The sequence below is a fragment of the Periplaneta americana genome, chromosome 16, assembly GCF_040183065.1.
Source record: "Periplaneta americana isolate PAMFEO1 chromosome 16, P.americana_PAMFEO1_priV1, whole genome shotgun sequence".
NCBI lineage: Eukaryota > Metazoa > Arthropoda > Insecta > Blattodea > Blattidae > Periplaneta > Periplaneta americana.
In genome coordinates, this window is record NC_091132.1 from 44680677 (window position 1) to 44824855 (window position 144179).

Genomic DNA, 144179 nt, shown 5'->3' on the forward strand with positions numbered 1-144179 from the left:
CGATCTTACTCGTGTTAATTATGTAAGCATGTGCGGCTTACAGCTGTTTCGGTGCTATTCGACACCATCCTCAGAGCCTACTTTCTTTTTTTTATCGATGAAAGATTCTTTCACGTTTCGTAAATGCATCATATCGCCTGTTGAGCTTTACTTCGCTCCCGAAAGAAGTCATGCCCTTGGCCCGATCTGAATACACGAATCTCAAATTCAACACCAAACTATTAACTGAGAAGCAACAGAGGACGAAACGATTCGTATACAAACTGGTGACCATTAACAAATCGCTTGAACCGATCTCGGCTGTCTTTCAGTATTAAAAATTCATCAGTTTCAGTTGTATCGTCTTATTCCATCATCTCAAAAGTTGTTCGCACCTTCTCAAAGCTCGCATTGAAAAAAGCCTTCTATTCATCTCCCTCAAAATATATACTAGATGAACCTGTAATATAATCCTTTTATTGGCCTACGTCACGTTATTAGAAGTTAATGAAATTAATTGGGAACTTGGATTTAAATATGAGACGTTCAGAGCAAAAGTGGTGTAAGTCAGAATTGGGTAAAGTAAAGTAAAAATTCTGTAAAATACAGCTCAAAATAGCAATTAATATGTCCTTCTTGCTATCCACTGACTACTGATAGTTTAAATAAATTGTTTACTTATTATTCTTTATGAATTGATTAGTAGGCCGATCTATCGAACCCTTATTTAGGGCGGCTTTTGTTTAAACAAATTTCATTCATTGCTACTTTGCACTGTATTTTACAGAATGTTTATTTCAACCCTCATTACCCATTTTTGACTTACACCACTTCTGCTCGGAACGGCTCATATAATAGAGTCCAGCAGAGGAACGGGCGATTATACATAGTTTGCCACTGACTCAAGAATTTAATTTCCATTAAGTACACAGTCTGCCATTTATTTCTTGAAAAGGACGTCCTTTAAGTGACTACCATTGAGATGGAAATATGCTTCTTCAGATGTCCATGAAGTGTCAATAAATTCTTCTTCTTCATCAGTGCGATTTAAAATTACCTCCCAAGGTTGAGAATACCACGATATATTAATTGATGTACCATCTGAAATGTGTATCAATGGAAAAATTAGGTCGCAGTAAGAGATGGGAAGGAAACATGGCGCCATAAGTTAACATTACGAAATTCACGCCTAGTAGCCTCAAACTGTTTATTATTCTTTTAAATGGTTTCAATTGGAAAAATACGTCATGCACCGCTCCACTTTTCCATGGCGACTAAATGGCATTGTGTTCATAACAAAATGTGTACGCAGTTAATCACTTCTCTATTGTGCTGTGAGAGATATACGCTCCTTAATATCGCCCGTTCCTCTGCCGGACTTCGTATAACGTAGCTGTTTTTTTTTTCATAAAATTACGTTCAGCGTAATGTAAAGCACGCAATTTTAACACTTCGTTGACCTTGCCTTACGTCATAACCGGCCTTGGCAAAGAATTTATATATTTCAAGTTCTTTTATAGAATTCTGAAAGTGTTTACATAATATCATTTGGCGTTATGTCCTTTCTTTCCTGTCATTGCATATTTAGAACTTCAAGTAATTAACTGCTGTTTGTGGGAGTTGTCACCAGAGTTACGTATTAAGTGTGTAATGTAACAAAAACGAAATTTTTATCTTAAAGGAAAGATTAGTCCATTTTACTTTCCTTGCTTCCTAGAAATGAGCAATTTAAACCTGAAATAAAGCTATGAGTGGTGTTAAAAGTTCTTGTATGTTGTTCCAATGTAATATTTTCAATATTATTGCATACATTTCATGTAGTTTATCGACAGTGAGATACTACCTAATGAGAGAGAAAATATGTTGTAATCAATTCAAGCCATCTTCAAAAATGTTACAGAAGTTCAGTGTTTCTGTGTATGTTCATAAAAAGACAGAACTCTCCACAGAAGATGAATTAGTTTTAGAGTATCGTACCGACATTCAAATTTAATCCATCAAGGAATAGTCTTCCAGTGCAAGGACATACAGGATTATACTCTGAGTAATTTATTTTATTCCGTGTCAGTATGCGTGATATCTGAATATTTTTTCTATAATTGTGTGTTTAATCGCACTGGGTAATTTTTCAAGTTGCGTTTTTCCATAAATTAAAAAATTTAGGGGGTTTCCCTAAATTTTAGGGGGATTTAAATATAATATAGGGGGATTTTTTATTCCTTGGTTGGCACCACTGCGCAAGTGATCCCTGATAGTACACTGACTCTCAAAACTTTTGTCTTATGAAATAATGTGGAAGTGAACTTTGTGAGATTATGTTGGCAATATTTATTATTTTTTATTTAAATTTAAATATGCAGAATAAAGAATATAATTACAAACAAACAAGAGAAATAGAAATAAAATAATACAAACAATATAAAAAAGGAGATACAGTAGTATTAACAAAATTTGAGACCGAATGAGCAGAGCTCGTGTGTACATACTTCACTCCACATGTCGTCCTGGGAAGAGAGATATTTGAAATCTGAGTTACAGGTATATAACTAGTTAATCGAACCAAAGACAACCTTTTAGAGCAATAATGGTATATGTAACCGACAGAAATAAAACATTGAGTCTATTTTGCACCGAAATGTTTAAAACATGTTGTTTATTTCTCTTGAGTAGCTACTACATAATAATATTCCAGGAAAATTTTTCATCTTCCCTGCACGTATAAATACCATGTTGGATCATAAACATAGAATAGATCACATCGCGTTTTGGCAAGAATATTATGAATAACCATGGGAAAATGTAATATTTTCAGATTAAAATATTTTCTCAAGCACCAGTCATGGGCTTATTCAGGTATTTCGTCCTGTTTGATCCACAAGGTTCCACCCAGAATATGTAACATCAACACAACGCAGTGGACCTATTTATATAGCTGTTTGGGCTATGAGGAGGAACCCTATGTAAAACTGATCACAATTTGACTTCCCAGCAGTATATCCACATACTGGAAAATACATGCTCCTAGCATGCGCACGTTGCAACCTGATATAATTACATTTTTTCAACAGGACATTTCCTCCCTCTACAAATCTTTGTTGTATCAGATATAGTTCCAATATCATGTTTTGTGTTGAGAGCACAGACATTTGCTATTTCTATATGCTTTGCTTATTTTTTAGTTTTTACATCCACATTTTCGTTCCATTACTATATGTGAGTAATATGCAAATCTTTTTTTATGTGTGCAAAATATAAATTAAACTGGTGTATCCTACGGAATATAATTGACAATCAAGTTTTAAATTATACACATACCCATAAAAATTTGTCTTAATAAAACTATTTACCCGATTTTTTAGAATATTAATATGTTGATTGCTAGTCCACTTTTAATCAATGTAATTTTATTAACGCAGTGTTATTACTTGACAACAGCCAAAGAAAAATAAGGTATATGCGCATTATAACGCAAAGAACAGTGGCGTGAGGAGGAGCTACAAAAATGCCGTGTTTATTACATTTATCTATATCACTAGTGTCAGAGTTGTAAGCCCCGAAACCGATTGTGGAGCTAGAGACGTCCAGTCGGAGCGTGAACTTGCTTATGTCTGTGGAAGCACCGGAGCACGCAACGAGTTATAGTGGAGCGCTCCGCTCCGTTTAGGCTCTGTCTGACAACGCTGCACTAGACCACTAAGTAAGCATATTATTTTTAAGTTTACTAAGTAGCTTGGTTCAATTTTCTGTTGTGAGGTGGGGTGGTTTGTTACCTGCGCGGAAACTACCTGCCGCCTACGTTACTGTCCTAGAGTGAGTACAAATACCAACTTAAGTACGAGAAAAACTGTACAGTATATCGGACAAAAGTTTTGTGAGCCAGTGTACCTGTGACTCGCGCCAAACATGGCATCAAGTCAATGTAGTTTATAAACAACTAAACTTGTCTACGTACATCCTGGACCAGAATATGGTCTCTAGTCATCATTATATCCTCAAGGATTTAAGTTTTTCGATTAGTTGTGTCATCATTCTTACGAGGTTTTGAAATATTATGAGGTAATGAAAAGCAGTGGAACTCCCTGGATATATGATTATCATGCAGCACTAGCAAAACTAGAAAAATGGGCAGGAGAAAATAGCCTCGAGATAAATAAACAAAAAAACAATGCAAATGGTATTCATAAAAGGTGGTAGAACATCAGCAAACGACGAATTAAAACTGGAGAACCAACCGCTAGAAATAGTAAACAAATTCAAATATCTGGGTGTAACACTACAGCCAACCATGAAATCTTTCAGCAACCACATCTTGGACAGAACGACAGCAGCAATCAAAGCAATGCACAATATAAAGAACATAACGTTGCTATCCCTAACAACGGCCATGAAATTATCAAAGAGAGCAGATGGGGTACGTTATCAGTGGACACAAGTTTACTATACCGAGAGCTTTTGACTACGTCACGAGGTGGGGGAAGGGGTCTTACCTACAAGGTACAGTCATTGTACGCCGCAGAGCTCTCTGATGTTATATGTGCTGTCTTAGATAGTTTTCAATACCTGTGCATTTTCTTGCGTATTTGAATTTCCTGTCTTTTTCATATTCTTCTTTATTGGTCCTTCTACACTATTTCCTGTATTTACTTTCTTCCTATCGCAGTCCTTCTAATTTGTTTACCAAGTGCAAAGCATTTATTTGCCTTTACATTACAACATACTTTACAATATGCGGAAAAAAAGAAGCCTCGGCATGTACAATTGCAGCGATTTGTTGAGGAGTTCGAATCGCAACACTTTTACACGGATGGTGAAAACTTACATGCATGGTATGTAAAGTCGATCTACTGGGGAACAAGAGATACCATGTACAAAAACACTACAACTCTAAAAAACACAAGGAATGTTTAAGTTGTTGAATTTGAAGAAAGTCGAAGCTATTCCCACGAGTTCAAATATGGAATGTGATTTTTACCAAGACTTGGGCCACATGTTCGTTAGGGCAAATATTCCATTTAAAAAACTGAAACACCCATGTGTCAGCTCATTTTTGCAAAAATATACAGGTAGAACACTACCCCGACAATCTACTCTGCGTACGGGTTATTTAGCAAAACGTTATGAAGATGTCTTACGTGAAATTAGAGAAACCTTAAAAGATGAAAAATTGTGAGTATCTATAGACGAAACGATAAATATTGCAAACAGATCCGTTGCTAATGTTAATGTTGGGGCACTTCAAACTGAAGGTGTTTCTAGAGCTAGAGAAAGTAAATCATGTTACCATTGCAGCTTTGTTTGAAAAATCTTAATGAAGTATATTGTCGTGCACTGTAATAAATGCAATCATGAAGAAGAGCAAAGTAGTACAAAGTAAAATAATATGTTTTCAATGTTGTTGTATTTATATACAATATATAGTTCTTATGTAGGTACATTAATATCATGTAACACAGAACTATGTATGTTGTAATTAAATGTACAATATAAAGAATAGGTTATTTAATATTATAAAGTCAAACTACTAAGTAGTAAAGATAATTTGCTGCAGGAATTGTACTCTAGTCGTCGTTATTGTAGCGACACGATGACATTCACCCCCTCCCTTCCTTGCTCCCTAATACATTACGATATAGTGCATGTACAGCTAACTCAACGGTTTACGTACACCAAATGCTCTCTCTGGTAATTATTCATGGCCACAATCAACCCCATAGTCACATACGGCATTGACTTAATATGGGGAAAACTATCAAAGACGGATCTGCAAAAGATAGAAAAAGTGAAGGCGAAATTTCTCAAAAGAGTGCTAGGAGTTGGAACAATAGCTCCAAGTCGACTGGTATACGTCCTAGCGAGAGAGAACTACTACGTCGAAGACTTGAGAATGACACTACCAAACATCAAAGCTTGCCAAACACTGCTGGAGGAGCTAGAAAGGAAACGAGCCGAGATAGACCTGGAATTCTATGGAGTCGACGCAATGATAGAAAGAAACTGGTCCAAAGAAAACCAGCAGCAGAGACATACAATCACCAGATACGCGATCCATGGATTCCACCACAAGATCTGTACAACGACAAGATTCCACAGCCCAGAGGAGAACTGCGTGTGTAGTTTGTGCAACGACAAATATGACGGATATCATCCCCTGAAGTGCAAGAACAGGAAAAAATTACTATCTGAAAACAGCAAAGAGTGAACAATTTCAAACACAAATACTCACTCGAGTGAACATTATTATTATTATTATTATTATTATTATTATTATTATTATTATTATTATTATTATTATTATATATAGTATAGATTGAGTTATTTTACGACGCTGTATCAACATCTAGGTTATTTAGCGTCTGAATGATATGAAGGTGATAATGCCGGTGAAACGAGTCCGGGGTCCAGCACCGAAAGTTACCCAGCATTTGCTCGTATTGGGTTGAGGGAAAACTCCGGAAAAAACCTCAACCAGGTAACTTGCCCCGACCGGGATTCGAACCCGGGCCACCTAGTTTCACGGCCAGACGCGCTGACCGTTACTCCACAGGTGTGGACTATTATTATTATTATTATTATTATTATTATTATTATTATTATTATTATTATTATTATATGATTATCATGTCTCAACACCACGGTTACACTTAAAATCATAAGGGTAGGCCCTATAAACGTGTCCCTGTTCACTGCCGGGCATTTAAAGGGCTAGTCTTTTAACCGAATGGGGGGGGGGGTTAAACATGGCGTACGTTTTTGAAGTGGCGTTAAATCGACTATGGTCGACGCTGGCAGTTTACACGTTCAAACCAAAATCGACATAAGTCGACTTTGGCCGTGAATGTGTTGAGATTCACAGCGCCACAGACGACATAACTTTTGTTTTTAAATGATTCAATTTTTGTTTTAGAACTCCACAAACTGCAAGATTTTCAGTAAACTGTGGGAAACTTTTTATCTCCAACACTATATCGAATCAGCTGTTACCTTCTTCGAGCGTACAGCTCAAAGGTCAAGCTTGCAAAGCGACTGGGTCACTCTGCAATATAACAACAACAAACTACGCTCAGTTCAATTTCGTCAGAAGTGACTGAATAAAATGATCTTCGGTTCCTTAAACCAAACTATTTGTTGTTCTTTGTCTATCATTAATCATTACGCAATAAGATTGTAGAAAATCAAGTCCTATAGTACTGATTGAGCAATCGAAACCGGTTATAAACTGAAGTGTTTCACAGCAGTCAACACTCCGCAAACTCTGCAGCACTTGCTACACAACTACGACAGTGTGTGTGAAAGAATAAATTGCGTTCCTTTTTGTTATGCAGCGAATAGTGCTGAAAACAGAAAAATACGAACTTATAAAGAAATTCTTTATGAGCTAATGTGGAAATCTCCCCTCAAATTTCACATACATTTCCACAGTATATAAGGAACTGCAGTTAGGGTGGAAAACTTGTGTGGAACATTGTACAGGAACATCATTTTATTTTTACTCACATTTCTAATATTAACCTGGCTATACCTTTGGATTAACGGTTGAGAACCGGATACACCGTTTGCTACCCCCTTCCACGACTGGAGTTCGATGATACTGACGTAAAATACAAACAAATCACTCTACTAGGTATAGGAGGGAAGAAAAGTAGTTTATCCACTTACGTAAACTAAGAAATATCGCGATTTTGAGTTTGATAATTTTCATTAGGTTTTTGTTTAATCAAAATACAGTACTGTATTAACAATGAGTGTTTTTACTCACGAACTGAGCTATTCGTTCGAACGTATTCATTATGCATTGTATATTATACTATCTACTGCACATTAGTGTACAATATAGAGAATGAAGTTAAATCGAAAAATAATCATAATATGGATATTTTAACACATTTTTGAAAATGGTGGCCGTTCATTTCGATACATGCTTCAGTTCTTTTGTGCAATTATCGCACTATAGACTATTGTACCTAATTCCAATTAGGCCTACCCGTTTCGTCCTTCGTACTAGTAACTCATGTTGAAATAATTCTATACCTACTCTATAAAAGAGTACCTTACGTATTGTAAATTTAATCTTCACTTCTGCCCGATCCGAAAAGATAAAATTACTCAGACATGCTATCCACTGTCACGCGACAGTTAATTACTTAACGAGGCCCTTTTATTTAACTTATTTTGAACAGTTGTAGGCCTATAATATTACGTAGGTGTCCAATTCCTAACAGAAATTAATGTTTTCAGAAAAGAGCTAAGACAGCCCAGTCACTAGCCTTTACAGAGGGGAGAGCGGAAGCGGGTGGGGGAAACCGGGATGCTACGTAAGCAAATGGACGACAGTACCTGTACGAAAATATGATTCAATATTGAAAGCTCCTTCGTCACTGGAAAACGCGAACATGTTTTCGGAACATACTATACTTACTAAAGTACTGTGTGTAGGACGGTTGGAAGTTACTAGTAGAGGGGATGGGAGTGAAGTACATTCAAAAACTCAGGTACAATAAAAATTGAAGTAAAATTAAAATGATGTCCCTGTATTAAGATACAACGGCCCGTACAGTGCTTGGAGGAATAAGTTGAGTTATCATTCTTTGTGAATGTCTTACTTGTCACATGACATGCTAGATGACCTCATACTCTCAACGAATTTCTTCAGATGAGTAATATTCTGAGATGATAGAAAGGTAGAAAGAAGTAATCCAAGTTTGAAATCGGAAGTCACATCAAACCAACATAATTGCTCGGTAGAAACTTGATGTGTTTTGCTTTATAATGACACCTTAACTATTTCTGTAACATATGTGAATAAATTTCTATCAGCTTGGAAAGTTGTAAAGTCCTTCTTGATTCACGTTGAATTATTTATTTATTTATTTATTTATTTATTTATTTATTTATTTATTTATTTATTTATTTATTTATTTATTTATTTATTTCATCATTCTTTGTTCACGTCATGGCGGATTAGATGTATTCCAGTTCTTAATCCGCCATCACTCTCTATACAAATATAACAAATACAAATACATATTGAACCTATAAGTATCCTCTGTTTACAATAATAATAATAATAATAATAATAATAATAATAATAATAATAATAATCAACTAATAAGTATAGCTCTTGTATTTAAAACTCCTACTTTACCTTTTTCATTTTTATGCTCAATCTCTTAAGAATTATTCTGTTAACTTCATTGACTACTAAGAAACGTAAAATAGTAATATGCGTTACAAGAGCGGTATGTTGAAGTTTTGATGTTCGAGGAAAAGTTTGAAAAAGCGAAACGTAGTTGAGCTTTTTTAATTTCCGAGAATTGAAAGAAAACATACCGCTCGTGTATCGTACATTATTTTGTGCGAATATCGTTTATTACATACCTGAAAGAGGAATTTCTAATTAGTTGCAATGAAATCTCCATCTTGGTTTCTGTTCAATGACGGCAAATTTGCAAAACAAAAATATCTATCTTCAACATTGTTGCTTTAAAATGTTTTCTGTGTTTACTATACTCCAGCAGGCCGTGGTATACGTCTGTCTTTTTTTTCCCCCAGTCTATGATGAGTCTGGAATCTTGTTGATTTTTTCACGGCTTCCTTATTGTTACTTGCATCACGAATACAGTAACTTTAGTGGAGTTGTAGAGTTTACTTAATTTTTGCAAATATTTAAAAATAATAATTAGCAGTACAATTTAGGTGAAATTGCAGTGTTAAGTTTCCAATTTATAATTATTACTATATTGAACGTCTCTAAAAATAATATGTTAAAAGCCTAAAGCAGTAAAATCAATATGTCACTTAAGCGGTAAGAAGAGGGAAATTGTTATGTGTGTTAGTTTGGGAATACTGAATGTGGAATTTTAGACATTCCGCGGATTGGTTTAGTGCGGAAACCAAGCAAATACGCACGATCTCGCACAAAATATATTACAGTTATATGAACACTAATAGTGTTAATATAACTGTAATATATTTTGTACGTTTCTTATCAAATCTATGAAAACTGTATAATTGACCCAACATGTGTGGTAGTTTCTTATCGTGTGATAACTTAACATTTATAATTCCATCTTCGTTAGAGCTTTGACTTTCTCTTCCCATCTAATTTTAACTCTAAAAAGAAATTTTCCTAATTTAAGCAGATTGCTGGCGTTTAGGTGACCATTCATTTTTTATAAGATACTATAGCGTTTATTTGTAGAAATTTTTTATCCACCCAACTGTTTCTCAAATCATTCGTTGCCTGACACTTTAACGCAATATGCATTGCGTCTTCAGCTAGTCCACACAAAGGACATTTATCCTTCTCTACGTTCCCTCTCTTATTCTTGAGTCTCCAGATACCTAATCTCCACCATTCCATTCCCGTTCTCTCTTCCCTTGAATATAGTCTAACATATTCTTCCTATTCCCAAAACTGCTTAACCTCCCTATAGTATTTTAGTGATCCTAGGTTTTTAATATTACTAAAAATATCTTGTCTCGAAATTTCGTTTGCCCTCTCTTTTACTATTCTTCCAATAGTTTTCGTGTTTATAGACCTTAGTTCTCTCCATAGCCAATTCAGACCTAATCTGTTTATTTCTCGTTCCAGCTCTTTCAGCCAATTCGATTTCCAATTGGCGGCTTTCATACAAAAGATACATGTTTTCATAACTGCCGAATCATTCCTACACAGAATATTACCTAAATATTTGATTTTTCTTTCTAGAATAATTCCCAGACTCGAATCGGTTCCCATCTCTAGTAACGCTGCCAGGTTAGAAGCATTCTCCGTTATTCCTAGAAATTTTTTACACATTTTGGCTCTTACTTTATCGATGTTTCTGCTGGATAACCTACTACCCCAGATCTCAATATTATATAATATTTTTTATGCTCGACCATGCCGAAATGTAGTAATTATACACCTGGCAGTAGCCCTTTAATGCACCTCATTAAAGTACACCTATTCATTAAAGTTCAGGTGTTCAGCCTATGACAAGTCACCTTTGTACCGTTATCGATTATTATTCTCGGATATGCAATCGAAAGACAATTAGCGAAAAGTCACGGTGGCTGGAAATCCAATACTGTCGCAGAAGGTTATGTTCTGTTACTATAATAATTAGCGTTAATTGTAAATAATATTCAAATAAATTCAATTTGTCATCTCGTTTTTCAATTCTAAATCAATTTCCAGGTTATATCAGACTAATGTTCATCTTATTCTCTACGTTATATCAAGGTCAATGATATTCGGCCTCGGAAAAAAATCAATACTTTCGCGTCTGCGCACATCTCACAATTCAGGTCAATTCGCACATAACCATGACATGACTTAATTTTGAATAATTTCAAGTTATAAATATGGTCGAGCATAAAAAGTCGTATGAAACTTGCCTATAATGGTAATTAAGACGCTCGTATGAAAATTATGAAACTCGCTTGCGCTCGTTTCATAAACAAACATACTTGCGTCTTAATTACTACCATTATAGGCTCGTTGCATAATGTACTATTATTCTACTACTGCATTATAGATGTTGACAAAATTCTTCACCCCAATATTCGGTCATTTATTAAGGCATCTGTCTACTGCTTGGAGTGCATTTTTTTCCTTTATTCCGTGCCAATTCCAATTTCCCCTACTGTCTATTATCACTCCTAGGTATTTGAATCTGGAAACACAATCAATTGGAATTTTATTCACGTACCATTTCTCTTTCTTACTATGCACGTTGCCCTTTTTGCAGATTAGGACTTTTGATTTCTTTTCGTTTATTTTCAGATCCCAAGTTTTACAGAAGCTATTAATTTCGTTAATCGCCTTTTGAAGCCCGTTGACCGAAAGTGCTCCAATAGCGCAGTCATCTGCAAAACGTAATCCCGGAATAGGTATGTTATCTAACACTGGGCAATGAGAATTCACATTTGCTACATTATTTAAAATATCACTAATAAATACACGGTGTATTATAGAAAAACACTTATTCATCCTCACGGTAATAACGTAGGACGAAATTCTTGCAATTAGGGCTAGGGTTGTTGCTTTGTCAAATGTCCAAAGACAGATTTGAACCTCTTAAGTGATACCAATAAGATATCACTCATGAAGGAACTAAGCCAGGAGAGAAATTGGTAGGATGGCCAGTTCCTTTCTCCCTCCACTGCGTATATCACTGACTAGTAATATATTTCACTAATCATACTTCAGATGCATACAAACATTTATATTGTTCTTCCTCTGACACATATCGTCAAATGAGATATAGTGTCTGGTAATAGGCCTAGATGTACACGGATATCATTCTATTTTTACTTCAATTTTTATTGTACCTGAGTTTTTGAATGTACTTGACTCCCACCCCTTCTACTAATGAAGTTCAACCGTCCGACCTAGATGTTGATACAGCGTCGTAAAATAACCCAATAAAATAAAAATAAATATTGAATCATTTTCGCACAGGTACTGTCGTCCATTTACCTACGTCGTATCCCGGTTTCCCCCACCAGCTTTTATTCGCCAGCTAGCGGCTGGGCTGTCTTAGCTCTTTTCTGAGAACATTAATTTCTGTTAGGAACTGGATGTCTACGTAATATTATACAACTGTTTAAAATAACTTAAATAAAAGGGCCTCGTTAAGTAATTAACTGTCACGTGATTTCCTCCCTTTCTACGACCCTACGACATAACCACTTGGACGGACAGTAGATAGTACTGTATGTCTGAGTAATTTTATCTTTTCGGATCGGGCAGAAGTGAAGATTGAATTTACAGTACGTAAGGTACTCTTTTATAGAGTAGGTACAGAATTATTTCAACATGAGTTATTAGTACGAAGGACGAAACTGGTAATTGGGATTAGGTACAAATAATCTATAGTGCGATAATATGCACATTAGAACTGAAGCCTGTATCGAAATGAACGGCCACCATTTTAAAAAATGTGTTTAAATATCCATATTATGATTATTTTCAATTTAACTTCATTCTCTATATTGTACGCTAATGTGCTGTAGACAGTATAATATACACTGCATAATGAATACGTCCACATGGACAGCTCAGTTCGTGAGTAAAAACACTCATTGTTAATACTGTACTGTATTTTGATAAACAAAAACCTAATGAAAATGATGAAACTCAAAAGCGCAATATTTCCTAGTTTACATAAATGGATGAACTACTTTTCTTCCCTCCTATACCTAGTAAAGTGATTTGTTTGTATATTACGCCAGTATCATCGAACTCCAGTCGTGGAAGGGGGTAGCAACGGCGTTAATGCAGAGGTATAGGCAAGTTAATATTAAAAATGTTAGTAAAAATAAAATGATGTCCCTGTACATATCAGCTAGAACCTCAATCAGAGATGGGTTCTAGGGTATAGGACGTAATTGACTGACCAAGACATGGTGAGCATATTGTCATGGAAACAACATCCGATCAACTTTTACTGTCACTTGAAGAATTAACATAACCTTGCAAGGTTTATGAGGCTGAAAGTAGGTTAGATGAAGCTCGAAAAAGTTGTATTCTAGAACAAATGACTGAATTGGCAGTAATTCCACCTCTGTCTGCAATTTAATGTGATCTTAAAAAGGGGAAATAACTGGTTGCTAAATTAAATGACAGCTGTCAGTGGACTAAACATAACATGTATCTTGTACACTCGACAGATAAATATTATACAACTAAATCACGTGCTATGACTATAATTTCTGAAGCAGATTACGATCTTGTTCGTTGCCTCTCTATACGAACCTTTCAAATATGAATGCATGATTAATGGCTTCGAGTTTGTTGACGATAAGATAATCATGAATCAGTTCTCTCGATCGACGACGTTTTACTAACATAATAAACGTTTGAGACTGTAAATTATATGTTGTGAGATTTGAGGAAAATGTGACATTCGGGTAGTTCAGTGTCATCATATCATTGCATGCTTCCATAGATATTGTTATTAGTTATTATATTTATGGACCATTGTTGCAAAATCTCTGTAGATTTTGTGCTTCAAAAGGGACGTCAATCACAAGATAAGTGTTGTATACACTTTCTTTTTTAAAAAAAGAAAAACGGTTGAGACCGCATGGCTTGATACGATATCATCTGTCCAGCGGGTTATTGATTCATGTGCTTTTCCATTTGTGTTTTAAGCACTTCACAATAATTCAGTTTCTTTGTCATATCGCGAATCCTATTATAAAAAGTATGTACACACCTAGGTACACACATACAGAGTGTTTAAAATTATTCAATATTTTCAGGGGCGATAGTGTGTGTTTATTTTATTTTCAAACACTCACTGTGTTGTAGTCCTTCGTTCACTATTTTGACATTCTTTACTTTGTAGATCAGTCCGTAATGAATCGTATGAGTGGTAAAACACGCGTTTAGCTTCTCCGATTGCTAAATTACGACTTGTGGAATGGCGCGAAACATGGTAATTTTTATTGCGCGTTCGTCCGCATTCCTACCTTACCTCACGCGCGTGATCTATGCACGCATACGTCCTCGCCCTATTGCATGATACTATTTCCGTACCTCTGTGTCTATTACACGCCGAACAGAAGCGTTTCAAATCTGTCCATTTCACGTCACAACCGAACCGTCATCGCGATGTCTTATATAACAGATGCGGATAAAGACATAGGGTGCTATTCATAGACATTTCGCTAGCCCGGGCTACGAGCGTGCTAAACAGGATTCATATCATATCATATCGCTGACACTGGTTTATGAATACGAAAAACGTTAGTTCGCTGATCATCCACCGAAAGCCCGCGCTAAGAATGTCTATGAATACGACCCTTAATCTTTGTCAAGAGATTTATGGCTTAGGTTACTGATCCTGAATATTGAGATGATCTTCACTGAGAGTAGTGATTATATGTGCTTGGACTAAGGGGCTACTTTGAATCAAAATCTTCATAGAGAAAAGGAATTAATAATAAGAATAATGTTCGATCTATTCTAATCATAGATGACTGGAGGCATGCTGGGCATCATATTTCATTTTTATTTTCATCTAGTACAAGAAGTTAAGTTTGAAATGTATTGTAAAAATTCACTTCCTTTAGTAAATGAATAAACTTTCAACTTATCGTTAACAAAGACAAATCAGATGTGTTCTATCTTGTATTGCAATAGAGGCATATTTATTTAATTATATATTTATTTATTCTGGTGTAGTTCTCTTCCACACCGCCAAAAGTGCAAACACAATAATAGAAATAAACAGAAAAATTACACTATAAACAAAGTAAACCACACAAAAATATACACAGGTTGGAGTCACACAAACTTTAGATGAGTGATTAAGTATCGTAATAATTATATCCTAACTAATTAACTGACATAAACAAGAAACTTGCAGTTTTCAACTAGAGTATAAAACACAAATCAACACTTCTAGCAGTAGCTAAAAGACATTAAATAAGACAAAATTTTTCAATTTAATTTTGAATTGTGATGAAGTCCGGCAGTCCCTGACGTTATTAGGTAACGAATTCCAGAGGCGAGACATTTCTACAGTATAATAGGATGAGTATAAAGAGGTTCTGTGTTGAGGAATAGAAAGAAGTGCTTGATGCCGGTTTCGAAGAGTTGTAGGAAATTGAAAGCGCGACAGCAGATAATTGGGAGTAGAAGTAAGCATGATTCTAAATAGAAGAGACAGTGAATATTAGTGACTTTCAGCTTACAATTGAATTGAAGTCGAGAGAAGATGGTTAAGGAGAATACAAACATAACATGGGAATACAAGGGGAAAAAAAGGAAATACAAGAGGAATGAGGGGAATACAATTAAAATAAGGGGCAACAAGGAGAAAAATAGAAAGATATGGAAAACGGATTCAAATTCTGTTTGGGACAAGTTACCTGCTTGAGGTTTTCCTAGGGTTTTCCCTAAATCTATACAGAGCAAATGCTGGGTAACTTTCGACCCTGGATCCTGGACTCATTTTGTAGGAATTATCACATTTATTTCCTCAGACGCTAGATAAACATCGCAGGTAATAAAGTGTCGTAAAATAGAGCAGTAAAAAAACAAGAGAATGACAAGGAGAACAAGGGAAATACAAGAAGAGCGGGCTGCCATTTTTATGTGACGGTCAATTCCTAATTTACTCCCCTCTCCCTACACCTAGTGAGGGAGATTTCAAGGTATTTTAATAAGCCAATTTTTGTGCCTTACAAGTTCATAAAGTTTTATGCATGAAAGGTTCCGTTATCGGGCTCGAACTTATACTGTAGTTTATAGGTGTAAAACAATATGGAGTTTCGCCAAGATTGGATCGCACATATGAACTTTATAAGGAGATATATGCAAATGACCACCTAATTAGGTTTACTTCCTTTCTGATAAACCAGGTTAAAATGATTTATGCAATAAGGAGTGTGTCGTAAACCTGGTCTATCTTCTTGCTCGCTATTTCGAAATGCAACGGAAATTCCTCATTACCAATCACTCCCAAGAAATCGCGTTCGACCTCAGGAGGAGAGAACAGAGTCGGTTTACTTGCAGCCTCAAACATGCATAAATAATAACTTCCTGATTGACCGCGTTTCTGTACTCTTTTTTTTATATTGCGTCAATTGCAAATCGGAATTCGTGCAAAGAAAGCCTTAGTCATATGAAATTAAGTTTTGGAACAATGATAGGCCTATATACCGGTATAATATTTTTCTCTCTGTCTCTAAGGCACGGTAGTCCTAAGGTTTATTTTGCTTGTCGGTGGAAATGGTAATATAGCGAGATGATATTTAGCTGTACAAAGTTGTTTCCGATCTCTGATAACGAATTTGAATGACATCATGTGCGTCAGGAGTCACACGACAGCTGAACTGTGGCGCGAGGTGACAGACTAGTAGTGAGTGATCTCATAGTCAGAGTGCACGGCGACTCACAGCAGGAATTTCCAAGAAAATCGAGCCTTTTTGGAAGGAGTACATAACAACCCTTTCCGATGCCAAGTACAGTTAAGTGAAAATAAAAGAAGCCTCTAATAAACGAGGTTTCGTTATTTCCAAGAAAGGCATCTTCTGTGTACTTAATAAGATTGGCAAAGCTCGAAAGGAATTAATTTTTGTCATCTCGTGCGGTGGGGCGACTTGTGACGGGGGTGTGGATTTGCTTACTTTTTCCACTCTGGAATTAATCCTATCCGAGCTTTGCCAGTCTTATTAGGTACACACAAGATGCCTTTCTTGGAAATAACGAAACCACGTGTTTTGAACGCCCCTATGATTTTCAAGTAACTGTACTTGGCATCGGAAAGAGTTGTTATGTACCCCTCCCAAAATGGCTCGATTTTCTTGGGCATTGCTACTGTGATACACCGTGCACTCTGATTATGAAAGCACTCACTACTGGTCTGTCACCTCTCGCCACAATTCAGCTGTCGGTGTGATTCCTGACGCACATGACGTCATTCAAATTCGTTATCAGAGATCGGAAACAACCCTGTATGTGTTCAAGAATTCGCCGTTGAATAATGTCCAACTATAAGGAAAATATCTGGTAGTCCCGTAGTAGATAATCATCTATCACCCATTCCACCGAAACTAGATGTTCTAGCAGTTGATAAAACGTCGTTAAATATTTGGGTAAAACATTGGTAGGCCACGGTCTTGTAATGGCTAACATGCTTGCCGACTGGATCCGAGCTTGCATGTTTAATCCTAGAATGCATGACAGTTGGAATATGGAATAATACATAACGGGGCCCCCTGAAACCTCTTGTGTATGGAGTAAATATGAATTTTCTTCTCTTGAGACTATGAAAAAGCTTAAAATAGTCAACACGTTTATTAAATAACTATGTTTAGCTCGAAATGAAGCGATAAATTTATTAATCAATTAATATTATATGATAACGCCTTGTCGTTACACTAATTTCAGTCTTTTAGACAACTTACTTCAGTGCCGTTGATACAAACCCAAAAAACATCTGAGAGCATATCTACTAAAAATTGTAAACAGATTGATATAATTTAATACGAGTTAGCACGGGAAACTTTCTTTCTGGAATACTTAAGACTGAAGATGCTGCTACCAGCCGCGGAGAGCTACAAGAAAGTAGTGGAAGAAAGACGACAAACGGAAGGAGATCACAGAGGATTTATACACAACGAATGCAATGATATAGCGAGACTGGACAAATGCCGGCTACGACACAAGATGGCTGACCACAGGGCTAGCGACGCACGGATATCATCACAGAGTGTGTGCAACCAAGAGATACCACTCCGCAAGCGAAATGTGTATCTGTGAACCATAGCAAGTTTTGTTCCACTTGAACACTAAAAGCCTAGAAATATTGAACTATACATTTGTACTGAAATTCTTTAATCGCACAGGCATCACTGCCCTCTCCCTTTAAGAAAGGAGTTAAGAAAAGAATTAAGGAAGAAAGGAGTTACGGAAAGAATTAAGGAAGGAAGGTGTTGCGGAAGGAATTAAGGAAGGAAGATGTTACGAAAAGAATTAAGCAAGGAACCAGTTAAGGAAAAAATGAAGGAAGGAAGCAGTTAAGGAAAAAATTAAGGAAGAAAGTAGTTAAGGAAAAAATTAAGGAAGGAATAAGTTAAGGAAAGAATTAAGGAAGGGGCTAAGAGAATAATTAAGCAAGGATGGAGTTACGGAAAGAATTAAGGAAGGAAGGTGTTACGGAAAGAATTAAGGAAGGAAGAAGTTAAGGAAGGTATTAAAGGAGGAAGCAGTTAAAGAAATTTATAAGGAAAAAGTGACGGGAAAAAGTTAAGGAGTTAAGGAAAGAATTGAGGAAGAAAAGAGTAACGGAAAGAATTAAGGAAGGAAGTAGTTAAGCAAAGAATTTGGAAAGGAAGAAGTTAAGGAAAGAATTAAGGAAGGAAGGAAGGAAGGAAGGTTTTACGGAAATAATTAAGCAAGGAAGCAGTTAAGGAAAAAATTAAGAAAACAGTTAAGGAAAAGATTAAGGAAGGAAGCAGTAATGGAAAAAATTAAGGAAGGAAGAAGTTAAGAAAAGAATTAAGGAAGGAGTTAAGGAAATATTTAAGCAATGATGGAGTTACGGAAAGAATTAAGGAAGGAAGGTGTTACGGAAAGAATTAAGGGAGGAAGGAGTTAAGAAAAGTATTAAATAAGGAAGCAGTTAAGGAAATGAATAAGGAAAAAGTGATGGAAAGAAGTTGAGGAAAGGATTAAGAAAGGAGTTAAGGAAAGAATTGAGGAAGAAAGGAGTTAGGCTACGGAAAGAATTAAGGAAGGAAGAAGTTAAGGAAAGAATTAAGGAAGGATTTAATGAAAGAATTAAATTAGGAATTAAGGAAGAAATGAATGAATGAATAAAGGGAGTGAGGAATGAATAAGAACGAAAAATGTGATATCTGTGTTGATGTTAGAAGTAGGCCTACTGTAGAGGTGCTCAACTCATCTTGTGTGTGCAATAAAAGAAAGGAAGCAAGAAGCGAAGTTGTTAACCCCGCAATAAAACATTTATTGCACAGTGTTACAAGGTTATGGTCGCCACGTCATTGCTAGACAGAATCGCCGTGTCATGGCGCCGCCGAATGCTGACGCATCTTGCTTTCGCTGGAGGTTCCACTTTCTCTGCAGTTCTCTTGTTTTCTTCGAAACGTATAAAACAGGTTCGTTATATCTTCCGGCTATTTCCACTTTTATAAGACCGAAATAAAAGAAATTCCCCCGTTAACTTCTGATTTAAGTCCTGGAATACCAGTGACGCAATGTCTTGCATTTCAGGGCACTTATGCTGTTGTGCTCCAGCATGCGGTGAAAGTTGAGCACTTGCCTCTTGAGACAAAATAACAATACGGGCACGACAAGCATTGAAAAAATCTAAATTCTTGAGTACTGGTCGTTTTTGTATTACGGAGGTTGTTTTAATGGAATTACGACAGTGTGTGAAAGAAGAATGTGTTCAAAGAAATACTTGGAATATCGCTGTAGATGTGTCTTGCTTTTGTAAGAGCATATTTCGGATTCTTGCCTTCATCGTCTATTAAGGCTGCTGAACGCAGTACAAGAAATAACAGCACAGTTCTTACAAGCTCCAAGTGTTATTGCATAATTTTATTGTAAAGGTATCTCGATTGGCATAGTGTAAAATAAAAAGTGTACTTGTACGAACTTCATAGAGAGTAAAAACAACATGCTTAGCAAAATGCTCACATAGCAACCAGCTCCGCGTTAATATGTGTTCCTAATTTTTTTCGTGTAGCAATGAAACAGTTTTGAATGTCAGGGGGTGGGTTTCGTTTAAAAACACTTCTTGGAATGAAGAAATTCCTGAAAATTGACTGATTATGTTGAGTAAAGGGACTCTCCTAAGTTTGACTGAACAGAATTGAAAGTTCAGTCCAATTAGGGTAGTGGGTGTGGCAAGTGAAATGAATACAAATTCTTATTGGTTATCCATTAACAGTACTGTACTTGCATTTCCTGCCCGCCCCGAGACTTGTGTATGCACTTATAGTGCCACAGTGGGTTTCGACAGTTCCGTCTCACAAACGGCACAATTCTCAAATAGAAAAAGAAGAGCGCATTAATTTAAAATTAGTGATTAAATATGGATGTCCTAATCAATAAAATATTCTGTTTTCCTTTAACAAAAATATCACTACAAAACACAGAACCAATTCCCATTCAAATGGCAAACCCATTTCTTAGTGCCCGTATAGGGGCGTATCTAATTATCCTACGTAAGCAGTCGAACTATAGACTGTCGAACTTAAGAGCTTCCACTGTATTGAGCAGGCAGTAAGAATTTGACGAATGGTGAGGATGTATTTCTCCCAAAATAAATCATCACACCAAATGTTAAAATATTCAAATTTTCACCTATTACTTCGATATGTTCACGTCTGTGGGGTAAAGGTTAGAATGTCTGACCGTGAAACGAACGGGACCGGGTTAAAATCCTCGCTGGTGCAAGTTGCCTGGTTGAAGTTTTTTCCGAGGTTTTTCCTCAACCATGGAAGCAGAATTTCTGATTAACTTTCGACTTTGGACATCGGACTCATTTCGTCATCATAATTGAGACAGGGAAATCAAAAACTCCCTAATTCCAATTAACCAAATTTTACAGGAGAGAGAAAAAACTTATCTGTTTTATTAACTTTAAATATTATACATTTACCTATTAGTATTGTGTAAAATTATAGTTTTTTATCAATTAATTTCTTCAAAACCTACATTTTTACATTATCTTTCGCTATAATTTGAAATAAACACTGCTGGAGTTAGTGGTTTTCTGACTTCCACAATGTATGGATTAAGAAAAGTGAATAAATATGAGCCATCTGAAGAAAAAAATATAAATATATTATAATTTCCTTATGAAACATTGGAATATACGTGAAAATGGAAGTTTATAATTAAGATTAACATTGCTACGTTTTTTTTAAATTTCAAATATATGAAAATCACAAATTACCATGAAGCACATCAAAATACACAAATAAAACCACAAACAATATTAAAATGTTAACACAATCTGTTTTTTTCCCCCTCATTCTCATGTTCTTCCTGCCCATCTAGATTATTAGTTTTATCACTGTCAGCAAACATAGTTTGGTAATACATCCTACTTTCCTCAGAAATAAACTGCATTATATTTTGCAAGTCCTTTTGCTTTCTTCTTTCAATGACAATGCTGAATTGTACTTTATTGATTGGGGAATGATGCATCTGATTGGGTTTCTGGAAGTTTAATCGACTCCGTATTGTGCCTTTCATAGTCTTACTTACATGAATTTCATAGATTTTTATGAAATTCTGAATACCGTATCACTTTATTCAGCTGGTTGAGCGATAGTGTTGCCACTTACCGGGAAATTAATCTTGGAATGCAAAAAACCTTTATTCCATGGAGTAAGAGGAGTTCTGATTTCCACGAGATAAAACAGCCCCCAGAATGCAGATGAATATCGAAATTAGTGTATTCTTGCCTTCCATGCATACGGGACAAACTAAAAAGCACCATCCAGCCTATAACTCAATTTTGTAAAAAATTGAAGTTAGTAGGTTTTTGATCTCCCTGTCTCAATTACACTTCCCCTCTTTCAGTATCATCTCCGTTACTTTCCTAGGTTTCAGGCTTGGCCCGACGTACAGTCGTCTGCGGGCTGCCACCGAACTTAGGATCCCGTGGATATGTGGTCATTCGTTGTTGGTGGTAGTGCTACGCACTGTGGGCTCTCCACCGAGCGCGTTGAGGCCTACGCGGAATGGTAAAGGGATCATGTAGACTGTAGGGGATTTCGAAGGCGGTACGCAGCGGGATCTGTGCTCAGGAGACCTTAGGAATGCGCACCATTCTATCCTGGATAGTACAATGAGCTCAGCCGAGGCCTGCATGCAAGGAGAGCCCTAGTCCGTGCCCTTCCCTAAAGAGTGAATAACAGAGTAGATTATTTCGGTATCATTGGGAAAATCTTTTTCTCGCATTCACAATGATTCTACCTAAGAAAAGACAAAGTTTCACAACAGAAAATTTAGAGAAATATCTTGTTACGTATTGTAATGCCAAATTATGAATAATTTGTTAGGCCTAATTATATATTCATTGGCAAATTAATGTATGTAGTTGTAATATCATTTGCATATCAGCAACCCAAGAACAATAAAGTCAATAAATTGATTAATAATTATTCTTAAATTTAAAACATAACAAAAAAGTTTCTTTGTCACTGTGTATCGTAATGCTTAATACATACTAATTAAGTGCATTATTTACACTTATTGTTGTTTGTGTGAATAGAACACATTTTAAGCACACAGTCACATTTTTAGCTGCAAGAAAATATATTTTTAGGTGCCTAAAACTGTACTTTTAGTGCCATCTTGATCATTTTAGAGACTAATTTAGGTGATTAAAAGTTGGTTTTTATGGGCCTAAAAGTCCGAGCTTCATCAGACATCTCTCAGGATTTGATCTTATGAATACGATATCTTGGAGCAACAATAACAAATACTCTCTCCGTTCCAAAATATGGTATAGAAAGATGCCATTATTTCTGTTCCAAAATATGGTATACATTTGTTAAAGTTCTCAGTAATATAATGCAACTTTAATACATCTTATACATACTTATTTGATTGATAAATTAACATAAGAAAAACATAAACATTAGGTACATTTCATTCTGAGTGATGTCAAATTAATAAAAGAACATACAAAAATTGTTTTGAGAGAGGCAAATTAACATACAAATTTCAATAAATTATAACCCGTTTTTGTACGACTGTTGAGCCTTAGATATTCTATTCAAAATTGACTCGGTTGGTGTTACATTTTCTGCAACAGGAACACCAAAGTAGATGCCCATTTGATTTCTGTTCATAATGAACTATTTACATATTATAGTTCGATGCACTACAAAAGATCAGAAACATTCATAACTGCACTATCTGATAGTCCCTTCACTACTGAACTGAATACCACACCGCGAAACATTGCGTGCGCAATAAACAAACTTGTTTTGTTTGTTACTATACCATATTTTGGAATGGAGGGAGTATAAATGACACTCTAAAGGGAATTAAACGCAGAATAATTATGGGAAATGTCTGCTATTATTCGGTTGAGAAGCCTTTGTCATCCAGTCTTCTTTCGAAGAAAATGAAAGTTAGAATTTATTAAACGTTATATTACCGGTTGTTCTGAAACTTGGACTCACACTTTGAGAGGGGAAACAGAAGTTAAGGGTGTTGGAGAATAAGGTGCATAGGAAAATATTTGGGGCTAAGAGGAATTAAGTTACAGGAGATTGGAGAAAGTTACACAACGCAGAACTACACGCATTGTATTCTTTACCTAACATAATAATTAGGAACATTATATCCAGACGTTTGAGATGTGCAGGCATGTAGCACGTATGGATGATCCATAAATGCATAAATATAGTGTTAGTTGGGAGGCCTAATGGGAGAAAGACCTTTGGGGAAGCCGAGATGTAGATGGGAGAATAATATTATAGTAATTTTGAGGGAGGTGGATATGATGCTAGGAACTGGATTAATCTTACTTAGAATAGGGACAGATGACGGGCTTATCCTTCTGAGTCTTGAGACTTTTTTGTTTTATTTTTTAAGTTGAATAAATTAATTATTCTACACTTCAAAAAGTCTCTGAAATGAGGATAATTCTGAATAAATTCTACAGGTTACAGTTCGGGCACAAATGCAGGTATATTATACTATGCTTCAGGTCTTTACACATCTTACATCATATTTTTACCCTTATTATAATGTTTACTGTATATTTACTTCGAAAGCATGTCGTACTGTGCTTTGGCGTTGAGTTGCTGGTCGCCATTTTCATTTACAAATAGTTTAAACACGCATTGCAATGATTGAATCGATCTTCCTGTGCTTCCTATAAGTCCCAAAAGATGTCAGAGCTTGACAAGAACAGAAAAGAAGTGATCGATAACGATTCCACCTAGTGGCAAGTTCGAAACTAATTGCATGTATGAAGTATAGTATACTATACTTCAGGAACCAGGATGTTAAGTGACTGCGGCAGTGAACCTCCGGCTTCTTTAAAAGCCATTTGTAAGTAAGGAGTTGAAAATGAATTAAAAGTAATGAAAATTCAGTTCAAATTTTTTTATATTTATTTACAAACATAATCTGTGCAATTGAATACAAGTATATTCTATAAAAATCTTATAAAAAAGTACAAAATTGTTCTTAATATGACCCGTAACAATGTGCATAATACCATGAATGTGTGTGAATGTTATAATGGTGAGGGCAGTCATTTACAAAGCTATTGCATACAATAGACATATCGTTAGTTCTACACCATTGGCTTGACAAACACAAATTCAACTACATTAACAGTGATAATAACACAAAAAATACTTTGGTGATTCCGAATAACTTGGTTATACGAATATTTCATGTGTATGTGTGATGTAAACTACACTTAGCAAGTGATATATGTGCATTTGTAAAAGTGAAGCTGTGATATAATATTAGTTGCAGTCGGTGAAATTAATGATTACAATGTAATTGAAAATCACAGAATGAGTACCGATAGATGAATTCAGTCAGTTGACTAGACTGGAACTCTGTATTATCCTCTTTACTTGAAAGAAGACATATGACAGCTAGCGAACTAGCGGTAGAGAGGCTCAGTTGTTATGGAAACACAGACGTTGCCAAAACCTAACTTTAACACGTTCTGCAAATGGACACGAGTTGCTATGGAAAGACAGAAGTTGCCATAACCTAACTCTAACACGTTCTGCAAATGGACACGAGTTGCTATGGAAACACAAACGTTGCCATAACCTAACTTTAACAAGTTCTGCAAACGGACACGAGTTGCTATGGAAACTCTGACGTTGTCATAACCTAACTTTAACACGTTCTGCAAATGGACACTAGTTGCTATGGAAACATACACGTTGCCATAACCTAACTATAACACGTTCTGCAAGTCACGAGTTGTTGATTGTAATCCAGAAACATATTTTTTCTGGTGTATTATAATTCATATTTTCTTGTTCCTGGAACTTTATGAAAACAATTCCTTTGTTCTCATTTATTTATGTAATTAGCTTGCAGTTGTTAATTAAAGATGAATGTACGGTATTATGTGTAAACATAGGAAATTATTGAAATATATGGTATGAACAATATTAGTAAGCAAGACGATAATTATCATTTTATGTGATTGAACTTTTCGAAAGTAATTTCTCGTTATAAAATTGAGAAACAGTTGGGAAACTGTGAGATTAATCTAGCCCTACCAATGCGGAATTTCGGAGAAGGTAAATTTCTGATTGATAATATTATCTTATAGTTTAGAAACACTGAAATTAATTAAACTCTAAGTTAAGAAACACTTCCAATAATACGGGAAGAGCATAGTTAAAAGGATAGTTGCAGTTAATGTCCGAGCAATTCAGTGATAGTGGCAACAGTGTTTCAGACTATGCGTGCAGTTCGACAACTGTCATGCGTCTTCCTTCGTAATATAGGCTTAGGCTAAGTCTGTTCCAAAGTCGTATTGCAAGCATTAAGAATGAATATACTAGGCCTATATTAAGTCTATACAATTATTCTTAAATATACTGCATTACATTATATAGGAATGAAAATCAGTGTTGTATATATTTAATTAGTTACTGTCAACCTAGAGCAATGTACTGTGGAAGGAAATTTAGTAGTTACTGCATCAGGTAAGAGATTACCACCATGAAAGGAAACCAGTTAAAGGAGAGTTTTTCCTAGGTTAAGCGATTTTGTCAAGAAATCAATTTTCATGTGAATTTAATTAATTGTCCATTTTCACAACCGTGGATAGTAAAAATATTTATGTTCCAAAATTGATTATCAGACTTTCAGTTCATAATATACTGCATTTCCGTCCTTAAGATTTGTTTTAATAGGCCTACTCCTCACATAAACTGTATGAATTAGTGACGCAGACTGTAATCTTCCAATCCGGACCGGGGTTCGATACCGGGGTTCGATACCGGAATCCAGCTATTTACACTTAAGTGTTCCACTATTTTCCAGTTCCTTCAGACGAATTCTGGGTTCCATGGCAGACTCTTTTCAATTTCTTTTCCTCTTCGCTTATTTTTACTTCAACTATTCTTTTTTAGTAACTTAATCTCTTGTGATTTAAGTAACTGTAATATAATGGCAATAATAAGTCACTGGTATGTGTGCTTCAGATTTGAAGCAGAACTTTATAGCAGATCAGTGGAGGGCCCTATATTTGGTATTTATGTTAATGTATGTTATTTTTAGGAGAGCATCTTCTAGTGAATGTATGCAGTAAATTATAGTGTTTCAGATAATTTTATACCAATAAATGTTGTGAAATGGGGCCCATAACGGTAACCGCTATACTTTCAACATATTTCAGAAAATATGCAACGAATTTAAACTTTAATAATATAGACATGAGTTCTTATTGAAACTAGCAGTAAAAGCGTAAATAAAAAATAAATTATGGATCATATTTAAGAAACGACCAAATTTTACGCAATTCAAATCTAGCTTGAAATGTTAATGCTAACGTAATAGCGTTGAATAAGTTTCCTTTTCTGTCGGATGCTTCTAAGAAAAATTATCTGTGAGTATATATGGCTTTGCTAATCATTGATGATAAAAATTAACATACGTAGGCCAGATCTTATTTTTTTTTTCAATTAACATTTTCTTTTTGAAATGTGCTTGTTTGTATATCCAGAATTATGAACTTATTATATGATCCTATATTTCCAAGAATATTTATGTATAAATTTAAAAAAGTGGAATATATGTAGCTAACATGATCTTAAGTAATTCCTTTCTATCTTAAGTAGGAATGACAGCATGTGTGCCAGTGTCTGGCACGTAAATGTGACATACAAAACCATCTCGGCTCTATTCAGTTTCTCTCGGCTGTCATGCTAACTTTCCACGCCCATATTTATTCTACAGTCTTCTCTAGTGAACAGAAGGAAGGTCGCTGTGAGGCAGACGGATGCCAAATGTCACTCGAGAAAGTGGTGCTACTTATCTTTTATATTTTTAAAACAAACATAGAGACTAACAGGTTTCAATTTCAAAGCATTTCTAATTTAAGCCACGTGGGATTCTATTATAAAAATCAATACCGTGAAAGTTACTTGCTTACAGTCAAGAAAACGTCTCAATAATAAAATTAGGAACCTTATCCTACGTTGTAGGTCAAAACTACAAATCCAAATCAACTTAATTTCAGCGAATCTGGAAACTTAATAGTGGAATAAAATTGTAGTTTAATTACTTATAATTCATAAATTTGTAAACTCGAATGTTATTTAGGGGGTGAGTGCTTAAATCAGTAGTGTCAGAGTTGTAAGCTCCAAAACCGGTTGTGGAGCTAGAGAGTGCAGTCGGAGCGTGAACTGTCTGTGGAAACACCGGAGCACGCAACGAGTAATAGTGGAGCTCTCCGCTCCGTTTAGTCTCTGTCTGACAACGCTGGCTTAAGTAATGAAACAATTTTATGAAATATTACTAGCAATGTGCATCAGTTTTAGTACTAAAAAAATAACTCCAGTTTCAGTTTCACTTTATGAATAATTTGATATTAAGATAGACCTACTATTTTACGATGTTTTGTCAAATAAGCGATTTGTTTAAAACTAAAATATTTAGGGGCCCATGTCATTGAAATATAAAGCAACAAAAGATGTTACTCAATGTTACTCACATTATGATTCTAGGTATCACCACAGATCACATATAGATTGCTCATTCTTTTTTTTTTTTTTTAAATCGGTTGCACTTTGAAGAGAACAACCGTCAGGATCGCCACCCGTCCACCGTAAACGAACACGAGATGGAGTACAGTCGCTAATGCAATTCAAATGGGAGTTATGACGTGACTCCTTGAGTAACAACTAGTTGGCAGCATAGTAAACGTGACAAAAGTTGTTACTTTCAAAGCCTATAACGCCGAACAATCTGGGTATATTATGATCTTACAATTTAGTTTGTCATCGATTTTTATAGAAATGTCTGCAATTAAACTGTTTAAAATAACTTCTTTGCGGTCTTTTAATTAATAGAGCTGAAAATTTGTTAGTTCTCAGTATATGAAAATTTTGAAATAAGGAGAAATAGGCATAAATAATTATATTTATGAATTCATTAGGTGGATACTTTATCTCCAAATTTCATTTTGTCTTTCATGGTGGTTCTGCTAGTTGCAATAACGGTGGAATACTGTCCAATAGTAATTGGAAACTACAGTAACATTTTCATCGAAGTTCTCGACTGTCTTAGGTCTATCTATTTACAGTAGATCACCTATTATATTATCGAGTTGTTTTCGACGCTAAAATATGGATGACAGTACAGACAGCAACAATCATACTGATTATAGGAAAATTTCTCGTTTAATTACTCCGTGATCAGTGGTGGAAATCGAATCCACCGATGCCACCAAGTTGAGCCTCGTGTCCACCGAAGGACACAGGAGCGTGGGCCTGGGGGATGGGCTCGTGGGTGTACACCACCTTCTTGGGGGCAGAGGCGGGATGGGTGGCGTGGCCCGACTTGATAACCTCCGCGTTGAAGCCGTTGTGCTTGTCGGAGGTGTACTTGACTGTGCGGGTGGTGCCGTCGGGCTCAACCAGGCTGTACTGGCCCTTCACCACGTCTCCGTCTCTTTGCTCCGACTGTTCCTTGATGTCGCCTGTGTGCTCGTCCTTTACACCGTACTTAAACTCGTACTTGGGGTGAGCCTGTAACAGTTAAAAGATTTTTGTTGCTGTTATTCGAAAACCTCTTAATTTCAATGACCACTCAAATCGAGATTTCTGACTTGACGGTTGCAAAATATCTATCCTCAATGGCTTATGAACGCTATATTCAATAGAATATAAAGGCAAAACCGATACAGTGATAATATTTTATGCGTAGTTATCTGAAAGCCTGTTCAGTTCATGGTTAATAAAGTTCTATCTGAGGGGCTCACAACCAGAGTGGACCAAGTCCACCAGTGATCAGTTTGTGGATAATACAATCTCGGATGAAGAAAACTTATATTTATTCATTGCCATAACAAACAAAGTTCATAACTCATTTGTTACTCCACAGAGGGCAGCATTTCCTATGGAAGGTGAAGGTTGCTAAGCGTAAGCCAGGAGCTTTAAGACTCAATATCTCAGAACTATTCCAGATGGACTTGGTTCACTCTGGTTGTGAACCCCTCATCTATCTCTGTCTCTAAATGAGCCGTTCAGACCAGAAGTGGTGTAAGTCAAGAATGGGTAATGAGGGTTAAAGTAAACATTCTGTAAAATGCAGCGCAAAGTAGCAATTAATATTCAATTTATTTAAACTATTCGGCTCAAATGATTAATTATGAAAAATTTAGAAGCGTGTTTTATCCAAATAATTTAGTTTTCCCTGTCATTCTTAGATTATATTGGCATGAGAAGGATGTCATGTGTAGTGATCTTAATTATTTGTCATCTAATAATTATATTTTAGCATTCATATCCATTCTAAATTACAATTAATGTAAACGGATGCAAATTTAATCGCATATAATTGTGCGGCTTAAAATTTATAAAATAGGTAAGTCAAATATGTTAGCATTTGGATTATAAAGAATGACTTTTAAACTGCATGTAATTAATGAAACGAAAATTATAGTCATCCAATTATTTGGGTGATAATAAATAGGGACCTATCTTTTGGCGAAATAAAATGGCTGATTTCGGTGTTAAATCTGCCAATATTTCGGTGGAAATTTCTTGAAATTTGTCAATTAAATGTATTATGCCGCGTTTACTGTAATATAAAAATTCTTGTTAGTTTTTTCTTTATATATAGGCTATATATCATCGTCAACAAAATATAAACAAAGTAAGATTTATACATTGTCCACACGAAGATTTGTGCGATAGTCAGTGAGTTTTTTCGTGTAAGCAGAAAAGTCCTTCTGATTCTCCACATTCGTGTAGGAAACTACTATGCCTGCAAATAATTCACACAAAATGCACTGTGATTATCACACTTCGGCCTAGGGACACAGAGTAACCAGTATGAGGTTTAGAGTACACGGAGTATAAATGACGTCATGATCCGTGTGGAAGGGTGATTGCAACAGCACAGGTGGGTCCGTAATGTGCATTACCATTGGGTGTATTGCTGCTTGGCTGCGGTACGTGTAACAGGCTTCGGCGTAGGGACACCTGATTGAAGGTTACAACTCACGTTAATACTTTAATGGTAGACATTTATTATCTACACTAGGAATGTACTGTATATACTGCATCTGTACAGGGTGAAATATATTTTGTGCCGTACTGTGACGGACTGACTATATGTTGAGACACGAAGTAACGGCGCGCTCCATCTCCCACTCCACTCGACCAACACAACACTATCACCCGTGCGTTCTGAACTTAATGCGTTTCTGTGCCCAGGACCGAAGCCTGGTGATTATCTACTAGCCCCTCCAACCCACCCAAAAACTCTTGCCTTCGGTGCAGAAAATGCTGCAGCAAAGATTGAAAAATGTTATTGTTGCTGCAGTCGGCTATAGAAATCTATCCTTTTTCGAAAGTCACTATAGAGTTACAAATAAATAGGTGTAAAAGTGAAAGTACACAATATCCATAGATGAGATACAGAATTATTGACGTAAACTGCGATTTTAAAAACCTGAAACAAAAGTCACAAACATGTTTTTTTTAATAATATTGAATGACATTTTGTTTCATATTTAGTAGTTTTTGCTATAGAATGAATAAGTTATGTTTCGCTGTTGTACAGTATAGTCAACTGTCCGAAGACAGGTTTGAACCTCATAAGCATCACCAATCACTCATGAGGCAACTAGGCCAGGAGATAATGGGGTAGGGTGGAAAGTTCCTTTCCCTCTCCAATGCATAAATCGCCGATTAGCTACATATACCACTATTCAGAATTCAGATGTATACAAACAATGATATATTTCGTTGTTATTGACGTTATTCCGTACAATTAACCAAATATCGCGTTATTTCGTTAATTTGTTTTGCTTAAATATGATATTTTAGGTATATACATAGAAGGGTAATTGTAACAAAGAAAGAAAGAAATATAATTGTAAAAAATTTCGTGCGTATCACTGTTACTAAAAAATACGATCCCCAATGATAAATGATTTCATGTTATGTCTCTTAAACATCAGTTCAATAAAATTAACTAAAAAATGTAACGTCATTCGTAACTTGATAAAGAAAATTGAATTGTTACGAAAGGATAATATATAGGCCTACACCGAATCGATTGCTTTAAACCATCATAGTACAGTGGAGTGAAGTCATAAAATCTTATAACACAATTCGAATTTATATAATTAGAGTTATTTTGGTACTACTAAAACTATTGTATTATTAAGGAATTTGTGTTATTCCTCACACATTTCATATTAAATATTTAGAATAAAACTTACATGTTTATCCTCGTCGACGTGTTTGACAATTGGAGCAGCATGCTGATACTCTATTGGGGCTCCAGCAAAGTGAGAGAAATCTTGATATTCTACGGGGAATGATACCGCGACTGCAGCCAAAAAGGCGACTCCCATCATGACCTGAAACAAAATACTTCAGTGAGTACAATAGCCTACACAATGGTACAAATAAATGTGAATGTAGAGGGTGTAGACTGAGTATACTTCCAAACTACAACAGAACTGTTCACTAAACGAAAATTTTGATTAAAAATAATTTTCTACCTTCCAAATCAAACGCAATATTGTGTTTGCGGGTTGGTTATTAACCCTTGATTAAGATTGCCGATTCTATCTTAACAAACGTTGAACTTGCAGAAAGTTGACGCTGACCTTGCGTGACAATTTTGAAGCGTTGCCCTGGCGACACATCTCAGCTTAACACAAATGAAGTAAATATCGCAGAGCGTTTCATCATCAAATCCTGAGGAACCTGTTGTTACGTGATCTAATTGCAAGTGACAACCTCACTCACTAATATAAGATCTTTGAGCCTGTCGTTGTTGTTCGTTATTGGTAAACGCCTTGTGATTTTGGTTAAGTAAGTTTTTCGACCCTGCACTGCTATTCAAAAAACACCGGAATTTTTTGAAACTATTTTGTCTCTGGAAAAACTATGCAATTGTTACATATGATTATTAATTTTTAGTAGAAATTGCTTTACTAAATGCGTAAGTTTGGTACTGTGTATAACTTAATAGTAATAAATAATTATAATAATAATAATAATAATAATAATAATAATAATAATATTTATTGTATTATTATTTACTTATTTATTTAATCTGGCAGAAGTAAGGCTAATAGACCATCTCTTTCGACCAGCTAGACTATAATTGAATACATTAGCCTTATATTACAGTAATTACTGGAAAGCATAACAATAATATGGCAGTGAATAATAATTATAAATAATACGAGTAAAATAAAATATAAGTAAGTTAGTGTTGGTGAAACAGTAATAAACATTGATAATAGTCTATTATTAATTATAACTTTAATAATAATAATAATAATAATAATAATAATAATATCATGAAGTAATTTGAATATATATCCCTTATTATATGCATAGGAGAGTATTGTTTTCAAATGGGATGAAAATTGCACCCAGAACTTTTAAAAATATAGGTCTCGCAAGCAGGGAATACCGACGATAGGAATGCGAACGAAACAATGCGATAAGGAAAAGCAGGCAACAGGGAAGGTCATGAGATAACTTGAATGTTATTCAAGAGTACAGTCGGAAGAGAAACGACATCGATAGAATCAGTCTTGCATTGTGATAGTTAAATTACGGTTTAGTTTAAATTCCACTGCATGTGAATACGTGTCTTGTTCCAAGTGTGTTTATTTTATTATGTAAGGATGGAGCGTTCCCCTCGCAGAGTATCATTATTTTATTCGTAAACATAATGCTGCGCGTTTAATTCGCTTCGAATTTTTCTCTTGCTACGTTATTCATTTTCACAGGCGATGTCCCCATCTGTTCATCTTCTTGGAAGAGGCAGTACTTCCATCGGCCTGCATCTCTCGCTCCCTCGGCGTGCCTACATACACACGTCAAAACAGTAACGCCACCACTGTTTTTCGGTAATAGTTCCTTGCGCGAGCTATACCGACATGTTCAATATCACAATAAAAGTTACAAACTGCATTAAGGGAATTTTTACAAGACTATTAATCATATTTTGAAAACATTAAGTTCAATTTGAAAGACATATTTATTTCCGCTATTCAGATAACTTGATCAATATATTATAAAAAATTATTATTTAGTTACATTAGTCGATAACTTTTTAAGTTATGAAGTGATTTTTTGATAAGTTGTTGACTGATGTAATTAAATAATAAATTCTCTTATTTATTAACTTTAATGTTAAAGGCCATGGCAAAAGTGCCTTCGCCAGCATATTATAACCCAAAATAGATTCTAGAATTTTACCCTATATTGGCTTTCGCTTTCTGTGCCAACTACATTCTCCCGTCACATAACCAAAACTTTTTCTTTTCTTTTTTTGTACACTTCAAGGTCATTCGTCCATTCCATTGCACGGTAGTCGACTTCCGTTATATAACACGGCAACTGGTTTTAAAAGCTTAAGACTCATAAGTTGCTGAATCTGTACCAAACAAGTCCTTGTCGGTACGTGATACACATGGACGGGTCTTAAGTAGGGCAAAACTGGTACAGCAGCTGTGGAAGGGAATGACGTTTCAGCTTTCTTTCTGTCCCTGCTACACGGTCCGTACAAGTACATAAATTGCTTCCTGGCAGACTCTCTTTCAGATCAGATCGTGTTGCTGCATTGATGGAAAGTGCATATTATATTTGGCACCAAAATGCTGGTCCAAGTCTTAAGTTGCAGACTGGAAATTTTTGTGGTACTAGGGAAGGATTTTCTCGAAATACTTCTCTTTACCCTGCCATCAGTTTTATATACCCTAATTCATCTTATTACTGTTGCCCATTGCAATAGATGAAATAGTACTGCTACTAAAGTATGCTATAATGCCAGATGAAAGCATAGACTATATCAGTGAGTTTATAGTTTATCAAGTGAACCATGGTTAGAAATTTGACAAGTATGAGAAATGTGACAGCCTAATAATTTGAAAGATTTTCTGTACTTTAAGATGACGTAATAGTCTACATAATTGCAATAATTTAATTACATATTAATAGCTTAGTTCTATATAACATTTGAAATTAATCAGTGTTATCTCTACTTTAAGGGCAAAAGAATGTTAGATTAGAATTACAATTACGCTCATCTCATAGTCTCAGTAGTTTAGAAGGAACGTAAGGTAAACAACTATCATATTATCATGGTTTATACTGTACATCTGTAGTTGAAAGTAACGTTAAATTAATGAGGTACAGGTATATGATCATCTCATAACGTCTGTAGTTGAAAGGAACGTTAAATTAATGAGTTACAGGTGTATAATCATTACATAACGCCGGTAGTTCGAAAGGGACGTTAAATAAACAATTATGATTACATTATCTCACCGCCTCTGAATACATCTGTTGTTCGAAAAGGGATAATTTTAAGAATTACATTTACTTTCATGTCATAGCCTCCGTAGTTGGAAAGGAACGTTGAATGAAGAATTAGATTGCAATCAGCTCATCGTCTCTCAATACCCCCTGTGGTTGTAGGGGATGAGATTTTAAGAAATGCAGTTACTATTATCTCATGTAGTTTCCGTAGTTAAAAGGAAATATTTATAATTATACATCTTTTATATATGCCTTCCATTGCTTGAGACGTCAAATGTAAGATTCAAATTACAGCAAGTTTGTCTTTTCATCGCGTCTAAATAAATTTATTAGTTTAAAGTAATATTTAATATGTAGTTAGAATATGTTATCATCTAAGGTTGATGTCATAATTTTTTCTCCTCGGCAACTCGTCACTGCGATCATTCGCCTCACAAAACCATTCGTCCCCAATAATAAAATTGGTACACTTTAAATAGGTCAATTCGTACCATTATTATAAGTACCAGTCGCTTTGTACAGATTAACTGTCACAAATAATAACAATAGCTATCATTGCTCCGATGATGTGTACCAATATAAGAAAGTTTACTTCAAAATCTTTATTACTAACTCTATTGGATCGTCCAAGACTTACGACCCCGAAAAGAGATCAACAAAAATTGTTTATAAAGAATACGTTATGAAGAGGTGAATACCGAAGTGTCCTAAGTCATTTTTTTAACTGTTTTATTTTATCCTTTTCAAGTCCATATGAAGATTCCACTGCAAAAAGGGGTAATGTAAATTTGTGAAACATAAGTTGAAGGTTCAGTACTATAGATCAAAGGGAGTAAAATATAATACACTTTGTTGCACTGCAAGAAAAATGATAGTTCCAGATCTACATCGTGTTGACGAATTGGTATACCACACAAAGAATGGGAACGTCAAAGTTTAAATTGCATTTCCTGCAAAATGCTATACATTCGACATTCCCCCTTTTTGCAGTGACTCTTCATATATAACTGCGTAAGTTTATTTAACAAACTCTCCTAAGATCCTTAGATTCGTTTGGAAACCATTTGCAGACACTAGGATCTTCAAATTTGTTTTATTAGTTTTTGTTATTTTGTCATAACTTGCCATTTTGACGTAGGCCAGTTTCAATTTGGAATCCATCTCTTCATATACTCGTCCACATCTGTGGAGTAACGGTCAGCGCGTCTGGCCGCGAAACCAGGTGGCTCGGGTTCAAATACCGGTTGGGGCAAGTTACATGGTTGAGGATTTTTCCGGGGTTTTCCCACAACCCAATACGAGCAAATGCTGGGTAACTTTCGGTGCTGGACCCCGGACTCATTTCACCGGCATTATCACCTTCATTTCATTCAGACGCTAAATAACCTAGATGTTGATACAGCGTCGTAAAATAACCCATGTACTATCTTCATATACACAAAGCACAGAGATTGAAATAAAATGGAGCCATGAGAAAAGTGGAGAATGTTCCGCCCGAATACTTGGCAGTTGTAATTGACGAAATTCTTAAAAAAAAAAAAAATGTATTCAGCATTCCTATGAATCTAACTGGGGGAAAGGCAAGACACAAGAAGTGTTGGCTTGAATCAGAGAATCGCTAGTATCTTCTAATGAGCCATAAGTTATATAATCAAAAGACTGGTTGCAGAATCAAAGGGAGAAACATATTTAAAACTTACAAAGACGTACCTTTCAGAGAAGAAGAATTACTAGAAATCTGCCTTCAACCCAAAGAGAAATAGAAGATCATGTGTGGATTTTTAAGACCAATTTAAAGTATATAATTAAGTAAAGAATGTTAACTGAATTCGAATTAGGACAGAAAATTAGAAACATTTTTGCACTCGCAATCGTCTACAGAAACAAGCGAGATGCCATTACTGGATTTGCGACGGCACTTTCACACAGCCCCAGATATCATGTGTCACCTGTACACTGTCCATGGAAATATCAGAGGTCACTGTTTTCCATTATCTACAGTTTTGCTCCTAAATGAAGCAAGAACATAATATTCCGAATTAGACCTACTTTAAATGTTAATTATAAAGCGCACATTCTCTTTTGACAGCGGGCAGATCATCCACAAAATAATAAAATTTACATTGGAACGTATAAAATTTATCAAGAACTATTATCAGATACGACGAATATACAAGCATTGACTATATACATGGATGCCTAAATTATCGGCCATACCATAGCTGAAATGTTAATATTTAATTTTTTTCTCAGTACATAGGCTATTTGTTTGGGGAGGCCTGGTAATGTAACTGGTTACGGATTAGAAGACCTCTGGATGAATCCCAGGAGATGAGGAAATATCTCACTTGATCAAATTTCCATAATGGCCCCTGGGTTCACTACTTCGTCTATCAAATTGGGTATAGGTCTCGTAACCACGGATTACCGACAAAAGGAATGCGAATCAAACAATGCGATAAGGAAGAGCGGGCGAGAGGAAAGGTCACGAGATAACTTGAATGATATTCGAGAGTACAGGTGGAAGAGAAATGACATCGATTGAATCAGTCTTGCGTTGTGATAGTTACATTACGACTTTAGTTTGTTCCATTGCTTGTGAATACGTGTCTTGTATCGCACGGTATTATTATTTCATTCGTAAACATATGTTGCGCGTTTAATTAGCTTCGAAATTTTCTCTTGCTACGTTCTTTATTTCCACAACGATGTCATCATTTGTTCATCTTCTTGGAAGAGACAGTACTCCCGTCGGCTCGCATCTCACCTCCCTCGGCGTGCCTACATACACACATTAAAACAGACAGGAACGCCACCATTGGTTTTCGGTAATGGTTTCTTGCGCGAGCATACCGAATCTTTCCCGAGTATTCAGGCGGTCGGATCATGGTGCCGACCACAACTTCTCATTCTAGTATCAAGGTCATGTTAACATGGCGTTCTACTTCTACATCCCATACGCCTTCGTGGCAACTAAAGAGCATACAGAAATTATGTTGGGTACCTATCATAATATGTCGCGGTATATAATGTTTACAGTTAATCTTCATAGCCTATAGTACGAACTGTCCAAGACAAACTCCCCTGGATCGAAATAATAGGAGAAACAGTTCTTGGGACGAATATAGTGAGAAGAAATCGGAGGATACCAATTTTTGGGGACGAATTGTATAATTCGAAGTTTCAAGAGGTGTCGTTAAATAAATATTAATGTTTTAAATAAAATTAACACATTTCATGCTCATAATTCTCGTATGTAGACTACTTATTTGTCATTATTGATTATGAAAAAAATGTCGTCCATTGGTTTAGTGAAAATGGTTGTACACAAAAGTAACTGCACTGCAGTGTCGATCTTTCCCATATAAGCGATACTGAAAAATTGTATTTAAGTACAATTTTCGAAATTAAGTTTCTCGGAATCACATTATTTTCTTCTCATACTAGTAAAGTAGAAAGTAATGAAACAAAATACAGTTTGATAGTTAATGAAAATAAGGAAGCTTTGCGGTGAAAATTAAAAGAAAGAGAGAGAAATAAGTCTGGCATGTAGCATAAGAATTTGCAAAATTTTGAAGTTTCCTAAAAGATATGTTTTAGAAAAATAAGTGTTTATGAAAAGAATACGAAGTTTTTACTCTTTCTCTCGTAGTTCGGGCTCCAGTGTCCTTTCTGCGATTACAAAAATTGATCAATATATTGTCTTTCTAATTTTTTTGTTTGTTTTGTTTTCTAATTTAATGTTTTCCTTGGTAAATACTGATGTAATGTCCTTAAAGTCCACAGCTGTGGAGTAACGGTTAGCCTGCTTGACCGTGAACCGAGCGGGCCCGGATTCAAATCCTGGTTGGGTCAAGTTACTTGGTTGAAGTTTTTCGGGGTTTTCCCTCAACCTATTAAGAGCAAATGCTGTGTAACTTTCGGCGCTGAACCCTGAATTCATCTCGCTAGCATTATCACCTGTATCTCACACAGACGCTATATAACCAGAGAAATTGATAAAGCATCATAAAATAATCAATTAAATAATACAGATCCTTAAAATGTGTTGACACCATTCCTATTTATACTTTTTAATCCTTATGGGGAGGTTGTAAGCTGATTTGGATCAAAATTAACATTTTTCGGTTTTTAGCTGAAATAATAAATTAAGAAAAAGTCGGTAGGTTAAGGAAGATCACAACTACAGGTGTGCAAATTTTCATAGATGTAAACTGAATAGTTTCTGAGATAAGTGTACCTGAAGTTGCTAAATTTAACACGGCGTGGATAGGGCTTACAACCTCCCCTTAAATTGGCAATGTATCCTATAGGATACAACAGGTTAATAGGCTGTATGCTATAATCTATCAGTCTTAGCCTACTAATAAATCGTGTATAGTTTTTATAGGAGACTTATGCAGAGTTGAGACAGAAAACGTTACTAATAAACCGTGAATAAGCTATGGACATATAAACAGGTTGTAACTATACAATGGGGATTGCTTTGCAGTAGTTATATACACGAAACCCCTTGTTTAAGCGTTGTATATAGCGAAAAAATTGCCGCCCTTCTAACAGCTGTTCGTATCGACTGTCATTTTATGATGATGGTTACCTTGTAACCACAGAAGAACAAACCCAAGATCATAGAATTATTAGAATAATATTGCTGTAGCTTGTAATCTTTGACCAAAATGTAGTGAGGTAATCGATTAGAGCCAGTTGTACTATCGATATTTAACACGCCACACTAGAGCGCTCTACCGGATGCAATAGAGAACCTCAGATATGCTATTACCTTTCGTAACGAAGTAATGACGAAACTATGACGTAGCTGTGTAACAGTTATACTGTTATACACGACGTATGTAGTGATTATTAGTAAGGAATTTACACAAGACTTATAAACGAGCTACTCATTGGATAAGTGTAAGACAGTTAAACGTCTGTATATAGAGTTTTTATTAGTAAGACCGTATATATATATATAATTTGAACTGGTAATGGAAATTACGGGAAAACGGCTGAACGGATTTTAATAAATGACCCCTCATTTTGAAGTTTGGAACCCAACGTTTTTCAGAAAAAATAGTAGTTTTCAGTGAACTATTAATTGTCCTACATCATTTTCCTATTTTTCAAAATTCATCTGTCGTCAGTTTTGAAAAATAATGGCTTTTCAGAATAAAACAAAACACAAACGCACTACAATAAACAATATCACACGAAGGCTACGACCTGCAGGATTGCTGACATATTTAGAGCTCAAATTCATTTGGTTATTAAAAACTTCAAGACTTACTAAAAATAATTTACAGGTCTGATTCTGCGGTGTGTAATTTTCTGAGTACAGCTGTGTATTGGATATTAAAATATACAAAACTTGAGGTGGTTTGATGACATTATTACCATTAGAAATGACATTATTATAGTTAATGACATGATGTGACTATTTTTCATTAATTATACACATTACTGCTATATTGATGATATGAAAGTTAAATGTTTTGTCTTTTATATAAGTAGGCTAGATGTAGAGAATATATGGGATTAGATCTTCATTTCTATAATTTACTGAGTGTCGGCTATGTAGTATGTATATATATATATATATATATATAATTACAAAACTCACGTAAGATAATATTGTTATTAAAAATGAAATATTTTTATAATTATTAATCAAGTGGGGTTGGGTCTTTTTCATATAAGATTACTTAATGGCGGTGTGGTGTAGATATTTATACGCGTCATTCTCTTCAATATTGGCTCGAGAGAGTTAAAACATTACAGTTCCTAAGGAAAGACCAAAAGGTATTACTTACTGACAAAATAAGAAGCCTAGAAAATTTTGTAGTCTCCCGATCATTTCAATAAAATCTCTTGGCAGGATAAAATGATTTTACCCTCTACATTTCAAGCTCTCCATGCAGCAACTATACCAAGATGCTATGTCTGTTGTTCGAAAGCATAGCAAACCTGACTTTTTTTTTAACTTTCGCCTACAATCCACAATGACCTGAAATAACTATTTCTTTACTCCCACATTAAAAACCCACCGATCGTCCTGACATTGATACTTGCGTTTTTGCGTTGAAGGTGGATAGATTAAAAAAAAAGTAATAGACAAAAAAAACCATTCAGAGGGAGTATGTTTTATTATTATGGAAGCAAATAACTTTCATTGAAAATAAATCTGAAAAATTTATTTGAACGTCTAATGGACTTAGTTTGGAGCATTTGCTGCACAACCCACTAGTTTTAATAGAACATAGAAAAAAATTGGTAGGAAAATTAAAATTTCACATTAATATAATATAATATTGCTACTAATGGCTCCTCTAGACGTATTGACATCATAGCGTATTCCCAGGCTACCAAGAAAGGATATATAATTGATCCTACCATGAGGATTGAAACGGGGAGTAGCCAGCCTGAGGATGTCAATCAAGAAAAGATCAACATTTATCTGCCAACAGTTGATTACTTCAAAGCAAAATACCAGCTTGAAGACATTGAGGTGATTGGTCTTCTTATTGGAGCTCATGGTGTGATTCCCAAGTTCTTTGAACGCTTCAGGAAGACTTTTGAACTACCACAGACACTTACTGCTGACATCATAACTTCAGTTTTGAAACGCTCTTGCCAAATTCTGAGTCATCATATTCACTCTGTTTAATTTTTTTTATTCACTTTCTCTTCATATATGTTTATTTTAATTCTCTTTCTACAAAATTTATGTAAACATTTAGGCCCGGTTGCAGAAACACCGATCAAAATATGATTGGCAATCAAGGAGGGTTTGATTGGCCATCAGTTCTATTTCTGTTGCAGAAAGAACAATCAGAGTTTGATCGGAGATCAGTCTTCCATCAGATTTGATCAACAGATTTTTGCTGGTTAAGTCACTGATCATCGATCAAGTAGGCTATTTATGTTGTTCTGTTTATAATGTAGTTACTGTAATTATATAGTAAATAGTTATAGCGTAACAATATTGTTTTCGACATAATGGATTCTTCTGATGAAGAAATTTTAGAATGAAAAAAATATTATTAAGAAGAAGGCGTTTCCGTGATAGACATGAATTGTCTTTATGTATAATTACCATTAAGTACGAGAAAAATTCATTAAGTACGAGAAAAATTCGTACCGGCACCGGGAATCGAACCCAGGACCTCTCAGTTGTTCGCGCTGAGTGCTCTCTAACCAACTGAGCTATGCCGGGACCCGATTCACGACGCCGGCCGAACTCCTCTCGTAGTATCGTGTTACGGCCTTACTGCCTGCACTTGAGACGATACACGTCATATATGTACAGGAGCGCATATTACATGACTTTATGGCCATATTTAACAACAGTTTCTTTAAACTGTTAACATCATATATGTATCAAATATGAATGAGGTCTCGCCCACCTCATTTTATATATATATATATATATATATATATATATATATATATATATATATATATATATATATATATTCCCCCCCCCCTCGGCTAGTATGACTAGTCAGTTTGTTTTTTTATACCATTAAGTACGAGAATCGGGTCCCGGCATAGCTCAGTTGGTTAGAGAGCACTCAGCGCGCACAGCTGAGAGGTCCTGGGTTCGATTCCCGGTGCCGGTACGAATTTTTCTCGTACTTAATGGTATAAAAAAACAAACTGACTAGTCATACTAGTCGAGCAAAATATAATGAGGTGGGCGAGACCTCATTCATATTTGATACATTTATGTATAATGACAGAGAATTTGAGCAAAGATTTAGGTTAAGTAAGGATTCGTGTGTTTTGTTACTTTCAAAAATTTAAACAAATATATGCAGACAGACAAATCGAAACCTTTCACTTTCTCCTATGAACCAAGTTCTAATAATGCTGAGATTTTATGCTGTTGGAATTTTTCAGGCGGTCTTGGGTTATCTTGTTAGGGTCCACAAATCAACTATTTGCCGAGTAGTTAGGAATGTTACGTATGAAATTGCTTTGTTATGGCAGGGTCTCATAAATCCCCAAACTTCAAACAGGGAACGATTTGAAATCCAGAGAGAATTTTCAGCCATGTCAGGATTTCCAAGAGTAGCATAATATTGGTTGTATAGACTGCTCACATCCCCGACCAATCACCTGGTTGAAATAATGCCGAACTTTATCGAAATAGAAAAGGTTTCTTTTCTGTGAATATACAGGCAATATGTAGTCTACACCATCATTGAAATTCTGGAATGTTGTAGCCCGTTGGCAGGGTTCTACACATGGCAACACAATATTTTAATGAGTAGGTTACGAGCTCCATTTGTAAACAGAAAGATGGGAAATTGAATTATTTTAGGTTATGGAGGCTATGCATATTCCAATTTCTTGCCGACTCCCCTAGCAAATCCCACAACAGAAGCCCCCTCACTTTTTTTTTGTTTGTTTGCTTCATTTTTTTTCCACTATATTGTAGTCTATATACAAATAGAATCCGCCTGTTTCCTTTCTACAAAAAGCAACAAACCAGCAAAACATTCACTTGTTTTCCTAGTCACCGCCCACGTGATGCATTCGTTTCGCGATTTTTAAAGAGCATCAAATTGGCTGTGGTTGCTAAATAGCGCTGTTGTCAAATGTATTTCTTTCCCAAATCAGCAATTAGTAAATTGAGACAAATTGATTGGAGATTCACGTTTGTGCAACGCAATGAACAATCAAATATATCAGACATCAACTGACTGGCGATCAGGGACTGATTTGATTTGTGTTTCTGCAACCGGGCCTCAATATTGCAAAATTCATGTAGGAGAGTATACTGAGTCCTTCTGGGCTACCTCCAATGGGAGGCAGTTATTACCTTACCTAAAATATGTACATTGCGATGGTTGTTTTCTTTACAGTCCGACACGGTTTAATAAACTAATGTGAGAAATGAAGTTTTGCCAATTTAAGGGAAGCGATAATTTAATTCGTTTTCGATTTCGTGGATGTTCCATTTATTTCTCAGTTCATCAGTTTTGATTTTGTTTCTTAATATAATTCAACTTAAATGAAGGAGGGAACTCATTTGTGAATAATTACACATATATAAAAACTAAATATAAACATTTACATAGAGATAATAAATTTTACAGGAGAAAAAGTTCGTCCAAAATGCTGGACTATGGAAGAGTACCTAAAACGCTCATTGCATTTCCGCGTTGAATAGCAATACTTAAGCGTTGACGCAAATAAGTAGTGCAACGGCGATCACCAGTAATGGAGATCAAAATTTGGCCGATTTGAGATACCAAAACTTTAGCGTCATGACTCCAAGAACCGAAGGTCTCCACAGAAAATGGGACAAAGATATAATTGTCTAAAAGATGAGCATATTTATTGACTTTCTTCTTCACGGATAATTCAGTAGCAGATGCTGCGCGTCTGGAGGTATTCGGTAAGTGAGATGGAGCTAGAGTGTCAACGCAAGTGGAGTCCCAAATTAAAGATTTTCCTCTAGACCATGGAATTAAGGTCAGACCATCGGGTCGTTTACCATCTGCGCGACTAATACCTGGTGGTTCCAAAAGAGACGGGATGCCACAAGAAGTCAGAGATCTTTTAATGATATCATTGAGTGATGTATGTCTGGGAATGCGACCCTTGCTCCTCGCACACTGAGTGCATAATGGCCGTAAATATCAGCAATTCCTCCGCATATACATTGGTGTGGATGGCAGAGTTTACAACCAAGGCGTAAAGCTATTGCGATTTTAAAGGATGTACTATCTATTAGGGTGCCGATGTGAGGAGAAGGTAATGCGTGTAACCAAGCTCCAGACTCACTCTCTTGAAGAGCTAGGAGACGTGCAATTTCTTGTTCGGATTTGAAAGTAGAAAGGAGTTTATCTAAAATTTTTTGGGAAGAGATAACGCCCCACTCTTTTTGAAATTCAGGATGGGCAGGAGGATGAGTGGTTTGTGAGGAAGTATACCAACTAGTCAGAGCATCACGCACATGACAGATTTCAGTAGCATCACTGTATAAAGGAGAGAGCGATTTGATGCAACGGAAAACTCCAAAGGCAGAAGAAAGAATAATAATCTATTTTAGTTTTAGCGTACCGACCACGTGGAGTAGTGGTCTTCGTGTCGGACTCTCCGAATTCATGTCCTAGTTCGGACAAGTTACTTGGTTGATTTTTTCCGGGATTTTTACTCATCCCATTAAAAGCAAAAGCTGGGTAACTTTCGGCTCTAGACCCTGGACTCACTTCGTTGGCATTATCACCTTCATTTCACTCACCTTCACATTAAAAACAATATACTTTGCATACTTCCACTCGGTAATGAGTTTTGGAATAATATTCTGGGGAAATTCCACAGATAGTAACAATATATTTCTATTACAAAAAACAGTAATTAGAATAATAGTAGGTGCCAAATCTAGGGATTCGTGTAGGACTATTTTCAAAAAACTACAAATAATGCCCATGGCTTGTCAGTATATCTTTTCATTAATAATCTTCCTCGTATGTAATCGTGAAAACTTTGTAACTAATTCAACAGTTCATAGCATAAATACACGTCAAAAAATTACTTTCATACTCCATCGGCAAGTCTATCGTGCTATCAAAAAGGAGTGCGTTATATGGCAGTAAAAAATTTTAATAGCCTCCCTATCGATATAAAAAATGAAACTCAAAACATAAAATTATTTAGAGCCAAATTGAAGAAGTACCTAATTTCTCACGCCTTCTATTCTGTAGGTGAATTCATGACATTCAATAACACTTCATGAAATTGATACTAAAACTTTGTGTTGTACTAGTAGACTATATTGTAAATCTCTTCCGTATATATTTCATCTAGACTGTGACTATAAATTAAGACTTTATAATAGTATTAAGTTTTTTTTTACTTGTTCCATATTCTAGCTGTAAGCAATGTATGAATACCATGGAATGTTAACAAATACAATACAATACAATACAATACAGACGCTAAATAATCATCGCAGTTGTTGAAGGATCGTAAAATAAACCAATAAAAATTTCCACGCGTTAACGAATACTCAAAAAGTTGAAAAAATATGATTAGAAGTACATAACATCGCAGTTGATAAAGCTTAGTAAAATAAAAAAATAATAGTACATCATGCAACGAGTCTATAATGGTAGTAATTAAGACGCGAGTATGTTTATGAAACGAGCGCAAGCGAGTTTCATAATTTTCATACGAGCGGCTTAATTACCATTATAGTCTAGTTTCATACGATTTTTATGCTCGACATATTTCTAACTTGAAATTATTCATAAGTATTCATGTTATTCTTATCTGACTCAGGAGCGGAACTGACCTTATGCAATACCTCGTAAATTGTGAGATGTGCGCAGACGCGAAAGTATTGTTTTTTTTCCTAGAAACAAATGTCGACGTTGACCTTGATATAATCTAGAGAGTAAAATAAACATTAATCTTGATATAACCTTGAAATTGAATTAGACATTGAAAAACGAGATGACACATTTAATTTATTTGAATGTTATTTACAATTAACGCTAATTATTATAGTAACAGAATTAGTTGTCTTTCGATTGCATATCCGAGAATAATCGATACATGCGCTTTCATATTGCTACAATGGTATTTTCTGATTGGTGGAACACCTGAACTTTAATGAATAGATGTACTTTAATGAGGTCCATTAAAGGGCTGATACCAGGTGTATAATTACTACATTTCGGCATGATTGAGCATGAAAATATAAAAAAGACAGTTCTAATATACGCAACTGAAACGCATGTCCATAGAGCTGAAACAGAAATATATATTTGAAAAACTAAAATAAAGAATGTAAGAATTAAACTATTTGGAAGAATTTATAGTAATTATTTTATTTAACGACGCTCTAAATGACTGTTTACTCAGCGCAAAAATTTAACATGGGCCAATAAAAGTCGACAAATTTTGACTCTAGTTTTCTGTCAGGAATAGTATTCTTTTGGATACCATAAATCTGAAATTGACCAGGAAAAGAAAGAGAAATCTGCTGGATTACTGGCTGAGAATGTCTGCCGACTGAAGGATGCACTGGAAGGAATTGTGAACGGGACAGAAGTTCGGGGCAGAAGAAGGTATCAGATGATGGACAACATTAAGATATATGGATCATATACGGAGACTAAAAGGAAGGCGGAAAATAGGAAAGATTGAAGGATGCTGGATTTACAGTCAAAGACCTGTACTTGGACAGAAAACTATGAATGAATGAATTTATAAATGAATAGAATTTAATCTAAAACAGCATATCGTGGTAGCCACAGTAGTTAAGATGCGGAAAGATTGAGGTAGTAGGTTGGGATCCCATTTAGGGCATGAATATTCTTCTATTGATCTGTGGTGTTTTAGGCGAGACCCGGCGTCGCGCTGACCTCACGCCACTGGCGTCCTTTCGTTTTAGTATATGTCTAATGTTAGATCTCAATACATTCTTCGGAAGTATGGTAGGGCCTTTCATTTTCAAATCTGTGGTTCCAAGGCAGAAGGCGGTAGTCAATTTTTTGGTGAAAATAAGATTTTGCGTTATGTTGTGCTTCCTGATGTTATCTTTATTGTGGCAAAAGGTATCTATTATTTTTCTTTTCAAGCCGTTGTTATGAAACATGATTACTATGATTTTATACTGTCGTTCATACTTTAAAGGCTCACTCCTGGAAAACTGACAAATGAAATCATATTTTTCCTCGGAGACACAGAAATCTAAGACACGAACCCACAGCTTTACTTCTCTCCCGCAGAAAACTACGCTAAGAGTTTTATTGACCTTAAAATTTCATGACCATCGGCCGGCTTCGGACCTTGATTCTTTGATTTAAGGCCTAGAAATATAACTGTCATAACATCGACGACAATAATTGCATAATTGAAGGGTTCAGAGCCATTACTCTTCAAGGAACGACCACTGATATAAATTGAGGGAAAGAAGACAGAGGACGGACACTGGAAAGTTTTCTTTTCTCAATCGTACTATCAGGGACTGGAATGCTTTACCTGCAGACTTACTAAAGGCTTTACCAACAACCAAAAACGTATTTAAAAATAGGCTTAAGGACTTTACTAATAGACGGTAATTATACACAGTATGTAAAGGATGTAAATGATATTTTGTTATTGAAGTGTTGTATCAGTGAAGAATTATGTTGTGTCAGTGAAGTGTGTTGTGTCAGTGAAACGTTCCTGTCAGGGAAGCTTTATAGTTTATAGTGGCAGTGCAAAGTATTTGAACAGTGAAATGTTTTTGAAGTGTTAGTGAAATCAGGAAAGAATCAGTGAAATGTGTCGTAGTTCCAGTGCAGTGAGTGAATTGACAGCGAAATGAGTGTAATGTGGAAAGGTACTTGTGCAGATATGAACATATCATACTCGTGGGTTTTAGTTCGAACTTAGATTTAAGATACAAATTAGATTTATTTTAAATGTTATTTTAAGTGATCGTGCGTCATTTAATTTAGGATATTCCCTATTATTATTATTATTATTATTATTATTATTATTATTATTAATTATTATTAATTATTGTTAGTATTAATTATTTGTATTAATTATTGGTATTATTATTAACTGTATTTTTAATTAATAAGTTTATTATTGCCATTATTGAGTGTAATTAGTTACCACTGCCCCCGGGTATATACCCATTGCAGTGTGAATAAATACATACATAGTGGGCCAAGCGCCATTTATTAAAAACGGCGAAAGCAAGGGTTAAAGTTAAGTGAATATCATAGTTTAATGAATATTGACTATCATTTAGTTTTAATGTGTAGGCTAAACTTTATATTACTTGCTATATGTTTCCATTGAATAATGGTGATAACTTCTTTTTAACCCTTGTTTTCTACGGTTTTAGTAAATGGCGCTTGGTCCACTATGGTTCTGAACCCTTCAATTAGACTCGATCGCATTAGGAATCAATATCACATTACCAAACAACCGCATGTCTTTAGGAAATTCAACTACATATTCTCTGAAACTGGTTTGTACTGTTAACATTTTTATGTCATTTAACGACGCCGTATCAATTACGCGGTTATGTAGCGTCGATATAGTTTGGGAATTCCTCAGAAAATTTTAGCCAAATAATCACCTTGATCAGGATTCAAGCGCACATTCTAATGGAGCATCGGAGCACAAGACATTCACACTTGCTGACATTCTCGTTCACCTCATTGACTTAGTGCAGTGGTTCCCAAAGTGTTGGTCGTGGCCCTTGAGGGTATGTCAAGAGCTGCGGTGGTCTCAATATGATTTACAAACTGTGTGTCCCCCATTATTCTCCTCACACAAAATAATACGTCACCAGGTTTGGTGTGACATTCGCCTCAGCATTGCTGGTGTAATCTGTTGGAAAGAGCGCCGCACGGCGTCCTTCAATTTATCAATGATTCATCAATGGTGTCATACCGTTCCTATACAACAATGCTCTTGATGAAACCCCACAGCGCATTGTCACAGGTTGTGGAGTCAGGGCTGCGAGGTGGCCAGTCGAAAGGAGCTGGTAAGATGGGTGACCCACGCCCAATTCAGCGTCCTGGAAACCTGATCCTATTCCCGGCGTGAGCAATGCAAGAGATTTATTTTCCGTGCTTAGGACTAAGTATGTGCTGTCCTGGGTTGTCGCAGCGGCGACACGACCAGGGAGACAGATAATGTGTATCTGTTTACTGTTGGTCCACAGATATACCCTCTAATGCACCAAATTTGATTGTAAATCAGTATCAGAGGAAGAAAGAAAAAAAAGTTATACTCTCAAGAACAAATTAGCCACCGGCGTAACTCAGACGGTAGCGTATTTGCCTTCTGTTCCGGGTTCCGTTCTCTCTTGGAATAATTATCTGCTTCAGTTTTTTTCTGAGGTTCTCTCCAACTAAAAGATGAATGTCAGGTAATGTGTGGTGAATTTTCGGCCTCATCTTGCCAAATACCACCTCACTATCACCAATTTCATCCAAGCTAAATAATAATAATAATAATAAGAATAATAATAATAATAATAATAATAATAATAAAACGTTATTAAATAACAGAAAAAAATAGAAGCAGTTTATATCTCGATTCTGAAAAATGTTTCTGGGTTAGATTTCAAAGTTCGTATATTTAGGTTACACAAATACATTTTCATGTCCTAGTATTTACATAATTCTGTTGACTAAAATAAGAAGCAACCAAAAAGTGGGGTTATTTATTTATTCCTTTAAAAAGTAAAGAAGATTTCAGGATATCGAAACTAATTTATTATTACGCTCCGTTATCTTTCGAGAGAAAATTACTTATCGGAGATAATTTTAATGGAAGAAAGGAAGTTTTACAGGCCAAGGTTATATAAACTTCATACAAGGTTAAATACTTTTTTGTTTCGCAACACTGAATGCTGTGACAGCTACTATAATGACCATCATTTAAGAAGTCAACCCGAGTCAGAGCTCATTGCGCATACACATTGCACAATCAAGTGATTTCGCGAGCTAATCTGTTTTAATCAATATCAATACAATATCCCGTTTCAGTTACCTGTCATCATAACATAATCTCTTCACACGCACGCAAAATAGCCGCATACTAGCCATACCAACACATGACATAATCGTATTCATCATCATACACAATCTCGCTCTCGCGCTTGTGGAATACCCTACCCAGTGACATCAGAGACTGTCGGAATTTAGTAGTGTTCAAAAGCAAACTTATAAAGCATTTTCTTACTGCGTAGAGTAGGTTTAATTTTTACTTAATTAATAAAAAAATGTTTCTCTCTTCTTAACTTTTACAATAAACTGTCTAGCTTTTACTAATCAATTAATCTTTTAGTACTTTGATTTTTATCGTATTTGCAAATTTAATATTAATTGTAATTATAATTGTAATTGTATTCTTAATATTGTAGTTGTAATCCCCTGGTAGAGGGGAAGAGAAGGCCTGATGGCCTTATCTCTACCAGGTTAAATAAATAAATAATAATAAATAATAATACTTCAAAATAACAACAGATTATATTACACATATACATAAATACATTTTAACGCCATCTTTCTTCCTATATTTATCGTTTAGTAAAATGTTAGCTAAATTTCCGTTAAAATGATATTTTACCCCCTCCAGGCTTAACCGAAATTTCAGGCTATTGAGCTTTGATTATTAGAAGAGAAAAATTCGCTCCGGCGTCGGGGATCAAACTCGGGTCCTTGGTTCCACGTACCAAATGCTCTAACCGCTGAGCTATGATTTATAGATACTGAAGTATTTCGCTGGGTGTACACTGTACATCCACCACACAATCAAATTTGAGAAATAAATTGTTAAATGGACGCCGTTCAATTTCAGTAGTGTACGTCCAGTTGCGTTAACAAAATAGTAGTAATTAACCTATTTGCCGGCATATAAGACTTATAATTTGGATCCCATTTTTGGGTATGGATTTGAGGAAAAAATAAGTATCATTGAATATTATAATGTATTTCGTCGTTGATTTTATCAAACCTCATATGTGATAGTACAAAGCATAATTTTTCGGGAGGAAGGAAAAATTAATTAATCAACAAGAGGCCTACACCGATCCGCAAATCATATTGTATTTTATTTTTAATTTAACCTTTGCTTTGTATTCTGGATACTAGTGGTCAGCCGTAGATGTCGGCCAGATGTCCCAAATTGTGGAATTTGTGTGTATGTTCATCATATTCATTATCGTTTTACACCGAATTATTTCATATTTTTATGTAGGTCTATTTATATTTACTTACTTTTTTGTTCCTCCTGAAAAAATTATGCTCTGTACTGTCACATAGGAAGTTTTATAAAATAAACTACGATTTACAGTATTTCAAATATAAAGTAATAAGTAGGTCTACTTTAATCAAATGCCTAATCTAATTAAGAGAGAAAGCCTTTTAATATTCTTCCTCACAACTCAGAAATTCATCTCTAGGAATACTGTAGCGTGTTATTCAAAGTAATTATTTCCAAATTCTAAAGAACTCCATACTTATACTAAATACTGATTTGTATTATACATATTAGTGCTATTATTATATTAGAACTTTATTACAGTTTTTATAGTTAGTAATGTTTCCAAATTAGTACCATTTTCGTGTAAATTAGTTAATTGAAATCCTTATATTGTATTGTAACCTGGATCTGAATGATCACCTGGTTTGTCAGGCAAATGTCTCCTTTCTTTATAAGAAGTTATTATTGTTATTATTATTGTTATTATTATTATTATTATTATTATTATTATTATTATTATTATTAAACCGGCGGGCTTATGTGAGGGCGGCAATGAACACGCGGGCTCCTTAAAAGCCATTTGTAAGTAAGTATTATTAAACTGGAATCTAAGTCAAACAACAAATTGTCCTCTGAGGTTTTCCCCAGCCGTGGGACTGAAGCCGGAGATGGTCTATGGCGAGTCCTCGGCATCAACCCCTTTGATTTGATTACCCCCGTTTAGTTTGATTATCTGGTTAGGTTTTTCCCCAACCAAAAGGCAAATGCCGGGTTATCTTTTGGCGAATCCTCGGACCTCACCTCATCTCACTACATCTCGCCAAAATATTATTAAAAAATAGCACAAAATTGTAAAAATTGTAGAAAATTATTAAATTGTAAAACTGTAAAAATTTGTAAAAATTTTAATTGTAATATTGTAAAATTTTGACTTGTTCCACATCTTAAAGCTTCATTGCTCACGTAATATCTATGGAATAAAATGAATGAATGAATGAATGAATGAATGAATGAATGACTCCAATGAATTAAGGGGTTAGGTACAGCTTAAAGGAGTAAAAGTTTGGAAATATTCAACATTTTTTCCTCCATTACTTTATCTTGTGCAATAGTGAAAATTAGTACGTGTAAAACATTGTCCTGCTATACGATAAAAATATTTTTACGATTAAAAAAAATATTATTTATATATTTTTTCAAAATTCAGAATTCGCTATGCAGTGATGAAGCGTTTCCCCCATAACTCAAAAAGTATCCAACATTCTGTGATGAAATTTTTGTGTGTATTTATGCATGCCATGTCTACAATGTGATGCAAAATCACTTCTCTACCTTTGTATAGATTGTCTGATAAAAAATAAATTCATTTAAAAAAATGGTCAGATATCAGTATTTTCTTCTAACACAAAATAAAAAAAAAATATTTTTTAAGGAATGTAGTCGAAAGAGCATTACATTGTAAACATGAGTTTCAGCAATAAAATAAAAGAGAAGAACATGAAAAGGTTAACAAGTTTATGAGTTACGAGAGAAAAGCTTCATCACTACACAGTGAACTGCCACCGTTTTGAATTTCGAAAAAAAATATATATATATATAAATTTTTAATCGTAATTTTTTTTTCGTATAGCAGAAGGACAGTGTTTTACACATACCAATTTTCAATATTGTACAAGATACAGTAATGAAGTAAAAAAATGTTTAATATTCCCAAGAAGTTTACTGCTGCAAGCTGTACCTAACCCCTTAATGATGCGACACTTTTTAAATAATTTAACCAAACACTGTCTCAATTTTCATAGTATCCCATGAAACTTTGACCCATTCACAAACTCAGTATGAGCATATGAGATACACTTTGTTTTTCAGATTTATTTTCGCTGGAAAATACGATATATTTCAATCTAATTTAGTGTAAAAGCAGACTATTATTTTATTAAATGGACTTATTTTATTTAATTTGATTAAAAACACATAACATAATATTCAATTCTCCCAAAAAGGAATAGAAAATCACTGAATAGTAGGTACTTCTTATGGAAACTGCTTCCTACACACATTATAACGATTTCGTTTTTCTTTTGTTCCAGGTGCCGGCTGTCGCTTTGGTAACGTACCCATATTCAGTATTGAGTCGCTTCCGGTATCACTATAATATAGTATTTCATTGTCATGTACATAGAACCTGTCTTGCTGGCGGTTACGTACCTTTGTGAAAGCCATCGCTGCCTATGGTGTGAGAGCAAGTGCTGAGAGTTGGAAGACTGGACGATCTGTGATGATCAGTAGAGAAGAGATAACCTCTTATATACTCCTCAGTAAAAGTTAGGTAATCGCATGGTGGGAGCACTCGCCGTTGTGGAGGTGGTAGTAGTCATCTGTTATAATTTCTTTCTCGTAAGGTTTCTGTTTCCGTCTTCCCTTTAATATTATTCTTCAGGTGTAGACCTTGGTATTGATATTCTATCAATTTTTTTCGAACTTCACTTACCAAGCCCTTATATTTTGGTTGTGATACGATATTTTATGTTATAAAAACTGTGCTCTGACAATCGGAAGTGAAGAAATTAATTCCAATAGCAATAGAACATGCAGTATATTTCCCGTACTTTTGTACTAGATTCTACTATTTTAATTGAGGGTAAAGTTTACACGATTTAATTAAGTTAGTTTTCTATTGCGAATAATATATACGCAATGCTTTTGTAATAAGTTGTACATTAAAAATAAGCGTGAATTTTCAGATGATGCTAATTTATCTGTAGTAAAAGATTTAGGTTAAGCTTGCTGTTCTGCTCTTCAGACAATTACATCAATCATTTTAAAATCTTCATTGAACTTCATCAGTCACCATCTCTATTCATCTTTATAATATTCAATGTATATTATTTATTTTCAATAAATTTTTATCGTTTTGATAGTTACCACATCTTGTCGCAGAATATTCTTTTTTAAAATTTCATTATGTATTTTTTTAACATTAATTTACATTTTCTTTTTTGTTCATTTGAATTGATTAGGATGCCGATATTTTAAATCCAAGATTTGGACAGCTATCATTTCGATGATATTCTCTCATGCGTTTCGTTATCCTTGTATCCAAAACAAAATCGGAGATTCGTGCAGTATTGAGGAACACAGAACTCGGTAATTTGTCTGCTGTGAGAAATTTTCGGCACTGTGTGTGCAAGGAAAGCACCGGTATGGCCTCTTTTTGAACTATTAACTTGAATTTCTCTTAAACATTCATCGTGGCCTAGTTAATTTGACAACTGATTGACACATTTCCCATTTTTTTTTTCCAAAAAAATTCCAAAATTATTTTTACTTCTAATAGTTTTCGCCATCGAAATTACTCCCAAACACATTTGTCGCAATTATTTTTTTCCGGTTTCCTTAGATTAATGCTTATTTTTTACCTATCTGAAAATGTTAATAGCCTCTCGCAAAACCCCCAACCTAGAGGAAAGGATTTTGTTCCGTTGTTATCTCCCCATTAAAGAGAAAATGTAGACAGATACCCTGTTACGTTTCTATAAACTACTTTCTGTACCGACTCTATCATGTGGCAGTGAATCATGGACCGTGGGAAGAAAAGCAGAATATAAAATAAAAGGCACTGAAATTAATTTCCTTCAGAGTGTGTATGATTGTAAATAGAAAAGTGGATTAAATAAAAAGTGAAATTATAAGAGATTTTTAAACATTTTTATGCTCGACCATGCCGGAATGTAGTAATTATACACCTGGTAGTAGTCCTTTAATGCACCTCATTAAAGTACACCTATTCATTAAAGTTCAGGTGTTCAGCCAATGACAAATCACCTTTGTACCATTATAAAACCGCAAGTATCGATTATTCTCGGATATGAAATCGAAAGACAATTAGCGGAAAGTCACGGAGGCTGGAAATCAAATACTGTCGCAGAAGGTTATGTTCTGTTACTATAATAGTTAGCGGTAATTGTAAATAATATTCAAATAAATTCAATTTTTGTCATCTCGTTTTTCAATTCTAAATCAATTTCCAGGTTATATCAAGACTAATGTTCAGCTTATTCTCTACGTTTATCAAGGTCAATGACATTCGGCCTCGGAAAAAATCAATACTTTCGCGTCTGCGCACATCTCACAATTCACGTCAGTTCTCTACTCACTTACATAACCATAATATGAATACTTTTGAATAATTTCAAGTTAGAAATATGGTCGAGCATAAAAAGTCGTATGAAACTTGCCTATAATGGTAATTAAGACGCTCGTATGAAAATTATGAAACTCGCTTGCACTCGTTTCATAAAAAGCATACTTGCGTCTTAATTACTACTATTATAGACTCGTTGCATAATGTACTATTAAAAATAAATGTTAGAATAATAGAAAATAGACAACACGTTGACCTAATGGAGGAAGATAGAGTTGCCTAAAGAAATATTTTTGTCTAAACGGAGAGAGTTGGTAGACCTGTTATAAAATGGACCGATGTCGAAAAAACGTATAAATACGTCTTTTACTCAGAAAGTAGCTTCTCAAATCTGGACTCTGCATTAGATTGGCATACACAGAGTGATATCCGAGGTCAAGAAGATTTCTCGCTTTTGTGCTGATGGTAGCCATAGAAGAGAAAATTATTTTGCATAAATACAAGATTGCAAATGTTAACAAAAATTTAATCGCTTCCTTTGCATGTCGACACATTATTGTATTCTTTTGATTCAAAATTGATAAGAAGTCTAGTTTAAATAATCCGGCAGTGAACACATATTTCAATTACTTTTTCTTTGATATGTTTTGGAATTTCAGCCAGATGAACGCAACTGTTTAAAAACAGATTCAGTATCCATCATAATTATTATCAGTTTCTTCCAGATAGTAGGTACTCATAAAGCTATTGTTTAAAATTGTGCAAACTTTATTGCATGTCCCTAAAAACAACTTAATATATGTTTATCATAAGTAGCTAAATTGTCTATAAGTTCTTTAATACACTAGAATGAAACAAATTTCTTTTTCTCAACTGATGTCGACCAGAAATCAAGTTTATTTTTAAATCCGTTGACTTTATCCCTCGCTATAATTTTGCTAACATCTCGGCCTTGCTAACTGCTTTTCAAAGTGTGTAGGTGTTCGAAAATATCAAGCAAGGAAGGCCAGTCTAAGAGGCCAAAAAGAATTTGAAAATAGATTTCCATATTTTGATTTCTCGTCTTGCATGTCTCTGTAAATTAGAAGTTCTGCTATTAACTGTAAAGATTTTTTCAACCAACCACCTTACTTCCATGATTCTAAAGGCGATTTTCATGTAACGAATCCATGTTTTCACAAATTGAGCTTAAAATACGAGTTTACAATGCTTATCTTTTGATATAATTTACCATATTAATGACAGATTTTGAGAGACAATGCATTTAAGGTGGTAATGATTTTTATGTAAGAACCTCTCCAGTAAATGAAACAGTGTAGCTATTTGGCATTATCTCTTGTAATCCGACAATGAGACCACTTCGATGTCCAGTCATTTCGTATCATTGTTCCATCATATTTTGGTCGTTCTTTGAGTGGTTTTGAGTGATATTATAGTTATTTTTCAATTTTACAGGAATTTGTGTTTTTCGAATAGGATTACGTAGCGATACCGTAGGTGAGGGAGGAGGTTGCATATAAAAGACTCGACCAAAAGTGGGTCAAGTAGTTTGTAAATCACTGTACTAGACTATATAGCAATTGTTTTTCTTTGTATTGAGGAATCAAAGCGCATTAGTTAACCTTGTACTTACAATATTGATATTCGACTGTAGTAGGCTCTCTTATTTTTCAGCTATGTTATTAAACTCTGGCATTGAAACTCATTTCTCATTTCCTATGTATTATTGAAATATACTTTCGTTCTAATATAATGCTTATTAAATATGAATTAATAGTAACGGAAATACAAGATCCTTAAAGAACATTTCACTTCGAAAACACGCACATAAATACAAATAAACTTCCTATATGCAAACCGTGATCAAGAAAATGGTACTATTTTACACATTTCTGCCGTCTGAAACAACAATAATAATAATAATAATAATAATAATAATAATAATAATAATAATAATAATAATAATAATAATAATAATAATAATGCAATTCAGAATGGCATTGCTTGTCTAATTTACGGTTTTGTTGATTGAAAAATCACATATTTATTACTTACTTACAAATGGCTTTTACGAAACCCTCAGGTTCATTGCCGCCCTCACATAAGCCTGCCGTCGGTCCCTATCCTGTGCAAGATTAATCCAGTTTCTATCAACATATCCCACCTTCCTTAAATCCATTTCAATATTATCCTCCCATCTATATCTCGGTCTCCCCAAAGGTCTTTTCCCCTTCGGTCTCCCAACTAACACTCTACGTACATGCATTTTTGGATTCGCCCATACGTGCCCTGCCCATCTCAAACGTCTGGATTTAATGTTCCTAATTATGTCAGGTGAAGAATTCAATGCGTGCAGTTCTGCGTTGTGTAACTTTCTCCGTTCTTCTATAACTTCATACCTTTTAGGAATAATAATAATAATAATAATAACAACAACAACAATGTTGTTCAGAATGGCATTCATTGTCTCTTGACAGTTATACGGATTTAAAAATAACATACTTATTATGATTTATAATTGGAAAACTACACCACGAAATACTTGTTACGTTGTACGAATCTTGGATGTTGTGGGTAGTTTGCTCATAAACGAACACAACGTCCTTGTTAAATCAATCTGTACATGTGAGAAACTTACGAAATCGTGGAAGTTTTCGTGAGGGTTAACCCATTCTCTCAGCAAACAACTAGAATCTTTCATAATCTGTAATATACATTCACTCTTCAAGAACACTGAAAGCAAGGTGATTTCTTACTTTGGTTAGAAATAAAATTTATTCTAGTGATAAATTATATTTGCGTTCCAGTCGAGCTCTTAACCACATAATATAATTGTCCTATACATTTCCTTTCACATAGTTATAATCGATAATTTAATGCAGCACAACGTTTTCTAGTCTGTAAGACTTGAGAATGTGTCACATTATTTTATGTTCAGTAGCTAGCATACTTAATGCCGAATGCTTTCACATGTTGCAAAATTTATGGATGGTAAAGATACTTAAGCCTCCTTCCTTGAGGTTTATCTTATCCTAGTTAGGAATAACAAACAATCTAAGCATAAGAATGAAGACGTTCTTTTAAAGGTTAATAATGTCATAATTTTAAATCGTTTTATTTACTGTCCGTTTTAACTTAGAAGTAAGTAATTGCGCGACTGTGGACATTGATGTTTATACATTAGAGTGCTCACAATTATCTGCAAAACAATAGACCTATGCCATCTAGTGGACGTATCTGAACCATGAAAAATCAACAGAGATCAATGTCTTGTGAAGTAAGTTCTATTATTTGTAGCTTTGTAGTGAAAAATGGAACCAAGCAATCATTTTTTTTAATAATCAGATTCATAATAATTATTTATGATCAAGAAAACCACTACAAACCAAGAACAGATTGATTGACACCTGGTGGAGTGTAGTGTTTATTGCTGTGCTACCTCTCTCTATTGTAATTATTATTTTTATACTTTTACTTACTTACAAATGGCTTTTAAGGAACCCGGAGGTTCATAGCCAGCCTCACATAAACTCGTCATCGCTCCCTATCCTGAGCAAGATTAATCCAGTCCCTACCATCATATTCCACCTTCCATTAATCTATTTTAATATTATCCACCCATCTACGTCTCGGCCTCCCTAATGGTCTTTTTTCCCCTCAGGTCTTCATTCTATATGCATTTCTGGGTTCACCCACACGGGCTACATGCCCTGCCCATCTTAAACGTCTGGATTTTATGTTCTTAATTATGTTAAGGGGAGAGGATGGTATTTTTTGGCGAAAAATGAGTAAATTAAAAAAAAATGTTCTTTAAAATACTCTGTGATATGTGTGGAATGCATATCATAACATTTTGTGGGTATTTGTGCCCTTATCGAATGTTGAGTCGCCATCTTTAAACTTCCTGCGTTATGGATTTTTAAATCACTCGCCCACTTTTAATGTTGTTTCCGGTAAATTAAATTTAAAAAAAAATTCTTTAAAATACACTTTGATATGTGTGGAATGCATTGCATAACACTTTGTGGGTATTTGTGCCCATGTCGGATGTTGGGACGTCATTTTTTAAATCACACGCCCGCTTTTATGGGTTTCCAGTTACTTCATTTCTTTTTGCTACATTGCCAGACAAAAATGGATATAATTTCTGAACTATTAAAGATACATGCATGAAATTTAGCACACACATTCTTTAGACTATTAGGAAACGTTTCTCTGTAACAGAATTTTGTTAATTGATATCATTTTAAAAATACGTCCGTTTGTTTGGAAGAAAGTAAATCAGAAAATTGTTATTAAATTTTAATTGTTTATTTTACAAACCTAGGAACTAATATCAAAATTCTGTTACAGACAGCTTGTAGAACATGTTTTTGCAAATACATTGCAAAAAAAGTTTGAATCTATCTTTAAAAACGGTTTAGATATATCGGGTTTAGTACAATCCTGCATTGGGTATATATTTTTTCAAATTTGGGCCCCAAAATATTTTTTTTTTTTCAAAATATTTATATTCGGTTGAGTTGCTACAGCTATGAGCTCTCTACATACAAAAAATTAATATTTTACACCAAATATGAAAAAAGTTTAAAAAAAAAATACCATCCTCTCCCCTTAAGTGAAGAATACAATGCTTGTAATTCTGCGTTGTGTAACTTTCTCCATTATCCTGTAACTTAATTCCTCTTAGCCCCATATATTTTCATAAGCATCTTATTCTCGATCACCCTTAACCTCTATTCCTCCGTCAAAGAGAGAGTCCAAGTTTCACAACCACATTATAGAATAACCGGTTATATAACTGTTTTATAAATTCTAACTTTCAGCTTTTTGAGAGCAGACTGGATAACAAAATCTTTTCAACCGAACAATAACAGGCTTTTCCCATATTTATTCTTCGTTTAATTTCCTCCCTAATGTCATTTATATTTGTTACTGTTGGCCCTAGACATTTGAATTTTTCCACCTTTTCAAAGAATGAATTTCCAATTTTTATATTTCCATAATCATATACTCTGTCTTTTAGCGATTTACTTCCAAACCTATCTCTTTACCTGCTTCAAGTAAAATTTCTGTGTTTTCCTAATATTTTGTGGATTTTCTCATAACTACTCATGTCATCCGCATGAACAAGCAGCTGATGTAACCCGTTCAATTATTTTTATACCGTTACAGCATATAAAGGATGCATATATGCATGTACAAAATATTATGTGAATTTAAACCTTATTTTCACGGAAGAACACGTCTGCCATAGCAATTCTTGACAGCTTGTAGTATGTGTGTTCTTGTGTTTACATTTAAATTCGTATTTCTGCATTCATGAAAAATGTAATATCTGCATAATCAATATTTTTAATGATCATGGGTGCAAGTTGGGAAGTGTTACGACGAAATTGAATTGAATATTGTGTGAAAATTCCAATTTACTAATTTAATTTTCCAATTCATTATTTTGTTTCCCTCTTTTAAATGATACATCACATTATAACTATATTAAAATTGTATCCAATCTATTGTAGATATGAGACGGAACAGATCAGTCATGTAACTGTGAGAAAGACAATGGACTGTTTCCGTGACAGATTAGGACATAGTTTGGTTGTAAATGGTTCTCTTTTTGAGTATCTGCTGTCAAGTTTGGTTAGTGATAGTGTTTTGTTTAGTTTTATGGCGTACTCAACATGAATTTACATACTTATTTGTCTAAAGTTTGAAGTTCATGAAACAAGTTTGATAAATAGTTAAAAGGCACGAAACGAATGAATGGATGAACTTCTACACATTCTTACATAAAATTTAATGAAAATTCAGATTATTTAAATTTGAATAGAAAGTGCGCGAATAACTAGCTTATTTTGAACAATGGTATCATATTGAATGGTTTGTCTCCATCATCTTTTGTATGAAGATGATTTTAATAAAATTAAAATTTAAGAAGTTATGAGTAATATTGCTTACTTTTACAAGAGCGACAGTTTTGAGGCTACTGGGTGTGAATTTCCTCATTTCAATTTATGATCCCATCCCATCTGCTCATGCGTCTTACATTTTCATCCATACAAAATTCAGGTGCTACAGTAGTGGCAAAAAACCGGACCGACCCTTGTAGCTGATTTCAGAGTCACAGATTCAAATTTTGCTAGTCACAAAACACATGCATCTTATATAATTAATTGTAACAATGAAATTTATTGCATTTGTTCGATTCTTACCGTCTTTTGTTTCCTTCAGTGCCTCAAACTTACAGACGAAAAACTTTGAGAGTTTTATTTTCATCTGGCATCAATATTACATTTATACCTCTATTCGGCAAAGATAACTGCCTATTTTTAAATTAAATAGCAGTACATAACTCTACCTTCACTATCCGTATTGAAATTACCACAGTTTGACACAATACATAGCACAGGATTCTTTTGTATCAGCTACAATGGATGGTCCGGTTTTTTTTGCCACTACTGTACATCAATTAAAACATAGCGTTATTCTCAACTGAAGGGCTTTTTGTGAGGAGATATAAATCGTATGGATGAAGATGAAGACTTCATTGACACTTTGTGAGCATATCGCCATTTCAGTGGCAGTCAAGGGACGTCCCTTTCAAGAAATAAATTACCTATCTCACGTATATCATTTTGAAAATGTAATTTCTTGAGTCAATAACCAACTATTTATAATCGTCTGTTCCTCTCTCAGACCCTGCATAAACAGTTGGCTGAACATTTCCAAATAAATATAATTATTCGCTGCTGAGATAGTGATTCATACAGCATATGAATGGCCTAATCCATTTATTTTAATTTTTATAATTTTATCTAAAGTTAAATTGTTTTGTTGTACGGCAGCGAGGACAATATTTTAATTAGGAAGATACTCGAGTATTGTTGGTAACACTCCTTTCTACCTCAGTGGCGACTCGTGATATTTTTGTATGTAGGATATGAGATTGGTGACTGATGACCAAGACAGAAACTAATAATAATAATAATAATAATAATAGATTTGAGGGAGGTGGGGTATGATGATAGAGACTGGCTTAATCTTGCACAGGATAGGGACCGATGGCGGGCTTATGTGAGGGCGGCAATGAACCTTCGGGTTCCTTAAAAGCCATTTGTAAGTAAGTAAGTAAGTAATAATAATAGAGCATACGTAATTAATTTCTTGCTACAGTTAATTTCTTCTAAATGATCAAATACAACTTCAGACATTCTTTAGGCTGTCCTGTCATCTGAAAGTCCTGTTAATGCTTTTATACATCTTGATTACACAACTTTTAACACTGTATCACTTCGGAATATGTGTGGTAAGACTTTCCTGTGCTAAATTTCAACGTACCTCGTTTACATGTTTCGACCTATTTATGGGTCATCTTCAGAACTGATCGTTGGTCTTGGCGCCACTTTTTCTGTTTCCTGTGAGGGTGTGTTCCTGTGGTATAGTATAGAGTCAAAGAGTGTGTGTATTTTGAAGTTGAGTTGTGTGTTGAGAATTTCGTTGGGGTGTGTTTTTGTGTGTCTGTATATTTCATATTGTTCTAGTGTGTTTAGTTTCTGGCTTTTTGGTTGGACGTGTAGTATTTCCGTGTCTGTGTTGATGTCTATAGCTTAATTTATTTACTTTCATGTAATTTTGGTTTTTATTCATTATATTTTTATATGATGTCATTTTGAATTATTTATTATTTCGTTTATTTTGACATTTTAAAATAACCAATGAACTGCATTTAAGTAGGCTACAAGGGTACCTACTTGAAAATTCATATTGTAGTCTCTGACAGGGTCTCCACCACCCAGAAAGAAGGGTCGTAGTATTAGGATACACGGTCACATCTTGAAACACGGTTAAAGTTAAGCCATACCTTGCCATCCGCAAACTCCCCTGGCCATAACTTCACTGCTAGATAAAAACCGTTTGCTGTAAGGTATTTGGATGGTTCCTCGGAAAGTATTTCTAAGATCTGAGATGTGCAGTGGCGACAACTCACGACAGAAAGTGGAATTTTGAAGAAAATTATTACGTCGGGACGCATTAAAAATCAAAATCTGTAATTAAAATGTTTTCTATCCTCACAGGCACAAAATTAAACTGTAGGATTATCCTCATATCCTTCATGGAGGACTCGCCACTATCCTACCGCATATTTTCATATTATAAGAGTAGAGGAATGGTCGGCATATATCACAACATATAAAATACATCCCGCAAAACACAGCAAAGGGCACGTAGGAAAAGGGCAGTCAACAGGAGAAGCGGAAAACACCTTCACTGTTGCAAGTATTCATTACGCAGGGACGGACAGTGAACATACCCAAACTAAGGAAGATTCAAATTAGTTTATGTCAGTGTAACTATATTTGTGCATTTTTTTTTTCAATTTTTGGCGATTTTAATTCTATTTTCTGTAATTTCATATCCATTATAAACATTATGATGTATGTGTAATTAACTCATTAAAATTAGGAGCAAAGCTGTAAGTAGTCAATTATAACTGAGCAACAAAATGTTTGTCTGTGATACGAGAAATTCTCTTTTAATTTAGAACTTCCATTTCGAAAAAAGATCATTCATATATATATATATATATATATATATATATACATACACATAAAGTATAACCAAATAAAAGCCGTGATTTTTGGCAGCAAATTACCTATGAAGAGGGAATTTAGACTTTCTGTGCTTTCTGAAAATATCTACTTTTGCCAAGTCTTTACATAAATGTAATTTAATAGTTAATTTAATAGATCTGTGACTTCTGCTTGTAGATAAGGCCTCACCTTCATTATATCCACAATAAACGGATTTTCATACAATCCCAAATGAATCTCCACATATTTGAACTCATTAAATCTTTTGTTATTACAGTCTACTTTCAGTCCATTCAAGAGGTTGCAAATGTGACTGCGCACAAAGAAATTAATAGAAACTTGTCGGTCTGGGACCTTCTAGGGCTGTAGCGCTACGGATTATCATATATCATATCGTATCATATCATATATCATATCATATCATATGAAGAGCTCGCGGGAAAAACGATAAATGTCACAGTTTTCTTAAGTTGATGTCATTATCTAATTCAATGGATCACTGCGAAATCTACTGTTGTTCTTATGAAAAATGGTAAAAAGGAGAATTATTACCACGAATACAGTAATCCTTTCCTTTATTTTCTATAGAAACAGCACTACATCTTGCAGTTATAGACTCAATTAGATCATTATTTAATCCTTAACAGAAATGTGACATTCGTCGTTTTTCCCGCGAACTCTTCATATCATATCATATCATATCATATCATATCATATCATATCATATCATATATCATATCATATATCATATCATATCATCATATCATATATCATATCATATCATATCATATCATATCATATCATATCATATCATGTCATGTCATGTCATGTCATGTCATGTCATGTCATATCATATTATATATCATATCACATCATATTATATCATATATCGTATCACATCATATCATATCATATCACATATCATATCATATCACATATCATGTCATATCATAGGCTATATCATATCACATCATATCATATAATATACAGTATCATGTCATATTATATATCATATATCATATCATATATCATGTCATATCATATATCATATCATATTATATCATATCAATCATATCATATCATACCATATCATATCATATATATCATATTATATCACATCATATTATATCATATATCGTATCATATCATATCATATCATATCATATCATATCATATCATATCACATCACATCATATACAGTATCATGTCATATTACATATCATATATCATATCATATCATATTATATATCAATCATATCATATCATATATCATATCATATCACATCATATTATATCATATATCGTATCACATCATATCATATCATATCATATGATATCATATCATATCATATCATATCATATCATATCATATTCTCATACATTATCTATGACTCTCTGCCAACGCTGAGATAGTTTATCGATTCCGCGGCTGAAGGTATCTTCTGGTTTTGAGTTAATGCCAATTTTGTGAAGCATCTTCGTTATCAAGGGACTTTCCTTGGATACTGTTGGATAGAGAACGAAGAGATTGAAATATGAGGGAGCAAGATAGGGAGAATATGGGGGAAAGTCGAATCATCTCCCAACCAAACTTTTGGACAGCTGCTTTCGTCATGTTAGCGGAGCAATGGAGTGCATTATCGTGTATCAGCAGCACGTGACGCAGACTTCCCGGTTATTTTTTTTCAAGCGGCCGCAAGACGTCTGAGATGTTGGCAGTAAATGCCAGCAGTTATGGTTACATTCCTGGGAAACAATTCGTAATACACGACGCCTTCGTTATTACCGCCATCTTTTGTGGATGGATAGTAACTTTTGTACGGGTTGTTGTGTCTTTGAACGACAGAACCATTTTCTTCCAGTGCTTTCTCAGATGGCATTCCCCCCGAACATGGCATAAATGTTTTGAGCCGCCGCGCCGTCACTGCCTCTGCTTCTCTATGAAACTGAAACAGATTAATATGTCGGAACTGTTTGTTTTTTCCACTTGATACTCCATCTTCTATGTATAGCCCAGCAGTAGCACAAACTTTCTTAAAACACGCAAAATTCAAGGCGTATCTACAAGCACAATACTACAAATAAATAAATAAATAAATAAATAAATAAATAAATAAATAAATAAATAAATAAATAAATAAATAAATGAGTAAATGTGTAAATAAATAAATAAAATTACATATTATATAAATAAAAATTATTTAATTAAATAAATTATATATATAAATTATGTAAATAAATTAATTAAATTAAAGGAATAAATTAAATTAATTAAATAAATAAATGATAAAAAAATCTCTTAGCAATGCAGTGCACTGTAGGCCAGAATCTCAATCTAGCTGGAAAAGAAATGTATTTTTTAGAGTCACTGAATGTCTGTTTCTAGTCAGTAAGCACTAACCAGATGTCTGCACTTCAGAAATCCGCAACACAGAAAGTGATTCGGAAAGATTAACAACACTAAATACATTGCGGAAGTTGATGATTGCTGAACACTCGGTCGTTTGCACACAGTTGTGAGTTGAAGCGATGGAAAAGAAGTTCGTTCTGTGTTGTATATGTATCTGTATCTGTGTTGTATCATTACTGTATCTTGTACAATAATGAAAATTAGTATATGTAAAACACTGTCCTTATGCTATATGATAAACATGATTTTGCGATTAAAAAAATATATATATATATATTTTTTTTCAAAATTCAAAGTTCACTGTGCAGTGATGAAGCTTTTCCCCCATAACTCAAAAAGTATCCAACATTCTCTGATGAAATTTTTTGTGTATATTTATGCATGTCATATCTATAATATGATGCAAAATCACTTCTCTACGTTTGAGAGTTTGATAAAAAGAAATTCATGTTAAAGAATGGTCAAATATCTAACACAAAATAAAAAAAATATTGTTTATTAGGGAATGTAGTTGAAAGTACATGATATTGTAAACATGAGTTTCAGCAATAAAATAAAAGAGAGAGAACATGAAAAAGTTAACAAGTTTATGAGTTACGACGGAAAAGCTTCATCACTGCACAGTGAACTTTGAATTTTGAAAAAAAAATATATATATATAAATATATTTTTTTAAATCGTAAAAATATTTTTCCATACAGCAGAAGGATAGTGTTTTACACACACCAATATTATTATTGTACAAGATACAGTAATGGAGGAAAAAAATGTTGAATATTTCCAAAAATTTTACTGCTATTAGCTATACCTAACCCCGTAACAAAATCTTCCATTTTTAACATAGATTATAATAGAATTGTTATAAATTTGATAGAGAAAAAAGTATAACACCATTAGACAAATACAACGATTTGTAGGGCTGGTAAGGGTAGTTTTAAACTTTTTTCTCCGACACTATATGTCTGTGGCCGGGAGGAAAAAGGTCTTAAGTAAAAATTTTATAATTTTCAGGAGAGCAGTAGAAAGACTGAAATTTGTATCAATTACAGAGTTTTTTAATTAAGAGTTTTTTCCTGGATATTATTTGTTTATATTTCTTCTAAAATAGGTAATGTTGTTCATTTAACAATTTTCTTGATATTTCCAAAAACAGCCGCATTTAAGCCCTTTTAAGACTAGAACTCAAACTGAGTAGAAGAGACTATTTAAACATAAGACCTTTTTCATGTCAAAACAAATAAGAAATGTAAATTATTAGGAATGCAAAATGGATCTTAAACAATTATAGGACTGTTTACCCTGGTGCTTAAAGTTTTAAAAGGAAAGGGTCTCAGTATGTGATAAAATGGCTAAAATACAAGTTAGGCCTTTTTAATAGGGAAGCATGGAAAGTAAACATGTGATGTTTGTAAGGAATAAAGTATTAAATATTCTTAAGTCCTATATTCTGTGTGTGCTCGATTCAAAAAGTACTTAGGACATTTGGTAACGCTCTATAAATCCAGTCAGGAGTCTTATTTCACTTTAGCCGTTTTACCAGATTGTAGAGAATTATTTCCGCTTTCAGATTATATAAAAATCCATTTTCACAAAAAAATTGGACTTAAGACTTTTTTCTCCCGGCCACAGATGTTATGTCTGTAGTAAACGATCGGTGCCTCACACAAGTGAAAAGCTCTGTAGATTAAAACAATGTCAAAAAGCATTCGTATTCCTATACTAACATGAAATCGTATAATTATATATCCTTAGTGAGAAAATGTATTGAAGCCTGTAAATATTACGCTTTCTCTGAACATATATAGAGAAAGCAAACGTCCAAGATTTGAATTCTTGTCCCTCTGAAGAGACAGACTGTAGCGGTCCATAATGTGGGGATCGTGACAGCGGAGGTTTCTTCGTAGCACCGAGTCGCTGCATGCAACCAGATGATTAATGTGTTACATGGCACATCAGTGGCGCTGATGTCGAATTAGTACTCCTGTCACTTCTAGTCTCGTTGAGAACGAAACAAGGTCTCATAATGTCCCACTGAAAGAGCACGCGTTCGTACAGGATGTACGCAGCCTTCTATCAGTACAGTAGCCTACACTTTTTAAATTTTCATTTCATTTCATTTATTGTATTCCATAGATATTACATTAGTATTGAATCTTTAAGATGCGGAACAAGTAAAACATTTTACAAGATTGCAATTTTTTGGCGAGATGAAGTGAGGTGAGGCCGAAGATTCGCCATAGATTACCTGACATTTGCCTTATGGTTGGGAAAAACCTCGGAAAAAACTCAACCAAGTAATCAGACCAAACGGGGATCCAACCCAAGCCCGATCGCAGCTCCGGATCATCTCAAGTAGATTAATCCAATTTATAAGCATAAACAATTCATCAGTTGAGCTATACAGATTACTATTCAATTTACAGCATATACAATTTCATCAGTTAAGCTTTAGAAAATATGCAATACATAGTAAACAGATTAATTCAATTTACAAGCATAAACAATTCATCAGTTGTGTAGAAGTTATGAGTAGGTATGTAGAAATTTGGTAAATTCTGTTCTGAACTTTTCTCATGGTCCTTCAAAGCTTTAAGATAATTAGGTAGTGCATTCAATACTGTAATACGAGTACATGAATAGTGAACTCCTTTTTTATAACAGCTTAGACTAACAGAGGGTAGATGAAAATTTGATGTATGTATGTATGTATGTATGTATGTATGTATGTATGTATGTATGTATGTATGTATGTATGTATGTACGTATGTATGTATGTATGTATGTATGTATGTATGTATGTAGTCCACATCTGTGGAGTAACGGTTAGCGCGTCTGACCGCGAAACCAGGTGGCCCGGGTTCGAATTCTGGTCGGAACAAGTTACTTGGTTGAGTTTTTTCCGGGGTTTCCCCTCAACCTAGTACGAGCAAATGCTGCGTAACTTTTGGTGCTGGACCCCGGACTCATTTCACTGGCATTATCACCTTCATTTCATTCAGATGCTAAATAACCTGAGATGTTGATACAGGGTCGTAAAATAACCCAATAAAAATGTATATGCATGAGCCACCGGCGTAGCTCAGTCGGCTGAGGTGCTTGCCTGCCGATCCGGAGTTGTGCTCAGGCGTGGGTTCGAGTCTCGCTTGGGCCGATTACCTACTCGGCTATTTTCTGAGGTTTTCCCCAAATGTAAGACGAATGTCACCTAATCTATGGCGAATCTTCGGCCTCAACTCGCCAAATACCATCTCACTATTACAAATCCCAACGACACTAAATAGCCGAGTAGTTGATACAGCGTCGTGGAGATGTAAGAGGTCAACGAACTCAGGGTACGTGTACCATCTCGCGATCCTTTCTCAAGCTACAACGTTGCAATGTTGATTTCATCGTTCAGTGGTTTAAAATCAGTGGTTTTTAAATTAAATTTACACGAAAACCGCCTACGTTATTGAAATATGACACAAGGATAAATGATTCTTTATTAGATTTTCTATCGATAAGGACAAAAATCACGATTCAATTCGGATTAGTAACCGAACAAGAGGATGTTTAACACCATCTGAGAAAAAAAAAGAAGAAAACTTTTTTCTGAGAAAATTATGAACTTTCGACCAATATGATATAACAGTTTTTATCACATAAATGAGCTATTCGCTCTAAAAATCTGAGAGTTATTTCATTTCCACCTTGTATAGGCCTATATATAATATACAGCGTGAACTGTAAGCAATGTCATTAATTTCAGAAGGTTACTCTTAGAGATATTTCAAACAACTATGTTCAATACAGTTTTGCTTGTTTTTGCTTCCTTTTCGAGATAGAAATTGTTTCATATGAAACATTACATAGCATGTTTTGAGGAAGTCATTGATTTAATTCGCAACATACTCAGTCAATTTAAGAGAGCAGTGTATTACGACAATAAATGATTGAAAGAATTTTAGTTTCGTCCTTCAAATGTGAAGAAATTTTAATGAGAACAAAATATGTATCATTGTAAAATTCCTTTACAGAACGAAAAGTTATTTTTGTTAGGATCAAAATTCTACATATTTAAAGGACAAAACTAAAATTCTTTCAATAATTTATTATCGTATTACATTGCTCTCTTAAATTGACTGTATAGTCAGAGAATTAAATCAATGGCTGTCCTAGAACACGCTATGAAATATTTCATATAAAACAATTTTTATCTCGAAAAGGAAGTAAAAATGAGCAAAATTTTATTAAACATTTTGTTTGAAATATCTCAAAGAATAATCCCCTGAAATTAATGATAGACTATTACTTACAGTTTATAGCTTCTGGATCTACCTCCATTTTTCAACGAAATGATTGGGAGTTCAGCTCCAATTCCACTGTAACTTACTAATGCTCGGAAGCACAAGGTTCTTGCAGTAAAAGATTGGGCATGTTTTTTTAACGTAAGAAACAAGCAAAATATTAATTTGACAAAAACGTGGAGCCATCCCCTTTTTGCAGGGAACCCTTAAATTATATTTCTTTACCACTCTAGGGATATCTGTTTCATTTAAGGGGTTGGGTACAGCTTACAGCAGAAAAATTTTGGAAATATTAAACATTTTATTCCTCTATTACTGTATCTTGTACAATAATGAAAATCAGTATGTGTAAAACACCGTCTTTCTGCTATATGAAAAAAAAAATTATATTACAAAAAATATTTACATTATTTTTTCAAAATTAAGTTCACTGTGCAGTGATGAAGCGTTCCCCACATAACTGAAAAAATATCCAACATTCAGTGATTACATTTTTTACGTGTATTTAGGCATATCATATCGGCAATATGGTGAAAGATCACTTCTCTACCTTTTGATAGATTGTCTGATAAAAAAATTAATTCGTTTAAAAATGTTCAAATATCAGTATTTTATTCTAACACAAAATAAAAAATAAATTATTTATTAAGGAATATAGTTGAAAGAGCATGATATTGTAAGCATGAGTTCCAGCAATAAAATGAAAGAGAGAGAGCACGAAAAAGTTAATAAGTTTATGAGTTATGAAGGAAACGTTTCATCACTGCACAGTGAACTGCCACCATTATGAATTTTGAAAAGAAAAATATAAATAATTTTTTTAATCGTAAATTTTTTTTCATATAGCAGAAGGACATTATTTTACACATACTAATTTTCATTATTGTACAAGATACAGTAATGGAGGAAAAAATTGTTGAATATTTTCAAAAATTTTCTGCTGTAAGCTGTATAACTCCTTAAAGCAAAAGAGGTTTGTAAAGTAGTTACATTCTTGCATGTGCAGAATAGTTATTCAAATTTCTGTCGTCGTTTCCTGTGCAATTCATTGCAGGTTACTCGTAGTGAACACTTTCGACTCGTTTAATGCAAATTACGTGGGAGGCTGTTGCATAATATCTGTAGCAGCAGCCGCCGGATGGCAGATGGAGTTGTTCCTTTCCCTTCTCCATGGGCGGAGTTGCTCTCCGAACACACACTACGTCGCTTCCTCGTCCGACAATTAAACACTTGTCTCCATTAATCACGCAAATCAAAATACCCGCGACGGAATCCTACAAGATTCTTATAAAAGAGCCCCTGGAATTTTAGTGCTCGGCTTGACCTCTTTGTCCATTTGTGTGATTAATCATTTCGGATCTAGAGAACAAGTTTGGTCTGCAAACTGATCTCTGTTCACCGGTTCCCTACTTAACAGATGTGATCTAACTTACTGCTAGAAGGTATCTGGAGAACATGTTTTCTTGAGTTCATTCTTCAATTGCCAATACCAGATCAAAGGAATATTTAGTACCACCACTGCCACTAACGCATTCTTATTTGATTTCTTGCCTGTGTTGAACTAGAACACTGAATAATTTGCAGTTGAAGGCTTCATTAAGTAAAATCAATATTTTAGGGTAGGTTGCGTATATCGCACCACTTTAGCATTTATAATTTTTATTGAACAATACAATTTTTATTTTCTGCATTCCTTTACAGAAATACATTCCCAGAACATTTACCTTTCAAGTAAAAAAGAATCCTTGAGTTTCATTTAATATTTTTGAAGTGGAATGAAATGGAAATATAAAAATTGGAGATTTATCCTTCGAAGAGGTGGAAAAATTCAAATATCTTGGAGCAACAGTAACAAATATAAATGACACTCGGGAGGAAATTAAACGCAGAATAAATATGGGAAATGCGTGTTATTATTCGGTTGAGAAGCTCTTATCATCCAGTCTGCTGTCCACAAATCTGAAAGTTAGAATTTATAAAACAGTTATATTACCGGTTCTTCTGTATGGTTGTGAAACTTGGACTCTCACTCTGAGAGAGGAACATAGGTTCAGAGTGTTTGAGAATAAGGTGCTAAGGAAAATATTTGGGGCTAAGCGGGATGAAGTTACAGGAGAATGGAGAAAGTTACACAACACAGAACTGCACGCATTGTATTCTTCACCTGACATAATTAGGAACATTAAATCCAGACGTTTGAGATGGGCAGGGCATGTAGCACGTATGGGCGACTCCAGAAATGCATATAGAGTGTTAGTTGGGAGACCGGAGGGAAAAAGACCTTTAGGGAGGCCGAGACGTAGATGGGAGGATAACATTAAAATGGATTTGAGGGAGGTGGGGTATGATGATAGAGACTGGCTTAATCTTGCACAGGATAGGGACCGCTGGCGGGCTTATGTGAGGGCGGCAATGAACCTTCGGGTTCCTTAAAAGCCATTTGTAAGTAAGTAAGTAAGTAAGAATGACATTTTCGGAACATTTGTCAGTGGTGCCATTTAGGCAACTAGTTTCCTAAATAGCACCTGCGGTTTCTTAAATCGCACCTCTTTAACTGCAGGGAACAGGATGAAGGAAAGCTTTTAGTATTGAACATATTGAACAGTATTTAATATGAATAATGTAATAAATGCAAATTACAAGTTTATTGAAATTTATGAAAGAGAGTAACGCATCTTCAAATGAAATTGAAAAAAAAATAGAGCATAAATTACCTAACATTTAAAGTTCCTGAATGCGTTTCTTATTGTTACACATTTGTCATGTGCTTCCCCAGGTAGTTCAAACTGTAAACTGCGTCACCTTTTCTCCACGATTATCTCGAAGCCACCTAAGAACTGCTTCATGATTTAGCTGTCTGAAATGGTTTGAAGATAGAAACATCTAAAGGCTGGGCCTCTGAGTATTATGACGGGGAAGCTGAAATAGGAGCACATCATTTTCCCGAGATAATCTAACTTATAAATTTTTGAATGGTTCGTATAGGTGGACATACAGAAGCAGCACTTTTTTCTATGGCAGGTTTGAGTGGCAAATAAAATGTTTGAGCTATTCGACATATAGGTCACTGTTGATGTAACCTGAATCAGAACAAACAAATAACGATCCTGGAAGAACACCAGCTGATAATGTAGGATACACTGTTTGACGTTTAAAAATTTTCATAGGTGGCACAAAATATCTGGTGCACACTTGTTGCATTAACGCCCTTTTCACCACTTGATATTGCACCCACCTGATGCATTCTTCGTTCAGTTTAAAATTTTGGCCTTCTTTTGTACGGCTAGAATTGCTACAGTTGCTCATATCGCATCGGTGCGAATTAGGCACCTACAAAGTGGTGCGAATTGAGAAACTACGTCTTAAGTTATTATTTCCTTCATTCTAGCCTATAATCACTACATGTTCGAAAATCGTACTAAGTTAAATGCTATTTAATATTTCTTTTAACCAATAACATCTTAAGATTATGGATTCCTTTGCATACAAATCCGTTATTTAGTTACAAAATGTTAGCTAAATATACATCCACCTGAGCGATTATATTAAATACTCTATCACCACGTTGCTAGAACAAAGAAGTGGCAGAAATCAAGTGACATGGTGGAAGTTCATATGGTAGATTGTAACAATACCACTAGATGCTACACTACTACAGTAACTTGTTTTAAACTAGGAAGCGGTGTGATTTATGCTACTCTACCCTACTACTGAAAGTAAAATCAATATATTACTACTGATACTACTACTGCTGCTATTACTACTACTGCTAAAACTACTACTGTTACAACGCCTACTGCTACTATTACTGGTGCTACTACTACTAGCAGGACGAATAGAAGAAATAGTGTACGCACTCTGAGTTTACACAGATCCGCCGCAACGCGGCGCTGCTACTGCTATGAGCGTGTCTCGGAAAGAGTTCCCAGTACGTGTTACGCTGAATGTAGTCATTTTTAAAAGCAAATTTTTTCTATTTAACGTGGCTATTCGTAACTTAAGAAAGACCTTTATAGTCCCTTATTCATAATTAATAGTCTTCCACATTCGTAACAGAAAATACATTGGGATCTGAAACGTTGTGAAAGCAATATTGTAAGTTCAGTATTTAAATAATCTTTTCGTAACAAGTTGCGAATTCAGGGACAGAAAGAACCTACAAAATGTTAGTAAATAAAGAGTTGAATGATGTTTTACGTTCCTATAAATGAATTAAATTACTCACCATGATTAGTTGCCCGCTTTTAATTGTAGTGTAACTTGTATAAGAATTTTAGCGAGAATATCACCTGAAGTACCGTTTCTCCTAGCGTAAATAGCAATTCATCATTAAACGCGCGAGAAATATATTTTTGAGATGTCTGATTCAGACAACCAACAGATTCTAGCGATCGAAGCGCCACTATTTAGTTGTCAGGTCCGCCACCGACAATGGGAAATCACGGAATTGCGTACACTATTTCTTCTATTCGTCCTACTACTACTACTACTACTACTACTACTACTACTACTACTACTACTACTGTTGCTATCTCTGAATGGTCACCTGGTTTTGTCTAGCAAATATCTCCCTTTTTTGTGAAAAGTCATTAAACATTAAAATTCTAGTCACTTTCTAGTGATTAAACTTATTTAAACAAATTATGGTACAATTTTGGGCAAGTTAAAAAATCATTAAGTGTCCTCAGCTCTCTATGACTGATTCCTATTCGTTCGAAAATTATCTTAAATTCAAACTTTATTTACACGTAGTTCTGATTTGACCCAGGTTTCACCATAATTACAAGTAACTGAATTCTTGGGTCATGTGCTCAGCATGGTTCAAGGACACCGCTTAAGAAAGCGAAGAAACAAAAGAAAGAAAACTCATACCAATCCCAGTGGAGAGAGAGAACCTGACGGAAGTACCTAGAAACTCGTCCCTGAATATGTAGAGAGTTAGGAATCCCACCGCTTCAGCTACAGCGGCAGTAATATCGAGTCCAGATATCTTTCGTATTAAGTAACGTGGGACGGAATGAAGTGTGGCACAAGGAGCGGACACATGCTTGGCTGTAAGTGGGCCGTTCTCACAATAAAAGCATCTCCGTTCTGCTTTTGAGCTGCTAGAAAACACAACCGTAACAATAGCAAACGTAAACACAGCTTTTCCCTTGCGTCTCGATCATACATCACTGTGCGACTCGCTCGAGTGGTTAGCACTCCGTGTGATGGAACAACTGACGATCTTATTAGAAAAGAAAACAATTTCTCTCTGACGTAGTCTAGAAAACTGTGAGTTTGGTAATGTACGCTTTTCCTAAAATTCCACATTTAAAACAGCGTCTGATATTAATGATATGACAAAGTAACTTTTGATTGCCAACTGTATTACAAGATTTTGGTACCCAACTTTTCGGAAATACCTACATATTCCACCATTGGAATCATGTTACTGAAGATATGACTCTTAAAGCAATAGTGATTGCCATGCAGTTGAACTATGGTAAGAAATATGTAACGAAGCGTTTCTCAAACTTTGTCAGAACAGTTAACTGGACCACCTTACTCTTGTTCCCTTCGAAAGCAAATTTATCATTTTTGTAGCATATTTTAATGCCAGTATATTTATATTTGAAAACAGAATTAATTTATTAAAATTAATTTAATTCATTTAATTTGATATTAATATTAACTAATTAAGTTAATGTTAATAGAAAAAATTCATTTGTGCGAGATCGTGCGTATTTGCTTGTTTTCCGTACAGAACCAATACGCGCGACATTCATTTTACTCCTTTAGGCTTTTAACATATTATTTTTAGAGACGTTTAACATAGTAATAATTATAAATTGGAAACTTACCACTGCAATTTCACCTAAATTGCAATGTTAATTATTGTTTTTAAATATTTGCTAAAATTAAGTAAAGTCTACTACTCCACGAAACTTTTGCATTCCTGATACAAGTAACATTAAGGAAGCCGTGAAAAAAATCAACAAGATTCCAGATGCCGATGTTATTACTGCAATATGTTATATAAATAATATTGTTAAAATATTAAAATGAAAAATAAATCATTACATAACCTTACCATTTGTTTTAAGTTCGCATTTATAGACTGGGGGAAAAAAAAAGACAGACGTATATCACGGCCTGCTGGAGTATAGTAAACACAGAAAACATTTTATAGCAACAATGTTGAAGAAAGATATTTGGTTTTCCGAAGTTGCCGTCATTAAACAGAAACCAACATGAAGATTTCATTGCAACTAATTAGAAATTCGTCTTTCAGGTATGTAATAAACGATCTTCGCACAAAATAATGTACGATACACGAGCGGTATGTTTGTTTTCATGTTCTCGGAAATTAAAAAAGCTCAACTACGTTTCGCTTTTTCAATCTTTTCCTCGAACATGAAAACGTCAACATACCGCTCTTGTAACGTATATTACTATTTCGTTTTTTTAATAAATCAAGGCTATTAGAGTTTGGATAATATTTAACTTCTTAACTAAACAAAATAAATATTGGTACTCACATTAATGAGATGGATAAGCCTGCCGATTCTTGCACAGTTCTATATTTGGATGTATGCTGGTAAGCTTAAGTCGGAGATCGTCACATACATCGAGTCGATTTCGGTACTTTGTTTTTATCAGAGTTAGTGATGAAAACCCTATCTCACACAGATACTGAATTATAATCTGTAAAGCACCATTGTACAGTTCACTATATTCTCTTTTCACTTGTGACGAGGTCCAGAAATTAACCATACCTTCCGCTTGGAATTTCATTTTAAGTCCGGTGTCATTCGGGAGTTCAATTAACTGTTCTCTTTCACTCAATGAAAGTTTGTTAGTTTCAATATCGCAATGAAAGGGATCACGAACCCATGAAAATTCGTCATATTTACTTGAAAAATAAGTTTAAATTGTGGCCTCAGAGATTTGAAATGCGAACTTATATTATTGCATAATTCTTTTCCAATAACGAAATCATTTTCAACCAAAAAAGGCTCTAGGGTTGGAAATAGTGAAAAAAATCCTCTGTTTTACGGAACTGACCCATAAACCAAGTTACTTCTCGAACACTATTTTCTCATGCGCATTGAGAACAGTCAAAGAATTGCTTTGTGGAGAGAGATTTAGTTCGATTAGTTTTGAGAATACATCTGGAAGATATGCCAATGTACTTAGCCACATGTCATCAGCTGATGTGTAGAGAAAAGATGGCGAGAAACACCACGTTCATAGTGTTTTAAATCCCTCTTTTGTTACTGAGAGTAGAGTGGGAAGTCGGTAGACAGGTAGGGTAATAAATTTCATAAAATATCAGTACTGGGACAAAAAGTGAATTTGAATTTTATTTTTTTCCGTCCTTTTTGAAGGACCACAAGGGCAGACCTCGGGGACCTCAAGTGTTCCGCGAACCACAGTTTGAGAAACGCTGATGTAACGTGTTAAGGTAAATCATTAATTAAATTTCGAAATCTAAAACTATTCATCCATTCCCTTTGAAGATTTTACCACACATTCTTATAAATTACAGTTACTGACAAAATTTTAAAACCCTAGGCTAAATAATTTCTGAGTTATACAATAATTATTTATATTTTTTCTAATTACGCCACAAAAATATTTCCCGTGTTATAAATTTTTATGAAGGTAGGCCTTATATGGATACAATTTTCAATTTGGTATCAATTTTCTATATATCTTGATTAATTTGGGATGTATACATTTTTCCTAACTTTTTTTTTTGTTATTTATACTCGCTTTAACATCTCTGGTCATATCGCGAGTTAATCTTTTAGGTGAAATCCGAAGGCCTGTGTACTATTGTTGAGACTAGTTCTATTGTGTTTACTGATTTGTTATGAATATGATTTTGGTGATGAATGAAGCCAGTGATATTCAAGGATGTTGTGGCCCGAATTTCCTGACATTTGCCTTGCAGTTGAGGGAAAACCCTGAAAAACCTCAACCAGGAAATTCAACCCAACCGGGAATCGAACCCGGACCCTCTGCGTAAGAGACCAGCATGCTGACCCCTATACCACAGAGATGGTCTTTTCCTGTTCTTGTTTTTCAAAATTGAATAAAAATAATCACAATACATAATTAACCCTAGACAGGTAATGGTCAAGTTCATGTACACGGTCGAAATTTTTACTACCTGTTTTCACATCTTAAAATCCAGAAAACTCTATTCACCGAACATATGTTTTCTTACAGTTAAGACGCAGTAAAGCCCTGTGCACTTTACAAAATGGTTTTCTGCAATACTTTCAATAGAATTGGGTTATTTCCCTCTTCTTTGCAGGGTATATTGCCCATATAGTATGTTTTCGTATTTCTGAGGTACTGGATACTGCTCTTTTCTTCTTCTTCAGTGCCAAAATGTTTCTGAATTTTCCTTTTGAATTAAGGAATCATGACCTGACCGGGGGTCGAACCCGGGTCACCAGGATGGAAGAACGGCGCGCTAACACTTGATCCACAGACGACCATAGACCACGATGCTACGGCGCGGGACGAAATAAAGGCAAACTTTACCTTATAACGTATTGGTTTTCCCGAGTAGACTCTTACTGAAGGTAAACGATTGTAAAATTATTGCGATGAGACCTTTGAAATTACAACACGTGTTACCTATTTCGCATCTGAAAGTACATTATCGGAGAGTTAAATACACATGAAGGTACATGAAAAACCCGATGTCTCCAATGTCAACAATCGCCAACAATGGACACAAATAAAATCCTGCATCGTAAATTTTACGAGCATTACCAGTCTAGGGTTTAAAGTCTAAAACGTCAAAATTTGCGTCAAAACAAAACACCTATTGTTATAACTCAGAATTTTGTGACTTACTTGCAAATTTTGTCTCAGTAGGACTAAAAGTGTAACATCTAGAACTTTTTGCATAATGCAATATGGATGAAAAAATTGTTTTGAGAAATAAGCAAATAAAGATTTGGTACCATAATTTTTTTTTTAAGAAGAAAATACGGGAGACTAAGGACTCGACAAAATTTCACATAGAAAATAGACAAATTTTTCGGTTCAGTTACTAAAAAACAACTTTATTCTACACTTCGGCAGCTAGGCTTAAGTTAAGAGTATTTTGAGACAGCTTTTTTCTTGTGTAATAGTTGAAATCGACTGCAGTTTTCAGCTCTTATTTGATTAAATGCATAGTGCTCATGTTTCGAACATCTGTCCAATTATATTGTTCATGAAATGAAACATCCTCCTTGTATGAGCATTACTACTTGGTATCCTTAGAACAAAACTCGCCAGTTTTTCCAAATTTATAACATTAACACGGTTTGATTTTAAACGCGTGAGCAGTAAAACCCATTCTTGGCAAGCATTACGTTCTATAAAGACTGCATATTATAATGCATATCTTGAACGACAAAATTCATCATATTATAATCAATCATTATTATTCACGGCAAAATCAAATGTTTAGAATAAAAAATTTACATCGTGCAAAAAATATGAGAGAAAAATGCTGGAAGAGGAGAATAATACGGAGCGGGAAACTATTAAAAATTAGGGGCAAATACGGGAGATACGGGGGAGTATCACAAATTATGACGCAAACAATAAAGTGTTAACAAAATGCACTTATAGTCAGAAAGATGGTGAGAGGATTACCTATCAACAAGTGTTTAAGAGCAATAAATCATTCATGTTATTCAAGACATGGCAGCGAAAAACTTAGTGTGTAAATCACAGGAATTTTTTTTTCTATGAAACCGGTACGCTAGTAAAAATAGAAACCACTTCTTGTATAACAGCTTATTTACAAGCTTGACACAGGATTATAATTTGCGACTAAAACCACTGCACAATAATAGCGGTTACGAGAGAGAGCAACTTTACTTACAAAGATGTCAGATGAAATAAACCGAAGGAGAATAATATCATGATATATTAAGGAACGTCATGGAATTAAAACATGTAACTAATAGGTTGATATTTGAATGTACGGTGAGTTCCCAAATTAATCGAACAGGGTGCTATTCATAGACATTTCGCTAGCCCGCTCTACGAGCGTGCTAAATTAGCCCCGGTTATCCACTGGTTACATGTACAGGATTCATATCATACCATATCGCTAACACTGGTTTATGAATACGAAAAACATTAGTTCACTGATCATCCACCAGAAGCCCGCGCTAAGAATGTCTATGAATGTTACTAAAATAATAAGATAATCATATTAACAGCTTAAAATAAAAGTATTTATGTTTAGTCAGCAGTTTGAAGACTGGTTGGAATCTCTAAAGTGAAAAAATAAGGCATCGCTCATAAGGCAACTAAACCAAGAGATAATAGGGAGGGGGTAAAATACTGATAGCTCGAGTGAGCGATATACCGATACAAAATAAAAGATTATGAATATCTCGGGAAGTATTATTTTATTGTGCAATGGTAGGCAAATAATCCTACATTGCCCGGCTGAAGTTTTTTTCTTACTTAATTTGATAATTCTAACTACTGTACTATGAAAGTCTGTTATTTTTTTCTGCACACCCTAGGAGTGGTATTCATAGACATTTCGCAGCAGGCGCTACGAGCGTACCAAGCTAGCCCCGGCTATCCACTGGTTACTATAGTTCCGTCGCTCTAATTTCCGGCAGCCAATCGCGTTGCAGGTCGGCTACATTTAAACGTGTGCGTCTTGTGATTCGCTGATTCATATCTTAAGGCTCGATAAATACTTAATATAATCGCCTGCCATTTTAGCTCTTTAGTTGGCGTTCGCAGAAAGCACACGAAGACGCTATTTGCCGATCAATTATTTGCTGAATTACATTGCGTTTGATTTATTATCATAGGAGTTACGACATGATAATGTTTAACGGTGTTGCAAATAGATTCTTCGTATGGTAGCTCGGCAACGTAAGAACAAAAATGGCGAATGATACTACCTACCTAGACTTTATAGAGCCTTCACTTTCTAAGACGTAAGCAAAGAGGCGGAGTCACGCCGGAAATAACAGCGTCGGGACTATAGTACAGAATTCAAATCATATCCTATCGCTAGCACTGGTTTATGAATACGAAAAACGCTGATAATCCATCGAAAACCCGCGCTAAAATGTCTATGAATACGGCCCTAGAAGTCTATTATTATTATTATTATTATTATTATTATTATTATTATTATTATTATTATTATTATTACTATTATTATATGCTAATTTGCATGGATCTAACTTGGATCCATTTAATGTGTAGTATATACTTTGGAGTTTTATATCAGTTTAATTTATGTCTTTTGTTTAAATAATTATGTATTTTAATATTATTCTCGTTACCTTTTTATATCATTTTGTTGTTTATTCATTTACATGATTCCATCCTTTCATTTTCAATTACAGTTACTGTTAACTGTCATTATTTTATGTATTTTAGTCATCCATTTTATTCCCTCCATCCAGTGTCATTATTGTCGTTGTATTATGATATTCTCGCCATCTTGCATACCTTTGTAATACTATTTATATAATTCCATTCTTCATTTATATGATTCCATTATTTCATTTGTAGTTATCATTTTATTTAATTGCCATTATTTTAATTATTTCATTGTACTTTTATTGTAATTTATATCATTGCTGATGTTTTTGTTATATTCTTTGTGCTGAACTGTAATTGGCCACTGGCTGTTGTACAGCACATTAAATACAGGATGTTAAAAATAACGTTTAAAACGTTTCAGGGATGATGAAGGAGGTACAAACAAACATATTTTGTAAGTGACAAAACTTTGACAGATGCGCCGTTTATTGTGTACGTAAGTGTTAGTGTAATCCATAAGGAATGAGACCAATTGACGTTTTAGAGGTGGTGTTCAAATTGCCGTTCATTGAAGGCATTGCACAACTGGTACCTTCGTACTATGGAGTGTCTGCAACGCTCAAAAAGGCTAACATTGTCTCTAATAACATGTGCAGCTTCAACAACACGAGCAACTAAGTCTTCTGCCGTATCGATCGGTGTCTCATACTCAAGACATTTCATGTCTCCCCACAAAAAGAAATCCAGTGAGATAAGTCCGGTGATCGAGGTGGCCATGGTACCGACCCACCCCTACCATTCCAACGATCGGGGAATGTAGCATTTAGGTGGTTCCTGACACGGCGATAAAAGTGTGGAGGGGCACCGTCATGCTCAAACCATATTCGTTCTCTGATGTTCAATGACATATTCTCTAAACGTTCTTGTAGCACGTCGCGCAGAAAAACAAAATAATTACCACCACGGAAAGTGTTAGGGACCCTTTTAACTTGTCGCACGCACAGCAGTACAAACAGAACTAACCAGTGTGTGTTGTGACGGAAGTCAAGCCATCTACCCTTCAGACCATCTTGCGGCAAAACGGCGCATCTGCTAAACTTTTTTCACTTAAAAAAGAAGTTTGTTTTTACCTCCTCTATCATCCCTGAAGCGTTGTAAACGTGTTTTAACACCCTGTATAAGTAAATAAATGAATTATTATTAAATTATTATTATTATTATTATTATTATTATTATTATTATTATTATTATTATTATTATTATCAGTCTTCGTTTTCCTGCTAAGGGTTTAAGATTTCATTAATTGTTTTATAATTGGAATCCTAAATCTCTCTCGCCGGTCTGCAGATGTATTAAATATGTTAATTTGCATGGATTCAACTTGGATCCATTTAATGCGTAGTAGTTATCTTTGAGTTTTTATGTCAGTATTATTAATAATGCCATTTGTTAAGATATGTATCATACTATTCCTGTCAATTGCATATATTTACAATATTACTCATATTATTCCAGGCTTCATTTTTTAATTAACTCACTGATCTAATTTTAATAATTATTTGTCCATTTATTTGTTGCGTTTGGTCAATTGATTATTGTAGACTATTCCATTATTTCAATTATCTCCATACAGTACGACTGTGAAGAACCTTGGTATTTATATGGATTGTCACCTGGAATGGAATGAACAAGTGAATCACACTTCCAAAAAAATATTTTCCATTATTCACTCATTAAAGCGACTGAAGAACTTTCTTCCTGATAAATTAAAATTAATCCTTGTACAAACACTCGTGATGCCACACTTTGACTACTGCGATATTATATTAAGTAACCTAAATGCAAATTTGAGCAACAGGCTACAACGTGTGCATAATGCGTGCGTCCGTTATATTTGTAATATTCGTAAGTATGATCATGTTTCCCCGTCTTTCCAAACTCTGTCTTGGCTAAGGCTAAGCGATCGACGAGCCCTGCATTCTCTTGTTCTCTTATTTCAAATTCTGCGCACCGCTACCCCAATATATTTGGCTTCTCGTTTTCAAAATTTATCCGCATATCATCAGCTAAGTACAAGATCTCATTATAACAATTTACTCATTATACCCTACCACAAGACATCTTCATATTCTTCATTCTACTGTTCAAAACATACAGAGGTGAGCCTGCCTGGAAAGAAATAAAAAATAGGTTGCAGCCGCCAAATTACTCTTCAAGGAACGACCACTCATATAAATTGAGGGAAAGAAGGCAGAGGACGGACACTGGAAAGTTTTCTTTTCTCAATCGTACTATCAGGGACTGGAATGCTTTACCTGCAGACTTACTAAAGGCTTTACCAACAACCAAAAATGTATTTAAAAATAGGCTTAAGGACCTTACTAATAGACGGTAATTATACACAGTACTTAAAGGGTGTAAATGATATGTTGTTATTGAAGTGTTGTATCAGTGAAGAATTATGTTGTGTCAGTGAAGTGTGTTGTATCAGTGAAGAAGTATGTCGTGTCAGTGAAGTGTGCTGTATAAGTGAAACGTGTTCCTGTCAGTGAAGCTTTATAGTTTATAGTGGCAGTGCAAAGTATTTGAACAGTGAAATGTTTATGAAGTGTTAGTGAAATCAGGATAGAATCAGTGAAATGTGTCGTAGTTCCAGTGCAGTGAGTGAGTTGACAGCGAAATGAGTGTAATGTTGAAAGGTACTTGTCCAGATATGAACATATACTCGTGGGTTTTTGTTCGATCTTAGTTTTAAGATACAAATTAGAATATTTCAAATGTTATTTTAAGTGATCGTTTCATTTAATTTAGTATATTCCCTGTTGTTGTTGTTGTTGTTATTATTATTAGTATTAATTATTAGTATTATCATTAATTTATTTTTAATTAATAAGTTTATTATTGTCATTATTGAGTGCAATTAGTTACCACTGCCACCGGGTATATACCCATTGCAGTGTGAATAAATACATACATCCTATACAGTTTCAGTTGCTAGAAATTGGAACTCGCTTCCGAGTGATATAAGGGGTTGTTGGACAATAGCTTCATTTAGGTCAAAATTACATAAATTCTTACTTAACAGATGAATTGCTGATTAATATTTGTTACTTATAATGAAACTAACATCTGTCCATTCTTATTATTATTATCTTTAATTTCTCTAAATAGATTTACAAAACCTCTAACGGCAATTACATTAATATTCTCAGTATAGAAATAGAAATATATATATATATATTCTCCCTGTAACATAGTCCTAGTAAGCTTATATTAAATTAATTTTCATTATTTTACTAGCTATCTCAAATATTAAATTAATTATAATTCATTGAATTAAATTAGCTCATAAATTAAGTTACTACTTTACCTTATAGATTTATCTAAATTTAAATAAATGTGTAGTGAAGATTATTGCTGGAGAACCTTTTAAGTGTAGTGAAAATATTTGTAATTTAAATTTATGTATTGTATTGATTAAGGCTGGTTGAGTGGAAGAGAAGGCCTTATGGCCTTAACTCTGCCAGCGAAAATAAAACATTATTATTATTATTATTATTATTATTATTATTATTATTATTATTGTACTAATTTTATAATTATTTATGCTATTCTACTCTGTTGCATTTGATCAGTTATTGATGTAGACTATTATATTGTTTGTATTTAATCTCATTGCCATTTTCTATCATTCATTCTCATCATCATTTGTTGTTTTGTTCTGTTTTTTATCGTGCTAAACTGTAATTGGCCTTGTGCTGTTGTTTTGCACGTTAATATTATAAATAAATAAATAAATAAATACATAAATAATTATTATTATTATTATTATTATTATTATTATTATTATTATTATTATTAGGCTATTATTATTATTATTATTATTATTGTTGTTGTTGTTGTTGTTGTTGTGACGAGTCCACACCTGTGGAGTAACGGTCAGTACGTCTGGCCGCGAAACCAGGTGGTCCGGGTTCGAATCCCGGTCGGGGCAAGTTACCTGGTTGAGGTTTTTCCGGGGTTTTCTCTCAACCCAATACGAGCAAATGCTGGGTAACTTTCGGTGCTGGACCCCGGACTCATTTCACTGGCATTATCACCTTCATTTCATTCAGACGCTAAATAACCTCAGATGTTGATACAGCGTCGTAAAATAACCGAATAAAATAAAAATTATTGTGACGAAGGATCTAAATGGTACGACAGTGACAGCAAAATGACAAGGTTATAAAATTTATAACAAAGTGTAATTTGCCAAGCATCGTTTATTCTCCCTGCACTGCTACTCGTTTTGTGTGTCTTGTTTAGGGTATGCTATATAGTGGAAGAGTTCATCAACTGAAAGTGGCAGTTGCTTTTCACCGAAATGTTAATGGCTTTATGTACACGCCGTCCGGATGAGGAAGGAAGACCACTGTTAACAATTTCTCTGAGACGTACCTAATTGACCGCAAAGTGACATGCAACATTTTATGAAATACTCTCTTGTACTCAATTTCTATGTACAGTGCTTATGAAACCCGTCCTCTCAGACGAGTATTCGCTCAGATATGTATGATGTAATATTCTTTTGGACTCAATGGCAAGATAATACCTGTGTTATTAAATAGGATAGGAAGTTACATGGGCCGAATTACAATAACACTGAAACGACAAATGTAGGAGTACGACATGGTTGCAGTATGTCACGGCTAGTTCTTAATGTATATATAGACGAAATTATAGGACAATGAATACTAATTTTAAAATCTTAGTCACTTAATCTTAATAAAAAGAATTTTATTATGACACAGTATACTTGCAGATGATGAAATAATTATAGGTAACTCTGAAAATAACCTATAAGAAGTACCATACGAACGGAATAAATTATCACAACATTAGTTAACAAGAGTAAAGTTACAGCTTTCTGCGACATATTTTAATGGTAATAATTGTAACATAAAATATAAATAAACAGAAAAACTTTAGCTCACCCCTGAAAGATTAGAACTCGTGCTCAGGGGCGGATTCCTGAATTGAAATTAAGAAGTATATAATACAATTTGCCTTATGTCTGCTCGCAGTAAGAATATATAAATTTAAATTTACAATTTTTCAATTTTTATAAAATCCATACATAACTTTTTTATTTTAATACTAGAACTATAAGAATTGACAAGATTAGATATTTAAATATAAATTTGTTATATATTCTTGGGCCTAAATTACCACTATGATTAATTTAAAATATGAGATCCAAAATAATAATAGAAATTAACTCCATGGAACAAGTAAACATATCCAAATATTTAGAAAATGCCATGTTACTTGACCGAAATCTAGACGTGGTAAAGAAAACGGAAATATTCAATTATTTAAATGGTACAATACGAACTTTAAAAAATACAACAAGAAAAGATAGTATTATGAAATTTTATAAAGTAGGCTAATACCAGAACCAAAAATACTGTATGGAAATGAGACATGGGTAATGACAGGAAGAGATAAAGAAAAACTCCAAGAACATGCTAATGCTCCTTATTTTGCTAATGCTCTTTATTTTAAAAAGTCAATTAAACACTATTGTTTAGGGAGAAAATATAATATAACCGGTAGTTTCAATCACTATAATATCTGTGTTTTTCTTTTTATCTTTATACTTATTATTATAGGCCTATCAATTAATAAAATGTCTTAAAATTTTGTGAAATTTCCCCTGAGCACGAGTATGTACTCTTTCTGGGAGTTCCAGAGTGATTTTTATACAGGGCTCTCATTTCAAAACTTTCCAGTCTAAATAACTAATTATTTAAATTGAATTCAATTTAAACAAGAAACACGTCAGTTTACATATTGAGAGGGAAGTCTGAAACCAGGCTTAATTGGGCTTTAGATATCACCCCAGCCACTCCCACTTTGAAATTTCAAATGTCACCCCTATATTTTTTATATTACAATATGAAAGAGCATTCAATTGTTTATACACCTCATTAGTTTTCTATCGTCGCTTGGCAGCCTGCATTTTTGTTATTATCAGTTGATTGTAGGATGAAAACACAGCTTATTTTGTGTAATTTCCTAAATTTAATCAATAAGGATTATATATATTCTCTCTTCAAGGGTATACACCATTTTAAAATAATTTAATACACAAACACAACTATTACATGAAATGCTCAATAAGGTTTTGTAGCTTTATTCTCTTTTGCCAGGCGACGATAAAAAAACAAAAGATGCGAAAACAAATGAATGAGGTGTATAAGTAACTGAATGCTCTTTCACATTTAAGTATAAAAATATAGGGGTGCCATTTGAAATTTCATACTGGGAGTGACTGGGGGTCGGGGTGAATTCTGAAATTGAATTAAGGCTGGTTTCAAACTTCCCCTTCAATATCTAAATTGACGTGTTTTTTGTTTAAATTGAATACATTTAAATAATTAGTTATTTAGACTGGGAAGTTTTGAAATGAAGGCTTTGTACGTAAAAAAATATGTAAGTTATCTTTGTTGTAACAATACATTGTTGTTATTATTATTATTATTATTATTATTATTATTATTATTATTATTATTATTATTATTATTAATAAAATGAAATGTTTAAGAGCAATATCGGGACATAGCAAAATAGAACACAAACTAAATGAAGATATACGTAACGAGTTGAAAATATTTAGTCTAAATGACAAAATAAAGGATTAGAGAAGTAAGCAGATATCCCATGTCCAGAATGAATATTAACAGATTACCCTATAAAATAAAATACTACTTACCTATAGGGAGAAGATACGTTGGACATTCGAGAAAACATTGGACAGACCAAGATATATGTAAATTGCTACATGTAATAAACTGCCTAAGGCTTAAAGAATGATGATGATTATGATGATAATAAAGTTGCACATGTAGGTATAACTACTAATTGAGGTTTGTTCTCGTTTCAATCGTCTAGCATCATGTATGGCTAGGAGAATAAGATTTTTACTTCCTTCTTTTTCACTTTAAGGATTAGATTTATCTTGAAACTGTTGAAAATTTCGACTTGTTTAGTTAGGCATATGTGAATATGAATTCATGTTCTTTAACATTTGAAGAAATCTGTGAGGAATAACTTTTACTAATTTATCAGCGACAAGATATATTTAGAAGGGCATAAACACTGAGTTCTCTCTAACACTTCTCGCTCCTGTTCAGTCATAGACAGAGAGGCTTACTATGTGGGTGAAAAAGAGCCAATTGTTAGAGATTTATTGTTTTGTAAGACATGAAATGTGTTCAAGTAGGTGCGTTCTTACTAATGTAATTTCAATTTCAAGTTTGTAAAGTAGTTTTCTTCTTACAGTAAGGTTTAAATACTACAATTGAAATGAAAATATATTTGTTTAAAGTTCTCCAAATATAATAGGAGTTTTAATATAGCCGGTCACGTCCGGTTAGAACAATATTCTTGTACCATTTAATATAGCAACATTTAGTGTGTTCAATCCTTGGTTTAAAGTTTGCGCGTTCTTGCGCATTTATAAATAATAATTTTTTTTTTTTCATTAATGGAGCTTAACAACAGGAAAGAATCATGGAATAAGAAAGTTTTTAATCACTGTGTGAATGTTTTAGCCCTGCAAAATGATTCACATGACATCGAACATCAGGTTAAAAATACACTGGACACATTTTTATCTAATCTTACAAACCGTGTATCAAAGCGCAAATCTAATAACTGGACAAAATTGATAACTTTCCTGCGTTATAACGGATTGTACCTTTAACTCCTATACATAATAATAATAATAATAATAATAATAATAATAATAATAATAATAATAATAATAATAATAATCCGTGGCGCTACAGCCCGTGAAGGGCCTAGACCGACCAGCCGGCTGCTGGCCTCACGCCCACATGTCGAAGCAGAGGTGGACGCTCATCCAACCAGAATGGAGGTATCGTGTGGTTAGCACGATGATCCCCCCAGCCGTTGTAGCTGGCATTCGCAACCGGATTTCGCTACCTATCGTAGCTCCCCAAGTGCATCACGATGCTGGGTGGGCACCGGTCCCATACAATGGCCGAAATTTCATGAGAAAATTTCTTCCTCCATGAGGACTCGAACCAGCGCGCATTCCGTAACGCGAGTCCTAGGCAGGATGCCTTAGACCGCGACGCCACGGCGCGGGACAACTCCTATACATAGATTAATAAAAATACATTAGAATGGCGAGAAGTTATTAATTTTGTCTAAAACCACCACCTATAAAGGGGCAGTTCCTCTTGTACAAACGTAATTAGAGTTTGTGTACATAAAACATGTGCTACCTGTAATATCTGTATAAAGTTGTTAACAATCCGCTAGAACGGAGTGACCAGTTAGATTTGCGTTTTTGCATACTGTTCGTAGTGAATATCCTCCCGGGCCTCTATTCCAAACTGATTTCGGACTATCTTCAGTCTGAACTAGAAAGACGGTTTGCGCTGCTTAAGAGATCTGATTTCATATTTTACCTTTTAAAATAAAAATATGCAAAGAAAAACGATTTTGTCTAACGACACAGGTGTTAGTTGCATTTCAACAAATGAGTCTGCTACTCACTTAGAGAATGGCATTTAAGGAAGCTCGAGGTGTGAACATTTCTACAACAGACCACCTGCAGAGCGAATAGTCCAATTTCCGGTGGCTGTTGCCCCTGGGTGGTTGTGCAACACGTGGCTAACGCTCGCTTTCATCTGCAGATTCAGCAGACCATGGAAGATGCTTGCAAACGAACTCGGTTATCGATTAGATAAGCATTTATTTAGTTTTGTTACCTCATCCTCTCAAACCACATATTCAGACGGTGTCAAGAATTGGTTACTTTTCCTCTCTTTTATGTGACCTCAGTCAAATAATAAATCTTTCTCTTAAATAGGTCAAGGCAAATTTGCAAGGAAACTAGAGAATTGTGTGTTTACATAACACTTAATGTGTCTCTTGGTTTGTTATTGTTCCAGACTTTCTATTTACTAATAATTACATTGAATTCAGCCTAGCGCTTATATTTGAGAGAGACGATCTTTCCAAGATAAAGTGGAAATAATAAGACAAATGATACAGAAAATGCGACCGTACAATCTTCAAACATATGTCGGGTTTATATATTACAAAAAAGATTTTATGCGAATCAACGGAGACAGAAAATGGAATATTGTTGGAAGAATAGGATATTTAAATAAAGAAAGGCTTCTTCAGAATGTCTCGTATCGTGAAGGACTAAGTACTTCAGTGGATAAGGAAACACAATACACATTTGTCCAAAGTGTCCTTGTGGCCGAATTAAATTCAACTGAACTGTACATACGAGCTATTTCTTAGATATACTATGGGTGGCCAGCGTGTTCTCCCGACCTAAATCCATTTGAATGTTATTTGTTGGGCCACTTGAAAACAATAAAATTGTTTTGCAAGTCTAGTTTTTCAGGTAAAGCTCCCTGTGAAGCAGAATTGAATAATACCAAGGGAAAAATTGTTCCGGGGACGGGTATCGATCCCGGGACCTCTCGTTGAACGTACCAGCGCTCTGCCAACTGAGCTACCCAGGAACTCTACCCGACTCCGTGTCAATTTTTCCCCTTATATCCACACAACTCGAGTGGGCTGACAAAACGCCAGAGACCTACATCGAGTGCACACAAACTCTGTGTGACTTGGAATTGTGGTTTTCTGTTTACGTACCTACAGTAACATATAATAAACTGTATTATGCAAGTCTGTCCCGCGCCGTGGCGTCGTGGTCTAAGGCATCCTGCCCAGGACTCGCGTCACGAAATGCGCGCTGGTTCGAGTTCTCATGGGGAAAGAAATTTTCTCATGAAATTTTGACCAGTGTATGGGACCGGTGCCCACCCATCATCGTGATGCACTTGGGGAGCTATGATAGGTAGCGAAATCCGGTTACGCAAAACAGCTATAACGGCTAACCACACGATACCTCCATTCTGGTTGGATGATCGTCCACCTCTGCTTCGGCATGTGGCCGTGAGGTCAGCTGCCGACTGGTCGGTCTTGGCCCTTCGTGGGCTGTAGCGCCACGGATTATTATTATTATTATTATTATTATTATTATTATTATTATTATTATTATTATTATTATTATTATTATTATGCAACTCTAGTTTTTCAGGTAAAGCTCCCTGAAAAGCATACATGTATAATTATTCAATAAAATTGTTTATTCACAACCCATTCCTAACATTAAAATATTTCGCAACTTTATTCAAGACGACTGCCAACTCCTCTGATAAATTTCTGGTGTTTTTTTAATTTTTTTAAGAATACGGCAGTCTACGACACGACGACTACAAGCTTACATTCAGGCTGGTTTTGACCATTTTAACACTCCACATTACAGACGTACAAACATGATTATAATTTGGAACTAAGATCAAGTGGGTCCCGTATGTCTCGAAACATTCTGTATAAAACAGTAGGCCTACAGCCGAGCGAAATGGCTCAGAATAAAAACATTGCAATCATAGTGGAAATGTCCTGGGTTTAAATCTTAGTGTAGCCAATGTTATCTTGGTTTTAGTGGTTATCTTCACAATAAATAACTGGGATTATAGTTATTTAAAAAAAGACCAATTGGTCCAAACTTCACTAAAATTTTCCCAGTTCACAAACTTTTCATCTTAGTATTGTTCACTCATAGTTTATAGAACGAATATATTGTGACTGTAATATTGCAGAACTTGCGACTACAAATCAAATGAGTGGTCGCACAGGTTTACAACTACTCTTGATGCCGAAATATTACTAAGAGAGTTCACACGGCACAGATAATTTTATGCGCAAATTCGGCGCATACTTATATGCCATCGACCTGGACCGGGTTCGAATCCGCAACCTCGAACACACAAGGCCAGCGCTATTCCTATTACGCTACCGAGGCCGACCCCCCCCCCCAGTGATGAACTTTTGAAATCTGATACACCCTTACATCCGTGGCATGGTGCAAAATATGATAATAAACACACCATGATGTCATAGATGTTTTTAAATACATATTTTTTGTTGTGTTTCTGCATATTTACGTCGATTATGTTGGTGTAAAATCAATATACAGTATCTTGACTGTGAAACATTTATTCACAAAAACAATAAACATACATGTATGTCACAATGAGCGCATGCTATTAATATAACGAATATCGGAAAAGTAATGATTACGAATGATGAGCGAGGTATAAAAAAGATGCAAGAAATATGTACATTGTTAGAAATGATGAATGAAAGATGCAGATGCAATCAATGAGGTCGAACAAACAATGGGATGAATCTCTGACGTCATAAGGTTGAATCGTTTAGTGATGCGTGTTGACGTTGCTGTAGCTGGAAGCCGTGTACACGGGCTCATGATGATGCTGAGGAATCTCGATCACCTTGTGCTCAACTTCGTGGTGTTTGGGAATCTCCACCTTCTTCACTTCATGGTGGTGATGGTGGACAGGGTGGGTGGCATGACCCTTCCTCTCAACTTGAGCGTGGAATCCGGTGTGTTTGTCGGAGGTGTAATGGACGATACGGGTGGTGCCGTCAGGCTCAACCAGCTTGTAGTATCCTGTTACCTTGTCTCCATCACGCTTCTCATGCTGTTCCTTGATGTCGTGGGTGTGTTCGTCCTTGACTCCATACTTGAATTCGTACTTAGGATGGGCCTACAAAAAGTGAACAACCTATTACCAAACCGTTTTAAATGAGACAAAATTGATAGAAGCAGAGTTTTGAGAATTAGGACTGGAATTGAACACATCCAATTTTTGGCACTGCATTACAGGTGCAACCTGAGGGGTCACGTAACCTCTTGGGGCCGTTATGCCTGGATAATTCAAGCAAAAAATATCCGTGCCCAGTTCCATAACCTTGGAGATGTCAAGTTTCAGCACAGTCAAAAGTCTGCTCCTCAACACAATTGCCATGAAGCATAAAATCTTGTACAATAATGGATTATCTGGAAGAGTTTTTCTTTTGGTATTTTTCATTAGTGGTGGAAAAAGTAAAAAAAAAAAATAATAGTACTGTAATAATGTTCACACCCTTTGGAAAGTTATGTGTACTTGCACCTTTATAAGAACCACGATGAGGGAAGTAATGTACCCTTGTCGTTGTGGCCATGGCTAACTGATAGAGGTATGAAAAAATGCAACTCAACAGTTTATAGTTCAAGCCGTGGTAAATCAGTAACAAGGAAGTGTTCCCAGTATCAGTCCAGCACTGAATACTAAGGCATTCTATATGCTGTAAATCAATGCTTCTAGCGGTGACCTTTGAAATCTCTTACTATGTAATAGTGCAGCGATTGCTTAATCAATTTGCAATATTGAAAGTCTCGAAGTAGCCACATTTTGTAAATACAGTGGCTCTTTCTGATTTGTAGTAAACAATACATCCCTGGAGGTATGAACAAAGGCATTTCATAAAAATCTAAGTTGCAAGAGAAACACATACAACTCAGTGCTTTGGGCCATTACAAGAAGCCTGTGGGAGAGAAGTCCTACCATACTGAACTAATGCAAATTAGACATAGTGTGGAGTGAGTTGTTTCCGAACGAAACCGAAAACCCGCCTATTGATTCTGCCTGTACTATAGTAAATTATTAACAAAGTTATTTTTACAAGTAAACAATAATATAACAATTTCACAATGAAGTGCAAAATGTAATAAAAGTTTGGCTTGCATTATTTTCTAATGTTGTACTCACATGATGATGTTCTTCAACGTGGTGCTCTACAGGAGGGAGTTCATGGTGATGATGACCCTGCTGTGGCATGCCGTAAGTTACAACAGCCAGAACTGCTACCAACAGCGCGACCTGTGGGAAGTAATTCGTGATCACTTTAAGTCCTTATTTAAAAAAAATGAAAGAAATGGCTGTGCCTAAGCCAGTTTCAGGTCGTAATTAGTACTGAAAGAAATCACCTGAAGTATAAGATCTAAGTTCTGCAGGCGAGACCTTTCTTAAGGAAAGGAAAATCTAGTTCTCTAGGTTTTCTGTTCGTGAGACATGTCAACAACCCATCCACACAGTTTTTTTTAATCGATTATATTGAACTCTGTTCTTGAACACAGTCTCCATCTAGGAGTAGGGCACCGAACTTTTAGTTCTCTTTATACCCTTCAGCGTTGCCCTTGGCGCATAATAGGAGGCGGATGTAGTTCGTAACATTCTGAAGATAATAGCACAGTCTAGTATATACAGTCACGAAGCTTGAGTTGTTGAGGGTGCTAGGAACAATATACTGTGCCGGTACTTTTTCGCATTGTCTGTAATGAGGCGATATTAGCGATCCTAGTAGTTAGCAACTATCTATGGATGCATATTTACTACGTATCGAGCTTCGTGACTGTACATACTGGACTGTGATTATAGTGTCTGTTGTGGTTATGTTAGTAGTGGTGTTTGATAGCAGTGGTAATTGTATTGTTTTCTTCAACAATTTTGAATATGACTGAACATACTTTTTTTATGAGCAGTAAAATATTTTGAAATGGTTAATAGCAGTCTTAATTAATATTAACAATCATAATTATCTATTTAACAATAATTGGTCGGTTTTCTTCAGTCTGGTTGCATGTGTAATGTAACTACGTGGAAACAATTACAATAACTGAAATGACGTAATTGTATTTATACAGCTTGTTTCAGACATCACGTTACAAATTTTAGGGCTGATATTGAAGATCATAAGAAGGAATTAAGCATAAGAACCTATTGTAACTCGCTACATAAAGGAAATAATCTTTTTTATACTAAAGACGGGTACTTGACTTACGTCATTCAGCCATAGGAAACCAGTTATGTAGACCAATTTACCGAAAGATTTGTTGCTCAGGGGGCGCCATAGGAGGCTAGTCTACGTTATGAGATGAGATGATTATGGAGATTTGTTGGGATTCCACAGGGGAACTGGAGTTCCCGGAGAAAGCCCCTGTGTTACCTACACGATGGGCTTGCCCAACAGAAGTTGTAAATCGGGGTACACCAGGGATCGAACCCGGGTTCACATGATTTTAAGTTCAGCGCTCTAGTTACTAGACCACAATGGCGGCTACATAGAGAAAATGTTACCAATAATAATAGTCACCAAAATACTAGAAAGCCAGGAAAGCCCTCTTACATATATATTGCAGAAGGATTTCTAGCTGAGTACTCGCTACAGTATAAACATAAGCATAAAACGTTGACAAATTTTCAAGTTTTCTTCTGTGATAGGTACTATTGTAATGTTTCCTCGCCTTCTAGTATATTATTTACAATTATTTGAAGTTATAATAATAATAATAATAATAATAATAATAATAATAATAATAATAATAATAATTCTTTATTTATACTGGCAGAGTCAAGGCCATAGGGCCTTCTCTTACACTCTACCAGATCACAACAGTGAAAATTTAACAACAAGTTAAAGAATATAATACTAACATATTACAAAAATCATAATAATAATAATAATAATAATAATAATAATAATAATAATAATAATAATAATAATAATAATAATCATCATCATCATCAACATCATCATCATCATTATCATCATCGTCAAGGTTTAAGCCTCTAAAGGCTTGTTCCGGTCTCATGCATTAAATATTTGTTGAGTCCATCTTTTCTTTGGTCTGCCAATGTTTCTTTTGCCTGTTGGTCTGTAATCTAATAGCAGTTTTGGAATGCGGTATTCTTCCATTCTTTCCACATGTTCCCTCCACTTAGTTCTATATTGGTGTATCTTCTCTGTTAGTTTAAAGATGCCTAATTCCTTTCTTATGTAATTATTTCTCCTTTTGTCTAACAAAGTGTAGCCGGCTATACTCCTTAGGAATCGCATTTCGGCGGCCTCTATTTTTCTCTCTTCACTTTTTCTCAATGTCCAACATTCGGAGCCATATAGGAACATGGGCACTGCCATTACTTTATAAAATGTTAATTTAGTTTCTTTCCTAGTTTGTTTGAGGTTTCTTTTTATTGTTCCACATATATAGCTAAATTTATTAATCTTTTTCATTACATCATCATTTCTAACGTATGATACACTACAGCCTAAATAATTAAAATTGTTTACTTGTTCTATCATTTTTCCTTCTAAAATGATTTTAGCCCTGATTGTATTGGACCCCTGAAATGCTAGTACTTTTGTTTTGGCTGTGGAGATGTTTAATGCATACTTTTTACTTACAGTATTTAATTGGTATATGGCTTAATATAATAATAATAATAATAATAATAATAATAATAATAATAATAGCATAATAAAATCGACATTAGACAACGTGAAAATAATACCATAATAGAAAAAAAAGAAAGTAAAAGACATTGAAATATAGTAAAAGCAACTCATTTAGTGCAAATAGTTAATATGGAAAACGTAAGGAAGAATATAACAAAAGTGGAATGTAATAAAACAATAATAAAAAAGAAAAGAAATACGAAAATTAAATAAAATTCACAATAAACAGGGTATGATGATAATTTCATCTGGTGTTCAAGAGAACAGAAAAAGGAGAAAGGAAAGAAAAGAAAAGAAAGAAATAAATATATATATATATATACATACATACATACATACATACATACATACATACATACATACATACATACATGTACGTATTTTACAAAACTATCGCAGAGAAAAGGGCGTATAACTGAAAGGAATCTGAATTGAAAAAACGCAAGTTATAATCTATACTAATAATAAATCTGTAGCCGAAATTTTTCTGGTAATTTCCGATTTTCCAAAATAATTGGTCCTAAAATATATAATTAACCACCCTGAAATCGAAAATCGCTTTTTTGAAATTTTTGTTTGTATGTCTGTCTGTCTGTCTGTCTGTCTGTCTGTCTGTCTGCCTGTATGTTTGTTACCTTTTCACGCGATAATGGCTGAACGGATTTCGATGAAAATTGGAATATAAATTAAGTTCGTTGTAACTTAGATTATAGGCTACATGGCATTCAAAATACATTATTTAAAAGGGGGGTTATAAGGGGGCCTGAATTAAATCGAAATATCTCGCTTATTATTGCTTTTATGAAAAATGTTACATAACAAAAATTTCTTTAAAAATCATTTCCGATAAGTTTTATTCTTTGAAAAATTTTGATAGGACTGATATTTAATGAGATAAATGAGTTTTAAAATTAAAATAACTGCCATCAAAGGCCGTGTAATGAAATAAAAAAAAAATTAACTTCGTCTATAAGGAGCCTTGGACAACAACAATCGAAAGCTATGAAAGATAGCCTACAGATAATGTTTCTGCGTTTCTATGAAGTAATATCGGAAGCTAAATTAACCGATTTGTATAATTAATTATTAATTCACCATTGGAAAGTGTAGTTTCTCTAGATGGACATAATGCTATAATGTTATCACAGTAACTTCTGAGTGAATCGAGGACAGGTAAGATTAAAATAGATTCTTATGCACAGAAAACGTGATACGCTACTCTGGATATTCGTTTCCTGTATTTCCTAAACTAATTTTTATGACCAAATGAGTGGTCTCTGGATCAAAATGATCGCATTTTAATTTTTTAATTAAATTTAAATTAAGTAACATAATAAACGATTTATCCTTCTATCAAACACGAATGTTCCCTGGATCAAATGTCCTATTTTAATTATATAATTACTTTATATCTATTTCTAACGGGTGCAGCGGAGCGCACGGGTACGGCTAGTTTGTAATAAAATATTTACGGGCCTACCATTTTATTCCCTCATTGATTTTCACGATCAACACAAGATGCTCGTAAGATGGTCACTGAAACACGCTGTATACCGAGTGGTCAATAATTTCCACTACTTCAAATCCTTTCTTTACGTTAAGTTACTCTAAACCATCCGCGTAGCTCAGACGGTAGGCGCAAATGCTGTGAAATAATGACGAAATGGAGAAATATTGACGGAATTATGTAGATGCCTAATTTGGAGAAAAGAGAGAACCCCGAGGAAACTCCTAAATGCGACCTTGTCCGCCACAAGTGTCACTGTGGATTTTTCTACAGTAATCTCACTAGAGGTTTTGATTTATCTAGAGAAAATCAAAACTCGAGTGGGATTAAATTGACCATTACACGATTAGAAAATAGTATATAAAGATTATAAGTAACAAAATACTCCAATACAATAAAATATTAATTGACTTACGAAAATAAACCTGTCTTCAAATGTATTATTGCACCATTACGCTAGATGGCAGTTGGGCCAACTATGGAATCTTCATTGAACTCTGTAGACGGTTACTAGTCAAGAAGGGTTTGTTGATTCAGTTTCGTGTTTATTAAAACGTTTGCATTCCACTTCAATCATCCGGATCCCAGTAATCAACGCCACTTGACAGATGATTTTCAATAAATCTCAGTATTAAACAATCTCTGATACGTGACTATCCATAATATCATATAGCAGAAGCTATAACATAACCTAAATAATATACACAAGTGTTAGAAAAGTTTTAATTAACGACGATGACATTAAAAAATAAACATGAATAATTTTAAAAGGAATAATTATTGAATGTACAATTTTTCAAATTTGAATATCGTAGGTGGTTCAATTGATGTTATATTTGACGTGTGCGTAATAGAAGTGGAACTCGTTGATTTAGGCCTGCATGGTGTATTCAACTTATTCAGGATTTCCGAATGAATAATTTTAAAAGGAATAATTATTGAATGTACAATTTTCAAATTTGAATGTGGTTGGTGGCTCAATTGATGTTATATTGGACGTGTGCGTAATAGAAGTGGAACTCGTTGATTTAGGCCTACATGGTGTATGCAACCTACTCAGGATTTCCGAATGGTGCTCTTCATTTATTTGTAAATCGGATTTCAGAAGATGCATAGGTATGATCAGTGATTTTTTTTTATTAATTCTTGTTCTTGAATGCCAATGCGAGTCATATTCGAAACTGCTATCCATCGACTGGAGTGGTTTGTAATTTTATATATATATATATATATATATATATATATATATATATATATATATATTTTTTTTTTTTTTGACGTCCAGACCAGCGCAGTTTCAAATGTTGGCAAACAAAGAAACAAATGCTAGGGACGCGATAAAATTAAACAAATGCTAGGGACGCGATAAAATTAAACAAATGCTAGGGATGCGATAAAATTGTGCGATGAGCAGCCATGATTGGTTGAAATACGTCCTTTCTTACTGTTTTATTGGTCAAAAGTAGTATGACGTAGTAAGAGTGTAATAGTCAATGAAAAATCCCAGGCCTGATCGGGAGTCGAACCCGGACCGCCTGCGTGACAGAATTATATATTACAGTTGACTAAATAGTTTTTATTCTAACGTAGGGGGTGAATTCTAACATTATGTGTCACATACTGAATTATTACGTCATCCCCCTGCTAGACATATACTTATGCAGTCTGTGGTAAGTTACTCTGCATATCCAGGTTTCGTGCAGTTAACTCCGCATGTCCATGGGCCAACCTTCTGCGCTAGTTGCCTACCATTGATCGGAAAAGTGTGCTATGGAATGAAGATGTGCCGAAATAATGATAATATTGAACATGGGGAAACGGGTGAACTCTTAGAAGAAACCCAACTGCGACCTTGTCCACAGCAAATGTTACTGGATTTTTAAACAATTTCCCAGGCCTGAAGGAAACTCGAAACTGCAGAGACGTCGACTTAGGCCTAGTTGCAGTTCGAAATACAAATATATTAATACTACTTCCTTTCCACTAATTTTATAATCAGGTTTTTATAGCTACAAAACTTAGAACCTCACCTCATCTCACTACATCTCGCCAAAATATTGAAAAAAAAAAAAGCACAAAATTGTAAAAATTGTAGAAAATTACTAAATTGTAAAACTTAAAAAATTTGTAAAAATTGTAATTGTAATATTGTAAAATTTTGACTTGTTCCACATCTTAAAGCTTCATTGCTCATGTAAGATCTATGGAATAAAATGAATGAACAGATAGCTAACAATTGTCACTTTAACATTTTAGTAAGTTATAGAGTCCCATAGTCGATAAATTCCAGTTTTCCAGTTATTCACAACTGCGAACACTTTTTCACTCAGACACATTTCGAAAATGTGGACCACGCCGTACCTTGAAGAGAGCCATTCTTGTCACTGCGAATTTTGGTGTGTTTGTAACTGTTTGAAACACTTGACGAGTCTGATTGATCCCAGGAACCATATTGCTTTATATATCCACAAATTTCAATTGAATTAACGCGACACGCCTCTGCATACGAATGTGGTCTTGCTTTTACTTGAACATTATAATTGGCTTTCGTTTCCGTCTTTCGCTCGACTTTTTCCTTAATGCATGACAAAATTTTGTTCATATTATGATATAACCCACAACCGCGTTACACTTGCCAAACTTGTAGGAGGGAATGTGTTACAATTTATCATACGTTTACAGTATGCGAATTCTATTCTTACATTCCACAAATGAAGTAAAATTTAGTTCAGTTTATTCGAAACTCTTTTGTAAGGTTAATTTTGTTTCAGTTTTCACTTCAGTATCCCTATAACATGTGTTACACTTTTTTTTGTGCAGTTTGTGTGTAATATGGCCTTTCTCTGTGTATGAAATTCTGTGGGTGAATGGCTGTAAACTTGTATCTTGCACTCAGAACAGGTAGACCGTGGTTAGTTAGGTTCGTTTTGTTATTAAAAAGAAATGGTTCGACAGGTTTTATTTTCCGTACTAATTCTTACTGTACTGTTACAGATCGGTATTGTCTGCTTTCAGTTAATTAATACTTTTATTGAACTTGGTGGCTTATGGTTACTTAGTTACCTTGCCATTGTCGTAAGTTTAAGTTCATATAATGTTTTTACTGTATGATCTGTTCTCAATACATGGCATACTACTATATAATTAGAGTACAGACTAGAGAGAACTGTTACATACGTTGTTTATAGTACATTCAATGTTAACTGGTCCCGTCTCTAAAAAGTTATTTTACATACGAAATCTATTTCTACATGTTAAAATACGTAATATAGTCCAGGAGATACGCATGCAGTATACAGAGTTTTAAAAAGTATCCAATATTTTAGGAGGTAGGATGTAGGTAAATTCTCATTTTTAAATTGAACTGTAAATGATTGGAATGACCTATCTGCACCCTCAAAGACCTGTCCTTCCTTAAGGAGATTCCAGAATAACTTAAAAAGTTGTGTATAAAGTGCAAATTAAAATTAAGGTGACATTTAACATTTAATTTTTTAAGGTGACATGTACCGGTATTTTATTTAGCCTGACGAGTTACTCCCTTGGTTCGAATTGTAAATTATTTAAAAATAGCGTGTAAGAAGGCCTTAGACTAGAAATGTTTAGCTTAACTGTAGTTCTGTTTATAAGTATGCATAAGGGTATAATTATTTGTCTTATTTGAACTGTTGTATCAGTGAAGCGAGGTGAGTCAGTGAAGTTATGGTTTTACAGTGCAGTGAATAGTTCCGATCAGTGACAATTTATAGCGCCAATGAAATGTGTTCTATAGTGTCAGTGAAATATTTTATAGAGTGCCAGTGAAATGTGTCCTAAAGTGTCAGTGAAATACGTCATAGTGCCACTACAGTGAGTGAGATGAGAGTAAAGTGAAAGACTATTGAAACATATGTAGGGCCTACACATATGTAGGTTGTATTGTAAAATTAGGTTATTTTATGTTTTTAGGTTATTTTATGTTTTTTGTAATTATTGTGTTAAATTGTATTGTATATTCTTATTGTATTGTGTATATAATTGTATTGTGTATTGTATAATTGTATTGTGTATTGTAATTTTATTGTGTACTAGCCGTACCCGTGCGCGCCGTTGCACCCGTTAGAAATAAATATAAAGTAATTACATAATTAAAATAGGACATTTGATCCAGGGAACATTCGTGTTTGATAGAAGGATACATCGTTTAATATGTTACTTAATTTAAATTGCATCCAAATAATTAAAATGCGATCATTTTGGTCCAGAGACCACTCATTGGTGCAATGACAATTCCTTTAACGTGTTTCTAATTTTTATTACATGCAAACATAGTTTAATGAAGATTGACATCATTTATATTTAATGTGTATATTTTATTTTACTTGTTATAGGTTTCCATTGAATTATGATAATAACTTAATTTTAACCCTTGTTTTCTACGTATTCAGTAAATGGCGGTGGCCCACTATGGTTCTGAACCCTTCAAATAACTTAAATTGTATTATATAATATTACAATACATATATTATATTATATTATATTATATTATATTATATTATATTATATTGTATTATATTATATTATATTATATTGTATTATATTATATTATATTATATTATATTATATTATATTATATTATATTATATTATATTATATTATATTATATTATATTATATTATATTATATCAGAAGTTACTGTAATAACATACCATTATGTCCATCTAGAGAAACTACACTTTCCAATGTTGAATTAATTATTAATTATACAAATCGGTTAATTTAGCTTCCGATATTACTTCATACAAACACAGAAACATTCTCTGTAGGCTATCTTTCATAGCTTTCGATTGTTAATGTCCAAGGCCCCTTATATACCAAGTCATTTGTTTTTTATTTCATTATACAGTCTTAGATGACAGTTATTTTCATTTTAAAACTCATTTATCTCATTAAGTATCAGTCCTATCAAAATTTTTCAAGGAATAAAACTTATCGCAAATTATTTTTAAAGAAACCTTTGTTATGTAACATTTTTCACAAAAATCAATAATAAGCGAGATATTTCGATTTATTTAATTCAGGCCCCCTTATAACCCTCCTTTTAAATAATGTATTTTCAATGCCATATAGTCTAAAATCTAAGCTACAACTAACTTAATTTATATTCCAATTTTCATCAAAATCCATTCAGCCATTATCGCGTGAAAAGGTAACAAACATACAGACAGACAGACAGACATGCAAACAAAAATTTCAAAAAAGCTATTTTCGGTTTCAGGGTGGTTAATTATATATGTTAGGACCAATTATTTTTGGAAAATCGAAAATTACCAGAAAAATATCGGCTACAGATTTATTATTGGTATAAATTGTTTATATTGTGTATACCACTGCCACCGGGTTCTTGCCCACTTGCAGTGTAAATACATACATGCATACATACATACATACATACATACATACATACATACATACATACATACATACATACATACATACATGCATACATACATCTAAACAAGAAAATGAATCCTATAGATTCAAAATCCCCTATATCCACTTTCAGAAATTAAAGGATTTTGACAGTAACTGTTGGAAAATAGAGGGAATTTCCAACCTAACAGTGACTTTTAACAAACCTTTTGCTTCAAATTTAGTGGCTCTTTGAATTCAGATTATATAAATCATTAGAATTCGTTCTTAGCAAGCAATATGCGGGCATAACTCAATTCTGAACAAAATAGTCTTTAGGGGGTTTTGAATCTAGAGGATTCAAATAATGTCTAATAAACATGGGTCTTACAACACATACTTTCTGAGATCTGAACACTTGTTCATAAGAGGTGCTCGATGTAACGTCCATTCATGGCAATGCATTCCTCTGCTCTACAGTACAGCAGACTACCAGGTAATCATACCGTAGTTGACACCCCCTGGCATGGAATAAAGGTACGTCACAAGGAATACTGAAAACAAAAGTCTGATTGTGGATATGAGCGGGGTTCAGCAGAGATGGTGTTGTGAATTTTCGTAATCAGCATGTGTAGGCTGATGAAAATCCCCAAGCAGTTGAAGAAACAAGGCATCAGCACAGATTCTCAACCAACTTATGGGCTGGCGTTCTTGGTGATAGATTAATAGGGCCATACGTGCTACCACAGAGTTTAACTGAGGATCGTTATGAGGACTTTCTTATTAACGTAACCCATTAAAACAAATTTCAAAAAGTGCGTCATTTCTTAAGCCGAAGGGCAAAGGAATGCATTGCCATGAATGGGCGTCACATTGAGCACTTCCTATGAACAAGTGTTCAGATCTCAGAAAGTATGTGTTGTAAGACCTACTTTTATTCGACAGTATTGTCTTGTTTTGATGCATACTAGCACCTCCTAAAATATTGGATACTTTTTAAAACTCTGTATAGCACTTTAAAATAAAAATATACATCTTACCATATATAGTTAATTGACTGATAATTTCAATCGTGGTTTTGTTTCCTATGTTGTATACAGTGGGAGTTCATAGACCTGGCCAAAGAAGGAAGATGATTTTGTTGTTGTTTAGTCTACTATCTGAAGAAAAGTCTGAACTCCACAAGTGATACCAATAATTCACCAATTATGAGGCAACTAGGCCAGGAGATAATTAGGTAGGGTGATCAGTTCCTTTCTCTCTCCATTGCATACATCGCCAATTAACTACATATTACACTAATCAGACTTCAGATGTATACAAACAACTGTTCTTTGACACACATCATCAAGTGAGATGTAGCATACTGTCTGATAGTAGATGTATAATCAGCCAGAATCTCAATTCTCAATTAGAGGTAAAGGAAGATATATCTATGAAGAAAGCTTCTATCGTAGTTAAAAAAGTGAAACATCCCAGAGTTATAAATAAGCGTTAACAGTTTGTTTTGTTTGAAAATGATTGATTTTCACAGTAAAATCATAAGTTGAACTTTGTGATTGCATTATTTTTTTCTTTTATATCTTTAATTAGTTATATTTTCTGATTTTCGTAGAAAATAATTATAAAATAATTAGAATTTCATATTTTAACTATCCTGTCACAACTGTAACACATTATAAATATTTTTAATGTACGAGGGTCGATCGGAAAATAACACACAGTAATTTTTTTCTACTTTGGTATTGCGGCTGGAATGTTGACATTTCACCGAGATATAGTTTGAAGTTTTCACTACACATACAATTTGTTTTTCATGTGCAGCTCTAGCGAGAGAAGCGTGAACTACACAATAAATATGGCGCGCATGTTACTGTCGTCAACTTGTGAAGAGCAGCGAAGTGTTGTGCGATTTTTGTGGGCTAAAGGACGTAACCCAAGTAAAATTCACAGGGACATGTGTGGCGTGTACGGGGAAGACTGTATTGGACTGTGGCAACATCTCCAGGTGGTGCGCATTCTTCGCAGACGGCCGTGAGAACCTTTGTGATTCGCCACGTTCCGAGCGGCCGGTAACAGCTGCAACCCAGCGGAATGTCACAGGCATTGAGGCGGCAATTTTAAAGAACGGCGGATCAAACTGCGAACCTTATCTCAGCAGTTCAACATTTCATACGGTGCGGTGTATATTATCGTGCATGACACATTGAAATTTCATAAAGTTAGTGACCGCTGGGTGCCTAAGAACCTGACAGAAGACCACAAGGCCAGCGAATGATGACATACTTGGACCACTTAAGGCGTTACGCTGCAGAAGGACATGACTTTCTGAAAGGAATTGTCACTGGTGATGAGTCCTGGGCCTACAACTACACGCCCGAAACAAAGCAGGCCTCTATGGAGTGGAAACTCGTTCTTCCCCACTGAAGAAAAAATTCAAAGTGACGCAGTATTCTAAGAAAGTGCTTGTGACAATGTTCTGGGATATGCATAGTTTTTGTTGGTGACTTTGCTAAACACGAGATCACTGTGAATGCTGCAGCCTACATTTATACGTTGGTAAGTTGCATCGTCCCTTCGTGACAAACGTCGTAACATTAATGATGTAGATGTCAAACTTCTTCATGAGAATGCTCGCCCCCATGTTGCGGTTTCTGTTCGTGAGAAAATCAACACATTTGGTTGGGAGGTGCTCCAGCATCCACCATACAGTACAGAACTTACACTGTCGGACTTTAATCTGTTTGGTCGCATGACGAAATTTGTGGCCGGCCATCGCTTTGCGACTGATGCAGAAATGCAATCAAATGTCCGCAAATGGCTATACTCCAACCGAACGGACTTCTATGAACAGGGTATACTGAAACTGATACCACGATGAGAGAAATGTGTAGAGAAACTTGGCGCCTATGTAGAAAAGTAGCTAAATGATGTGAGTTCATTTGTCTATTTTTTATTTTTGTTTACTTATTAAACGTTTTTTTTAATTATTGTGCGTTACTCTCCGATCCACCCTCTTACCATATTGTAATATAGTTTATAGTCGTAAAGTATGGATAGCCTTGTAATTTCGTAGGATAACGAAATAGTGAATAATTTTTCTTTATCTAATGCAAAGAGAAAGAACATGTTTATCCCAACATAAGTGTTGGTCGATCATTATTCCGAGATACTTAACTTGAAAAGATTTATTTAGAATAGAACAGTTACAATTATCAGAACAATTGGATGTATGGATTTTTAAATACAAGAGCGAATGAATGATGTTGGAAAGTTGTGGGAAATTCACAGGAGAATCGAAACTTTCTCTCCCTCCACAGTTCACATATTTCATCGTTAACAAAGAATTGAAGTGGTAAAGTGTATATTGCTCAGGAAATCTACTCGTTGCTGATGCAAGAACGAGAAACATGTCGAATTGGAGCAAGTAGTGAGTGCGATATGCAACAGGGAATTTGAAGAGAGCGACATGGAGAAATATGCATCGAATAAGAAGAACATAACTATTTGACGGAATTTAATAATTTTGAGTCTAAGCAGCACCCGAATATTAGTTACTATTTTTATAACAAAAAAGGTAGCTTCTGAACTCTTAAATACGGCAGATGAATGGTGAGAGAGAAACCTATATTATTTAACGTGTATAGATTTTGTTATAAAATATCACGAGAATTTCTAGACTAGTGATGGGCGAAGTTGTTCTTTTCCCGGAACAGTTCTGACGGTTCCGGTTCCGAAAAAATACTATGTTCCAAATAACAGTTCCGAAATAACAGTCACCAGTGGCGATGAGTCGGAGTCGTTGAGTCGTTCAAACGAACGGTACAGTACCCTCCCTCTTCACCATGCAGCTCACACTGGAGCACTCATAGGCATGACATAGTACACATTCTTATCTATAGATGGCACTGCAATGCACATTCCAATCGATTTTGGAAAATTGCTGTGCGTGCGGACAGAACTCAAAAGCTTAATGTTAGTAATTAAACAGCTGTTGACTACAAAGACAGAATACAACACTTTGTTTTCGTACATAAAGTTATAAAGACATGGTAGCCAACTAAAAAAAAAATAACATAACATTTAAAACATATGGTATGTAATTTCTGTTCTCTCTATTACATAATAAAAAAAAACAAATCATTAATTTTTATTTTTACTTTTCTTAATGCACAGTTATAATAATAATAATAATAATAATAATAATAATAATAATAATAATAATAAATATTACAATTTCATAAATAAAAAAGATATATATTGGCAGTACTGAAACCTGGAAACCCCGCAGTGGGTTAGTAAAATGTTGGAATCGCATCTTTACCAAAGTGTAATTTAAACTTCGCATTAAACCTCGCTCTCCAAATCAGTACTTATATGGGTAGTTTCCAACAAATAATGCTACAACATTTTTGTCGTTCTTTGATAACAGAGGAGATAGCACAAAAACTTATGTTTGTCAGACTTAACCTCAACAAACGACATACAGACATTGTAACTAAACCACTCATTACCATTTACGACTTTAACCTTTGTATAGAATCAGCTGATCAATGAATTAATAATAGTGTGAGTACTTTATGACTTTGTAGAATGTTTATAAAACAGAATTAGTCAACTAATGGTGAAATAAACCATAAAGCGGGAATGAATATTACAGATTATTAAATACTTACTATAACATTACAGATGATTGGCCAGTCTTACAAATTTTTATATTAAAGTTCGCGCCACCGCAAGGATTTCAATTTCCATGCGCCCCCCTCCAACCACGTGAGAGTTTCAAGTACCAACTTCATCCAACGAAGTTCCAAGTACAACATAAAGAACAACGAGAACAGTGTAACTGCAGCTGTCGTTGGTTCATCGGAACAAGCTCCGACGTTCCGACTGTTATCTCGGAGTCGGAACATACCTTGTGCAACGCGGTACTGCGAGCCCGTAACAGCTGGGCAAGTGAGCAGCTCGGAGTCGGAACACTGTTATTTCGGAACAGGAGGTTCCGACCTACTGTTCATTTTTGCAACAGTTCCGAGACCGGAACAGTTCCAAAATAACTGTTGTGTTATTTTTTACCCATCTCTAGTATTCCGTGGTTTTCCTAAGACGTAAGACAAATGTCGGGATGAGCCCTATAAGAAATGGGCCATGGACCTATATGCCCTTCCCCATATATATTCCCCTTCTCTTGTAAACTACGTATGCCCTAGTTCAGAACTTATAAATAAATTGTCTATTAAATGTAAGAGATCAACCAATTAGTCGCAATTTGAAAGGACAGAGGCCTCTCAAATTGCAGATTTAGATTTCACGGCGCTTCTTCCGACGGCCTTCACATGCCTTGTCATCGAACAACAGATGACAGAGTCTTGCCATCCTAACGGCAAACACCAACCATCTCCTCCTCGCCCCGTCCCGTGATCACTTGATCAATTCTCCGTCCCCCTCGCGTATGTGGTATCTAAGAGGTTACGTCCAATTTCGGTTCCCCCTTCAAAATTTTCTAGAGCTCCTTCAGTGGAGCAGCGTAACCCGGAGTGAGACTAGTGGCCAACAGGCTTGGAGCTCACATATTTAGTTTTGTACAGCTCCCAACCCCTTGCAAGGACGCGTTTTGCGTACCTTTTAAATTTGTCCCCCAAATTATCTTTCGATTTTTCGATTTTTTCTATTCTTCTCTAAGTCTGTATTCTATTCCTAATTACATACGTTTTACCGCATTGCATTTGAGTCTAATTTAGCGGTTCGTGATCGATATTTTAGAACATTTATAAATTCTGAGGTCTTTGTGGTTTAAGAATCTAATCATTCTTTTTTAAAGTTTTATCTTGCAAAGTTACAAATTTGTATATATTAGTATGCTCATAGTAATTTCGTTTGCTACTAGTATTTCAGGAATCTTTCAGGGCCCAAAACCCAGCTGTTTACTAATATCTTATAGCCGGTTTCACCAAGTTTCACTATGTTTTTAATGATTCATTAATTTATTTACTGGTTCATTCAGTTATTTTACAGTTCACCAAGCATCTATAGCTCTAACGAACCAATAAAGCTATCATTAGTTTAGTGATAGAAATTTCTGATTTAAAAGTTTAATGGTGCACTAGTTGCAATACAAAATGGCGGAACGTTTCGATCTAGAATTGTTACATCTGGAACTGCTCTAAAATCAAGAGTCGGATGGAGATAATGTTACGGTAACCATTTAAGAAACGATCGTTTTGAAAATTTTAATGACAAAAAAGTCACGAAAAATACCACGTCATGAAGGTCGTGGTACTCAAAAATCTTAGAATAAACTGATCATAGGTTAGGATATCATTAGAACAGCTGAGACAAAGCTGAAACTAGTCAACTAGATAATATACAACTTAGTTCTCATTTTAACACATGAAAGTGGTTATTATAACTATAAGTTATACCTAAGAAGTATTAGTAAATTGATATACAATATAGGCCTACATTCAAATATATCAAAACTTATTAGATATTAACTTCCATTTATTAGAATTAAATTTACGCAAACATTGAACGTCTACCTTGAAAAATAGTTATTTAACACAGCATACGTATTAGGTATCAAGTTTCTACTTTTTTTCAGCTCTGAAACTTTACTTCATAGTACAGTAAATTCATAAGTCTCTATTTTTTTTGTTAGTTTTAGATAGTAAGTTTCAATAATATTATCTATACCTAAATTGCAGTTATTCTAGCATACAATCATCCTCCCTCAAACGAGATGACCATTGGAATCAGGTATGCAATAATTGCAACGGGTATATTTATGGCGATAATAATAATAATAATAATAATAATAATAATAATAATACTTTTTCCTCCATTTTATATATTTTGTAACCACGTTGCTTCATTGTTGGCCTGCATGCTAATGATACAGCAGGTACACGATTTGCGATATAGTAGGCTATGGTTTCATAAAAAACGTTGTGGTATAGTTTTTTTTTCGTTGTTGGTAACTATATAGCATCTATTAGATGCTTTATGGTTGTGCTCACAGATGGAGTTACTTGTCAACAATGTGATGCCGAAACGTGTGTTCAGGTTACTGCCCAGCGACAGTCCTGATGTATTTTTATATTTTGATGATTGGCTAATTAATATTAACCCGGCACACTCACATTCATACAAATTTCCAGACTCTAGACACCAGGTAATTTTTATTCTTCAAGAAAAAAAAAAAAAAAGAAAAATTACAGAGCCGAGCCTAGAAATCGAACCCGAGACCTCCAGATCTGTAAGCCAGCATGCTGACCAACAGACCACAGAGGCAGTCTGGGGGATAGTTATGAAAAATTCAATAAAAACACTTATTTATCTGTAATGAAGCATTACTTACCGTAGAAGTGGGTAAAGTCAATCAGTGGGTGTAAAATCGATCATTTGCGAGTTTTATTGAAAACTATATATTTTCTCAGTTACTTGTTAAAATTTTGTTATGCTGACTCATTGCCTTACATTGTAAATGTAAGCAAGAGGGACAACAAAAAGCCTGCGAATGCCAACAATGGGAACACTGTGTAATTACCGTTCAAGTGAAAATTGTTATTTTCAACTTTTTCTCTTAAATGAAAACAAAGTCTTACAAACTCTAAATTATAGTCAGCAGTGAAAGGAGACAGGAAGTATACGTAAGTACTTTTCGTTGAGATTGTATCCTGAAATAATAGTTTTGCAGTTGGTAAATGTTAGTACTGAAACTTATTATTTTAAGAAAACTTGTACCTTTGTAGGGTTAAGTCGATCATGCCATCGACCTACTCGAAACAGGTAGGACCAGCAGGAAGAATAAATTATTCACCGAAATACCTCCAACTAACACTTATGAACAGAAATGTTTCATAGTATAGATTACATTGATGGGATAGTGGAAAAGGAGGAAGACGAAATTATGGTGAATTTCTTGCGTAAGAGAAGCACTACCAAAGGAACATATTTTGTACACCCCTCTGTACCTGACTATGGGAACAATCTAGTTTCTAAAGTGACATGAGGAAGGGAAGATTTCAAATAACATCTGATGTAAACGTAAGCAATGTTGAATTGCATTTTAGATTATAATTGAAGTGTGGTATTTCAATGTAAATTTTGAATTCTTAAATCTTTGTTTGTTGGTATGTGAAGTATTAAAATGTGTTTTTATGTTTTATAAGTTGGCAATCATAGTCACGATTGTACAGTGGAGACCTATTGGCCTAATTGCATCGAATAGTAAGATCACAGTAGCAAAAGATATAATATATAATGCTATAGGCATATATTGAAGATTATTATTGTTTTTACACACCTTATAACAAATAAAATATATGTAATACACTTAATTTGTTTTTTAAAAACATAAACAGTGATCGACTTTACTCCGCAATATTTTAAAATCGATCTTAAACTAAAAATTCAATGGTGATCGACTTTACCCTATTTAAGCTTCGATCACAAGTCAAATAAAAAAACAGTTTTTTTATAGATTGTAATTCAATTCTTGTAACGTGTCTTCATAAGTGAAGGATATGCCGACAAAGTGCTGTTTTCTGAGGGACTTCGCTCCATTGCATAACCTCAATATCATAAAAAAATTGCAAAATTTTGATCGACTTTACCCTCTTCTGCGGTACTGTTCATTAAATGTTTAAAAAAAATTGGTGGTGATTAGCTAGCATTTTAGTGAATTGTTAAATATTTTAATGTTCAGCAGTTAATGTTTCTCTTGGATTGATTAATTGCAGCTTGGTGAAACCGGTCATTAGAGTATTAACTCAGTATTATCTGATTGAAACGTACGATGAAAAACTGTATCATTTATCACCCTCGTGATGGCGGCGTTCACATAATGAGGAATCAGGCCTCACGTACCACATTTTTCCTGTCCGAGAAGAGGCTGTAGTCAAGCTGTTATTTATTTATTTTTTTGTGTATTAGGAGCTTAGATATTAATTTATCGGGGATTCTTTCCGTATCGTAAGTTTCTGCTATTTTTACTAAGGAATTTGCTAATTCGTTACCTTGTATTCGTTTATGCTTCGGGATTCAGTTTAATTTGATCATATTCCGTTTTGAAATATTCTGAATCAATTGTTTGATAGTGACCACAACGAGAAAGTTTCGGCTGAAAGTACATTAGTTCTGACTCTTTGGATTGCACTTAGCGAATCCATGGAAATGAAAATTCACATGTGTGTGACTTGGTTAACTGAAATCAGAGCTTGGCGGAGTCCAGATTATTCCGCTATGTATAGATTCACATCTGATTATGAAGCTTGAATTTCCACTACTTGATGTTGTACGTAGATGAAATTATTGGGGATCATCAGTGCGGTTTTCGGCGTAATAGATCGACTATTGATCAGATTTTTTGTATTCGATAGATAACGGAGAAAAAATGGGAGTATAAGGGTATAGTACATCAGTTATTCATAGATTTCAAAAAGGCATGTGACTCGGTTAAGAGAGAAGTATTATATGATGTTCTTATTGAATTTGGTATTCCCAAGAAGCTGGTTCGATTAATTAAAATGTGTCTCAGTGAAACATACAGCAGAGTCCGTGTAGGTCAGTTTCTTTCGGATGCTTTTCCAATTCACTGCGGGCTAAAGCAAGGAGATGCACTATCACCTTTACTTTTTAACTTCGCTCTAGAATATGCCATTAGGAAAGTTCAGGATAACAGGCAGGGTTTGAAATTGAACGGGTTACATCAGCTTCTTGTCTATGCGGATGACGTGAATATGTTAGGAGAAAATACACAAACGATTAGGGAAAACACGGAAATTTTACTTGAAGCAAGTAGAGCGATCGGTTTGGAAGTAAATCCCGAAAAGACAAAGTATATGATTATGTCTCGTGAACAGAATATTGTACAAAATGGAAATATAAAAATTGTAGATTTATCCTTCGAAGGGGTGGAAAAATTCAAATATCTTGGAGCAACAGTAACGAATATAAATGACACTCGGGAGGAAATTAAACGCAGAATAAATATGGAAAATGCGTGTTATTATTCGGTTGAGAAGCTCTTATCATCCAGTCTGCTGTCCAAAAATCTGAAAGTTAGAATTTATAAAACAGTTATATTACCGGTTCTTCTGTATGGTTGTGAAACTTGGACTCTCACTCTGAGAGAGGAACATAGGTTAAGGGTGTTTGAGAATAAGGTTCTTAGGAAAATATTTGGGGCTAAGCGGGATGAAGTTACAGGAGAATGGAGAAAGTTGCACAACACAGAACTGCACGCATTGTATTCTTCACCTGACATAATTAGGAACATTAAATCCAGACGTTTGAGATGGGCAGGGCATGTAGCACGTATGGGCGAATCCAGAAATGCATATAGAGTGTTAGTTGGGAGACCGGAGGGAAAAAGACTTTAGGGAGGCCGAGACGTAGATGGGAGGATAATATTAAAATGGATTTGAGGGAGGTGGGGTATGATGATAGAGACTGGATTAATCTTGCACAGGATAGGGACCGTTGGCGGGCTTATGTGAGGGCGGCAATGAACCTTCGGGTTCCTTAAAAGCCATTTGTAAGTAAGTAAGTGATGTTGTGGTGTTGGCAAATGCAGAATCCATGACATCACTAGGTTTAGAACCATCTGTATAGACTTACATTTACCTTTTTTTTTCCTATGATCATTATCTTTGTCTTATTTGCATTTATCTTCATCTCATATTGGTCACAGCTGTCATTTAGTTTCAGTAATATACATATACATACATATATATATATAGTACTATTTGGAGACGATCAGGGATGCTTGTCAGAAAATGAAAGTGGCTTACAGAAAAATATTAGAAAAGTAAAAAAAAGAAAACATTAAAATTATACAATATGAAAATATCACCCACCAAAATTCAAACAATGACTCTAAGAAGAAAATAATTGTATGAGGCGAGTGAAAATAGGGATGATACAAAATGATATAGCAGAACAAACAAATTCGTTTAAATATCTTCGAAGTAGGTATTATAATTAAGACTTTATAGAACAAATTTGAACTTAGAAAAAAATATATGAACATGAAATTAAATTAATGACTAAATATGAGAAGACTTTTTAGGAAGAAATATGAGGAAATAAGTTTAATTAAGGTTTTACATCACAATATCAAACCAATTTTAAAAATACGTTAGTGAAACAAGCGTACTAAGAAAATAAGAGGAAAGAACAATAGAAACTTCTGAAATAAAATTAATGAGGTGCCTTTCGGATGTTTCACTAAGAGATGAAATAAAATGTAATAACATAAGAAAACAATTAAAGATAAAAATAATGCTAGAAGAAAGAAAAGGTACAATCATGTTGAAACAATGTCCCTTGAAGTATGCCATAGGAAGCACAATCATATAATTCAATAGAAGACGGGATAATGAAAGACCAAGAAAAGTTGGAGTCAACAATTTTAAATTTCAATCTTCTAGGGTGCTATTCAAAGACATTTCGCAGCACGCGCTATGAGCGTACTAAGCTAGCCCCGGCTATCCACTGGTTACTTGTACAGAATTCAAATCATATTCTATCGCTAACACTGGTTTATGAATACGAAAAACGCTGATCATCCACCGGAAACCCGCGCTAAAAATGTCTATGAATACGGCCCCTAGTCTCTGAATAGGTCAATGATGCAGTACTTTGAAGGAAAGTTTTAAATGGCCTTCGTTATATAGGTTGTCCACTTGTTTGGGTGGATTTTCATAGAAAAGAACAACTGACGAATTTCACTTTGTTACGAATTCTTTTTTCTTGTTATGCAACTTGATAGTTGGCATGCGTTTCGGTAAATGAGCAGACATTTTCTATAGACAGATGTTTCAAAATTGGAAGGGTTCAACACCAGTAAATATCTGACGTATGCGAGGGTCAGACTTCTTTTAATTTCTGTTCGTATTAATTTTGTGAGATCTAAAAATTAAACTCAGAAGATTTGGAAGCAGAAAATAGTTACAGATCAAACACAAAATTATAGTTTTACTTATTACAGGAGCAATCACAAAGTTTTTGACTACATTCTGCTTTCAGACTGAACACCAAAAATTCTTTATTTAAAAACATTGAGTTATAGATGACCAAGGTTTTCTATTTCCCTTTCGTTATTTTTTCCTATGTATTGTACGAATATTCTGTTAAAGAATCACAGCAAACTCTCTTATTAACAACAATGTCTTTAGAAACTTTATTTAAAAAAGGTAAATACATTAATATCTAAAGCTAATTAAGAGCTTTACATGATTTTATTGACACAGCAATAATTATTGGATTTTTCGTAGTGTACTACAATACGAAGACACGTGAGAATTGTTTGAAATCAAAATTAATTATGCCCCTTCGCCTGAAATAAGTAGGATGTGTGCATAGTTAGAAAAAATAGAATATTTTTTAATAATTCATATGAATAAAACCTTTGCAATTACATCTTCCTAATCTAAACCTCAGATATCACTCATGTATAGAGTTATCAGACATTTCTGCTTTTTAGTTGTGTGTCCTGCATCCTGCCAGGCATTGTAGAAAATCGTACGTTATCCTGCTTCCTAATGCTACTGGACGTAAACATACAAATTTTCGCGCGATGTACATTATAACGTAAGTGATACACTCTATCATAGACAGCAGTCCAATCTACAATATGACCAAAACCATCGAATGACAACCATGATCTAGCAGGCGGTGGTGTTTCGATCATGGAAAAATATCGACTACAGGATGCGGAAGTAGCTTTCGATTATTATCGATTAGTGTACTTCCGGAACTTCCGTTTTCTCTGAGCACGTGAGTTTCAATTCATGTGGTGAATCTCTGTAGTGTATGTGTTTAAGTTATCGTTGTTTGAACTTCAGTTCTTTTAAGATGTCGAAGGCTGGTGGAACTAGTAAAAGAATATGCAAATTTTTCTGAAATTTTGAAAACTAAATTCTATTGTACATTCTTATCAGAATTATTACTAATTATCGTCACATTTTTATGTCTTGCTTTTTTGTGGAAAATCCTGCTTTTTCAAGAAAAAGTCCTGCTTTTCATGTTTTACATCTGGTAACCCTACATTTACAGTCAAGGATTTAATTGTTGAGAGGGCGAAAATGTTTTAAGATCTGTAGCGTGGTTTATAAGAGGGTGTAGTTTTAATCCCTTTTGAGCATAGATATGTAATGTTTAAAAAGAAAAATGAAGCAGGTGAAACATAGGTCTGAAAACTTTCGGATCTGAGCATGCGCAATGTGGCAGTCTTTGACTTAAAAAAAAAAACTCGTGTCGCTCACCTATTATGTCCCTCATTGTACCTTCTAAATTTTAATGATAAAAATGAACCGTCGATTAGTAATGTATCAGCTTTAATGCTTTTAAGAATAAGATATTTCTTTGCCATACTGTGTATTATGATACTAGTATATTGGATTTGGCCTGGCTTTACGAGGGCTGTACTCGGGACGATTCCATACACTTAGGCACGGTTTGACCCATTGTGTACCATGTAGGCTATACGCAATGATTGTCCAAGTCCGACAGTTGGACTGGATGACTTTGGTCAAGTCGATACCCACAGGTGGGCCATCCTGCCTCAGCCCCTGATAAAGCTAGTCATATCCACTCACGAGTAGCCTGATAAGCCCCAGGGGCCCGGGACCCCATACCCTTCCTTTTTCTAACACAGGCATGTCAATTGATGCCCACAGGAGCAAGCGCGTGCTTTAGAGCCCAGGAGAGCCTGAGCGCTTTACAGCGGAAAGGAAAGAGACAGACGAAAGAGGTGGTATATGCCGCTTGGTCGAGCTGTATTCAGGGATGGCCAGCACTGATTCAATAGATAAAGGGAAGAGAACTTATTAAAACTGTATCCATGGTAATTTTTAGATTTGCCTGAGAAGTATAACTGCATTATAAGAATGAAAGTTTTAATTTTAATGCTCATTTTTCACAAGTTTCATTTTTGTATTCAAAAGAAGTATTTTCTCAACTTTTCGTATAGAAAAGTTAAATTTTCAGGTATAGGCCTATTTATTTAGTAGCCTTACAGAATGTTTTCGTAAATCAATATACCGTTTATACGTATTGCTGAAGATAGTGTATTGAAAATTTTGAAAATATTCGCATGGTAATTGTTTGTAAGGAAATGAATTAAGAAAGCAACTACTGTTACATCATAAGCAAAAGATACGTGCCCATGTGTTGTAAAAATGTCAGCTCTATAGCTTCAGCAGATTTCTAGAAAATAATTTAATATTCTGATGATAGGAAGTTGCTCACAAATATCATCTTAAAAGCATAATGCGATAAGAGTTTTGTTATGTAATATTAGTTACACTTAAAACAGATACAGTACCTAGGTAACTTTGCTTTGTACCGTAATATTGTTTTTATTAGTTTATTGATTACTTTTGTAAGGCTAAAGATACCATCAATATAAATTCCAACTTATCATGTCATAGTCAATCTCTTTCTTTAGAATATCACTTTCTTTATGAATAATGTGTTTCATCCACTTAATACAGTATAATAATACTACTATGGAATTTAAGTGAATATTCCTTCTTATCTCTCTATTATGTTATTAAGATTTAAAACACAAGTGCAATATTAAGAAATCAGTGTTAGTGCTTTTGTTTTACAGACAATATAGATAATATTAAACAGAAAGAAGCCATATAAAAATAACGACATAAAATTTCACGTTCCGTTTGAAGTTTGTGCACCACTCTTTTCTTAATCCAACAGGTTGCTTATTCACATACACAACCCTTCCTCTTTCCATACTTAGCGCTTGCTGCCCGCGCACGACGTCAAGGTCAGAAACATGCGCTTGCTTTGACATCACTGGTCTAACACCTTGATTTACCTCTTCTGTATTATTGCTAACAGCTTTTTCATTGTCTACAAAGTAACCAATTATAATATATTAATTCTTTCCAAATTCGTATAAAGCTTAGGTCAATGTTTGGATTATTCCATAGAAGCCGTAGAGCTACGTTTCGTCCACGGATCTCAGTTGAACTCAATGCCTCATCCACGGCCAGCTGCTTTTCATGCATTTTTATTCAATTTATTTTTTGAATCGTTAACGCGAATATTGTAAGATTTTACTGGAAACAAGTCTCAGTTCATTACACAGCCTTGGCCGTAACGTCTGAGCTGACATTGTTACGCAACAAAGTCGTTCGGCGTTTTGACTCAGTCCTGACACCTTGTTACGATTAGCCTCTATATCTCCACGCCCCCTTTCACGTCGTAAATATTACGTCACATGTAGTAGCATGTAGAAACGAGGAATTTTAACTAAGAGAGCAAACGATGGATTTGTGCGGAGAGAGGAATTTGCCAGAGGTGTCATTATATAACAATTTGCGACTTAATTTCACTCTATATAAAGCTGTGACACACTATCTGGAGGTTTTAAAATCGTTCAATCTTTAGAAAAGGCTGCATTTACAAGACCAACCGTTAGCAAGGATTCATCGTCAGCAACTGTTGTTTATAACATTGTACATACAGGGCTTTCATTTCAAAACTTCACAGTCTAATAAATAACTAGTTATTTAAATTGAATTCAATTTAAACAAAAAAAAAACACGTCAATTTAGATATTGAGGGTGAAGTCTGAAACCAGGCTTAATTACATTTTATATTTTACCCTCCACCCCCAGACACTCCTACTGTGAAATTTCAAATGGCATCCCTATATCTTTATACTTAAATATGAAAGAGCATTCAATTGTTTATACACCTCATTCGTTTTCGCATTTTTGTTTTCTATCGTCGCCTGGTAACTTGTATTTTTGTTACTATCAGTTGATTCTAGGACGAAAAAGCAGCTTATTTTTTGTAATTTACTAAATTTGATCAATAAGGATTATACAGGGATATCATTTTATTTTTACTTCAATTTTTATTGTACCTGAGTTTTTTAATGTACTTCACTCCCACCCCTTCTACTAATGAAGTTCAACAGTCCTCTACACAGAACCAAGACCGTATATACAGTCACAGTAGCCTTAAAGTACGTTCCAGAAATATGTTCGCGTTTTCCAGTGACGAAAGAGCTTTCAATATTGAATCATTTTCGCAAAGGTACTGTCGTCCATTTGCCTACTTCGCATTCCGATTTCCTCCACCAGCTTCTATTCGCCCCTAGGCTGTCTTAGCTCTTTTTTGATACCATTAATTTATGTTAGGAATAGGACGTCTACGTAATATTATACAACTGTTTAAAATAACCTAAATAAAAAGACCTCGTTAAGTAATTAACTGTCATGTGATTTCCACCCTTACTACAATCCTGCGACATAACCACTTGGACGGACAGTAGATAGCATGTCTCTTCGGATCTTGCAAAAGTGAAGATTGAATTTACAATACGTAAGGTACTCTTTTATAGAGTAGATACAGAATTATTCCAACATGAGTTACTAGTACGAAGGACGAAACTGGTAATTGGAATTACGTACAATAATCTATAGTGCGATAATATGCACATTAGAACTGAAGCCTGTATCGAAATGAACGGCCACCATTTTCAAAAATGTGTTTAAATACAGTATCCATATTATGATTATTTTTCAATTTAACTTCATTCTCTATATTGTACGCTAATGTGCTGTAGACAATATAATATACACTGCATAATGAATACGTCCACATGGACAGCTCAGTTCGTGAGTAAAAACACTCATTGTTAATACTGTACTGTATTTTGATTAAACAAAAACCTAATGAAAATGACCAACTCAAAAGCGCGATATTTTCTAGTTTACGTAAAGGGATGAGCTACTTTTCTTCCCTCCTATACCTAGTAAAGCGATTTGTTTGTATATTACGTCAGTATCATCGAACTCCAGTCGTGGAAGGGGGTAAAAAACTGTGTTTCCGGTTCTCAGCCGATCCAAAGGTATAGCCAGGTTAATATTAGAAATGTTAGTAGAAATAAAATGATGTCCCTGTATATGTTCTCTCTTCAAGGGTATACACCATTTTAAAATAATTTATTATACAAATACAATTATTAGGGCCTACATGAAATGCTCAATAGGTTTTTGTAGCTTTATTCTCTACAGCTGTAGTCAACAATAACAACAATCCAGGTTTACCAGACGATGACAGAAAACAAAAGATGCAAAAACAAATGAATGAAATGTATGAAAAATTGAATACTTTTTCATATTTAAGTATAAAAATATAGGGGTGCCGTTTGAAATTTCAAAGAGCGGGTGGCTGAGGGATGGGGGTGAAATCTAAAACGGAATTAAGCCTGGTTTTAGACTTCCTCCTCAATACGTGTTTTTCGTTTAAATTGAATGCAATTTAAATAATTAGTTATTTAGACTGGGAAGTTTTGAAATGGATAGCCCTGTATATGACTTACATTGAACTCTAAGTGGCACTCATCATGATGAGAATACAGTTTGGGAAATCGGGTTTCCTAAGCATTTCAGATCTGATAAGTAATTTATAGTTCGCTCTTAATGAATTACTTTTTGCAATACCTCAAGAATAGAGAAAAGTTAAAAATTCAAATTTACTTTTATATGATTTGCAATAGTTGGATTATTAATGGAATAATCTATTATTTGGATTTTCAAGTAGCATATTATGCTTTTGTTGCTTGGTTGCGTAGCTAAAGACTCGAAATGTAATACGTCAGTAAACAACGTATTGAGAAGCCAAGTTTGATTGTAGTCGTAATGTAATAATAATAAAACTGTAGTTGACAAAATAGTGTTGAGAATGAATGACACTGGCACCGAAGAAGCTGCAGGTATTGCATATGCACCGCTTTTACCCGACAATTCCAAGCAAATGTATAAATAAGTAATAATCTTTTTCGAAAATAGTGTAGCGTTAAAAACGTTACATACAAGGTTATTTTAAAATAAGTTCGCAGGTTTAAATGGTTTCTTCTCCTGTACATATTACAAGTTTGGTTTCATACAGATACCAGAACGTACCAGGGAGGTTTTTTTCAATATGGATTTTGTTGCTATGGTAATTGTGTTACACTTATACAGGGTGATTCACGAAGTTCTCTTACGGTTTATGGAGGTGATTCCTGAGGTTATTTGGAACAAAAAATCTATAATGATATGTATACGAAACGTCTAGAGCTCCATTCACTATGAAGCGTTTGAAAATGTGTTCTAACTCCGTAATTATGTATGTGATCCCATATTAATTTATTTACAATATTTTAATATCTGATATTTACTTACCATTCACTTTGCACTGCATGTAAATATTACAGCCCTCTTGCCTTGGCAAATAGTAAATGAATTGTACGTTCATCTCTTTCTAACAAAAATTTTTAATAATCGCCTTACATCGTGGGCTACTCTTGGTCGGAATATTTTATGCCTGGTTTCAGAATTACTTAAATTTATGGCTCTTTGCTTCAGTAACCATAATGCACACATTTATTATACATGAAACTACGAATTTCTAACAAAAGGAAAACATTAATAAATTATAAAATATTATGCTTTCCTTTTCACTAACTGTTTAAACTTCATGATTGTAGTATAAATAGTCTCACTCTATAAACTCTGAAGTTATGTGAATGTACTTTCTTCGTCACCGTTCTTAGCTACTTCTCGGAAATAATAATAATTAGACTTCGTGGAATTGCCACGAGAATCACAAGGTTTACTGCGCACGCGGTATAGACTGTATGAGAAGGGGACGTGCAACGTGTGGAGTATGCCTCTGATGTAAACACTGAGCAGTATACTGCGGTTACAATAAAACCTCTATCCTGCATTCAAGAAATATAATTAATGATCATTGAAGTAGGAAACGTCTAAACATGTAAATACACAATTATTTTGTAGTGAGATATAATAACTCTTAAAATTTAATGTAAGATACATCATCCTTGAATATGTGCATTGCAGTGAAAAGTTACGTACATTTTGAGCGACTGCAAAGTAACTTCCTCCGATGGTCACTTAAACAGTTTTTATTTTGGGAAAATGTACGTTCAACATCACACGATGTAATAGATGCATATTTGAAGAACGGAAAGTCACTACTTTTTAGTACACCAACTTCAGATGTATTGTCGTGACCTGATAGTACATCATTTATAATACGAAGTTGTGAATAGGCAGAATTTTTAGCAATAATGTTTCTCAACTTACATTTCACTTTTATGAAATTAGTGAATTGTTATTTTGGATAACGGTTTGTGATACTTTATCCATTATATTAAGGGCTTCTGAGAGTTGTAGTTTAGACGATTCTAACAGGATGATGCTTTTGGACACGATTTTAAAATTAGAATTAATTAACAGAATATCTTCCAATAGCTGTTCAGAAGGCAATGATTTTACACCTGCAACAGCGGAACTGTCTGTGCTATCCAATGCATCAATTACCTCCATTATTTTGCAGTAATGTTCTGCATAATAATTAAAAGCATCCAACCACGTTCTCCAACGGGTCAAGACTGGCTGCGGGGGTAAGGGTATTCCAGGGGCAATTATTTGGAACAGCAACACTTTCATCGTAATATGTTTGATTGAATTCTTGTCTGCACTGAACAAATGTTAAGCTTTGACTATTTGAACCACAGTAATGCAAAAACAAGTGCTTACATAGGTATACATTAGCTGTAGCTGCTCTATCTATTTGGACCGGTCACAATTCTTAACATGAACTGCTTATACTACGGGACCCGGGCGGTCGCTCACCTCCACTATACTACCGTACATAGGCAACCTGATTGCATGCTGCGTGTGGCAATTCAACGAAGTCTAATAATAATAATAATAATAATAATAATAATAATAATAATAATAATAATAATAATAATAAATCATTCCGGTGTCATAACAGCCGTCTTCCGGAAACAAAACGACACTCTCTCTGTTCATCCATTGGCCTGGCTCTAATCCTCTAGCATCCATAGCTGCTAGAACGCCCTCCATCCCAGTCTTCTTTGGTCGTCCTTTTTTCCTCTTCCTGGTGGGATCCATTCCATAATTATTTTTGGTAATCGTTGTTCTGGCATTCTTCTGATATATTCATACCATTGTAACCTTTTCCTTTCTATTATGTCTATAATGTCTGGCTCGTTTTGCACTTCCATCATTTCTTTTATTCGTCTATTTCTTATTTTTTCCATTTTAGATTTCACAGCTTATCTTCTTAGGACATCAATTTCTGTACTTAAAAATCATTTTTGTTTCCCTAGTTGGAATTTGCCAAACTTCAGCTCCATATGTTAGGATTCTTTGGAGTATGGTTTTATATATTTGTAACTTTCTATTTTTTGTAATATTCTTGCTCCACCAAATAGAATTTAGAGCATTTATTGCTTGTTTTGTTTGTGTAATTCTGTTTGTAATTTCCACTGTATTACCTTTCGAATGGTCTAGTTTTGTGCCCAAATAAGTGCATTCAATAGATGGTTCTAATTCTTCTCCATTATCAAACTTTAAACTTTACTTTTCTTCTCCTATACAAAAATATTTAGTTTTCCCTATATTTGTGGAAAGTCCCCATTTTTCATATTCTTCTTTTAGTTTTCTTGCCATATATTCCGTATCATAGTGATCTTGAGCTAATAATAATAATAATAATAATAATAATAATAATAATAATAATAATAATTTAATCTAGCAGAGCTAAGGCCAGCACGCCTTCTCTTCCTCCCAGTCAGACTCTAATTGAGTACAATAGGCTTACAGTAGTAATTACATTAATATCTAGACCATACAACATGTGAGTGAATAATAAAATTAAAAGTAAATAGATAATGGATTTAGATATGTAGTGTTAGTGAAACAATAATAAATATTGATAAGAAATAATAATAATAATAATAATAATAATAATAATAATGATAATTATAGACTTTAATGTACTGAACGTAACAAAAATTTATTATATTGTATTAATAAAATTCATACATAAAAATCGAAATAATTTTGAATTGTATTCTCATAGTTATGAAACAAAGGGTATGAATTCTTTAAGATTGTTTGAACCAAAATGCAACACTGTTACAGTATTTAATCATAGTAGTAATTTAGGCCCAAGAATATATAGGGGAGAGTCGGGTAGTATCGGACATCGGGTAGTATCGGACAGTGCGTTTCTTTCATGTACCACCATATGGTAGTACCTGAATGACATGGTTACGTTTCACTATGCGACATCACAGAAACGTAACCATGTCAATCAGGTACTATCATTGTGTGGTAGATGAAAGAAACTCACTGTCCGATATTACCAGATGTCCGATACTACCCGACTCTCCCCTAACAAATTTATATTTAAATATCCTAATCTTGTCAATTCTAATAGTTCTAGTATTCAATTTAAAAAGTTATGTATGGATTTTATAAAAATTGAAAAATTGTAAATTTAAATTTGTATACTATAATTGCACAGTAGACATAAGACAAATTGTATTGTATAATTAGTAATTTCAATTCAGGAATCCGCCCCTGAGCACGAGTTCTGCTCTTTCAGGGGCGAGCTAAATTTTTTCTGTATATATTATATTTTATATTACGATTATTAGCAAAATAATAAATAAATAAATAAATAAATAAATAAATAAATAATAAATAAATAATACTTACTTACTTACAAATGGCTTTTAAGGAACCCGAAGGTTCATTGCCGCCCTCACATAAGCCCGCCAGCGGTCCCTATCCTGTGCAAGATTAATCCAGTCTCTATCATCATACCCCACCTCCCTCAAATCCATTTTAATATTATCCTCCCATCTACGTCTCGGCCTCCCTAAAGGTCTTTTTCCCTCCGGTCTCCCAACTAACACTCTATATGCATTTCTGGATTCGCCCATACGTGCTACATGCCCTGCCCATCTCAAACGTCTCGATTTTATGTTCCTAATTATGTCAGGTGAAGAATACAATGCGTGCAGTTCTGTGTTGTGTAACTTTCTCCATTCTCCTGTAACTTCATCCCGCTTAGCCCCAAATATCTTCCTCAGCACCTTATTCTCAAACACCCTGAACCTATGTTCCTCTCTCAGAGTGAGAGTCCAAGTTTCACAACCATACAGAAGAACCGGTAATATAACTGTTTTATAAATTCTAACTTTCAGATTTTTGGACAGCAGACTGGATGATAAGAGCTTCTCAACCGAATAATAACACGCATTTCCCATATTTATTCTGCGTAATAAATAAATAATAATGAGGTAAATTAAATATGTATCCTGTAATATATTTAGCTATTTAAAATTGAGAAAATTGAAACAACTATTATTGTTAACGAGAATTATTTGAAAAATATTTCGTTAGTCTATTCTTAAATTGTTTTGTTGTTTGACAGTCCCTGACATTACTCTGCAGGGAATTCCAAAGCCGAGGAACGGCCACAGTGAAAGAAGATGAGTATGAGGATGTTCGGTGGGAGGGAATGGATAATATTGAGGAGTGCTGTGATCGTGTCTCTAGATTATGGTTGGTGGAGAAATTTTGAAAACGAGACGAAACGGACACACATATAAAAGTATCACTGATAAATATCCTGTGTCTTCGAAAACCTGCATTCAGGGTACTCTTTGTAAGAGACAATTATTACTATTACTACTATTATTATTATTATTATTATTATTATTATTATTATTATTATTCTTATTATTATTATTATTGAATTTGATTTGGAATAAAAGTGAGTTTGTAGCCCCTACGCACAGAAGAAGAGAAATTTAGTAATAAGTAAATGTGCAGTAATCTTTTTAAATATTCGTGCAATGAGAAATGATGAATTATGGTTAAATGTAGTACTTTTATATTCAGTATATTTCAAAATTTCAATTTGAAACAATTCGTTTATGATACCTTAAATAAGATATAAAAATATTAAATACTCAAAACGAAATCGATTGTTTATAAATTGTTTTTCAAATATTTATAGTTTTCAAATAAGTATATTTAAAGTTTTTATAATAATGGTGAACTACGATTTAATTTTAAATGTTTCACACCAGTTGTATCGGGCATTGCATTCATTGATTGTTGGCGATGTAGGAACATTCACTAAATCGTTAACACTTTGTAACTGAACTGTAGAAAAGAGATTATAAAATACCTTTTCTTAGGAGATCCTCGCGACAGGAACAATTTGGCTGTGGCGTATGCGCTAACTTCTCACGCAGTGACAGCGTGATCCTTACCTGAATTTATTTTCGCGTGTACATTCCAGATCAAATCAAGAAGTTCCCTTCGTGTTCCGGCTACACATCTTGCATATACGAAGGTTAGGTTTGGTTAGTTTAGGTTTTTATTAACAAAGTTCGCGCATTCCGCGCATGCGCAGACAGCCAACATGATCCTGTCGCGAAACACACGTTTTTTACTGTATCCTCTATTCTTGTACTCGTTCCAGTCTACTGTCCCTATTTTCTGCTTTTCATTTGTACCATTTGTTTCACGCCCGTGGCAAACGAGAAAGACAGGCTATGGCGCGACGTCACATTCTTAGTCATAACATGGCCACATTGAATGAGTTTGTATATAAATTCACGTTTAACATGAGTTTAATATAACAATTTCTTTGTTTTTTAGAACTTAGAACATGTATTTATATTAGGCGATTGTCAATATGGCCATGACTGGACCGTGATAATCACGTGATTACAATTCGTGCCGAAGCCTGTCTTTCTCGTTAGCCACGTTTCACGCCAGACTCTCGTTCATTTAGCCCCTAATTTCTAACAAAAAGCTTTTACATACTTTATAGCCGCTGGAAAATATGCGTGTGAAAACATGAAGTTCTGTTCTCCATCTAATAATATCAGAAGTACTGTATATAGAAGTGTAAGAATAAATCGTGTCGATGAGGGTCTTGTCATTGCGTCCGCTCAGAAAGACAGCTGAAATTCACGTGCTCGTCCTCTGACATTAAGGAAGCTCAATGGCAACGGAGACATCTGACGAGGAAGTGCGCAATCATACAGCCTTGCTTCATAATCTCTAACGGAAGAGAAAGCGCAGGACAGTTTATGATGATGCAGTTTATGTGGGGACATTAGCACATCCACGAGGCGTCGGAAGTTTTGTCCGGAAACATAACTGGGAATGGACATCACTGTCTGAGCTTATGTAACTCCTCTGTCTTCATCTCAACCGCGTTATGGAAAGTGCCTGATGTAATTGGCAAAAATGTTTAGTGGTAAACTATATTGAACCAATAAATCTAGAGAGGAAAATACAAGATTTAACCTTCAGAGTCCTGAGAGTATACAAGGGCGATCCCAGAAGTAATCCACACTGCGTATGCGCTGCTATTCCCATGGATATGCGTGGTTGTTATTTATTGCGTTAATAGTGAGAGTTATTCCGGACAATTTTGTGCAAATTCAGTTAAATTACTTAAACGCTTTTTGTTCCTATAACTACATTAAAACGGTTAGCAGTTGCTATTGTTGAGGAAATAACTAAAAATACTGAATACTGAAAAATTTCTGTTGCTTATGTTAGAAAAATATAGGACAATTGAAAGAAAGATGAACTAATGAAAAGAGAAATTGAAAACATGGCGAAAATATCAGCGTATAGTCTTAGAAATAATTGATGGCGCACAGATATTTTCGAAATAATTGATGGCGCACAGATATTTTCAAAGTCCCAGAAACGAGGCACTGCGCATGATCAGAGGACGAGCGACCAAGTTCACAGCGAACAACTAGTTTAAGTACACTGCTCCGCCCATCCAGTAGAATGAGTTTAGTCTAAAAATAAGCAGAAAACGGTACAACGTGGTCTGTTGTGACGAGAATTCAAGACCCCGCATACCGGTAAGGCATCGTGTCACAAACACTTTCAAGTCTGAGTATTTTTAACAAAGTAAATATTCAACGCCTTGAAAACGACACAAATGTTAAGACATTGCTGGAGAGAGTAAGGTAATATTTAGGCCTATTTATCTTTATTTTTATTTATGTATTTTATCCTTTGTTTATTTATTTATTTCTTTATTTGTTCCTTCAATCATTAATTTATTCATTCATTCATTCATACATTCACTCTTTCATTCATTCATTCATTGCTTCTTTCCTTCCTTCACTCACTCACTCACTCACTCACTCACTCACTCACTCACTCACTCACTCTTTTCTTTCTTTCGTTATTTATTTATTAGTTTACTAGCAGTACCGTGCGCTCCGCTGCACCAGTTAGAAATAAATATAAAGTAATTACATAATTAAAATAGGACGTTTGATCCAGGGAACAACTTTTACAACAGCGCAAGATAATCTGCTTCACTTATTACCCAATTTTTTTTCATTGCATTTATTGCATATATATTTTATGTATTTTAACACGATTCAATTGAGCATAGTTAAAATTTGAATTATAAAATAATGGATTGCTGAGCTAACGTACTATTACTGCATACTAAATCAATACGCTCTCGTTGTTCGTTAATTCTCTGAGATTAAAATGAGTGTACATAAATATTATTTTAAGAAATACAGAAAACGAATGTACAAAATAGCCTATCAAATTTTCTGTGCATAAGAAGCTATTTTAATCTTACCTGTCTTCGATTTACTCAGACGTTACTGTAATAACATTATAGCATTATGTCCATCTAGAGAAACTACACTTTCCAATGGTGAAATAATAATTAATTATAAAAATCGGTTAATTTAGCTTCTGATATTACTTCATACAAACACAGAAACATTGTCTGTAGGCTATGTTTAATAGCTTTCGATTGTTGCTGTCCAAGGTTCCTTATAGACGAAAACATTTGTTTTTTAATTCATTACACGGCCTTAGATGGCAGTTATTTTTATTTTAAAACTCATTTATCTCATTAAATATCAGTCCTGTCAAAATTTTTCAAGGAATAAAACTTATCGCAAATTATGTTTAAAGAAACTTTTGTTATGTAACATTGTTCACAAAAATCAATAATAAGCGAGATATTTCGATTTATTTAATTCAGGCCCCCTTATAACCTCCCTTTTAAATAATGTATTTTGACTGCCATATAGCCTAAAATCTAAGTTACAACGAACTTAATTTATATTCCAATTTTCATCGAAATCCGTTCATCCATTATCGCGTGAAAAGGTAACAAACATACAGACAGACATACAAACAAAAATTTCAAAAAAGCTATTTTGGGTTTCAGGGTGGTTAATTATATATGTTAGGACCAATTATTTTTGGAAAATCGAAAATTACCAGAAAAATTTCGGCTACAGATTTATTATTAGTATAGATTTATATACATTACCGGTCAAAAGTTTTCGATCACCTAAGGTAAAACCGGGTGATACAACGCTGTGGGAGTTATGACGCAGCCCTTGGATATAAGGGTATTAGGTGGATTTTAAGAATGCTGCCAGTCGAGTTTAGAGTCTTGTCGTGTGAAGTTGTGTGTGTAAGATTTTGGTCGTGTTAATATTCTCAAGTTTGAAGCTAAGCTTAGAATTCCTGGAAAAGAAGCAGTGGTGAGTACCTGATGTTTGACTCTTTGTACTGTAAAATTTTAATTGCGCTTGAAAGAACACAGTAGTTGTTCGAAACACTGTGGAATGTGAACAACCGTTAGGTACACTGTTGTTATGAAATAATCCGAAGACTGCTAGTCGTCTTCTACCTGCATTGAACTGGTGCGTCGCATCTCCCACGGTTTTGGGAGATACGACGCAGTGACTATGCGGGAGTTAGAACGCATTTTTAGCTAGGGAGATATGACGCGTTGTTAGATATGTAGATACAATGCGAATTTTATACTAGTTAAATGATTATACAACGATGCTATTGTCCAAAGCATTCATTATACAAAGTAACGAGTTTACTTGTGCTTTTCAGAAATATTGGCCATGCCAACTTTCTACGGACCTCGGAAGAGCACCAGGGCCATGTGGACCCAAGAACAACTTGACAGGGCCATAAAAGCTGTGCGAATCGAACATCTTCAGGTTAGACAAGCAGCAAGGGAGAATAATATTCCGGAAAAAACTCTTAGAAACAGACTGGCTACAGGGAATTTTTTAAAGGGTCGTTTAGGTCAACCTTCACACTTAGGTCCAGACGCAGAAAGGAAATTGGGTGAGCATGTGCGAAAGCTTCAATTAGCAGGATTTGCCCCCACTAGAAAACATTTAAGAAAAATTGCGTACAACTTGGCAAAGTCTATGGGATTAAAAAACAAGTTTAACGAAAAAAAAGAAATTGCTGGACAAGACTGGTACAAGTCATTCATGAAACGGAACCCTGCCTTAAGTTTAAGAAAAGCAGAGGGAATTTCAAACGCCCGAGCAAATGGCATGTCAGTGACAGAAGTTGACAATTATTTCGAACTGCTGAAAAATACCCTAGTAGAAAATGACCTGATAAATAAACCAGGGAACATTTACAACATGGACGAGTCAGGTTTACAGCTAAACAATGAACCTGGCCAGGTTGTCGCAATTAAAGGTACCAAGGATGTCCATGTTCGCAAATCAACAGAAAGAGGTGAAACTGTAACAGTAATAGCTTGCTGTAATGCAGAGGGTACCTTCTTACCAGCGTACTGCATATTCAAGGGTGTAAATAAGCAACAAGTTTGGCTCGAGAAAATGCCACCTGGTTCCGTCATTCAGATGAGGAAAGAATCAGCCTACGTAGATTCACATTTATTCATGGACTGGCTGGAAAACCATTTCATACCGCGTAAAACAGCAGGGAAATGTCTTTTAATTCTTGATGGGCACGGAGCACATATAAACTCTCCCGAAATGTTGCAGAAAGCTGCTGACAATGATGTAATTCTGTTGTGTTTACCAAGCCATACGACACATTACTTACAGCCACTTGATAGGGCATTTTTTGGCCCATTAAAAGCATATTTTAGGAATTATTGTGACGAATGGGGGGTTGTTAACCCTAACAAGAAGCTCGAGCGGCGTCACTTCTGCGAACTTCTGTCTAAAGCATGGTCTCGAGCAGCAACTGTTGAAATTGGAGCAGCAGGATTTCGTGCAACAGGAATCTTCCCATTTAGCCGGTCTGTCATTCCAGAACATGCGTTTTTAAATGTAATTCAATCGGAGGCAACACAAAGTTACGATCCCCAGGATTCAGAGACTAATTCGGACACTCAACATACTACAAATTTTTCAACTCAACCTACACCATCGACTTCTTCACTAACGGAAGAAACCGAAAAATTTACTCCAACAAAGTTACTCCACAAAGTTTCACCTGTGCCCAATCCTGGACCAAGCAAGAAAACAGCACGGAAACAGTCGGCAACAATTCTGACAGATTCTAAAATAATTGCCGCAAAAAAAGAAAAGAAAATGCAAATGGAGAAAAAGAAAAGGAAGACAGAAGAAAGAAAAATAAATGCTGAAATGAAGAAGAATGAAAAGAAGCCCGTTCCCTCTAAAAAGAAGTCCGCCAAAAAGCGTCTTTGGGAATCGTCCTCTGATGACGAACATGAAGAACCAGTGCTCATCGATTCGAGTGATGGAGGCGAGTCCTTCAACGAAAATGAGTGTGTGGAGTGCCTCGAGGATTACGGAGAGACAACTTCACAATCCGATTGGATTAAATGCAAACATTGTAATAGATGGCTTCACGAAAGTTGTACTGTTTATGAAGATAAGTGCAGTTTGTGTGGCAGACTGGAAAATAGGGAGAAAAAACTGAAAATTGTTAAATGACATTGAAATGGCATGTTTCCGTTCCTGCAATACAAAGTGGTTAGAATAAGTTATTATTTACATTGTAAAATTTAATTTTTGTATTTTGACTGTTTTGTAGTAAAAGTCAATGTTATTTTTCATAAGCCATATCACCCACTACCCATGACTAATATCACCCATCCAGGGTGGGAGATATGGCAGAAAACATAATTTTAGTTTTATTGATTTCTTACAACAAATGTGCCAGTAAAAATATTTGCGATCCTTAGATCCATAAATGTATTTAATGTGCAAGATATATTTTGTATTCCCACGTTATTAATTGAAGTGTGCTATAAATTGCGCGTGTTTGAAAAAAGGTGCGTTATATCACCCGGCTTTACCTTATCACAGTTATGCATTTGTGGTTAAAACAGGGATTTCGTTTTGAATATTCTATCATATCATAATGCTAGAGAGAGAAAATATTTATTTTGTTGGTCTATTTAGTTTTTCCGATGTGTTTGTACATTGAAATAAAGTATATAGTTGTTTTCATAGCTGATCGAAAACTTTTGGCCGATAGTGAATATGTATTTTTATATTGATTAACTCATTCGAATCGGCCTGGTTGGCGCAGTTGGTATAGTGCTGGCCTTCTATGCCGGAGGTTGCGGGTTCGATCCCGGACCAGGTCGATGGCATTTAAGTGTGCTTAAATACTACAGGCTCATGTCAGTAGGTTTACTGACATGTAAAAGAACTTCTGCGGAATAATATTCCTGCACACCGGCGACGTTGATAGAACCTCGGCAGTTGCGAGCGTCGTTAAATAAAACATAACATAACATTAACATTAATTAATTCATTTTCTCAGTTCAACTTATATTGATCTAACCATACTTATTAATACTTATCACTGTTCATTGCTTCGTAATTAAACAGGTTCGCTTTCCCTTCACTATTAACTATAACCTCTTATTTCTAACCCAGAATAATACTTCTAGTCCTAAACTACATTCGACACAATATCATTAATTCGTTTATTTTAAATTGTACAGTTTTATTAACTTCTTTCATGATGTATTATCATCTGTCTTACCTATTACTAATCCTTGATTCAACTTTACAATATGTTCCTTTTAGTTTCAACTTATATCTTTGTATCCTTTCTTATTAATACTTTTCACAAGTCTAAGCTTCATACTGTAATCTTTCATCTCCTCCCTCATGACATTTCACTTATTTTCCTATCCGTATTTCCCCTCCAAATAACTCATCGAAACTTCTTTATAATCCACTTAGAACTCTGTTCTCAAATTCTCTAAAACTGCTTTACTTTCACCTTCTTTCTTCGTCCCTTTATCTGCCCCATTTCTATCCACAGTTCCCTCTTCACTTCTCCCACCAGCATAACTTGAATTTTCATTCTCGTCACTGAATTTGACAACACCTGATTCACCGTTATTCCTTTCCACATCTTACACTCTTCCACTTCCATTTATTCCTCCTTCACTTATCATTACTCAGACGGCGGATTTTAGGTCCTCTTTCTTCTTTCGTGTCCTTGAGTGTTTTTATGTCGTTCCTCTTCGTAGTCTGCCTTTTGTAAGTTTTTCCCAATACATATCCTAAGCTTCCCATTTTCTTCCTATCCAGATTCTCATCTCTGGGTTTACTGAATACTTTCGGCCATCGCAATTATATTGAAAATAAGAAAGAGTATTTCAGTGGGGAATCACTTCAAGTAGCTTTATTTAATAGCTTTTTTTTTTTTTCTGACGGTAAATTAATAACAGGCGTCTGTATATCTGCTTTCGCGACAGGGATCAAAGGCCTCACGTGTTAATTTCACTTTCATCCTTCGTCTGTCTAAGTCAGTAATGATCTATAAAACGTGAGGCTGAGTGAAGTGTAACAGATCAAGTCCTGCAAGTTTTTACATGGCATCTCCGCATTTTTTGCTCTTTCTTTCCCATTGCGTCACGCTCAAGAAGTCCCTGACAAGCACCTGTGATATTCGGGAAGTGTGGCCGGTTGCGGAACAGGTATTCAAATAACTTATTGCGAACACCAGATGGTGCTGACGGTGCATGGCTCTCTGCACGTCGTAGAAATGCGTTTAGAATCTCCGCAGCAAACTCTGTATTTCTGGCCAACATCCTATGACGTATGTGTGTATAATTGAAGCGTTGGGCCAAATAACGGTCTATGTTACAATTTTTCAAAATCGAATTTTTAATGGAATAATGCTCTGTATAGTCTTACACAGCTGTCACAAAAATTGTTTTTCAATATCTGTATCAGAGGCGCTTCTACACGAGTTACAACCATGAATTTCTTGGTTGGAACAATGGTCTATGTCACTAGTCACTTCTAGCGTATCCAGTTGTTTACATCGTATCGGGCGTTTGTTCTCTTTACGAATACTGGGTACGGTTGATCTATGACATAAAATAGACGACTGCAAGACTATGACGATTCCTACGGTAGATATTGACCGGCTAAATAAATATAAAAAATGGATCCAGACAAATTAATATTAATAAGTGAAAAAATGTCACGAAAGTCGCTGAGAGATAGTGGTCTTGTGTATACAAGGAAGACGAAACCGCAATTTAATGCGAAAGATCCCCCAAGTAATGCAAGTCCTTGTCCGTTATTTTTGCAGTATTTTATTAGATGTATTTTAATTTACAGTGTTAGTTGATCTATGTTGTGTTTTGCCCCTATAGTTCATCTTATATTTTTATTACTGTATTTCGTTTCAGGAATAGATTTATGGAAATTCTTGTAAGGAGATGTGCTCACAGCTTGCTCTTGATTTCAGAAAGGAGCTCGTTTAAAATGTATTACTCTCTTACAGTCAACATTTAAAAACTGTGATTGTTAGTGTCTTTATTATTAATAAAATTTGTAGATATTGTACAATAGGTATTATTTTTAATTCTTCTGCAAAGTCAGTGTTCCTCTTGTGATCTAGAAGGCTATAGCCAGCGGTTATTCCTAAAAAATATCGTTTCTGCAGCTGTCAACCGTCGGTCATCTTGGAGTCGAATAGTCCAGGCTTAACTGCCATAGCTGATAACTGATCGTGCCAAAATTTTATATAATTTAAATCTTGTATATTTTTGGACTTTTGTGACTGGAAATACTAAATTAATGATTCTCAAAGATGTATTATAATTTTTTATACTCGACCATGCCGAAATGTAGTAATTATACACCTGGCAGCAGTCCTTTAATGCATGTCATTAAAGTACACCTATTCATTAAAGTTCAGGTTTTCGATTATTCTCGGATATGCAATCGAAAGACCACTAGCAAAACGTGACGCAGGCTGGAAATCCAATACTGTCGCAGAAGGTTATGTTCTGTTACTATAATAATTAGCGTTAATTGTAAATAATATTCAAATAAATTCAATTTGTCATGTCGTTTTTCAATTTCGAATTCAATTTCAAGGTTATATCAAGTTTAACGTTTATCTTACTCTCTAGTTTATATATCAAGGTCGTCGACATTCGTTGCCCGGAAAAAATCAATACTTTCGCGTCTGCGCACATCTCACAATTTACAAGATTACACAAGGTCAGTTCGCTCCCCAGTCACATAAGAATAACATGAATACTTATGAATAATTTCAAGTTAGAAATATGGTCGAGCATAAAAAGTCGTATGAAACTTGCCTATAATGGTAATTAAGACGCTCGTATGAAAATTATGAAACGAGTGCAAGCGAGTTTCATAAACATCCTCGCGTCTTAATTACTATCATTATAGGCCCGTTGCATAATGTACTATTATTTTATTAGAAATATTACACTCTTCAAGGTATGTTAGAGTGCAACCTAAATGTTTTAAGGAGTTTGTTTACTTCCTCCAGTATTAAATTATCGATGCAAATCTTACCTCTCACTAGCTGTTTATTGTTTATCCTTAAATGCTCTTATTTTTGTTTTTCTTGTTGAGATCTCTAAATTATACATTTTTGCTATGAGATTTAGGTGGCGAATAGAGTATTGCAATTCATCTTCGATATTGTCAAGAAAAATAATACAAATCTGCTTATTATTGCAACATATCAATTTATTTGTGAAGAATATTTACATTTGACTTAATATATTAACGTATAACATTGATATAATATGATAAGGACATAAAGAATACAAGCTAGTCATCTGGCGCTACTAACATTTAAAGAATAGTCAACAAATGTACTTATAATTATATACAGTTAAATAAAAAGCCATAATTCGAGCTGTGAGCAATGAATAATAATACAATTTAAAACAAATTGACTGGATCACTGACTGTTACGTCAGAATGTAACACAAACTATAAGTAAAAAAATATATGATAATTGCATGAATGATTGTTAAAACATAACCCATCTTCTTTGTATCGAAGAAGGGGCAATCATGATGAGAGATCTCTACTAAACAAATTTGAGAAAGGACAAGCATTTCAACATGTAATATACATACAACTCACATTTACAATATCACAAAAATTAAACATATTTTTATCTGTCAACATAGAAAGTTATTCGTATACGTGTTTCCTGTATTATTTTTAAAGTGCCTTCCCTGGGTATTGTAGAAAATGTTATGCATCAATATTTCCATAAACTCAAAATAAGTAGTTTCTTACAAATTTGTGTGACTATAGATTGAAGGCATATGTCACGTGACGATATTTACTTGAAGTTAGTTTATGCAAAGTATGTCATTAATATTTTAATGGTTTCTTACTTTTAATTGCCTTAAACCACTGACTCTGAATCATTACTATTTTGACTTTTTTTAAATACTTCCGTCCGATGAGTAGGGAAAAGATTCCAAATGATTTCTTTGTGGAAAGCAAAATATCAAGCAGAGTTTTATAATTTTTGTTAATAGAAAAAAATCGCTCCGACACCGAGGATCGAACGAGGAACCCCCCAGTTCTACGCACTGGGTATTCTAACCACTGAGCTACGCCGAGGCTCAATCCCACGGGGTCGGATCGAATCTTTCTCCTTTTGGTTCTTTCCCATAGTGGCCTTACTCCATGTTCAATATGTATATTGACATTATATATTAAGTCATCACGACTCATCACACAAGCAGCGCACTCATTTGAGTGATTTAGTGGCCAGGATTCAACAGTTTATATGCACTGTAATAAGAATAATCTATGTAAAGATAATTTTTTGGTCCTAAATTTTGAGCGCTCTCTGAGGAAATAACGGTTACATTTTCTTAAACAAAAGTGTAATTATAAACTAAAACTAAATGTCGCTCCTATCTATGTATTTGAAGTTCTTGGGTGTAGTGTATTAAAGGTATCTATATTTATTGCATAAAATACATCTGAATAAAAATTCATTGAGCGATATCCCAAGCAGAGGAATATAATTGAATTCTCAAACAATATACTTCCGACGGAAATCACTAAAAATGGCGTCAACGCTTGAAGTCAGGAAAGACACTTGAAGGAAAACTCCCGTTCAATTCCTAAATCTAAGTTGAAAGACGAACTGTCCAGATAGACTTTATGGAAAAGCCACACAAAAGTTGAAGACATCAACGGTTTCTATGGAAATATCCCTTCCTATCTCTTTGTGGCCAATAAAAGGCTGCCGTTCCACATTTATTTCATCTACTATTTATAATATTGCTACTCGTATATTGCAGGCTAAGGAAAGTGGGGGCTGTAACGTTTTATTGGCGACAAAGAGAGGAGAAGGAATGTTGCCATGGAAACCCTCGAAGCCTTCAAATGTCACAAGTAGTTTGTTATTTTAATTCCGCTCTAGTCAAAACGCCGACCGACTTTCTTTTCGCAACTGTTTGTTAGTAATGACCTGACAGGGAACCGAAGCTGCTATAGCTGGTAGCGGAGCCATGGGAATAGTTGGGCTCGTCTGAGAAGGAAGGTACAGAGACTTCGTGGTACTTGACTGGTACCACAATCTTCTTGACGGGTACCACCACTTTCTTCTCGTATACAGGATGCACGGCATGGCCGGATCTGTCGACCTGGGCGTGGAATCCGGTGTGGTGATCAGCGCTGTAGTGGACAGTACGGGTGGTGCCGTCGGGTTCAACCAGCTTGTAGTATCCCGAGACTTTGTCGCCGTCACGGTTCTCAGCCTGTTCTTTGATGTCGTGGGTGTGGGTGTCCTTTACTCCATACTTAAACTCATATTTTGGGTGTGCCTGTAAATGAAATTAAAGCAGGCTCAAGTTTTAAATTGAATTAGGGAGAATAAATTGTTATATAGTGAAGGGTTCGGGAGTAAAACATGGTAAGTGACGTATTAGTGTTTTGAAGCCATTAGGTAGGTAGACATTTATACATGCAACAGTTTGTATATTTACCAGGGAAATAAAATCTGTATACTTCTGCCATCTATTGAGTTGCTGGAAAACTATCTACTGCATTAGACACAGAATGTAAGATGCCATATTATACGCTATATCGTATATATCATTTTTGACAAAAATGTCAGTTACCATGTTTTACGCCCGAGCTCCTCATTATTTTAAACTTTTTAAAAAGTAACGCATAATTCCAAATCCGATTGAATGAGGAGATTATGGACATGAAAGCTCAGACACGTCAAAACTTATATTCAGAAAGGAATATTTTTAAGGAAATAATTTTTTTAATAGAAGTGAAATTGAAAGAACATTTACATGTCAGAGACATAAAAGATGAGATGACTTTCTGTTAATTCTGGGTATGCGACGTGGTTCTACCTGACGAAAGCATGATGACCAACACATACTACATCGGATTCTCGAATGCCAACCAGGTCACCTGTCAGGAATTGGGCAATAAAATTAGCCTAAAATTAACTTATCACATTTATTGGGCGCACAATTGGCCAGAAGTGCCTAAGCTATCAAAAAGCCAAACCGAAGCGAAAGTATTTGTTTATTGTTGACTTAATTTGTCAATAGTAATTTCACTAGAAGGTGTGATTTATCTAGAGAAAATCAAAACTCGAGTGGAGTTTAATATTACACGATTAGAAGAAAGTATATAAAGATTAGAAGAAATAAAGTACTCTAATACAACAAAATATTAATTGACTTGCTGAAATTTTATTTCACTAATGTGAGCTTCACCAAAACGTTTAAACGGAGTCGCTATTTTCAGTTGGCTGTCTATGCTGTAAACAAATGACGATCGCAAAGCTTGTTTTATAGTACCGTAAAGAAATTGCAGTTTGAAATGTTGGAAAACAAAGAAACAAATGGTAGGGTGGTGATAAAAACAGTAGAGAGTATACAAAGATTAGAAGAAATGTAGTACTTTAATACAATAAAATAGATATTAATTGACTCGTTAAAATTGTATTTCACTAATGTTACCTTCACCAAAATGTTTGAACGGAGCCGCCATTTTCAGTCGACTATATATGTAGGAAACAAATTACGATCGCAAAGCATGTTTTATAGTAGCGTAAAGAGTTTGCAGTTTGAAATGTTGACAAACAAAGAAACAAATACTAGGGTAATGATAAAAACAAACAAATGCTAGGGAAGCGATAAAGGTAAATGCTAGAGAACCGATAGAATTGTGTGGTAAACAGCCATGATTGGTTGAAAGACGTCCTTTCGTACCGTTTTATTGGTCAAAAGTAGTATAATGTAGTAAAAGTGTAATAGTCATTGTAATCAACGAATCATCACCCACGCTTTAGGCAGCAGTTTTACCTTTTGAATTTCACATAACTTCAAAAATCAACCCATCGTTTTGTTTTACACCCAATGCTTTTTTATTTTCGTATTCGTAGATATTTATTTTATGGGATAGAGTGGTATTATCCACTTCCACATTTTTTGTCATTTATAAATAGGCTATAACAAGATTTATTGGAGTTGTTCCGGTCCCGTATATAGCTCGCGCAAGGAACGATTACAGAAAAAACAGTGGTGGCGTTACTGTCTGTTTTGACGTGTGTATGTAGGCACGTCGAGGGGGAGCGAGAGATGCGGGACGATGGAAGTACTGCCTCTTCCAAGAAGATGAACAGATGGGGATATCGCCTGTGGAAATGAAGAGCGTAGCAAGAGAAAAATTCGAAGCGAATTAAACGCGCAACATTATGTTTACGAATAAAATAATGACACTCTGAGAGGGGAACGCTCCATCACTACATAATAAAATAAACGCACTTGGAACAAGACTCGTATTCACATGCAGTGGAACTGAAACTAAAACCGTAATGTAACTATCACAATGCAAGACTGATCCTATCGATGTCGTTTCTCTTCCGACTGTACTCTTGAATATCATTCAAGTTATCTCATGACCTTCCCTGTCGCCTGCTCTTTCTTATCGAATTGTTTTGTTCGCATTCCTTGCGAGACCTACTGCCCGTTACTCAGGAGAAGACGAGCGGAAAGAATGTGACCTTCTTGACTATCGTTGTTGATTATTATAAACATCGCTCAGATAAGCATCCCAGTAGCCAGTTTATTACTCGTGCAGAAAACATGAGTAACAATGCGTATGGAAATTAAAGCTAAGTTGAACAGAAGGAGACCTAATGTTTCTGCTTACTGCAGTACAAATATTGCACGTGTTGTCGTATGTTATCTGTTCACATCCCTTCCTCCTCAGTCCGTTCTCGTCTTCTCCTGAGTCACCGACAGTATATATGATAGTAGTAGTAATAATAATAATAATAATAATAATAATAATAATAATAATAATAATAATAATAATAGGATCTTTATGTTGAAATATAAATCCTCTTGCCTTTATCTTCACTAATTTTTCTAACATTGGGTTTATAAATCCTTCTATGAGGTATCTTGACCAGAGAAATGTTGTATTTCACTCTAACACAGTCGCATTGCTCAGAAACGTTCTTTTAATAATAGGCCACAACTGGAGGTCTAAGGCCAACAAAGGAATAACGTAGACACCAGGAAGTTCCTTGACAATAAAGAGGTGCAGCGCTTTCTGACAACTCATCATCAATATGTCATACAATTAGTTAGGCACATTAAGATGTAATACTAATTAGAAGGAGATGTGCATAACCTTAACTACTTACGTAATGTTCCACTTCCACTTCTTTGTGTTCTTCATACACTGGTGCACTCAGAACTGCAGCAGCAAGAGAGAGCGCCAACAATACCTGCAGGCAGTGAAATGCGATTAAAAGACCCCGTCGCATTCGAATTCTTTAATACGACTAAGTTCTGAGTATGAGCTCTATAATTTTATGACAGTACTGTTAAATAAAGCTCCGTCAATAGGATATTCACCCAGAACTCTTCCCTTACCGTCCATATTTCACTGATATTCCATTATTCTGCATTACTTAATGAGCGTTGAGTATTCTCTGCCTCAAAGGTAACTTAACTACAAAAAAGTGACTTCTCTGTATTATTCACAAGTAAATTAAAGCCGACAAGAAAATAATAATAATAATAATAATAATAATAATAATAATAATAATAATAATAATGATAATAATGATGATGAACTTGCTAGATCGGTGTTTCTAAGAGATCTATTTTACATTTTAAATAGCATTTTTGTCATTATTTTGGACATTTTTGCACTTTTAGTACCGGTATTTTTATTTTAAATGTACGAAAAATAGTAAAAAGGCGCTTTTAGACAAAAACATGGTTTTAGACATTTATAGGACTTTGTGGTTAATTTAGACGTTTTAGGTCATAGAATTTTAATTAGGGGATCCTATTTTCGACATTTTTGCACTTTTAGTAACGGTATTTTTATTTTAAATGTACGAAAAATAGTAAAAGGCGCTTTTACACAAAAACATAATTTTAGGCATTATAGGACTTTATGGTTAATTTATACGTTTTAGGTCCTATAGAATTTTAGTAAGGGGATCCTATTTTGGACATTTTTGCACTTTTAGTACCGGTATTTTTATTTTAAATGTACGAAAAGTAGTAAAAAGGCGCTTTTAGGCAAAGACATAGTTTTTAGGCATGGTTAATTTATGGTTAATTTAGACGTTTTAGGTCCTATAGAATTTTAATAAGGGAATCCTATTTTGGACATTTTTGCACTTTTAGTAACGGTATTTTTATTTTAAATGTATTGTACAAAAAATAGTAAAAAGGCGCTTTTAGGCAAAAACATAGTTTTTAGGCATTTATAGGACTTTATGGTTAATTTAGACGTTTTAGGTCCTCTAGAATTTTAATAAGGGGATCCTGCGTGCATGAAACATAGAGATATTTTAATAAGTAGGAACCGGATTTGTAGGTTGTTTTTTTTTTTTCCCCCTTGCTTCTGAACTCCTAATTTCTTCAATATTTTTCCGAATCATGATCGTAGGAGTCGTAAATGTTTGAATTCTGTTGAACCTAAGAAAACCTAAATTGGACCTTCAGTACCTAAATAAAACTCCTAAATAATTGTTGATAAGCGTTATCCTGCATTTATTGCATTATATATTATTGTTTTATTTTGAGAGAAATATCAATATATTTCGAGAGAGAGAGAGAGAGAGAGAGAACACACTCGAGGTGAAGGAGCCAGCCTCGATCCCTAAGGCAAAATAATCTTTTGAATAAAACCCCGCCAAAAATGGTATACCGCATAAAGCAAAAAGAAATATATAAACACGTTGAAGTTCCTATTTTGAATAATCAATTATTGATAAATAGATTTAACATAAATATATTTTTATGTTAGTAATATATACTTTAACCTAAAAGATTGACCTATATTCATTGTATAACCGCGGATGCTGGCACAAATTTTACCAATAATAAATCAAAATTACCAAATCAAACTCAAGGCACATTTCAGTGACCTTCCAAAATGTATTGAGTAGGCCTACTTGAAATCTTCGTCGCTACAACTGAAAGATGCAATTGGTGTCATTGACTTGCTTCTACATAGCAAGTACCAGGACCCGTGGTTGAAGCCATCACATTAAAACTGAAGAAAGTATTGCAGAGGAATCCAGGGTTTGAAAAAATGAAAAATGTG

General features: G+C 34.7%; 3 protein-coding genes and 1 non-coding gene across 4 annotated transcripts in view; all 4 read right to left on the reverse strand.

Moving 5' to 3' along the window:
* Positions 1 to 24565: 24565 nt before the first annotated feature.
* LOC138716186 (cuticle protein 8-like) lies at positions 24566 to 53997 on the reverse strand. The gene is made up of 3 exons (XM_069849025.1): positions 53923 to 53997; positions 31917 to 32057; positions 24566 to 29211 (listed from the first exon to the last, which is right to left on the reverse strand). Exons 1-3 carry the CDS (start codon positions 53935 to 53937, stop codon positions 28879 to 28881), a joined length of 489 nt encoding a protein of 162 aa, XP_069705126.1. The 5' UTR covers positions 53938 to 53997; the 3' UTR covers positions 24566 to 28878.
* Positions 42116 to 42193, reverse strand: TRNAS-CGA (transfer RNA serine (anticodon CGA)). The gene has a single exon. It is a non-coding gene; the product is annotated as a tRNA-Ser (tRNA).
* Positions 53998 to 93533: 39536 nt separating the features above from the next.
* LOC138716180 (cuticle protein-like) lies at positions 93534 to 101686 on the reverse strand. Its single transcript, XM_069849018.1, has 3 exons — positions 101561 to 101686; positions 95166 to 95276; positions 93534 to 94121 (listed from the first exon to the last, which is right to left on the reverse strand). The coding sequence occupies exons 1-3, from the start codon at positions 101648 to 101650 to the stop codon at positions 93768 to 93770; spliced, it is 555 nt and encodes a 184-aa protein (XP_069705119.1). The 5' UTR covers positions 101651 to 101686; the 3' UTR covers positions 93534 to 93767.
* A 35578-nt stretch (positions 101687 to 137264) lies between these two features.
* Positions 137265 to 144179, reverse strand: part of LOC138716181 (cuticle protein 8-like) — a 9342-nt gene continuing 2427 nt past the window's right edge. The window contains exons 2-3 of the mRNA XM_069849020.1: positions 142255 to 142338; positions 137265 to 139399 (exon numbers count right to left, since the gene is read on the reverse strand). Of these exons, the coding sequence (XP_069705121.1) occupies positions 139034 to 139399; positions 142255 to 142338 (450 nt within the window). The 3' untranslated portion in view covers positions 137265 to 139033. The remainder of the gene's footprint in view (positions 139400 to 142254; positions 142339 to 144179) is intronic.

Coding starts and splice junctions, on each gene's coding strand:
- LOC138716186 (XM_069849025.1), bottom strand. Junction 29,212..31,916: donor ACGTCGACGAGGATAAACAT/GTAAGTTTTATT, acceptor TAACTGTTACAG/GCTCACCCCAAGTACGAGTT.
- LOC138716180 (XM_069849018.1), bottom strand. CDS start 101,650: ATGGTTCCTGGGATCAATCAGACTCGTCAAGTGTTTCAAACAGTTACA. Junction 95,277..101,560: donor CAAGAATGGCTCTCTTCAAG/GTACGGCGTGGT, acceptor TACTTCCCACAG/GTCGCGCTGTTGGTAGCAGT. Junction 94,122..95,165: donor ACGTTGAAGAACATCATCAT/GTGAGTACAACA, acceptor CACTTTTTGTAG/GCCCATCCTAAGTACGAATT.